This window comes from Rousettus aegyptiacus, unplaced genomic scaffold, assembly GCF_014176215.1.
Source record: "Rousettus aegyptiacus isolate mRouAeg1 unplaced genomic scaffold, mRouAeg1.p scaffold_m13_p_10, whole genome shotgun sequence".
Taxonomy (NCBI): Eukaryota; Metazoa; Chordata; class Mammalia; order Chiroptera; family Pteropodidae; genus Rousettus; species Rousettus aegyptiacus.
The window spans coordinates 28548566-28692744 of NW_023416285.1; the positions used below are offsets into that span (position 1 = coordinate 28548566).

The following is a 144179-nucleotide window of genomic DNA, read 5'->3' on the forward strand; positions in this document are numbered from 1 at the left end:
AAGAACCATCTGTTATGGGTGTTATAGAAAAGATTTTTGCATTGGATGCAGAAGATGCCTTAATAGTAGTGTTTACCTTACTAGTGGGGCCTATGATGTTAGACAGGATTAATTTTAGAACTACCATAATTGCAACTAGTCTTTGCAAAATTGTGCACCACTGCTAAGTGTTTTGACATCTGTTGCTAAACCTCTCAATTCCTTTGAAACCTCCTTCCATGGATTTCTGAGATTCAACTTTGACACCCCAGCACCCTGAGATATTGCATCTGCACTGTCTGTGAATTATGTTAGACCTAAGGGACTTCTAGCTATGGGTTTGGAGCCCAGCTGCCCTACCAGCAATGAATAGAGGCTTGTTGCACTGATTTCTTTTGGGAGGGATCTGTACAAAATGGTTAAGGATAGCTGTAAAACTGAATATTTATTTGCTAAATGGATGCAAGCAGGTAGACAACACAAATCCCTTGAGCACATACTAAAATTATACACCAAGAAATAGAGCAGCTATTGGTGGCTGAGCAGCAATAGCGAAAAGACTAGGACAGTTATCAGAGGAGATGCAAAGTATCAGTGAGTGGTGAGGCAGTTGCTAAGAGCAGAGAGGCTAGGGTCGGACAGGCCATGGTTTCATTCTAGATCCCGTGACCAGTATGTCTGAAAAGTTAGACAACATGGTAACAGCTTTAAGGCTGTGTCCTCATCTATCAACAAAGATAACAAACTTACTGTGTTATGTCAATGATTAGAATAGATGCTATACCTAAGCCTCAACACAATGTCTAAGTACTTAACAGAGAGCAATAACTATATTATCATCAACGGTGCCAGTTTATTATTATTATTAATAAGAAAATTCAAAAGCTAAGTAATTACAAAGTTTACAAATACCAGTCACATCTAAAAGCCAGGGTCTGACTGCACTCTTTTTGTATAATTATTAGTAGGAGATCTATTAGTTTATTGTTATGTATAATCTATATAGTCTGCTTGCAGATCTATCTCATGAGAATGTTTACTTATAAATAGGAAATATTATATGTAAATATAATATTTATTTATTGCATCCATATAGTAATATATATTTCTATGGTCTGTCTACCTACATATATAAAGTATACATATATGTGCTATATGGCATATGATGTGATACATTATATATGTGATAGCACATGCATATTATATCATATAGCACATACATGTATATGTCACATATATAGATAAAGATACATACTACAGAAATATATATACTATTAAATTTGTAAAAATAATGACCTTTATATTTTTGGAATCAGCTTCCCAACCACATCCAAGTCACAGCAGACCTAAAAAATGCTTTTTGCTTAGCTCACTGGGATCAGCTGAGAGTATACTAAGTTGACTGAGAATGCGCAGGAGGTGAGAGCTCTGGCTGCCCCAGCTCCTGGAGATATTTGCACTCGACCATAACCTAGAATATAATGGAACATACAAAATCAAACATTAGATGAGGAAGAGTTCCTACCTCAAAAGGATAGAATTACAGACGTTTTGACATAAACTGTAGGTTTTTTCTACAGTACTCTTTTCTCTTTTAAAAAAATAAATAAATTTATTTATTTATTTTAATTAGTTTCAACTATACAGTACATTGGTTAGACATTTATACACTTTATGAAATGATCCCTCTAATTGCTCCTTCTCTCCCTGGACCCGCCGCCTAGCCAATGTATACATGCTAACTGCATTCTCTATGCCATGCTCCCCATCCCCGTGATCATCTGCCAACTAATTTGTACCTTTTTAACCCTTCACCCCATTCTCCTAGCCCCCCAAACCTCCCTCCCCTGTGTCTGTCACAAAATTGTCCACTATATTTGTGAGACTGTTTTTGATTAGTTTGTCTTTTTGTCTATAGCATTCTTTTCTAATGGCCATGTAGCATTTACTTAAATTCTAGTAACAGCAGGGAATTCCATACTTTCTAGAACAGTTATTTTATTCTTTATTTTATTTTGGGAAAGGTTTATTATCATGTTTAAATCTGCAAACTGCAACTCCCTCCTTCCCTCTGCATTTCACTTTCTAGTCTTGCTTTCTGTTGTAGCAATTCAGATAAACTGTTCCCTCTTCTGCTTATACAATGGATATTTTGTGTCTTTCCTTGGCTGCCCAACATTTGAACCTCTTTTATATTTAGAGAATTCATTGATTTGTGAATCTCGGGGGAGGGGTGAAGAGAAGCAAAGGCAGAAATATTTATTCCCAGTCTCTCTAAGCTCAATTTTAAATCTGGTGCTAGTGACCTGCAAAGAGATGGACCACAGACAATGCATGGTAGCAGTCGGTGGCGAGAGAGCTTGTGGGGTTGTGTTTCTAGGGGCAGCAGTGCACCAGAACAGCAATGATGTCCAGCTTTCAGAGCCAGAGTGATGGCAGTGCAAGCCAGGGGGTCACATGGTCAGTGGAGTGGCAGCACTGTGTGTTTAATAAACTGGTTTTGTGGGATGATTTGGGATGAGATCCTGGCTGTTACTAAACCTTCCTTGTTCTTGCTCATTTTCCAAGCCTGATTCTCTAGCCTTGCCACAAATTTTGTCAGCTACTCTATAATTTACTTTTTTGCTTACACCATTCAAAGTCCATCTCTGTTGCTTGCAACTAGGAACCCTGGCTGATACAGCATGACAGCCATTTAAATTGTTGGAGACAGCTGTTGGGTCTTCCATAGTTTACCACTCACTCTCTCCAGAGATAGATATAGCAGTTAACACCTTTATCCTTAGCAACATTTATTATTTGCATTTATGTAAGAGTCTGATAACTAACAAACATTTTTAAGAAAACATACATTTGAGATTTTTGAAATTGTTCACGATCTGGTTGTCTCTGCACATGGAAGAAGATGGTTGAACTTCTTAAATATGAGATATATATTGTATATTCTTTCTGAAAGCTCCAGTTCTCAGAGGAGAGCAAGTTTTTCCTGGAATCTACTCTTTCACAGTTTTCTAAGCTATAGAATAAGGTGAGATAATAACCTATTATCATAACAGTGAGCAATCGGATGAGTATAAATGGAAGGAAATTATGAATTAATTGAAGTTTGAAAAGGACATGGCTTACACATTCTCTATGTAAATTTTAATTTAAAAATAAGGTAAAATTTATTTAATGTTTTCTATGTCCCTGCCCTTCAATAATCTAAGTGCTTTACATAAGATTTCTCATCATTCAAAAAAATGCCACGGGGTAGATTTAAATCCTACTTTAGGATAAGAAAATAGGCTTAGAAAGCTTAAACAAGTATCTCCAGGTCTGAAAGTGCTGGATGGGCGGGAACTCCATGTGTTTAAGGCTCCAGAGCCCTTTGCCTATGCTATATTGCTTCCTAAATTATTCCTTCTGGGAAATATCAGCTAAAATAGCTTATTGTTTATTACAAAATAACTAAATACATAGTTGTAACTGTGTGTATGTGTATGGATTTTGTGTGTGTTTGTGCGTGTGCGCTTATGTATAGCACTAGGATATTTTTGAACCATTCATATGTGACTGTCAGACACATGTGAGTTTATATCACTTGACTTTTAATTGAAATCTTTAAAACTGCTCTTGGACATTCAATAAATCAGCAAAATGGAATCAGAACATAAGATCAAAACTTTTTAAGGCCGTAACTTTATATTTAACATATATTTTTACAACCATGAGTGCCTTAAATTGCTTCAAAGGAAACCATGTTTATTAAGATTAAAAAAATAAGGTTTAAAGGGATGCACTAAGTACTTTAAAATTAAAGACAACTGCAGAATTTTAAATAGAGTAAAACAAAGAATTTCAGAGGAAAGAGGAAATTCTATCTGGCTCTTTTATATACACTATGTCTTTATATGGACTCAGTATCAGAAGACTTGGCCATAATACTGACTGCTATGAACTAGGTGAGTGACCTTGGATAATTTCTTAGTGTCTCTGAACCTTAGCATCCTTATTTATAAAAATCAATGGGCTAAGCCAAATGATTTATTTCAGCCCTTAAAAAAATTATATGATTCTAAGAATCTGTGCATGTAATTGGAGAAATAAGCAACTATTAAATTTATATGACCCTATTACTTTTATAAGTAAAAAATAGATCCCTATTGTTACATGCAATAAAATTAACTTAAAGGTCTCAGCAAAATTTGTTACCATTGAATAATGTTAAAAGATCTGGTTAATTTTCTATAACCTTAAACCTGTCGTTAGTTACCAGATACATTTATTTATGTAATCTGGTAAATTATATGCAAATATGCATGTAACATGAAGGGAAATTTATGCCTAAATATCAATCTGCATGTTAAGAGAATATCTCAGAAGAGAAAATGAAAACTGATTTTTATTTTTAAAGTTAAAAACACTATTTCTCTTATGACAAAATAATACTTATTCATCGCAGTAATATTAGAAATTACAAATCAAGCAAAAAATCTTCCACAACTCCATTAACTAGAGATCATCATTACTTATCTATGCTTATATCTGCTTAAATTATTTTTTTTTTATTCCTTACTCACAAAAATGATGAATTGCTTTACATACTATTTTATAGTGTGCCTCTTTCATTTCAACAATACATTGTAAATGTCTTCTCATATTACTAAATATTATCTAATGGTATCCTCTACCTTGTTTTCAAGATCAATTGCTAATTCTGCCCCTTTCTTCCAGGGTCAGCCAATCTAAGAGAGCTCTGATTCATTCAGTTAAGTAGAGACCTTGATCCAGAGCAAGAAAATGTACTGTCTTTCCTATAACTTACTTCCTTGAGCTTTCTTTACACAGAGGCCTAAGACCGAATAAATGAGAAAATTTAACTTCCCATGTGGTAGTAGATTTTTAAGGACTTCAGACATTATCTAACAATATGACAGAGTCACACAGTTTGAAAAATTTGATGTAAATTTTTAATTTGAAGTTTATAAAATCAGTCCCATGAAACCTTATAAAGTATTCATAGGTATTATATCTAAACACAGTTGACTCAGGATATGTTCTATAAATATTTAGCTATACTACATTAGCAACATATGCTTTGGGTAATTTCAAAGCTGTTCATATAACACCATATACAAATTAAAATGAGGTTTAAAATAGTATAAAACCAACTGAAATCATCTTTGTGTGTGTGTGGGGAAGAATATCAATGGACTTTAAAACCGATTTTTGTTCACATTAATGGGCTTAATCTCCACTCTGGACTTTTGTTTTCTTCTCTCCCAAACTATTCTTAGCTACTTTTAATAATATGGTTATGAGTTATTTTTAAAATATTATTCTTTGAATTCTCAGAAATATCTTTGAATTGTATAGGAATTTTTATAAACACAATTTACATTTGAAGCTATAGGTTGAAATGGAAAATGTATACCCAGATGCTAAAAATTATGGAGAATTTATAAAATTGTTTTTGAAATGTTTATAAAGAATATTTTATTTAATCGTGTTTAGGCTTTGAACAAATTATTTCTTTTTTGTAATAATATGTGTAATACACATATCATTTAGTATCCGAAAATAAATTATTATTGCCTGATAAAATCAGGTTGTGTATAGTATCTACAGAAATAAAGTATAAATTAAATTTGGAAGAGATATTGGAATGACCAAAGCTTGTGCTGCTTGATGGAAAACCATATTTTGAAGAAACCAATATACAAATACTAAAGCATCCTCTGGATTTTGCCTTATCAGCAGCAGTGTGTAAGCCAGGGCTGTAAACAAGGAAGAGATAGAAAAAAGATGTTGATAATAAGTAAAAAGTTTTCCCTCGTAAGGGAAACTTTTTCTTTCAGAAACCATGCCTAGATATGTGACAATATCTCAAGTAGTTTCACTCCAGTACTTTGGCTTTGGGCTTCTATTCCTTCTAAGAGAAACTCTTTTTAAAATTTATCTAAGTATTATTTGCAGAAATCTTCATTTGTTTCATAAGTATTTATAGTGTTCTGCCATATATGTCACTACTTTAAAGTACTGCTCATCATATGGTACTTATCTCAGAGTCATTGTTAAGATTCATCTCTTCTATTTTAGCAGTTGAGTGGGTAGGGAAAGGATTCTATTTCTATTTTTAAAGGTGTGACAAGTAAGTAAAGATAAATTTTAATTGATTTGCCATAGGTCAGAAAGCAAGTCAAAAGCAGTTCTTGGCCTAGAGCTCCAATTTGCTGAAATCAGCACAGTGTTCATAATCAGATATATGTATTGATCAATTAATGTTTTTATTCCTCTACTACTTCCTTGAGAATTAAAAAGACCTTATTTTTATTTTATTTGCAAATAGTCAATCAACTAGTTATTTGATACATATCATTTTTTTTAAAAATTCAGTACTATTTGGTATAACCCACTGTGCTTTGAAATAAGACAAGTAAGCAGAGAAATATCGTAGGTGGCTGCAAATTTTTTTTCTTTTCAGTAGAAAATCTACTGTCTGAGTCAAGTATATGAAATAGGTTGCTTTCATATATTTTGATTTATAAACATGGATACCTTATAATTCAGCAACTAAAATTAAAAATTGGCCTATATGGTCAAGACCCTACTCCAGTACCTGGCCAATGAAGCACAATTTTTTATGTCATATTTACATGGCCTTTCAGAAAGTTCCATAGCATCCCTTTCCCTGTTCCCACCTCCTTCCAGGCAAATTTTTGTTATTTACTCAGTTCATTTTAAAATTCCTCTCATTTAAGAATAATGCTGTCTTCTATAATTAGAATAATAGAAATAACCCAGGTTAAAGTGGCATACTATATACTATGGATAAATAATTATTAGAGGTGTTTCTCCAAACTGCAGTGTTTGATACATTGCAGTAGAGAAACTGGAGCTATATTAAGCAAAAATGTGGAAACATGAAAAACGGGGAGACTTGAGGCTACTAAAGAATAGCTTCCCATTTTCTAAGTCTTGCTTGCTGGCATTCACTAAGATTGAGGAATGTTTAAGTATAATGACTATGGATTCAGGTGAAAATTCTAGATACAGAAGAAAGTTACAGCTAACAGTTACATGGCCAGCTTTCTGGCTAGGACTCTGGTAGGTACCAGAAGAGGAGCAATGAGTGCGTATTCAGGTTTTGAATCTCAATGTATCTTTAGAACTAGAAGGGAGTGATTTTCAGTACAGTAGTTCCCCCTTACCTAGGGTTTAACTTTATGTAGTCTTAACTACCTACAGTCAACTAGGGTCCAAAAATATTGTGGAAATTTTCAGAAATAAACAATTTATAAGTTTAAATTGGGCACTGTTTTGAGTATCGATGAAATCTCACACCCTCCAGCTCTTTCTTCCCCAGGACATGAATCATCCCTTTGTTCAGCATCTCCATGCCATACATGATTTCCACCTGTTAATCACTTAGTAGCCCTCTCAGTTATCAGATCAGCTGACTCAAGTAAACCTTACAGTAGCTAGCCTAAGGCTACATCACAGTACCTACATCATTCACATCACTTTATCTCATTGCATAGGTATTATATCATCTTACATCATCATAAGAAGGTTGAATACAGTACAATGAAATATTTTGAGACCACATTTATGTAATTTTTATTACCATTTGTAATTTTAATTGTTCTATTTTATTAGTTGTGGTTGTTAATCTCTCACAATGCCTAATGTAAATTATCCATTATCAGAGATGTGTATTATAGGAAAAAACATAGTATATACAAGGTTCAGTACTATCTGTGGTTTCAGGCACCCATCAGAGGTCTTAGAACATATCCCCCACAGATAAGGGAGGACTACTATAATTCTGCAAGAATGATTTCACTAGTTTCTAAAGGAATGGCTTGGTAAGAAAAATTAAAAGGTTATTATTTTCATGTTGACTTTCATATAATGACCCCATGGTGTTATTCTGGTCCATATTTTCTACTATGTTCTCTTTATTCCATATGATTATTGCTAGCCCTAGTTGTGTGGTGTTCCTCTTTCTTGCATGAACTATTCATGCTCCTTTTGGGTCCACAGAGCCTGATATATTCATGTCAATGTCACTACCTCTCTTCGCCATCCTTATATTTTTGCTAAGCCACAAAAATTTCACTCTCAAAGTATACTCTTTCAGGTCTTTAACTAAAAGTTTAAACAAAAGTGAATGTATTTTGAAATTTATGAATACTTTTATTATATTCTTTCTCTAAATTATGCAGCTCTCCACACACTTGCATTTCCTGCTTTTGCCCTTTTTAAGAAAATACAAGAAATTAAATTCAATAATGAATACAGTAAGTGTGGTAGGGTTTAGTAGAAAAGGAATATAAAAATACGAAATGAGAGACTAATCTGGTCATGTCATTTCGCAGTTCACTGTGTTGCCTCCCCTCTAAGCTTTTGTAAATATACCTTCTACATTTATAACATCCTTTCATATTTCGCCTTCACTTGGTTTACTTCTATTGCTTTATTCTATGCCCCAACCTCTCCTTGACTAGCCTGTGGCTGTAATATATACTTCCTTAAATGGTTCCGGACACTATGGACTATGTACTATTTTAGCCCCTTTCGCACTATTGATATTGATAAAATCCTACACAGGATTATTTGAAGGCAGTAATAACATGTTTGTATGTTTTTATTGTTAAATCTTATAGTCTAGTTTAGGAAATTCAATACACATTTTCAGGCAAGAAGAAAGGAAGGCAAACAGAGAGGAAAGAAGAAAGGAGGAAAGACAGAAGGAAAAGAAAATGTAATTTGTAAGTGATTAATGAACATTAAGTAGTGCCATTTGTCCTTCAGATTGTTTCATAGAAATTCAGCTGGAAGCTGGTGGATGATGTAGTTGCCTACTCTAAGCATATCCACAGAATGTAGAACATTTTTATTTTTGTTTTTAAAAATAATATAGTGACATAATACAGGTATACTTGTTTTACTGTGCTTCTCAGATATTGCATTTCATCAAGATTGAGGCAGACCCACCACTAGCAAAAAGATTACAGCTCCCTAAAGGAGATGATCATGGTTAGCATTTTTAGCAATGAAGTCTTTTTAAATTAAGGTATGTACATATTTTAAGAAAATACTATTGCATACTTAATAGACTACTGTATAGTGTAAATGTAACTTTTACATACACTAGGAAACCAAAATATTTGTGTGACTCACTTTATCACAATACTTGCCTTATTGCAGTGATCTGGAATTGAAACCATAATATCTCCAAGGTATGCCTGTAGAGAGTAAGACAGATCAGTATAAAATCTAGACCCTGAAGCAAGGAGAGAACCACTCATCCACCAGACTACTCCCTTGCTATGATGTACACAAGTATGCATTTAATAATTGCAGCTTGATGGTGATGGTGATGATAAAGGCAGCAATGGGCAATACTTTCCAACATTGTTCCTTTCCATTTCACGTATACACTTTCCCTCGAGTCTATGGGTAGTCTGGATTTACTCTTGTTTAATCTCATACTACCTCATTTAACAGAGATGATAGATGAAGCTCTCTATAATAAGAACCTTAGGACATTTAGAAGCAGTAAGTGGCTTTAGTTTTTACCTGTGTGAAACAGCACACAAATGCCCTATTCTCGTGAAAATGCCAATTATTTGTGATTTGTAATGCTAATATTAGCTCTTCACCAGATTATGTTTTTCTATAAATTATAAAATGGGGGTCAACTCTCTTTGCTTTATAATCATGACTCAGGTCATTCGTGGCTAGATTTCCAAAGACGCCAAGGATTTCTTGTAAACATCTAGTACTAGAACCGCTCTCAGCTCCATTCGTCTTCTGAAGCTATCAAGGAACACTGCTGAAGGCATTTCCTGTTTCCTCTGCACTTCTTTCAGATTTCTATGACACACTTAATCTGGATCTTGTGACCTGTCAACTTTTAATAGTTCGAATTGTCCAACTATCTGTTCTTGCGCGATCATAAAATCCTTTTAACGTTTCACTTTTCCCCTCAAGAAAATGTATCCGGGTTTCCGGGACATGCCGTTCAGCTCCTTTGGTAAATACGCAGGCAGAGAATCTATTCAGGCTCTCAGCCACAGCAGCCTCATCTGTCACTGACTTCCCACCTGTCCCCTTAATGGCCCTATGGATGCCTTGTTCGGTTGTATGCGTTTAATGTTATAAAAGTTTGTCCTCTGCTTTGTTCATTTCTTTGCTTCTTTTTCTTCCCCTGGGTCCTTTTAGGTATAGAGGATTTGATTTTCCATTCCTTTAAAAATGTTGGATCCTGAAAAGGGAGGGGGAGCCTTTCTTTGCTGCATCATTCTAGAAACATTATTTTTCCACTTTGATCTTGTAAAATGCTAAACAAATTTACCACGTATTAGTGGGACTGGCAATCTGGGTGATGCTGTGTTTTTAAAAACCACTTCCCTGCTCTTTACCCTGACCTTATTTCAGTGGCTTGTCTTTGAATTAATGATTATATGCTGTATTTTATGTTCTGTCTTCCTAAATTTTTGTGTTGTCTCTAAACACCCATAGCTTCTATTTGGGATTAAATCACATGCTTAATGAGATTTAATCACAGCTTTCCATATCCCCCTCATTCCCCCCCCCCTTTTTTTTGAGTCCTAAACATTATTTAATCTTAAACCTGGCATTCTTTCCTCCTTTTTCGGTTGATGTACTCATTAAATTAGAAAGCAGCTTTGTACCAGATCCAGCCCTACTTCCTCCACTTGATGTAATCCTGTCCTATGCATAGGTAATTAAAATCTCCCACTATTACTAGCCTGCCCTTTTCTTACTGTGTGTGTGCGCGCGTATGTGTATGTGTTATTCCATAGTTCGTTTCTGCCAAGACAGCCTATAACATTACTGTTATCATATTTTAACCAATTTATATTACATAACTCCTGTCCTTCATCACAGCTTGCTTCAGAAAGATGAATTATCAAATTTTCCCTATAAATGAAGCAGCAGATGTATTTATTTCTGTTGATTCTTACAAATATGGACGCCTAATACAGAATAGTTATGAAAAGGTTTATAGAAGCTCCAGGATTAATGTGCTAACGTTAGCAGGTTCTGTTAAACAATAACTGACCACTTTAGGTAAGCAATGACACGCTGTGGCTAGGAAATTATTAGGATATACATACTTGTCGCGTGTGGGCTGATGACTTTATAAAATGGCCGCATATTTTAAAAAGAAACAGAGCCCCGCGTATAAAGGACATTTTGAAAATCTAGGAGCAGTCTTTGGATTGTTTGCTGCCACTGCTTCTAGGCAACAGGCAAGAGATGTTTACAATCTGGGCTCTCCCCTGCCCCCACCTCTAGACGCTTTTCATCTGCTGCTGCTGCCGCTGTTGATAGAACTACAAGACCGGTGCGGACCGAGCCCCTCCTCCACCTCGCTTCCATCTCCGGGAGCCCAGCTGTTAAGGCCTATCTAGCTAATCACCCCCTTTACCACCAGGCTCGTTTGTGGAAGTTAATGTCATGTTCAGAGAGGACAGTGCTGCAGGGAGAGGCGAAGATTTGATTTTTCATTTTACCTGTAAGAAAAACAGCATCAGGAATAAGCTGCCTCTTTTGTCCTTGATACTTGACTCCATTGTCACTCACCTTTTGCTGCCTTAGGGTAACCCAGTGAAGTGGGATCACATCCTCCAGCTGAGAGGAGAACTCAGAAGAGTGACCCTTTGTCCCTAGTTTCACACAGTTTTGCTCAAAGGCTATGCCCACGTTTTCCAAAATGATAATCAAACAGAAAGGAATATGATTTTAATTTACTTTAAAAAAAAAAAAACATGCAATCTACATCTGTTAAGAAATAGAGGATTGGAAATTTAAAAAATAATAATAGTAGAATATCAATTCTAAAGGTAACTCAATTCTGGCCTCAGGAAATAAGCTTTAATTCTTCTTTTATCTTATGGAAAGCAAGAAGATATTTGAAAAAGGAAAGGCATGTACGACAGAATTAAGGGAAAGAAAAATTGAGGACTGGAACTATTAGGCCGAGGTTACTGTCCTAGTTGCCAGGAAACCTCCTTTACCTTGTTTTGATACCACCCAGAGCTGCTCTGGCTCTGGCTGACCAAGTAGAAAGCCTCTGAATTTAGAACATGTCAGCTCAACAGAGGCTGGGTGAATTTTTTCAGGGATGTTGTAGATCAAGGGTCCACAAACCCCCAGCCACAGACTGGTACCAGTCCGTGGTATGTATGTTAGGAACCAGGCCGCACAGCAGGAAGTGTGCCGTAGGCCGAGTGAAGCTTCATCTGTATTTGCATCCACTTCCCAGCGCTAGCATCACATCAGCTCTACCTCAGATCATCAGGCATTAGTTTCTCATAGGAGTACCTGTCCCTGGTGCCAAAAAAGATTGGGGACCGCTGTTGTAGGTAGCCTCCATCTCTCCACTTGAGGAAATGGTAGACTACCTCTTAGTGCCCTTTTATTCCTACTTTCGCTGATTAACAATTCATTCAATGGACAGCACACAGTCAAATGGAGCATTTTTACGGCTACTTGTTATGGATCCAGACTTTGGGACTGATGCCTGTGTTCCAAACCTGGTGCTTCTCAATCAGGTCAATGCTATTCTTGACTTGGACGCTTATTACCCTAGAGATCAGCTGTCTTCCTGTATACTCTCTAGCAACTGGAAACTACTGAGTAGCTCTTAGTCATAATTTTTACTGGCAAAAGGCAAGTGTGTGTGTGTGTGTGTGTGTGTGTGTGTGTGTGTGTGTGTGAGAGAGAGAGAGAGAGAGAAAATTTCCTTTTTTATTTTTCAATCAGTCTCCTTTAATACATTTATGAGTTATTCATCTCTATGCAGAATTTGAACTCAGGGTCTTTCTTAAGGGGACACTTCAAATAGCCAAGAAGAGTACCAGAAGCCATGGTGTAGGTAGACAGTTATCTATGCCCCATACTCTGAACCATTAACTGGATCAGGAAGCTAAATTTAGGATGAGATTTCAAGAGGAGAGATGGCTTAAAGTTTGGCTCACTCCTCTGCTTGAAGAATTCCAAGGAATGGAGATTTTAGATGATCAGAAAATATATCTAACCTCACCGGAAAAGGAAGCTGCAGTGGATCTAGTTTGAATGTTGTTCTGTTTTGAAATTGAGTGAGATTTTTTTCCCCTTGATTCTAGGAGTATTATTCATTTTTTAAAGCATGTTAATAAATATGATACTGATAGAGAGTGAAGAAACATTTTCTCGTTAGGTTGGAGGTTATGAGAGAGACAGTTGACAGTGCTTGGGATTAAGAAAAAGCAGTATCTAGGAGGGACACCATAGTGCTCAGCAGGAAAGAACTAAGTGTGAATGAAGCATTAAAACCAATGAAGTTATGGATACTGAGTACATAGATGATGTAGGCCCACAGGGATCACAAAACAGAATTAGGAGGCATTATAAGGGATTTAGGATAATTTTTAAAGAATATGTTTGTGTGTATGTTTGTGTGTGTGACTTGGTGCCCATTGTATTGTATGGTTCTAAATTTACTGACATTATTTTATATTAATTTAGCAACTTCCTCCAAAGTCATTTCTTAAAAACTTATAATTGTCCAAGGACATCGCTTCCCCAGTTGGTAGACTGAGTCAATTGTAAATCTGCTCAAAAATAATTTGCTTCTATGTGAACAGGCTATTTCTGCTACAAGGTTCTAGCACATTTTACATCCCTAGGAGCCAAGCCACATGACATCCACTACACTTATTGAAAACCAGAGATTTAATCTCTGATGAGTCTTTTCCAAAGAAACACACAGCTGTCTTACATGAAAACAGTATGATTAAGTGAGAATCTACATTCTGAATGGTGAGACTCATTTCCTACTTGAATCTAAAAACAGTGGCAGCCGGTATGTATCTCCCAGGTAGGAAAGTAAATCATTCCTTTTGGTAGAAGATATACTAGAGGTATTAAGCATTTTGGGTTCTCTAGTAAAATGATCCCATCTGATCACCTTATATTGCAGAGAACCAGTAAATAAGCCCGGTTCATGGACTGAGAGCATCCAAGCAACTTTTTAGCACTCTAACTGGAATATGAAGGGACAACCAAGCACCTCAGAAATATAAAGAAAAAAGAGGCCCATAACATAGAAGACAGCACACAGACACAGACACACACACACACGCGCGTGTGCACACACACACACACGACAGAAGAACTTTGAAGAATCATTAAGCAATTTAGAGAGAAGGACATTTTTCTAATTTATAATTAATGTCTTCAGATAAATAGTGAGGCTCCTGCAACCTTGACATAAGAGAAGGCTATAAAAAAGAGAAAAGAATATAAGAGTGCTCTTGGAAATAACAACAAGGACGAAGCATTCATCTGAAGGATTAAAGTTGAGCAAATCTCCTTATAAGTGGGAAAATATACAGAAAATAGGAAGAAAAATAAAATTTGGAGTTCACTATAGAATAACATTAAAAAATATATGAGTTTGAAAGAGAGAAAATAGAAATAAATTAAGGATAGAAAATTATTGAATAAGTTATTTTTAAAACATTTTCCAAAATTTAAAGAGATAGTTTTCACTTAAAGAGAGAGTTTTCAGATCGAAAGTGACTATTAAGAAGATCCCAGCGTATAACTGGGCCCAAAAAGATAATTCTAAAACTTTATGAATAGAAACAAAAAAAACAGCTTTCATAAAAGGATGGGAATTATAATAACATCAGGGAAAAAAAGAAAATGGTAGCAATGCCTTCAGAATTCTGAGGGAAATCATACTGAGAGAACATAGAGAATTCTCATAGCCAGTTAAACTCTCAATCAAATCTAAGTGTGAAAAAGACATCAAACATGAAGTGCTTTGAGAAGTTTGCCTGTTGTTTGCTCTTTCTCAGGGAGTTACTAGAATCTGTGTTTACTGAGAGAAAGGTGTAACAAAGAGGCAGATTTGGGGTCTATGAATCTGGGAATCCTTAACAACAGGGAGGTATGTAGAGAAAGAAATTAAGTAAAAAAAAAAAAAAGACAGGGAAAAGATAGATTAAAAAAAACAAATGATATCAGAGAACATTATAATAGCTGAACTATATGCTATTTACATAATTTTAATAATGTTAAAATTAAGCATTATCGTAATCAAAGTTGATTATATGGGTACTGAGAAGTTGATGTGGAGATGTGCGTGCGTGTGTGTGTGTGTATGTGTGTGTATGTGTTTTATGTGTGTGTGTGTAAGCATGTGTGCACATACAAAGGGAAGAATTGGAGGCCATATAAAAGAGAGAGATTTACATCTTTCTAAGTATTTGGTGTTTATTAGAAAGAGTTTTTATATTCTCTTCCTGAAACCTACGTAGTCAAATCTTTCATTTTTTGACAACTAGCCAGTACTGGGTATATGGTAGTTACTCAGTAAATATCTTCTAAATTAATGATTAAATAGTAAACAAATAAAATTTTGGAAGGTATTTTGAGAAGTCTAGAATCATAATTAAAGCAAACCAGAAAACAGAACCTATTTTACTTTAAAATACTTGTCACAGACATTCTATAGTCCTCATTCTGGTCTTTTAAAAGTCTCATTGTCATAAAATAGCTTATCATATCTAAATTAAACCTCTAGTTTTCATGTTTATGATGATTTCCTCTTTTCCATCACTCATTTTTTAATATGGAAACCCTCTTAGCAGACCCAAAAACTGAATGAGCTAGGGGTGTGCTATGTCTGGAAAAATTTAACTCAGATATGTGCTGAGGTTTTTATAAACTTCTTAAACCTGGTGAGGAGTGAAGCACATAGCCAGCATTTGAATAACAACTGGAAATAGTCAGAGGTTACAAAACCCTTGAGAATGACAAACCAAGACTCTTTGCAGGATGTGACAGACTCCTCACTTAGATTAGGTCGTGTCCAAGTGGAATTGCTGCTTTATGGGGACTTGAGGGGTCACGGGGCTTGGCTTGCCTCTCTGACTGGGTATGCCAGGGTTGGGCCTGGCTTGTATAGCTGTCTGTGTATAGTAAATTACGTATCTTTATCTGCATTAAGTGAATTTATATCCTTTGCCTGTATTCGTTGGTGTCTTCATGTCAATTGCAGAATCGTCACCTTTTTTACAACATGAAATCTTACAAATAAGGATCTTTCATATACGTGAAGAGCCTTCTACCTTTCAATGTTCTCTTCCCTGGATGGATTGCCTTTTTTTAAAAGAGTAATTTTCAAGCTATCTAATCATCATTGCTTTCGCATACCTGCCACTAACATGTTCAAGCTTGTAGAAATTCTTGATTTTTTTTTTATCATTTTTAATCACAATGTTTTCTTCTTGCTCATGATAATCCAGTAGAAAATGAACGTTTTTTGACAACAGAGACTCAGGTTCAGATCCAAATTTCACCATATATTTTGGGTTCTTTGAAAGGTATTTCACTTCTGAGGCTAATATTTAAGTGAAAATTAGGGTAAATTCAATAACAATCTACATTACAGTTCTGAGAATTATTATGATAATGTGAGATGTGTTGAGAAATATACCAGATGTATGACAAACATTAAATAAAAGTTAATTTTTCTTTTATGCATTTATTTATCAATATATGATAGTTCTGAATATCTCAAATGCATGCAAAGTATTTATTCTTATATATTTACCACAGAATTTAAGGTTCAGTGATAAAAATAAAGCATAATAGTTTATTATGGGGGTTGAAAATGGTCTTATTGAGAATTATTGGAAAGAACCCTATAGTTCTCTATCCACTTGTGATGGTTTTGTATGTGACAATTTAGCTAAACTGAAATATATCTCCCAGAATTCTCTTTCTTGCATGGTTCCAAGTTAAGGTTGGCTACAAGAAAATTTATGCAGTGTCTGAAAGAGAAGTGAAGCAGCAGTTGTGTTTAGAAGGCTAGTGCCAGACCCCAAGCACAGGTGCCACTTAACGCACATTGTAGCTGATCCACAGATACACTTGGTTGATACCCAGCAGCAGCTGGATCTACAGCTCTTCCAGCTCTCAGTAGGTGGTCTGTTTCTCTGAGACCTGGGCCAGGCACATATACAACTTTGAGGTCAAATGTGCCAGCTTTGTATGCAGGTCACCTTGTGGTCAGGTTCAGATGTAATGAACGATAGCTGCAGGCAGTTTCCAGTTTGTCTTGTGGGTTCCTGTTTATTCTTTCGGATTCTAATTTGTCTTTGCTTTTGCCCATTTCATGCCCATATTTTTATCTTAAATGGATGCCCTGATTACATTCCATGACTTCAGGCTACCCCAGGCACAGAGACAACAGTTTTTCTTAGACCAGCTCCACAATTCAGCAAGTTCTATAATAAATCCCTTATTCCTTCTTCTTTATCTGTCATAGTGGTCCTTTTTGCCTGCTTGAATCCTTAGTAACTTGCCATAGACTTACTTTTTCCAAAATAGTCTTTTCTTTACTTTTTTTTTTTTGTATTTTCATAGATGATCTTTTCTATATATAAGGCTCAGGAATTAATTTCGTTTCATCATTCCACAGCCAATTGCATGTGAGCTACAAAAACATCATTGTGTCCAACATTCATTCACATTATCTTTCTTTTTCCTTTTAGATAGTTCAAATTTATTGAATCTTCATTACGTGCCAGAGGCTATGCTAAATAGCTTACGTTATTTCATTTTATCTCCATGAAAATCCCATGAGGTAGATTACTATTACTAATCTCTTTAGAAACAAGAAATGAAAATTGTAGAAATGGCTGGGGTTCATATTCTTTCTGTGTTACTGAAACATAGTTTGGTGGTCCACTTGAAAAACTACCAACAGATCAGTTTATGGACAATCAGAATTGTTATTTTCAAAATAAAGGGACATACAAATTGCAGAAAGAGCAAATATCAGTAGCTAGGAAGAATATCAGTGAGTCGTGAAACTTTTTTTGGTCAAAGGTCACACACAGAGATAGAAAATGAGAGAGCCAATAGTCTGAGTCTAGAATCTGAGTGCTGAACCAATACTCTAGACTACTCCACCTTTAAGCATCATACTCTTTGAATTAGTTTATTATTTTTTTTTCTCACAAAAACCTGCTAGAATTTTGATTGGGATTCATTTGGGGAGAACTGACACCTTAAAAATATTGAGTCAGTCTATAAATATGTGATATTTATCCATTTGTTTCCATCTTCTTTACCTTCTCTCAACAAATTTTTCTACTTTTAAATATAGAGGATTTACACATCTTTTGTTAAATTTATTCTAAGTATTTTACTCTTCCAAGCTCAAGGAATTGGGTAATTTGAATAAAGTAACAAAACACCTGGTGACAGAATTTAATTAGAAAAGAGTTACTAATTAATGGTAAAATTTTCAAGTTGGGTAGTCCTTCTGTACCCTCTTAAAGTAATATAAACATATTGACCAAAATGTAGAAAAATGTAGATCATCGTACCCTAAATAAGTGCACTAAAACACATCATTAAATGGTACTCCAAATTTAGCCTTCACTTATTTCCTAGTGAGTCACTGGATTTAGATGCCAGATGGCAGAGTAAAAATTATCAAATGCTAATGAGTTGATGAGAAAATTGGTTCCACTGGCCATTCAACTAAGTTTGTCAAGACTGCCACCCCAGTGAATGACCTAAATGAGATTTTCGGGTAGAAATTTTGGAGAGTAAGAGGAATACAAAGTGCTTCATCCTCTCAAAATTGTGGAGCATTTATAAGGAATGACCTGGGACTTAATACAAGCTACTATCGAAGTGATTGCAGAGATAAAAATCATTTTGACAATCTAGCAGTAGTTCCCATATTATGACAACAAGAAGAAAAGAGATGGTAACTTTCATCATGAGCCTTAATATTCTATTCATTCAAATTAGAGTTTCCAGCATGAAAATGGGTAGCTAACGGAAGAGCAAATTGACAGCATATACTTGGTCACCAGTGTCAAACTTGAAGCTATCGAAATTTTAATTCTAGTATTATAGATTTAGCAATAAAGAAGCAAATGCTCTTTCACTGGACTCACTTATAAATTCTTGTAACTATCTGCAGACTGGCAATTGGGGTTATTTGGGATTCTCAAAGTGCAGTATTCTAAATTATTGGCTGCCATCCTTCCTTGCATGTATATTTTGCCATAGTCTCATAAAAGTGGTATATACTTATTTGCTACTGGACTTTGTCCTTAGCTATGGGACTTGCTTGGTTGATGGCATATGTGGGGGAAGAAATAACAAAGTGCCAGTTCCAAGTTAAGGCCTTAAGGGCCTCAAGCGTTTCCATTCTTTATGCCCCTCTGCCACCATCCTAAGAAAAGCTTCCCTGGGTGACTATTATTTTTTCAACCAGCACCCTGGAATGATCACACATGAAGTAGACCTGAATGATAAACCAGGTTAATGCAGCAGCCATGCAGCCAAGCCCAGCCTACACCATCACCCTCACATTTCTGAGAAGAAATGATTATTTTCTTTTAAGCTTCTGAGCTTTGGGGTTGTTTGTTCAGCAACCTTGTAGCAATACCTAACTGATGCAAACTTGGTACTGTAAGTGGGGTGCAGCTCAAATTAAAACATGAATACATGCCATTGGATTTGGGACTGAGCAGTGGGTGGCTCAAGATTGGAAAATGGTAAAGAAACTGAAAATTTTCTGGAAATTTATATCTGGAAAAATAATGACTCATATTGCAAAGAGGCAAAACATTTAGTTAAACTCTCACCTGCTATAACTTGGAAGATTAAAAATTGTACCCCACCAAATTGTAGACTTGTGGCAGTATTTTTGGCCTATGAAATGTACTGAAAAAAGTATATAGATATAGAAGACCTACAATATTTTTGAGAGATTTGCCTGGCAAATGTCCTGAAATGCAGGACTGAGAATGAGTGGTCCTGCTGGAACTATAAGACCTTCGGGCTTTTAACTATCTATAAGCAGGAAACAGTCTGAGAAAGTGGCTCAGCTTCCGTAAAATGCATTCGAAACAAAGTTTTTCTCAGAAATGGCCAAAGAGGATGATTGGGAAAAAAAGACATCCAGGAGGGTAGAACAGCAAACCAAGAGAAAAAAGGGACTGGGGAACCACTCCAAGAAGCAGAATTGGGATATTATCAAAGACCACTCCCTATCTCTAGAAGAGGGGTGCCTGGCAATATTTTCCAAATGAGACTTCAAAATTTTATAGACTAAATAAAATTTAGTGCCTACTCTGTACTACATTTTATTCTTTTCTCTTCCCTTTTTCCAATAAGAACACTTATTATAATGATTCTTTCTCCATTCCAGTAGTGTGCGTTGCATTTGGGAAAATAACTTGCCATTTTAGTTCATAGGTTTCCAGATTTAAAAGGGCCTCATATGGACTGGTGTTGATTATAAGAGCCTAGACATTGAACCTCATGTCATGTGGCATGAGATGTCTAAGGGTTCTGGAAAGAGGGTGAATATTTTGTTTATTTGTTTGTTTTTGTTTGCGTGTGTGTTTTACTGTTTTGTTTTTGCAAGGTGGAAGGTTTTCAAATAGTAATTGTGGCCAGAATGCAGATTGTGGTACAATGAAATTTTGTCTCCAGTTTTTATCCCCTTTACATCCATATTCTTTCCATGACTTTATCTAGAGCATAATGCCTTGATTTTGACCTTAGCATTGTCCAATTGCATGTGGTAACAGTAGCGCCCATTCTAAGCCTCGACTTGAAGTAGCATTATTAATTTTATATTTGTTCTCTCAGTATATCTGCCATCTCCACGGAAAGAGCATTCCTACTGCCCCTTCAGCCAGAATGAACCGAGTGAACCAAGCCCAACCAGACCTACAGCTTGAATCAGAGCCATCCTAGCTAGGTCCCATCTAGCTTAGTTGATCCTGAGCCAACCTACAGTTCTTCGAGAACAGATTATTGTAATTTTAAGCCACTTAGTTTTAGAGTGGTTTGTTAAACAGCATTAGTGCAGCAATATGCAACTATCCATAATATATCAGAAAAGAGGAATAGTGAAGAATAGCACCAGCAGGAAAGAGTATGTCTGCTAGTGCGGCCACTCACTTGACAATGAGATTGTCCGTTTTAGTTTCTGGCTCTTGTCTTGTTCCTCCTAACCCTGCTAAACTTTTTTTTTTTTTTTCATTTTCAGATGACCTTCATTATCAGTGTCATATTCTACGAAGGACTAGAATAAAGTAGACCACAATAGTCAGCTGAGTAAGAAGACATTGTTTATCTTCTAGAAAGCATTGTGAATAAATAGTAATGCAGATGTTTTCCTGTGCTAGGAACTAAATGTTTGTGTCTCTGAAAAATTCAAATGTTGAAGCCCTAATCTGCAACATGATGGTATTTGGCACTGGGCTCTTCAGGAAGGAATTAGGTTTAGATCAGGTCATGAAGATGGAGGCCCCATGATGAGATCAGTGCCCTTGAAAGAAATGGAAGAGATCAGAGCCTTCTCACTCTCCAGAATGTAAGAATACAACAAAAAAGGCAGCCTTGTGTGAACTTGGAAGTGCTCTCACCAGTAACTGAATTTGCCAGCACCTTGACTGTGAGCCTCCCAACCTCTAGAACTGTAAGAATTAAATGTTTGTTGTTTAAGCCACCCAGTCTATGGTATTTTGTTATAGCAGCCCAAACTTACTAAGAAAATTACTTTAAAATGAGATATTAAGGGAGCAATGTGGCTGAATAAGACATCCTTCATCATATTCCCTTACCCCCAATAACAATAATTTAGCATCCATCTATGGACAAAGTTGCCTTTGTGGGAGCTGTGGGATCCAGCCTTATACAAGGGAACTGGAAGAAGTCTAACCCACCCATGTGTTGGATAATAAGCATACTGACCTGAGCCTTGGCTGTGGGCACAAAAATGATCCATGAACTAGCTCCAGCTCCTCTTGTCCCCATTCTCTACATGGAGGACACTGTTGTCAGATAGTTACACATGGATGAGAGAGCTTTTTGGAAACCAAGTTTCCAGGAAAGGAGTTCCAGCACAACACTTGAGTGCAAAAAACAAAAACAAAACGACAAAACAAAACAAAATAAAAACAACAAAATAAAACAAAAAAACAAGTTTGGACATATTAGAGAGAGTAAGAGAAACAGAGTGACTTTATCCACATCACCCCTACGCTAAGGAGCACATCTCAATGCCAAGAGAAATCTTCTCAGCCCATGATTTCTCCTGTGGGGGAAAAGTGAGAGTGTGTGAGTGAGTGCCAAGCTTCCCCAGTGATGTGAGATGCTGCCAAAGAGGCTCTCTCTTGCCTCTTCCAAGACCCTGAGTCATGGATGGGAAGGAGCTGTGAGAGCAGCAGATAGACTCTTGGAAAGCATTAAAGGAACATAGATTCTACTAACTGCATTGTGGATTCCATCAAGAAAATCACCCATTAGCTGCTGGGATGCCTTACCCTTTCTTGGATTCCCCAACTGGTCAGTGGGCACCCCCAGCATTCTGCACACCTCACCCACACACACGCCCACCCAATTTCTGGTTTTCGGTGCACACTCTCAACAGCAGTGAGAGTGAGTTTAGGCAGATGACTACTGAGTGCACACAGAAAACCAGCCCAAATCTATGAGTCAGAGAGAGAGAGCACAAAGTTGAGCTTTATCTCTGCCCTTGGAAAAATCAAAAGAGAGGCTATCAGCATGTGCCCTGCTACACTGCAGGATCGAAAGAAGGCATATAGAGCACAAAATGTGGAGCAGGCCTCTCCATTGAAGGTCTGAGAAAGTCTCAGAATGCCTAACAGGGCTGTTGGAAAGTATTTCTCCCCTAGTCAGTTAATAAAGACTAGAGGAGGTGAATGCTACTTCAAATGCAAAGACAAGACGTCAAGGAACAGGAAAATCAAGGGAACATGACACTATTAGGGAATCACAATGATCTTCCAGGAACTGACCCCAAAGACATGGAGATCTGTGATTTACCTGATAAGGAATTCAATAGTTGTTTTGCGAAAGTTCAGAACATTACTTCCAATAGCAGAAGAATAAACAGTCTTCCAAGTGCACACAGAACATTCTCCAGGATAGATCATATGAAAAGTCACAAAGCAAGTCTTAGCAAATATTTTCTCTTTTTTTTATTTCTTTTTACTATGGTGACATTGGTTAATGAAATCCAGTATGTTTCAGGTGTACAATTCAACAGTAAGGCATATATTTATTACATTATGTGTTCACCATCCACAGTTAGATTTCTTTCTGTCACCACATGTTTGACTCCTTTTACCTCATCTACCTCCCCTTTCCCTCCTCTGGTAACCACTAATCTATTGTCCATGTCTATGAGTCTCTGTTTGTTTGTCCTGTTTGTTTGTTGCTTTTAGGTTTATATCCCACATACAAGTGATATCATGTGGCTGTCAAATTTTAAGAAGATTGAAGTCAGACTATTTTGATCAAAATAGTCTTAAAATAGAAATTGATAACAGAAGGAAAACTGGAAAATTCATAAATATGTTGAAATTACCACACTCCTGAACAACCAATGAGTCAAAGAAAAATAAATAAATAAGAAAATTTTAAAAATATTTTGAAATAAATGAAAATGGAATACAACACACCAAAACTAATGGGATGCCGCACAAGAAGTTCTAAGAAGGAAGCGTATTGCATTAAATGCCTATATGAAGAAAAAATGATCTCAAATAAACCTAATTTTATACCTCAAGGAACTAGAAAAAGAAAAACAAACTAAGGCCAAAGTTAGCAGGAAGAAGAAAATAACAAATATCAGAGCAGAAATAAATGAACCAGAGAAAAAGTAAAAGACTAAGAGCTGATTTTTTTTTTTTGCAAAAATAAATAAAATTGACAAACTTTTAGCCAGACTAAGAAAAGGAGAAGACTCAAAAAATTAGAAAAGAGAAGACTCAAATAAAATTAGAAACAAAAGTGGAGGCATTTCCACTGGTACCATAGAAATATGAAGGATCATAAGAGACTGTGATGAATAATTGTATGCCAAAAATTGGATGACCTAAAAGAAATTAATAAATTTTTAGAAACATACAACCTACCAAGACTGAAGTATGACTAAATAGAAAATCTGAATAGACCGATTGCTAATAAGGAGATTGAATCAGTAATCAAAATTCTCCCAACAAAGAAGAGCCCTGGACCAGATGTATTCACTGATACATTCTCCCAAACATTTAAGGATGAATTAATGCCAATTCTTATCAAACTCTTCCAATAAATTGAAGAGGGATAATTCCAAAATTCATTGTATAAGACCAGAATTATCCTCATATAGGAAAACTACAGGCCAATACTCTGATGGATCCAGCTGTAAAAATGCTCAACAAATATTAGCAAACCTAATTTCACAGCTCATTAAAAGGATTAAAATGATCATATACCATGATCAAGTAGGATTTATCCATGGGATACAAGGATGGTTTAACATATGTAAATCAATAAGATGCCATATTAAAAGAATGAAAGAAAAATCTTATGATCATTTCAATAGATTCAGGAAAACATTTGACAAAATACGACATTCCTTCTTGATTAAAAACTCGATAACTTGTGTATAAAAGAAATGTATCTCATCATAATAAAGGCCACATATGACAAATACACAACTAACATCAATGGTGAAAGATTGAAAGCTTTTCTTCTTAGAATCAGGAATAAGACATGGTGCCTACTCTTACCACTGCCATTTGGCATAGAAATGGAAATCTTAGACAGTAATTAGGCAAGAAAAAGAAATGAAAGTCATCTAAATCAGAAAGAAGTACAGCTGTGCTTGTTTGTAGATTATATGATCTTATGTATAGAAAATACTAAAGAATCCACAAAAAAACTATTAATAACTAATCAGTAAATTCAGTAAATTTGTAGGATGCAAAATCAACATACAGAAATAAGTTGTATTTCTATGAACTAATGACAAAGCAACTGAAAAAGAAGTAAGGAAAATAATCCCATTCAAAATAGCATAAAAAACAACAAAATAATTTGAGATAAATTTAGCCAAGAATCTTAAAGTCCTATACACTAAAATTATAAACTTTGATTAAACAAATTAAAGAAAACATGAATAAATAGAAATATGTCTTGTTCATGGATTAGAATTACTAAATTAAAATATCCATTCTACCCAAAACCATCTATAGATTCAATGTAATCCCTATCGAAATATCAATCCATTTCACAATTCTAAAATTTGTATCAAACCACAAAAGATCATGAATAACCAAAGTAATCATGAAAAAGAATAATGCTGAGGCATCACATTTCTTGATTTCAAACTATTATAAATTGGTAATCATCAAAACGGTATGGTTCTGGAATGAAAATGGACACATGGACAAATGGAACAGAATTGAGAACCCAGCAATAAACCCTCATGTATGTAGTAGTCCACCAATATTTTACAAGGGAGCTAAGAATACACAGTGGGAAAAGAACTGTCTTTTCAATAAGTTGTTTTGGGAAAACTATATAATCACATGCAGAAGAATAAAACTGGACCTCTATCTTACACCAATTATAGACATTAATTTAAAATAGATTTAAAAACTAAACATAACACCTGAAATCATAAAACTTCTAAAAGAAAATGAGGGGAAAAGCTTCTTAATATCGGTTTTGGCAATAATATTTTGGATATAATATCAAAAGCACAGGTAACAAAAGCAAATGTAAATAATCATGACTACATCAAACTAAAAAGCTTCTGCACAGCCAAAACAACAATTATCAAAATATTTGTAAATCAGATATATGATAAAAAGTTAATATTCAAAACATAAGGAATGAATACAACTCACTAGCAAAAAGAAAACCTCCAAAAATCAGATTTAAAAAATAGACAGAAAAAACGAATAGACTTTTTTTTTCAAAAACATACAAATAGCCAACATGTACCTGAAAAGGTGCTCAACATCATTAATTATCAGAGAAATAGAAATCAAAATCATGAGCTATCACTTCATACATGTTAGAATTGCCATTATTAAAATAAAAAGAGATAAGCGTTGGCAAGGATATGAAGAAAAGGGAATCCTGTGCATTGTTGTTGGGAAGGTAAATTGGTAAAGCCATTATGGGAAACAGTATGAAGCTTCTTTAAAAAATTAAAAACAAAACTATCATATTATCTAGTAACCCCACTACTTGGTGTATATCCAAAGGAGATAAAATCAGTTAGCTTGAAGAGATGTCTGCACCCACATGTTTATGGAGGCATTATTTATAATAGCCAACATAAAGGAAACAAATTAATGGTGAAAGAAGATTTGGTATATATACAGAATAAAATATTATTCAGCTATGAGAAAGAAGGATATCTTGCCATTTGCCACAGAATGGATGGACCTTGAAGGTATTGTGCTAAGTGAAATAAGTCAGACAAAGAAAGACAAATATTGCATGGTTATCGCTTTTATATGGAATCTAAAAGGCTGAACTCAGAAACAGGCTAGAATGGTAGCTGCCAAGGGCAGGTTGTGGGGAAGTGGAGAGCTGTTGATCAAAGGGTACAAACTTCCAATTATAAGATGAATAAGCTCTGGAAACATCATGTACAGTGTGGTGACTATATAGTTAACAATAGTGTATTATATACTTGAAAGTTGCTAAGAGAGTAGATCGGAAATAGTCTCACCACAAAAAGGAAATGGTAATTATGTAAGGTTGTGGAGGTGTTAATAAACCCTACTAAGGTAATCATTTCACAATATATAAGTGTATCAAATTATCACATCGTCTGACTTAAATGTACACAATGTTACAAGTCAATTATGTCTCAACGAATTTGAAAAAAAATTAAAATGCATTGAATAAGTAGAATTCTTTTTTTAACTACACTGGAATAAACTTCTGCTAGTCCATCCAGATGTACTCTCTACCCTTCCTCGCCTTGTTATGTGCCCTGGGAGGTCACATGTGTGGGATTCCTGGTGGTGTTTTGCCAACAAGGAGCCCTGGCAGGAGATCAAAGATGCATAGGAGACAGAGATCAGGGTATTTATTCTCCTGGATCCTTTGTTTCAGGGTCACCATAGGCTTTCCCTGTGGAGTTCTGGATACAAGCTATCTCTCCGCAGGTCCCCTGAGAGGTAATATAATCCTTAGTCTCAAGGGGAGACCATCTTGCTTGTGGTTTTTTTTTTTTTTTTATATATAACCTCTCTTTTTATATGGTCATCTCAATTTAGTGTGCTAGAATCTTGATGGAGACACGAGTAAGCAAATCCACAAAATATAAATATGACAAGGTGAGCTCATCTAAAATAATCAGAAATCAATAGTATATAAAGAAAACACATTTCTTAAAAATCGTGACTCTCCAGCATTTACACACATACTACCAAAACATAACCAATAATTACATACACTGCTGTCTCAAGTTTTAATTTATGATATAAACCTTTAATCTTGATAAGTTTTATGAAAATCAGGCACATTTAATTTTCATGCATTTTAAATTCATCAAAAGCAATAAAGTTATCTATTTTAGAGAACTAATATCACTATTTGTGATAACGTTTTGATTTTTGACCTTCGGGGACAATATTTCCTTTTATCACACAACTAAGGTATCTCTTATAAAGAAAGTTAGTCATGTTATCTGTAAATACACATATTTAGAAATCATCGAATACATTAAAACATTGCAGAATTCATTCATCTGGGGGCTGAACATTTACGTTATTCATTACTAATAACTCGTCAGGATCTTTAGAAAGTCCTTTTTTCAGTCAATACTGGAAAAGTGCTAATGTATATTATCACCAGACACCTGTGCCTTAAACTGAAGCTGTGCTAGAGCATGAAGCTGGACGTGCACAACTGAAATGGATCTGTCGAACTTTTTAAGGGGAGAAGTTGAAATCCTCTAAGGGCGTTCTTACAAAGTGTAAATTCACTGATGTAGAGAGTTTAGCATAAAAATCCTTATTCTATCTGATGGTATTTTAGCACCATTCATTCCTAAAGAAAAGAATAAAGTAGAATGAAACAAAACCAGTATCTTTAGAAAAGAGGAAATGTTTATAGAAAATATAGTGTCATTTTAAGATCAGCTGATGACTGCTCTCCTTCAGAATTCTAGAAATTCTTTATGCTTCCATTTGGAAAAAAGGAGCTGAAATTTTTTCTCTCTCTCTTCCTCTTTCCCCAAACACACACACACACACACACACACACACACACACACACACCACGTGTATGTGTGTGTAAATACCATGGGAACAAAGACATAAATAATTCTGTTTTTTTTTTCCCCATTGAAATCTTTAAGTTTATTTCAAAATCCTAGACTACATTTCTAGCCCTGTAGTTTTCCATGATATAACATGTTTAGGACAAATAAAACACTCATTTCAGCAAGCTAAGATGGAAGCGAATGGTAAGAAGTAAAAAAAACTGAAAAGCATGAGATGAGAGATGAGATGAGTTAGTTTTACTCCCTTTCCTACTTTCTTCACAGAAAGTCTAACTTATAGGGTACACTATTTTAATCAGACCTCAAAGACAAAATAATACCTTATATCTTAGGACGATATCAGGACCCCATCCTGAAAAAGTGATTTGAATTGTTGAAAACAAAGCCTATATTAAAAATGCCCCACGATCCAAAAGTATGCATAGGCAATGAGAAATAAATGTTTTAAAAATCACATAGATGGTAACTTATGCACAAATAAAACCTATAGTTTAGCTTAGATATATGGTAAAATTCAGAATCATTCAGTTTTCCCAGGGATGCAGGCTCTGAAACACATAGTCACATCTGACTCTTTCTTTGTGGCCAGTCTCAGTCATCAAGGGCTAAGGGTTTTATCAGCCTAGATGAACTATCCCCTCATTGAACTATCCTTTCCTTTCCATTTCCATGACCGCTATGCAGTCTTTTGGCCAAGTTCCTGGTTATAGGGTAATAAGCTCTTAAATTAACCCTTCAGTCCTGGTATTTTCTCTGTCCAGTCCCTACATCAGCTTTTAACCTGTCACTACCTTGCTCTTAATCTTTAACGATTCTAGAAAGTAAAGTCTAAAATCTTTTACAAGCTATCCAAATCCAGTACAATTTAAAAATTTTAAAGCCAATGGAATCATGAATAAAAAATAATATTACAACCATTAGAATCTAGGCCTACTTAAAAATTTACAAATTGTGCGTATGTACTTAATCTCTTTATATCCTCTAAATAGCCTTGTAGAAAGGTGATATTTATTATGAACATCACTATTCCCATGCTTAGGTACCTCAGCATAAACGATTTCTATGCTTTTGTGCATCGTGCTGGGGCAAGGAGAAGCAGCACAATAGGAACGTGGCAAAGAAAAGGAGCGGAGACAGGCTTTGCAACGTAGCCCGAGGTCTAGAGCAGGGCTGCTCTGTGTGGTCAAAGGAGCCACCTTCCTGGCATCTCTGAAGGGCAAGAGAAGCAAGGACTTGAATTTCTCAGAATAGTTTGGCCTCTTCAGAAGAGGAAGTATCTTTGCTACTAGCATTAAGTAAGTTGCTAGAAAGAAGTTGGCACTATAACATTTAGATGTTAGGAGCAGAAAATTACAAGAAGAGAATAGAATTTAGGGAGAGAAAGTAAGGAAATGACTTGTCAATCTAACAATTTTTTTCACTCTTTTGAACCTTCTCTCACCAGCCCTGACAAAAAGATCCCTGCCCATTCAAATTGGGCCCCATAACTGTGTCCTTCAAATGCTTTGCTCCTTCAAGTCTTTTTGCCTTTTCCTTATGTTACATCAAGGATTATAATTGGTCTGAAATTATGCTTATTCAGAATACATAGAGAAGGAGTTTAGGAATATTCATAAATTTAAAAAGCTGGCAAAAAAAAGTTCGATAAGCGATCTAGGGAAAAGCTTTTTTTTTTTTTTTTTTATTTGCTTCTGCCTTTCCCTATACATGTGTTCCATTATTCTTGCTACCCACTGAGGCCTCCCCTTCCATAGTCCATAATCCAAATCCAAGATAATTAGCATCCTTACAAGGATTAATCACTGGCAGAGCACTTCATGCAAAGCCTCCATGGATTACTGACAAGATTGCGGATGGCCCACCTTTGTATCAGGTGCCCATCCTTAGTTCAACAAGTGAAATTAAATAAGAGTTTTGGATGAAATAATTATAGCTAGAAGGGGAAGATGAACATGGCATCCATTATGAGTGACATATCCAGTAAATGATCCCTACTAAAATACCTCCTCTATCCTTCCTGCTCACTCATATTTCACAAATTCTTCCAAGAACAGCTTCTATTTTTATTTCCTTCCTGAAATTCTCTCAGCTAGTCCAGGTCATGGTGCAGTGGGCAGAACATGACGTTTGACATCACACATATCTCACAATCATCACAGAATGTATACCTTAGGTAGTTTGTGAAATGTTGTGATATGTTGTAATAAAGCTCAAACTTAAGTGTTGTACAAGTGTCACCTAGAAAGCTGATTGAAACACACATTTCTGGACCCCAGTCCCAGAGATCTGATTTAACAGGTCTGAGTTGGGCCTGGGAATTTGCATTTATGACAACTTTCAGGTGATGCTGATACTGCTTATCCATAGAACATACTTTGTGTACACTCACCTCCAAACTGCATGGGTTTGGACAATTTATTTCGTCTCTGTCTATACAACAGGGATTCTGCCACGTAATTTATACAAATCAAAATATATCCCATGTATATTATATACTAGTAATAAAAATTAATTAGTCCACCTTCCCTTTCTGTCATATTTGGCAGTGTGATGACAAGGCTAAGAGCAGAAATGTGGCACCAGAGGACCTCAGTTTAAATCATAGCTCTGAAACTTAGAATCTGTGTGAGTTTAGGCAAGTCATTTATCCTCGTTCTTCCTCTGTAGATTGGGCATAATAATATTAGCTTCCTCAGAGGTTTGTTGTATTAAATGAGGCAATATATATAAAACACTTGGAAAACTGCTTTATGTATAGTAAGGACTATGCAGGGGTCAGTTATTACTATTGAAATCATTTTGCAATTTCTCCCAGTAGAAAGACTAATTATTTAAAAAGGTGAATAAAATGTGAATGTTAATACAGTATAAAATGCATTACTAAAATATACCTATTTTTATTTTTAAGTCTTAAAAACTCAAGTTTAGGTTTCAGGTTTTTCTGGGTTCTTTGTTTACAGATACAAGTTCACGTATCTAAGTCCACAGTTATGAGCTAGCAGTGCCATGTATTTAAAGATCGTCATAAATGTTTAAATCTCCTTCAAATTTAGGTTCGCTGCAAGTATCAGAGATGATCTCATCATCCTTCCTTCACACATGGTACAAAGCTACTTTGTTAAACACCTTTCCTGAACACGTGCTTTCTACAAATTATAAAAGGTGGCCTTGGGGGTATGACCAAGAAAGAAAACTTGTGTGCAAGCTGTGAACTATTGAATGAGCATTTTACAAACATAATGAGTGAAGCATTAAAATATACCCACAGCAATAGTATTTCCTTCATTGCTTTATAACTACTTGTTTCTCCTCTCTGCTAAAATGTAACTTATTTGATCATAAGAACTTTACATTTTCCATAAGCCAAGAAGAGTGAGGATATCACAACAGAAAAAGGACAGTTTTGAAAGTCAGCATATACTGCTATGACTTCAAGTCAGATCTTCAAACAAGCTATCTAAAAGTGGAGAAGTCCGAAGAGAAGAAATAAAATTTGTGGATAATATTACTTACCATGAAGTATCATAGTAAAGATGACATTTGATAATGTAGGTAAAAGAACTTGGCTCAAAGGAGGTGATTCAATTAATAGTAGTTACTATTCTTTTTTCCTTGTATTCTTGGCATCTATCATGGTGAGTAACACAGCGTAGGTGCTTGAAAATGTTTCTTGAAATAATCAGTGTAGTATTAATTCAGCAGCTTGGCAGTGCTTCGTTCTCAATGTTCATTAATTCCACATCACAAATCAGCATGTTCAATAGCACCAAGTCACTAAGTCATATTTTCTCTAGAAAATAATGACAATTGCGGATCACTTTGGTTCATTAAGTAAATAACCTAATTACTCTGTGGGTTAGTTCAATCCAAGGACTTGACCATATGAGATAAAAAAAATTCGAACTATATTCTTTTGCCTCTTCCAAGATGTTGTTCCTATTTTGTTTTGTTTGTCTCCATGGAAGGTAATAAAAATTACTTTATTACAATAGGGTAAACCTCATTTAAAAACCACAGCATGGACTGGAATGAGCTTAGGTGTTGGTTCTGATTTGGTAGATAAGCGATTTAAAATATTTTCAGTATTAAGAATATTCCAGAATATTTCCAGCCTTCACTGATCTAATAAGAATGACAATTCTCACTAAACCGTGCTGTAATGAGATTTATATGCCTGTCTAGCCCTTTTCCTGGCTCTTTCTTTTTATTCGCTATCATTTATTATCGAAAACATCTTGATAGTCCATATTCCTTCTTTTTAGATAGTCAAACGTCCTTGTATGAAAGAAAAGTTTGACTGGAACATTTTTTTAAAAGGAAATTTGCATTCTAGTTCAGGATATGACAGATTTCTTGTAGCATGTATATTGTTACCTCATAGATATATGAGGAAATATTGAGAGATGTAGGAAGGTTCTGAAAGAGCATGTGACTTTGGAGAACACATAGAGAAGATTTAGGGATTAAAAAGTTTCCACAGGGGTTTGTGATGTAGGTAAAATAATAACAACAATGGTAACAGTTTTAGTTATCTCAGAAATAAAATATGATACTTTTTCTTTTTCCTCTTTCCTCATTAATTATTTAAGACTAGAGTACCTGTTTTTTTGTTAGTAAAATTTAATTCATATAAAGACTTAATTTTAGTACTCATATTAGATTTTTCTGCTGTTTCACATTAGTGACCTCTATTCTTTGTGAAATTCTTTTCTTAATTTTTGCAGACATTAGCTGCTTTCAGTTATTCCATTTTGAGCACACCTGTCAAAACTCCCTGAAGTGTCCTCTGTCATCATTCTGCTGGGAGGCAGTGCAGTGTAGTCGTTCAAAGTACAGGCTCTGGAGCCGGATCACCTAGACATGGATCCTGACTCTGCACTTACTAGCTCACTACGTTTGGGCTGGTTGCAAGACATCCCTTTAATAGGCTTTGTGGTATAGAATATACATTCAGATAAAAAATCTTACCATCTAAATATAAATCTAATTGCCAAATTGATACAAAAATTTCACACATGCTTAATTTAAGCTTACAAAGTGAATGCTTAATGCCTAATTGGGATGTTTTTGGCCCTGAGTAACAAAAATCCTCTTTAAATAGATTTATCAAGAAAGGTCGATTGTGTGTTTGTTTATAAATGAGCAAGCCCAGAGCTAACTATGCTATGCTTCAGGCTAGGTCCTGAGTTGTTCCACTGGCTTAGTGGTGTCATAAGGACCAGGTTCCTTCTATCTACTTGGCTGCCCACATTGAGATTTCATTCTTAGGTGGCTTCCCACAGTAGCAAATTTGCTGCCAGTGGTAATCTGGGCTTTGCGCGTATTCGCGAGGTCCAGGGTAAAGAACGTCAAGGGTAGTGAGGAGAGCTCAGGGAGTAAAGAAGGAAGTTACTGAATTCCTGAGCAGGGGCTCCATTCTCAGAACTCCCAGCAAGTCTCTCCTACTCTCCCACTGGCCTACATTGTATCTTAGTCCTCCCATTCCTAAAAAGAGATGAAATTGGCATGATTAGTTAGCCTCATTAGCTTGTAGGGGGTGGGAACTGGACCCAGGAAAATAAATACAACAGTGTCAAATTTCTTCATGTGTAACAGAAAAACTTCCGAGGAAACTAGATGATTCAGTTAATGAAATATATTTTGTTGTTATGGGAATTACTTCATAATCATGTGACTCAAGTTATATGTTGGGAATATCTTGGCAGTCATGTAGGAGACATTTCCATTTAAATTAACATTTTCATATGACCTATGATTCTATGTTAACCTCTGGACTGCAGGGGAGATAGAAAAAAAATTATTAATTACCATTCCATATACAACCAATAAAAATGAAGGCCAACTTTAAAAAAAAAGTAACAACCAAACAAAGGTTATATCAGTGTTCTGAATATCAGTTCTGTTATGGAAAAAAAAAATGTACTGTAAGTAACTAATGAACATTTCCCTCTTTCCATCTGCTTCAACTAGAAGAAATACTTCACACAATCATTCAGATTAGAAAGCAAGTAAAATTAGAATGGAGTGGAAAGCCAACTGAATTCTATTGAGGGTATGTTCATATTCATATCACAAAAAAACAGAAGTATGACTTAGTTGCCTAGGAATTAGTATTTGCAAATGAAATGTAAATGGTGCTACTCAGACTGACTTTACATAGACCAGCAATATTATGAAGAAAAACTTTATAGATCTTTAAACCCCTCCAAGATGACTGCATTATGTTTCAAAGATAACTTGGATTTATAAATTAATTTTACAGGTCAATGAAGTTGTCCACAATTTTTACAGAATTATCATTAATGAATGTGAGAAATGCAACAGACAGAACGTATTTGATTTTAGTAATCTGAGATAGTCTCTTAAAAGTTAAAATTAAGTTGCATTGAACTTTCTTATGCTACCAGAAAATAAAATTGATAGAACTACAAATGAGGAGTAATGATGAATAATGGGATCTTATTTCAAAGATATTTCCAACCAAGTTATGAATGGATTGATGTTAGGTATAGTCGTGTTTAATATCTGTATTAGTTACTTGGAAATAGGAATAAACAATATGTTAATAGATTTGAAGATGATATAAATTAAAAGGTGCTGCCAGCATGCATAACGAAAGATGAATAAATGTTTTTGAAAGCACATGAGTGATGAAAAATGAGTTTTACTTAAAAAATCAGATGAATACAATAGATATAATTTTTTAAAGAGTTATTCTATGGAAGGAAAAGTAAGCATAAATAATGTGCAAAAAAGAATTTAACAACTATTTACAGAAGATTTGACTTAGTAATAATGTAAAAATGAATATAGTATTTGAGGACTAGCTATGTTAAATTTTCACTTTACAATAAAAATAAAACACTGTTTTTCTATTTAGTTTTGAAGAGACCAGTATTAAAATATTGAAAACATTTTGATGTTTATCAATGCACCAAAATACAGGAAAAAGGACTAAATACACCTGAAATGAGATGGGCAGTAAAAATGATTAAGGTGTTAGCATGAAGAACTTCTAGGAAAAGACTGAAATGATAGATACTTTGGTCTGTAAATCCAAGAAAAGGAAGCACAAGGGACAGTGTGTAGTAACTTTCTTCATTAAGGAATAGTATAGTAAAATCCATTCATTTAAAGTTCGAGGCATTCCTTTGAACAATCCAGATTAAGATTATCTGATATTTCATTAAAACAACTATGATGATATCTCTTGATAGAATGGTCATATCAAGTTATCCAACTTTTTCCTAAGCAATCATTTAGTGTATTGCAGGAACCATGTGAGAAAACGGCAGTAATGAAACAAGTATCAGTTACAATAGCAATGACTACTGAACAGTCATGTAGTTGTCCGATAGCAATCTTGATAATACGACATTGGCAATGAGAGCAGGTGGAGGTGTCCTCATTGTTGTTTTGTTTTGTTTAAGTCATGGCTACAAAAAACACTCCAGTTGGGGTTATCCCTCTGATTAAAACCCATCCTTCAAAAAACTCTTGTTTATTTTATTCAGTAATTATTTCGAAAAGGAAATTTTATTGGTGAGGTGTTTATTTTTATTTTTTGGCATACTATGTAGAGGTTACTCATTACCCTTCTCAGGAAAAATCAATTTTAACAATCAAAAATTGGATTGTTACCCAAATTTTGGGCAATGAGGTTTTGATATGTCTAGGTCAACAGATGATCAGTTAAAGGCCACACGTCCAACAGTAAGTAAATGAAACATTTCAGCAACCTTTGTTCTTCATCATCCACCTCTACATTCTAGTTGATCTGCTCGTGAGCTGTGGATAGAGGGAAACACACTTTTACACCAGGGTGAAATGGAATGAAGTTTGGATAGATGTAGAACACTGTATCCCTGTGTTATGAAGCGGCATTAGTGTGTTTTTACATATTTAGAAGGAAGAAAAAACAATATTTAAAAACTAGTTTAGAAGGATTCAAGAAACTGGGGAGTTAGATACCATACAACCCTTAGTATATTGTGCCTTCAGGGTTAAAATTCAACAACTTGCAAGGCCTTTCATGATTTGTGTCTTCCAAATCTTTATAGTGTCATCTCCTGCCACTCTTTCCCAACACACACACACACACACACACATACACACACACACACTCAACATAGATTATTCGCACCAACAATTTGATATTTCCCAAGCATGTTATGCATATATTGTACCTTCTAATTAAAATGCTTTTCTTCCCTGTATCTATCTAATCTTTCAACATGCGGTTCAAATGCTACCTTCTCTGGCAAGCTTTACAGAGCCTTTCCTTGACCACTTTCTCTGCGTACGCAAACAGAATCAGTCATTTATTCTGTGTTCCTACAGCAATTACATACATCATCACCCTGATAACAAAACAACAACCATCACAATAATTGCAAGCACCATTTATTAAGTACCTAATATGTGCCAGGCACTGTGGTAGGTATTTTGATGTCTTATTACCTTTACAATAACACCTGAAAATAGGTATAATTCTCTCCCCGAATAACTTGAGACCCCCTAAAATTGAAGAATGTGTCCAAAGTCACATGGCAGTTGACAGAACCCCACTTATTACACTCACTCCAAATCTGCACTTTCCATGTGACCATCTTGCCTCTGCTTCATGTCTCAGTTCTCATTCTTACCATTGTATTCAGTGCTGTTTTGTTTGCGACAAGGCAGTATGTCAATATCTTTAAAAGGCAGGCTCTGGAGCCATATCATTTGGTTTAAATCCTGGTTCTGACCCTTTTATTTATTTATTTATTTACTTACTTACTTACTTATTTAAAATTATGGTTCTGACTCTTAAAGGTTGAGTGACCTTGATGATTTATTTAGTCCCACCATGACTCAGTTTCTTCACCTCTAAAGTGAGGATAAGACAGCTCTTACCTCATAGGGTGGTTCTGAGGATTAAATGAGTTAATACATATAATAAATATGAGCACCGGCCTTTAATAAGTACTCCATACTTCATTACAATACTCTATACCTGTTAGATATGATTATTGGTTTATGTATCTCTCTTTCATATAGACTGTGAACTCCTCAAATACAGAAATAATAGCTCATTTACCTTTTCATATTCTCCACCTTCCATAGTGTTCTGCAAATACCAGCAACTGTCAATGTAGAGTTACACAAGTATAATTACGCCAATGGTGAGTAAGTGTGCGAGGGACAGGGGGAGAAGTTAGAGGAGCTAGAACGAGACAGTCTTGTATAACACACCAATATATAGTTGCTATGAGTCACTTTTTCCTGACGAGGGGACAAAAGAAAGAATCTGTCAGCCGTGGTGGACTCCAGCAATCCATAATTGCACTCCTCCACCTGGGAAGCTACGATATATGCTGCAGAACCAATTTCTCCTGGCAAAAGGTACCGAAAAGAGAACACTCTGAAGAGTTAAGATGGTGTCAGGAGCTACTCACCAGCAGCTGCTACTGATCCCTGTCCCCTTAGCCCGGAACTGCCAATTCTGCTTCTTCATGCTGTGCCTAGACAATCCAGAATTGGCACCTGCTATATGCAATGGTTAAAAAAAAATCCCAGGAGGAGAGACATGTTTCAGTGATTTAAGGTCGGCTGCTACTATAATGTGCTCTGCTCTCCTGCTCGCTGTTGTTCTGACCCTTTCTATTTTAATATACACTCTGATTTCTGCTCCCTTGTCCAGAATTTCAAACTTTCCTCCTCCTCAATCCCTCCAGAATGCCCTGCATTTGTAGTTTCTTGGTCCTGTTGTCTGTCTTGTTGCCCTGTGGCTGACTACTGGATACACTGACACACGATATTTATTTTTGCCTTGTATCATGTTTGGTGGAACTTCCTAACCCTAATCCTGTCTCCAGCCCAGAGACGCTGATGACAAGCCTAGCTGTAAGGAAGCAAATCTGTATCTCTTCTCAAGCAATGGACATTTCACACAAAAGCAGTTCTTAAAAAAGAAACTGTGTGGGTTTAGGACATAGAAATCAGAACCAGACAGACCTGATCCAGAGGCCCAGCTCTATCATGTCCTACTCTATGACCTTGAGCAAATTACTTACCTATCTAAGCCTCAGTTTCCTCATCTGTATAATGAGGCATATAATGAGCCTTACCCTGTGCAATTGTTAAATTTGAATATCTAATTAAGATATGAAGTTAGAATTAATATTATTATTAAAAATACATTTCCAAATGACTTGTTCAGAGATGAACCATGGCTGAATATAAGGCTCAAAATTTGAAAGTCATCTTATTATCAAAGTAACTTAATTTAGACCTGGAAATGACCTTAAATAACCAGTCATCTTCTTTGAATGATGAGGAAATTGTGAACCAGAGAGCAAGATTCGTAGTTCTGTCACTAACTAATTAAAGAGAAAAAGTTCCTATTCTCATATCCAAAATGAAGACATTTACCCTAGATTTCATAATCGCAGTTTTGAAAGCCTTCACTCCCTTTGCACACATCTTCAACCACCCACCCACCCATCCATGGTGCTTTCATTCTTCTTCCTTCTGCTGCTTCTCATATCCTTTTGTTTCTGCCATTAAAAAATGCATGAATGTCCTTTGTGCACATTAAAAGTAACCCTTTTAGAAAGATATAAGCAATAGCAAATTTTGAGGAAATGAGGTTCTCATTGATACAACCGGATCTCACAGATAAAGTGTTTTTATCAAAACATCATTTAGAAGCCTTTAAGTAAACATTTTCTTCATGTAAACATAAAAACTTTTTCTTCTGATTTCTCTGTTGCCTTTGATGTCCTCTCTCTCCCCTTAGTAAAGTACGCAGTAGAACCTTGAACAAATGCAGAAACCTGAATGAAACATTTATGTTTGTTTTAATGGTCTGTAAACCACACAACAGCAGTGGCAGTGTTTTATACCATTTTTGTACCCTTAGCATTTAACAATAAAGATTCAATGACTGGGTAGAAGCTCTTCTGCAAAATAGTTAATGACTATTGTTAATAGATGAAACACCTTTGCTTCTGTCTGTAGTGTGCTTTGAGATTAGTTAGCAGGTAGGGTAAGTACTGCCTGAATGGCAGCTGATAGTAATCAATGCAATTAAAGAGGAGCTGTCCCTTTCAGCATTTGTACCTCAAAGTGTCCCTTTTGTGACAATGCTATGCTCACCCAGAAAGCTTTTTGACATCTTAAGAACCTTAGCTATTTGGAAGCTGAAAATATTCAAGGTAAAAAGGATGGGAAATCAGGTGGAAATTTTAGCTATGTAGAAACCATTCACAAGAAAATTGCCGAAGTGTTAGAAAGCCCGGAGCTGCCTGAATTGTTCCTGAGCAGTGTTGTTTGATATAGGCACCCCTTGGAGGTATTGTGGGTTCGGATCCAGACCACCGCAATAAAGTGAGTCATAATCCTTTTGCTGGCTGAAGGTCTTGCCTTCAATTTGTAAAAACTGCAATATCTGTGAAGCTCAATAAAGCAAAGCACAACAAATGAGGTATGCAGGTATAGTACTGGGTGATGAAAAGGTTTCCCCTTTTCTCACAGGCTAAAATTCATTTATCTATGCCTTTGTTTGTTTAACAACGCACAGTTGTTCTTTGTCTGGCAAAGAATCAATTTATGAATCATATGCTCTTCTTAAACCTCAGCAGAATATTAGGCACCTAGCCTACTCTCTTTATACTTTCCCAGCTTCGTCTTACTGGTAAATCTACACAGTTGTTCAAGCCAAAAATGTTGGCATTATTCTTGACTTTTTTTTATATAGTCCAGATCCACTACCTCATCAGTCGTCCCTACCTTCCCAATACATGCAGGATCTTCACCACCATAGCTACCACCTTAGCCCACTAATCTGTATTAATTTAATAGTTCTTGAACTGTTTCCTTTCTCTGTCCCTGCCTCTTTCACTCTAGTCTCAACAAAGGAGCAATAGTGATTCTATTAAGAGATAAGTTAGTTCATTTCATTCATGAGCTAGAAATGTATTATTTGTTTCTGACCTCTCTCAGAGTACATGTCTAATTACATACAGTGGCCAATAGGTTCCTACATGACCTGGCCCACATTCCCGGTGTGAGCTCATCATCTCCCACTTGCTGATCTTCTTCAATACATAACAGGCCTGCTGCTTGCTTACGAGCTCTGCCCCTGCGGTGCCTCCTCTCTAGAGCTCTTCCTTCAACATCTGCATGGTTCACTCTCTTACCTTTTCTGTTCTTTACTGAACTATTATCTTCTCAGTGAGGCCTTTCCTAGTAATGCTACCTAAACTTGCACCACTACACGTACTTTTCATCTCCCTTCCTGTGCTTTTTTTCATTTTTTTAAATGTATTGCTATCTAATATGTGTATTATGCTTATTATTTATTGTCTGACTCCTTGATGAGAATATGAAGAACTATGAGGGTAGAATGTTGACTCTTTTGTTTATACTAGTGCCCAGAACTGTACTTAAAACATAGGAGACACTCCAAATATTTGTTAAAATGGATGAATAACTTTATAGGAGGGGGGCTGATAAATTAATTACATTGATATTTTATATAGTACATGACCTCCTGGTATCACTTCTGTGGCAGGTTGTGTTTTCTGACAATATCTCCTCTATCATATGTTTTCCTGGAATGTAATCTTTCCATTCTCCCATCAACAGGTAGAGGTGGGCTCATAACTATTTCGACTAATAGGGTCAGGATAGAGCCAAAGGTCTGATAATATAATTCTTTGTTAAAACCTCAGAAAGATAAACAGACATACTTCATAGACCTTTTCAAATAGAAAATCTTTCTAAGGATTTAAGAGCCTCCCAGATGGTTTCTGTTAAAAATTAGGGTTCCTAAGAATTTTAATGACATTGTTCCAGAGTAGCCTGACAGGAAGCCTCTCTAGTTCACAGAACCTCAGAATTAAAAAAAAAAAAAAAAAAAAAAAAAAAAAAAAAAAAAAAAATTCAAGGAACTGTACTTTAGGAGCTGTACTCAAGGAATTATACCCAAGAAGCTCATCCACAATTGGACTTGATTTAGATAATGAGCTACTGGACTACAAGCTAATGCCGTAATGAAAGCTTTGAGGGAAGGGATGAGTGTATTTTGCATGTAGTGGGAATGAGAATTGATGTGGCTAAAATGTGGATTATAGCAGGTCGTGTTTTTCTAAGATGATTGCAACAATATCTCCTGTCCCTCATCATCAGCTACTGTGTGGTCTTGGCACTCTCCTATCAAGCAATGGAGGCTAATTTCTTTCCCCTCAAGTATGCTCTATAGCTATCCAAGGCTTTCCAGGTAACGAACTCAAGAGTATTTTTTTAGTGGGAAAACTATGGTTGGGATGTTGAAAATAAGAATCACTGTTTATTTGTGGTTCACAAGTTAGTCCAGTCTTCCCAAGCCTATGCATCCAAGCTCATAGGCCAACAAGACTTAAGGGCCTCCCAGAGGACATGCAAGAGGGACTATTTCCTCTATGTCGTTCACAGATGAGATACAATAATTTTTCTTCTTCTAATGTGCCATTCTACTCCTTGCATCAAATCCAATGAACATACTTTGGCTGACTTTATAACAGCTTACTTCCTCTGTAGGATCAGACTTAACACATATAATGACATAACGTGCTATATACACAAACAGTGTTACCATGCTCCTAAGCCTAGAAAGAGAAAAAAAAAAGAATAACTTTTAAAGTGCAGCTAAAGAATTCAAATTTTATCAAAGCCAAATTGAAATATGGAAAAAGAATTTTTTAAATTCTAAATTTAGGTGCAATGATTTTTATGTACTTAGAATCTGGCAAACCAGCTTCTTCTCTGCCCTACTTTAGAAAGGTTGCATGTAAGAGGGAGAAGGAAATTTTATTTAGTTATGGGTAAACTTTTTATGATCCACCTAAAATAATAATACATGCATGTTTATAGCATCCAAAGGAGAGGAAGAATTAAATGTATCATTTTTATGAGCATCTATTTTTAAATTAAGATACATTGCTTTCCTTGAAAGACTAAACATGTAATTTTTTTACATAGAAATAATCAATTTCCTAATATAGGAAAGTGCCCTTTACAGAACACAAACTTTCTATCCTTGGAATAAAATGATACAATGAGGAAAGTTAAGTTTGTGAATTTTATGACATAATAAGAGTAATAGTACAATATAAGGGAACTAATCTAATAAGAAAATGAACACTAATTTGAAGTAGGTGTTTTTATGTTTCTTTGAAATTATATTTTAATGATGACTTTATAAGAATATGAATAAACTGTAGTCAAATTGCCTTCTCCACACACTATAGTCGGTTAAACCTGTAGTCAACTAAATCACAACTCATCACTGGGTATAGAATAGGAGGTTAGGAAAGAATTTATAACCTAACCTAATGAGTGACTGTGTTTTCTGGTTCTCTTTTATGAATCTATGCCTCTGGAGGGGAGATTAAAATACGAGTAAAAGAAATGATTAGATTTGTTGAATTAGTTATGTTAAATTCTAGTTTCACTCTAAAACATTGGTCTGGGACTCAGAGTTAGGTGAATACTGCTAGATATTTGTTTAAATCATGACATATGTGAGATTGCCCTAAGAGGCCACAGTGAAAAGACAAATGGAATTACAAGGAGCTCCAGTGTTTTAAAAGGTTTAGAAGAGGAGGACCCGAAGGAGGTGACTAAGAATATAACAGGGATGAATCTGTCAGAGATAAATACTGGAGACCAATGAGATCTGAGGTAAGTCCATTGAATTTGACAACAAAGGACATCAGCAAGGATAGTTTTGGTGGGATGATAGGAGTGGTAGTCAAATTTTTGAGATCTGAGACATGAATATTTTTGAGAAAACATAGTCATGGGTGTAAAAAAAAATGTTAGGGATTTTTGTATGGGAAGAAAAAGTATAGGGAAATCAAAATCAGTAGTGAGAGAAAAATTAGGAACCAGCTGAAGAACTGAAAAATTGATAAACCAATTATTGGAACTCTTGTCCACTTTGTTCTTACTGCAGATATATCAATTTGACATTTATGGCCTCGTTGAGATCATTGATAGAAATGCCCATCAGAACAAAGACAATAAAAAGATTTTTGAAACGAACCACTGAAGCTCTCTGCCCAGTTTCCCCATCACTGGATAAAACATCTTCACGTATTTTGTTTCAACACTAATTTTGCTCTGTGAAATTTTCTAGGTCAAACTGGGTGACTTATAGCAGACTTATATATGTGTTTCTTTTGTCCTTTATTTAAACTCCCCACCCCGTCCTCATGGGCTTCTTCACAGTTACAGAACTCTTTGGTATTCTGTGCTACTTGCTTCCCCCCACCCCACCTCACCTCCCATGTTTATCCTTTAAACAAAGAATCATTCAACTTCCACTCTCTACATATGGCATTGTCTCATAAAAGTTCAGTTCTTTTTGGAGGGCTCATTTACTTCCTTCATTTAAAATCAAGTTAACTAAGTTTATTTTATATACTCAGTGCGTATGAGGCTGCAAGTTTTGTCTCTCACACAATCCTCAGTATATTTTCTGGTGAATTATGTTACCTTCACCACCGATAATTCTTATCTCATTTTAGCCAACAAGGGTCATAGTATATATAGAGATTATATTTTGAAATGTTTCTCTTTTTTCTTAATTCTCAAATTAGAATATCCCTCATCTGATTTGCCTCTCTCTCTCTCTCCCTCTTTAAAAATATTTCCTGATTTGTCAGAGATGTATCACTAATAAATTAATTCTGATTTTTGCTCAATTACAAAAATTAGTTGTATTTCTTGCAGGCAATGGGACATGGTACAGGAAGAACAGGGGGCAGGAAGCTGGGAGCATGTCCACAGAGCAAGAAGTGAGAAAGAGCCAGCGTTTAACATTTGGCCACTCTCCTGACCTCTGTACATATGCTCTGAGACAATCTCTTTAGAACTGGTTTATCAAGTTTAAGTCATTAAAAAGTAAGCTTTGCCTAATCAGTTCTGAGCTCCTCCGTAAAAGGACCCTTATGCTCAATTTTCAAAAACAATTTAAAATCACTCTGCTTACCTCATTCCCAAAGTTGGCTTTGCTATATTTTTTGTTTTGTTTTGTTTTGTCTTACAGAAATATTCTAATTTTACTAAACAATTGCATAAGATTCTGTGATATTTTGGCTTGTTTCTAATGTGTTTTAGTCAGTAAAGTTCACAGAATTTCTATTGTTATTTTCATATACAATTAGAATGGCAATTATTTTTCTTGATTTTTTAAAACGTTTTTACTCATTACACATTGGAAGAAGGCCATGAATCTTTACACACTGTGGAGTCAGTCCTTTACCATGTGAATCCCCAGACCCTTCTTGCTCTTAATTGTTCAAGTTTCGAAATTTTCAATTACATTTGTTTTATTGAGCACTGAAGTGAAATATCATTTTAACAGAAGCCTCTGAGACACATAATTGTGTCTGAGTTGAACTGGGAAAGTTGTCTGTATTGATTGAAAGAAGAAACTTGGAAAAGGCTAAAGTTTGGAAAGACTTCTGAATAATTAAGAAGAATGACTGTTAAGCTAAGTGCCATATTCTTAGTTGTATAGTCTATATAAATTGAGAGTGGGAAACAGATGGAAGTTGAGGTATAGACTCAATATCACTGGGAATGTCAGATCAGAAATTATTTTTGGAAGTGTGAAAGGAGCTTTGCATGTGGGAGGAGCACAAGGGGAGAGATACAAAGCCTGAGAGGTAATAGACAAAGAATGAAAAACCAGGTCTCAGATAGTAAGGAGGGCTTATCTGCTTTGTGGAAAAGCTATTTGATATTTCTCTAAGTAATGATTACACATATTTTCAAATCCCATAGCTTTTGAATTTTTTTAGATTTAAGTGCAAACCCAGATGATTTATAACCATTTTACAATAAGACCAGGGAGTTTTTATCTGATTTTTTTCACTTACGCTTTTCCTCCCTTCCACTCTAGTGTTCTAGAGGCATCGCATTTATCTAGATTTAATTCTCTTGTGGATTTTTAGCTTCTGGAGATCATGCAGTACAAGGAACAGCCATATGAGCAAGGCCAAATAATGACAGGATTTAGCAGATTTAAGGACTAGAGGAAAAGATTGAACGCGAGGAAAGCTGCTGTGTGTGCATGCTTGACGAGACTTGCAGTGCTCATTCAATCTGGGGGAGGAACAAAGGGCTGGCAGGTGAAAGAGAGCAGCAAACACTGTCAGGCCAGGTGTTCGGCATTAAAACTGGGCTGTACCAGGGATCCCAGATGGCTTGAAAGAGAGGTGCGAATGAAATGACCCAGAGAAGTCGGGCGACGGGAGAGGAAGGCAATAAGCAACACATAGGGTCCTCGCAATGAGAGAGATTTCAATTGCTTGGCAGTTATTTGAGCGATAATGAATGTTTGAATCATTCTTGAATAGAGGATAGATCTATTTATTTTTGAAGAAGTATTGTCTAGCCTCTTTTGTCCTCAGCTCTCCCCAACCCCCTCTCAATTGTTTTCATTTTAAAGGGGCATGAATATATTTAAGGACTTTTTAAACCATAATGAAAAGCAGGAATTTTTAATTAAACATATGCTACATAAGCACATGTATTATTAAAATATGAGAATCTAAGATATTAAAAATAAGTTGTTCATATTAAAATATTATATATAATCTATATATTATATATAAAAAAGTGTATCGATGGGCCGCATTTATTTTATAGTGGAATACTGGCGGGACATTTGCAGCTGCCTGCAAAAGAGAGATAAAGATTCTAAATAATAATATCTATTATATGTGTAGGTGTGTATCAGTAACAAACACTTTATTGCATACAAATTTTAAACTTGCTTAACACTACTTTTCATGATTTGCATAAATAGAATAAAATAATTTTGTGTACACTTTTGTATAATAGCAATATGTAAACTTCAAAAAAATTGTAATATATATTTCATAAATATAATACTAATTCTTCCAAGTGCTGTTTTCTTATTGTGCCTTTTTAAAAATTTTTGATTGAGATATATGATTGACAAGTTTATTTGGAGAGTTATTCTTTAAAAAAGTTGAACTAATTTTTAGAAGTCAGTGGGAAGGTAAAAACAGGAATAAGTTAGCTCTGAAAACGCCAATATCTAAGAAAACTGCCAATAACTGATAAAAGCTTCATATAACTATTTAGTTTGTGTATTTGAGAAAATGAAGAACATATTCACAATCTTGAAACATACACAGGTATTTTCACTAGACATAAAATAGTGAAGCTGTAAAAGAAAAGAAAGGTCATATACCCCAGTAACGTTAATGTGAATATCTAGTTCAGTATTTATTTATATAGTCAGAAATTATCACAAAGTACTGCAAATAATTCTTGGGAAAAATTTCTCTATGGGTATCTTTTATTTCTATACTTCTTGGGAATGAAATACTAACTGTTCTTTGTTCTAGACTACCTTTTAAGAATTTTTGTATAGCAAACATTCTTGGGAGATAGTGTCTTTCTTCATAGTAGATGGCAGACATATTGTCCATTAAAAAGGATTTAGAATCTTGAAGTTCAGAGTTCTTCTTCTATAACGCAACCTACTGGGTGTCAAGTTGTCACCTGGCTCTCCTAACATTACTCTGTGTAAAATGGAGCTTGAGGAATGGGCACAACAAAATGCTCCTACTCTGGCTATTGTCAAAGCTGTGAATAATAAAGTTCTTGATCCCTGACCCAGGAGTCTCAAGACTTATGGACAGCAATTAGGAAACTATGGCAGGCTAGTTGTTACCTGGAAAGTAGGGTGAAATCTCAGACCCTTCAAAGTCCTTGACAGTAGTCATTAGTAGGAAAAAAGTGCCAGTAAAACCCCCCCAAATAAACACCTCACTACAAGACTACTTAATTGTAATGTGTACCTTACAGTAATCGAACAGGCGTATCAACTTTCATATGGTATACACTTGTTACAATATAGTTTCTAATTTTTAAAAAATCTGAAAAGTTCCAAAAATCTGTGCACAATATACTAAATTTTATAAGTGCTACAAAAGATTTATCATAAAAATCTGCTGAAATGTTTATTTTAGGAGTTTATATTATAATGCCTATCAAATTAAAATGTATTCTGTTTAGATGATGAAGGGCCTACCCATACAAGTTGACAATTCAAAACATGTAAGTTATATGATATTTAAGATATTACGGCACTTTCCAGAAGAAGTGATATTAGGCTAATATAATAAAATAATAAAGCATGTTAGCCTGTTCTCTTTTGATGAGCACCTCTTCCCCTTCTTCCTCGGTCATTATACATTTCTCATACTAGTTGTTATTTTTTTTCATACTTACAAATATATAATCAAGTTTTTTCCTTTAAAAATGTAGTTTAATTTTTCCTGGAAATTTTATATTTTAAGTGTATTTTCTGAAATAATGAAAAAAAAATTATTTAAAGGCCTGTTTAATCAATCCAGGATGGCGCCATTCCACGTGGATAGAATGACACTTTTCAGTACATATTATGACTAACACCAGTCCTTACTTCAGTCCACAAAGTCTGTATCTCTGTCTCTTTCGCTCATATTTACATAAATTATCTAAAAAAAATTAATACGATAGCTAATACCAATAATATATGGAATCAGAGACCTGGTTACAAATCTGACTCCAAGATTTAGTAGCTACATAAACTGAGGAAAGTCGCTGGATTGCTCTCAGCTTCTTTTCCTGATTCATAAAGTAGGGATGAAACAGCCAAACTTCTCTCTCATGGTTGTGAGGACGATCAATTTAAATGATGTGCTCGAATGTTCTTATAAATCATTGTTATGTACATATATGTTTTAACTAGGAAATATAAAAATGAGCAAACAACTCTTGAGGCAGAATTGAATGATATATGTAACTTAATACTTGCCAAAGTCTGGATAAGTTTATATTAATTACTACATAAGTCTGGAGGTTTATCAGCATCACAGTTTAATACTATTATTTGATGGTTGGTTCTGTGCTAAGAACATGCTGAAAGTGCTTGTTTTATGATTTAAGAGAAATATTACAGTGTTTGATTTCTCTTCACTATTGGCCCTTGATGAAGTTACTCTACTAAAGTTAATTTTGAACAATCAATCCAAGACATAGCCTAGTAAAAATTAAGTTTATGGATGAAGAGAAATCCTTATAATCAACTAGATAGGGAAAAAAAAAGACACTTATTAAAAATTATAAAAACATTGTAGCTGGATATTTCTGCTTCAAATACTAAATACTAGAACATAATCTGAAATATCAAATTTCCGTAGGGCAAAAATATGACCCAAAAATTCTACGGCAAGCTAAATAGTTAAATTTTTGTAAGCAATACAAGAATTACACATTCTCTAATATGTATGTGCTTGGAAAAATCACCCTCTTAACTTTACTGAAAAAACAAGAAAATGTTATTAGTTATGACGATACAAGTGAAACAATTAAACTCTACAGTTAAAAAGTTAAAATTCTTCTTTGAGTTAAAAATATATACAGAAGCAAGTTCAATATCAAATAATAGAGGAGGCAGAATGCTTAAATAAACCAGTACAAATCCATAGTATTTAATATTATCCAACTATAAAAATCACATTTAAAAATACTTAATAATATTGGTTGGAAAATTTATAAAATAATACCTAATGAAAAAAGTAAAAAACAAAACTAAATATAGATATTATTTAATTTCTATTAAATATATTAGGTGTTAAGAAGGCAGAGAAAATATCAGTGTGACAGTAGTAATTGCTAGGTGGCATGATTATGTATGATCATAAATTTTATGTTACTATAAAGGTAATGTTTAATAGTTAATATTCTATAATGGTCATATTTTACTTTTATATTCAGAAATTAAAGACTAGAACATAAGAGAGTCATTGACAAATCCTGCAGAAAAGAAATATATAAGGAGAACTGCTTGCAATAGAGATCGAGTAAAAATAGAGATAGAAGAAGAATTGACAAGAAAGGAGATGATATGAAGAGGATGGAAACAGCTAACTGTCTCAAATACTGTGATGATACCAAATAAGATATGGATGAAAGGAATCCATTGGGAAAGTCTAATTGAAAGAGGCATGGGTGGACTTTTCAACAGCAGTCTCTGGCCTGTGCCAGAGTTGTTTGCCAGACTCTTCACTGCTGTAGCTTGAAGAGTGGATGAAAGAAGAAATAACAGTTTATTCTTTTGAGGAACTTGGCTTTGAAAAGGAGAAAAATTAGGCTTTGGCTAGAGGGCAATATAAAACTAAAGGTTTTATTATTGTTGTTCCTTGTTTATTTGTTTGTTTTAAGGTATAAAAAGTTAGGCAAAAATTGAATGTTACCATAGTGGTTAAAAGCAAAGGATGTGGAATCAGATCAACCAGATTTGAATTGGGGGAATATACAGTAGACACCATCCAATGTTGTTGGAAAAGATTCTTTTCAGAGGTAATTGTGGAGAAATGTTAAACACTGGCTCTTTTCCACTCTTGCACATTTTTTAAAAATCGAACTCTACATATAGGTTAAAGCACTTATTTAGTTCTTCAATGGTTTTATGGAATAAATTACACCCATAGTACATCATTTATAATTTCCAGTTTTGAATTCTTTAAAATAGTGTTAAAATTTAAAGGCTTTAGAAAATGAATGCTTTCTCAAACTTTTACAGATTGTTCCTGTCCACATCTAATTCAACTATAATTTATAATTTAACTTTATCAATATGTTTCAAAGCATTCAATTTAATTTTCATAGAAACAACATTTAAAAAATATTATGCATACTTAAATGATTTACATAATATTTATTTAAATTTAAAATGATAGTGACACTAAAAAATAATTTTGGGGGAAAAATCAATGGACTGTTGGTACACCTACAACTCAATCGGAGGCTGCAGGAGGGACTGACCAGCTCAGAGCATTGGATATGTTTTAGAGAAGAATGGATTGTTTGTAACCAGTGGTTTGGGTAAGTGGAGGTAGGTAAAGAAAGTCTGCTGTACAAAAACTAAAGTGAACAAACAATGGAACAAGATTCTAATCTTGAAAAAAAAAAGGATCCCTGCACTGAAGTATGTATATGACCCAGAAGTTATGTTTTTTATCAAGACTCCAAAAGTAAAAGAATAAATAGTATCGTAATTAAGTATAAATTATTTGCTTCGATGATATACGATGCAACTTTCCAAAGTGTAAAATGATAAAAACAGAAAAAAATGTAACCACCTTAACCAGATACTTAGGTATTATTTGCAACAAATACCTATTCCATAAGAAATAAAATTTTGAATGTTTTTTGGCTGGAGGTCAAATAGATATCATTTTAGTGGGTATCTTTAAGGAGATAAATTAAGAATTGGGGTCTTTGGCAATTATCATTTCTGAGAAGCTGATGTATAAATTTAGTTTTTTGTTATTTTTAATTCTCATTATAAATTTCTATGAGGCAAAATGGACAGTAGATAAGTTATATAACTTTCCACTGATTGAAATCGATATAATTTTGTTAAAATTGGCCCACTGGCATGCTTTCTTGCTATGTGTGTAGGCAAAAGGGGAGAGATGTACATCCCATGATTACTGTACACACTTCACTGGACTGACTGCTGAGGGATGTACACAAAGCAGGTATCTGAGCTGAGGCAAAGAAGTCAGGTACCAGAAGCACTTCCCAAGTGGTAGGACAGAGGGAAATTAAGCCATCAGCTGGAGAATGAAGAGAAACACTAGGAAGTCAGAACAGCTGAATAGTTGGTTTGCCAACATGGAAAATCCAGAGCAGGCAGCAGGTTGCTGACATAAAAAGAGACTGGGCTGAGACAGGTGGAAGTATGAGAACTCGAGGGCCATTTTCCACTCTTATGAACTTAGAGTACCATTACTACGTTTCTGTTTTCTGTGGTCTGTCTGTATTTCCTTTTTCTGATCATTTTGCTGGGTCTAGGGTAGAGTTTATACTTACTGCTGTTTTTAGACAAGACACACTTTCTTCTTCCCGAAGTGTCACATGTCATCACAGCCCCTCGTCTTCTACCATGCATTTTTACTGTCATCTGCTATTCCTCAGGACATTCTCTCCTCGACTTTTGACGATTTATCTCACAGTTTATTATTTTTTATCCAATGATACTATTCTTATTTTAGACCATTTCAATATTTTAGTAGGATGAGATTAGGGTTAGGCAAGTACGAAACTTAAGGAGGCATTCACTCTCAGGTTCACGCCAGTTTCTTATCATTACCAATAAATTCAACCCATTGATAATCTGAGTGTCCTATCTTCCAACTCTACTCTTCTAGTACCTCTACTCCAATAATTTTCTACCTATTAAATTAATTGCCCCTATCCCATTGATCTCTTCACTCTCTTTGTTATCCTCTTTAATTCCATACCTGATCAGCATCATCATTCCCTCATATACACACTCTCTACTCCCTTGCTCTTTCTGACTTCTTGTACTCACTTGGAAAAAACACAGACCCCAATACATTCAACTCTGCCTACTTTACACTTGCGTCCATGCTGAATGCATACAATCATGCCGAATGCATACAATCATGCTGAATACTTTTTCTTTAAATTAACGATTACTATGCTCAAGTAGATTACTATGCTCAAGTAGAAAATCATATTGTACTTCCTAGTTTCTTTACTGTGTCTGCCTACATGACAATTTTCTACCTTTTCCCTTCTTTCCCCTCAAACACCCAGCCCATCTTCCTCCATTTAATACTACTTGTTGATTATGCTTTCTACTTCAGTAATAACATTAAACATTAAGGGGAGAATATATATATATGTGTGTGTGTGTATATATATATATACACACACACACATATATATGTTTTTATGTCATAATAAATTTTATTTTTATAGAGTTAAATATTTTTTTTTAATCAAAGTACTGAAACTCATAAGAAAATATAAGTACATATATCTTGACTGTGGGACTGGGTGATAACTGTCTAAACTCAAAATTTCTAAATTTAAAAGCAGTAGGGAAAAATCACAAGGAAAACAGAGTAGAACACATAAAAGTTTTAAATTTCTAAATGGCATAAAATATTACAAATACAATTTTAAAAGAAACACGCTACATAAATATTTATCATTAGTAGAGCTACAATAAATTAATGTCTATCATGTAATCAGAAAGTAACTGAATAGAGTACAAAAAAAAACCAAAAAAGCTTTTAAACTTAGAGAAAAATGTTAAATTCTATTAATTTAAGAAAAAAGATTTACACATTACAATCTTCTTTTTCAAAAACCAAAATAAGGATAAATATAAAATTAAAATAATTTTATCATATTTAATAATAATTAAATATTAAAATAAACAATTACTACATCCATAAAGATTAAATAAATTTAAATTAAAATAATAATAATTTTAAAACTAAGACCTGGAAACTTATTTATCTTCATATGAAATTTGAAAATCATATGACATTTAAAAAAATTTTCTATCTTTTTGATACAATAATTTAACATCTGAGAATCACTTGAATTTCAAAAAAAAGTATCAGTTTAAAATACATTTCATATATATATATAAATAATAATTTTATAATAGTAATTTTCCTAAAAGCAAAAATTGGTGATGGGGAAACCTAACTTTACAAAAATAGGAGGTAATAAAAATGACAAATTTTGTGTGTCCATAGCATGGAGAATTGTGGATCCATTAGAAATGCTATTGTTAAAAAGAGCCTTTAATTATATAAAAAAATTAGTTATGCAATTAAAAATATATATAAACTTGTAATTAGTGTGATCTCAATTCAGAAAAGAAATGTATAGAGAAAATAAAGGAAGAAAATAAAGCAAAATGTATACACATGTATATCTGAGTAGTATCGTGGTGTTACAGGTGGTTTTGACTTTTATAAATGTTTATATATTTTTCAAAGTTTATCCAATGAGAATATTTTACGTTTATAATCAGAAAAAGACGATTTTTTTTAATAAGGAAAATAATTTAGATATAATTAGCAGAACACCATAAGCAAAACAAATCACCATAGTTTGGCCATTGTCCTATAAAGAGTCGAATAAAATTACACACACACACACACACACACACACACACACACACACATACACACACACAGGTTAATCAATTCTGTTGACCTAAGTTTATTAAATATATTACAACTCATTTTCCTTATATTATTGCTCTTTCCTTCTAAAATACTTTCCTTCTCTTTCTAGACCTAGTCTCTTCTTCCCTCCTTCCTTCAGTACCTTTGCAATAAATGACATGGAAAATTGCTTGAAAAGGCTCCTGGTAGCCTTTTTTCTGCCTCCCTTGGATCTCCTTTCTTCATAAATTAAGCTCTTTTGCCTGTGGCTTGCCTTGTTCTTATGTTGTGCATCTCAAATTTATGCTTCTGTACGTTTCCGATATCATGGAAGCAAGAGAGCCCTTTTTTTGAGAGAGACTATGGCAATTCAGGATAGAATTTCCCCTCTTCTATTCTGTCTTCTACTAAATGATCCCCCTCACTACCACTTCAGGTCTCTAATGATCTATTTCTAACCACTTAACATCTAAGCCATTGCAATTTTCAGGGCTTTGACAAGTGACTGCCTGATTAGCTTCACTTATACCGCTGAGCGTCTTCTTCAGTCCCCCTTAGAGGGATCCAACACAGTCCCCATCTTCTGGGTACTTCCTTTCCCCCTCATTCTTTTCCTCCTTTCAGCCTCCCTTCTCTCTTAGGGATCTTTCTTTCCTTGTTATTATCAGCCAGCCTAAATAGTCTCGGGCCTCCAAGCTCAGCAGATACCTCTTTTTTGGGGGTACACCCTCATCTCTGGGAATTGTTCCTTCACAATAACATTTAGTGAGATCACGAAAATATTGGAATTTAATTACAGTTCAGTTCTGCTCTTCCTCAAATCTGGTGACTTTTGAGATTCTGAGGCAGTATTTAAAGATCACTGGGAAAAAATGAGGATGGCATCTTTGTTACTGTTACTGTTGTTATATTTGAATATCAGGCAATCACTCATCTTCATACATTTAACAAGTTGCAGTAATTAATTGCATGAATATAATCTATCATTGATTCTGGTGTCCCATTTATATGAACCGAAATACCAATTTCTTAATTTATGAAATGGCCAATGAAACCTGAGTTCCTTGTATGTGTAAAACTTAATCGTTGGAAGTGCAAATGGCTTTACTATATTTCTTCCAAATGTTATGTTTGTTTTATTTCCCTTATTTATATTCTGTATTGAAATCTTTGAGATATTTCTATATAATGAAACAGCAATATCAATAAGCTCTACCACTTAACTGAGTTTAACCAACAGCAGAATATCTAATATATTAACAACATTATTCTGTTTGTTATCAAAATTCTGCCAATATATCTTATAGCTACTATTTCAACAATCCTAAGTTTGTATTTATACCCTACTTATGCATATTTGTATATCAAATATCAATTAGGAAGCAACTATAAAACCTTAGTGAAATCATCAAAAGTTTACCAGTGGGTTTTTTTTTTGTATAATATAAGCAACTATAGTTTCTATCGTCGATTATATATTTTAAAAGCTAACTTGTATTTTTCCTATAGTAATTTCCCTTGATCTGCAATTTATCTTTCTGCAGTTTTAGTTACCCATGGTCAACCATGGTCCGAAACTATTAAGCAGAGAATTTCAAAGGTAAGCAATTCGTAAGTTTTAAATTGCATGCCATTCTGAGTAGTCCCACACCATTCTCACCCCATTCTCACACCATCTCACTCCATCCCACCTGGGACGTGAAACATCCCTTTGTCCAGTGTTCGTACACTGCATATGCTCCCCACCCATTAATCACTTAGTAGCCGTTTCAGTTATTAGATCAACTTTCATGGTCTCTCAGTGCTTGTGTTCAAGTAACCCTTTTATAGAAGCTTAACTCTACATCACAATGTCTACATTGTTCATTCACTTTATTTCTTCTCATCACACAGGCATTTTATCATCTCTCATCCTTCCAGCAAGAAGAATGAGTACAAGTACAGTACAATAAGATGTTTTGAGAGAGACCACATTCACATAATTTTTATATAGATAGGCTTTGGTAGTATTCACTGTTTTAGACGTTCACTGGGGGTCCTGGAATGTATCCCCCACAAATAATGAGGGACTTCTGTACTTTAATTGTGCTTGCTATCATTATCTTTCTAAATAACCTATCTTAAATTACCCCAGTTTCTCTTCAAAAATGACTCTTCGGTCCTCCATGATCTGAGAACAAGACAGAAACAGAAGTCTGTAAATGCAACATAAGAAGCAGAGGAGCCACAGGCGAAGGAGCTCAATTCATGACACAAGAAGGAAACTCAAGATTAGGCAGAAAGAAGAGGCTTTCCAGAGACTTTTTAAAGCAATTTCTCTATACCATGTAATACAAGAAGAAACCAAGGTCAGCGGCTGCAGAAGAATATCATTATCAGTAGATAGCGCTATAGATATCATTCATCGTGATAGGAAAAAGACCCTGGCGAAAAAAAGGATGGAGCTGCCCTGTTGCCTGCTGCACTAAGAGGTAAGAGCTATTGTTAGAAACTCGAATGGCAAGAGCAATTAAAATTAAAATTTATATCTCTCTACGAATCTATATATCTATATCAATTTTAAGCCAGTTTAGAGTTTATTACACTCTCATTTATTAAATTTATTATCTGTACCAAGAGATATAGAAGTAGATATAGATGTAGATATAGATATATAGATATAGATGATATAGATATAGATAGATAGATATAGATATAGATATGTAGATATAGATATACACTACTTTGCTGAGTTGAACATTTAAGCATCAAAATTTGCTCGATAAATGAAAAGTCATCAATTGGCTTTTACGAGGTATAAATGACCAAACTTTTCCAAACTATAAATTCTACTGGGATTCTTCTACACACAAAAAAAATTTTTACATTTCAAAAGGCACTGCATACATTTGTTTTCACACCATTCATTTGAGTTTCTTCCCAATGTGATGAATTTTGGAGTATTCCAACTGAAGTCAATTTGGAAAAATTTGAGCACTTTGGTTAAATTGGTACCAGAGATATTCTTCTCAGTGTGTACTTGCCAGAAAGGATTTAGATTTTTTTCCTCAGTTCAGACACAGATTAATCTAAGAAACATAATGCTGGCAAAGTAATTTAATTTATTTGGACTCAGAAATTATTCTAGTCTACTATAATTTTTATTTATCTGTAAGTGAGAGTAATAAATATCTATAGTTTAACAAATTTAGAATAATAGTTACCTATAATCTAAGAGTAATAAAAAGGAGAGTATTCAGGATGCTAAAACAAAAAGATCTGGTGCTAAAGATTCATTGTTTCAGTGTTTCCTAGGGAAGATGAGTGTGCATATGCACGACCCCCAACAACATATCAGGATAAAACATCAACTTCGAAACAGGTTAGATAAAAAAGAGGTCATTTCACATGAAGTCCAGAATGATTAAAAACTCACTAACGACACCTTATGACCCCACACTATCGCAGTCCAACCTGTAAAGACCGTGAGTGAGCATCAGGCCATGCTGAGCAATGTCAAAGATTTTCTGGAAACACAGTTTTCTGAGATGTCTGAAGACACAAGCACAGAATCCCTGCTCCACTAGAGAGCACTAATGACCAAACTCTTATTGCTGAAGCTTTGCCAGAGACAATTTCACTTTTTATAAATCTCTTCAATACACTTTAACCATTTCAACTAACTTCCTTGAAGAAGCAGAAGTTCTAATATATATGGTGATATAGCATGTTTAGTAGAGAAGAGCTTCAGTGTTGTGTCATAATAGCATCTGACAAATACACTTAAATATACATATGTAAATAAAATCATTAATATTACCCCTCTTTCTTGTTATTTTAAAATTCCAATGTAGCACTATAGGACTTCAAAGTTACAAACAATATGAACACTGAAAAAAAAAAGTGTTCATGATGTCTGTGTGGAATATGTATCATTTCACTACTCAAGATGCTCACACAACATCAGCCAGAGTAATGTTAGGCTTTCTCCTTTACCAATAGCAATGTGTGTTCCCTGAGGTTCACAGTTAAACTTAAAGAACTTTCTTAGTTTTAGATGCAAAAAAAAAAAAAAAAAAAAAATCCAGAAAGCAAAACCCCAATTGTTGTGTCATTATCGTAGAACTACAAAACCACTGGGTAGAAGACATTCTGGTGGGTATTAAATATATGACATTTCTGCAACACAAAACTAAAATAAAATAAAAATTTAATTTTTTAAATTAAAATGAAATTTTTAAACCTTTATTTGCATTTATTTTATGCTAATTTATTCCCAGGACATATGTTTTTGTTTCTTTAGTTTCTTCAGGGATATTGTCTTCTGTGCAAACTCCTCTTGTAATTCAGGGAAATTTGTTATTTTTCTGTAAGATCATCTGGACATGGCAGGGCAAACTTATGTATGGGTTGAACTGCCCAGAAATTTTATGAGTAGTCAGCATATCTTGAGGACTTTGATCACCTGGTTGTGCTCAATCCGCATCTAAACTGTTAAGTTTGTTTAGCATTACTCTGCATTTTTAAGCATGTGGAGCATAAATTTAGCATAAACTTTTGGGAGCCCTCAAATCTGTGTCCAGCCATACTGTTTAGTCCGGGTACACCTATCAACTCCACTATTATAATGATGAACAGGCACAGACAGCTTCTATAAAGTGACATCTTTCAGACACTTGGTGGCTTTTCAGGTATGCATACCCTCAATGGTTCGAGCAGTTTCACAGGTGTTCTTGGAGCGAACATAACGATTTGCACTTCTTAAGATACATGATTTTGTGGGGTTTCCTGGGTCAAGTGAATAGCAAGCCACTTTTAGAGCTCATATCGGGCAACTTACAGGAAGAGCAAAATGAAATATTTGGGGAGAATATTTTTTATTTTATCGTGGAAAACTTTGAGAAACTGTGTTCTCTTGAAAAGTATCATAAAGAAATTAGTTTGGTTGCTAGCACCTTCTGAGTCAAAATGCACAGATAATAATTAGGAAGTAAATTTTCCTGTACATCAAATGAGTGATGGAGAATTTCTCAGATTTGGTTGTAAGCATACTGACTCAGGATCTCTTTGTTGTGGTCTCTTTCCCTCTCTTCCATGCCTCGCACATATTTCATAGTTGGCTCCACACTTCCTCCTCAAATCTGTTCTCTCTCCGATATTTTCACTTTCATTGAGATACATCAATCTATACAACCCATTTGGCTAGCAAACTGTGTCATCATCACTCTCCTTATCCAACCAGCCAAGCCCTAGTGCTTCTGTTTCCTAAACTTGCCTCAATTCTTTCTTTTCCTTTTGAGCCTCCCTGTGATACTTTCAGTTAGGCCCTTTTTCTCTCACTCAGATTTAGGAAGTTTTAGTTAGTTTACCTCTCTGCTTCCAGTCTCTTCCTTTTCAGTTCACCCTTCCTTTTAATATAAGTGTTTTCTCTTTCAACCATCTAAGTGATATGTCTTTCCCTATTTAGACACTCAAGCATTTGAATGGTTCCCTGTTGCCTGTGGGAGTACTCTTTATATTTTAATGTTCCATATGTCATAAAAAGTGTTAGAGTTGACATTGCAAGATATATCAGTGTTGCAAAGGTGGGTAAAATAGACACTAATCTATTATAATGTAAAACCTCCTATGACTGCCCCCTGCTTAGAGGTGGCATCTCACCCTGGGGACACAGGAGGTGTTACACAGGAGCAGATGCTTTATTCAACTGAGACTAGAACATGGGCTGTGGAGTCAAACAGTCATAAAATCAAATTTCTGACCTACCATGTACAATCTGTGTGTTTGGGAAAGTTATACCTTTCTAAGTCCAGTGTTTTACCTGTAAAATGGGAATAATTATGCTTATATTACCAAGTTTCTGTGATGGTTCATTAAGACAATTGATTTAATGCCCTGAACATAGTACCCAATGCATAGTAGGTATCCATACATGTGAATACTTGTCACTTTAAAGATATGAAGGAACACAAGAGAATGCCTTAGTATGAAACGTTATTTCAAACAGGAAAAGGTAAACAAAACGGCTTGTCCAAGTGAAAGAGTATGGCCCGTTGGAGGAACTCCAAGAGACTAAGAGTTTGAAAGGCAGAAAAAAACTGAAGAGGTAAATTGAGAAGAAAGCAATGACTTGTTCATAGAGGGTCTTCTGCTCTATTTTATTTTCTATTCCTTACTTTTTATTGATCTATTGTCAGCTTTATTATCATTTTCATGCCTTTTATAACTAAGCTTATAAGCTTATTAGACTATTTTCACTGTTTCTACTTCCCCAACCCATGTCAGTGTAGCATCTAGCCGCATCTCTCCGCTGACATTGTCTTCATCGCCATTACTGATGTTTTAATGGCCATGTCAAGTGGACACTTGTCGGCCCAGTCTCCTTGAACTCTCTGCGGGATTTTGGTATATTATTTGCCTTCTGAAATGACACTTCTTTCTTGATTTCAGTTATTTTTTTTTCACTTTCATGATTTTATTTTTATCTTTATAGACCTTCCTTTTCCATCCCTTTCAAGAGATCTTAATCCTTTGCTATCTCTTAAATATGTGATTCTGTCTTTGGATCTTTTGTTTATTCTTTCTGATTTTTTTTTTTTGTAGAATTCATCCTCAAAGGTGACCTCAGGTATCCACCAAATACCTATGATTTTCACATCTAATATACATCTATAGCCCACATTTCTCTACTTATAATTTCCATATCCCCACTAAACTAATTTCTATAAGAACCGAAACCATATCTTCGTTTTCACTCATTTAAACAACTGTCAAACTGCAGTAGACTACATTTCTGTTCTCAATCCGTTGTCCCTTGCTGTTGTCACACCTTTTATCATGTGACCTTATATTCCTTCCTTAAGAGGCAGGATACTCTTCCCAACACATCGCAGTAGACTTTGGACAGCGCAATATGGGCAGACATGAGAGTATTTTTCAGTTCTGAACCTAATCATACGAAGTTTCATGTGTTCCTAACCACCCCCTGGAAGTTTTCAGACTCTGTCATGAGAAGAGCTTCCACTGAGAAATGGATGCCAACTCAGCCTGAGGTCCAAATGAATCTGATGGGGCAGAACCATCCCAGTGATCCTACAGATGTGCAGAGTGAGGCAGAACAGCTCCAGTCAACCTACAGTCTTGTGAATAAACTAATAAATAAGTATTTTTTCAAGCCACTGAATTGCAGGGCAATTTGTTATGTAGTATCTTTGTAAGTATAGCTAACAGAGATACAAGCTACATCTTAATCCTTCTGATTGGAGGATAAAGAGAATATAGGAACAAATGCAGATAGATTTATAGATTTAATGCTGTAATATGGAGGGAGTTTTTATCTGATTACTTCTATTTCCACAATGGAGAGTGAGGTGACATAATTACTTGAGTAATTACTAGGTGCAGGAGAAAAGGTGAGAAGAAATTAAAATTATAAAAGTCTTGAAACATGAAGAAATGGAGTTTGGGAAAAGAAAAATAGGTGATTTTTTAGGCAGTATGATATATTTAATCATAAGTTTATTAGTCATACGAATTTTGACTTTTGTGACTCATTTTTAAGTAAATATCTTTTAAATGTTAGTTTTATAATTTTCTTTTGAATTTGTGTGGTTGTCTTCTATAAACCTGATTTTAATATTTTTGGCTATATTAATAAAATTCTATGAAGTTTATACTTCTGTAGAGATTATTCTTTAGATAATAGTATTTCCCTTTAGTTGCTAGGCCAAAGTGAGAAAAAAAGAGAAAATAGATTTTGAGAACTTTTAGCACGTAGAAACTAGCACATAGAGGTTAGAACATGACCCTAGGAGCAGGAGGCACTTTTATCTATTAATGTGGTTTCAAAATAAGAATTTCCCCTCAAAAGCTTTCCTTGATGAAAATTATTCAGATATTTAAAAAAATTCCAATTATCTAGTCACTTCACAGTAAGACCCTTAAGAGAACTGTTGAATCAGATGTTATGAAGAAACAAATTTTTACTCTAATTCAAATATGCACGTCAAAAAGAAGAGGAGCTCTTTCTAATTTTCCTCAGTTGTTAAATTCCACAAGTCCACCCAATGGTAGAAAAAATATGCTGCAGCTGTTAACCTGGGCAGGTATAACTTCTCCCACATGATGATATAAATGTCTAAACTTTTGTCCCACTAACAAGAGTGCAACAGCACTTTTATGAATAGCTGAAAACATTTTCTGCTAGCAAAAGTTCTTACCAGATTGGTAAATCTTCCCTAGTCCTGTTACTTACATTGTGATGATTATGCATGTCTTAGCCATTAGTATTTGTATTTTGATGATGCTCAATGTCATTCTTGTGGCTTATCATCTACTATTTTTATTAAAATTCTACTCCTCAAATAATTTTTTTTTTTGTAGTAACATAGCCTGACTGTTTTGGTCTTTGCTAATTTGCACAATGAGTTGTGTATGAATAGCTTCGTGTTTGTATGCATGTGTATACCTGTGTATTTAAAAATCTTTTGTCTAGGTGAGTTCTGTTCTAAGTAGCTTCTTTTCTTAGTTGTGTATAGTCTCTTGAAACCAAGAGTCCTCAGCTAATGTGATGTATATCTTAGAGAGAAGCGAGACCCAATCTGCTAGGCTTTTAAATGTTTTTTTTTTTTTTTTTTATGATTTTCCATGGCAAGAGACTGTGTTCACTTTCAATCCCAGATATTGACTAGACCAGCTTAAATAGTCTACATTGTATTTATGTAACCAGAGTTAGAGGTGATGGATGCAGGAGTGACTGCTATGTTATAGATTGAGTCTTACCAGGTAACATGTAAAACTGAGGTTATGATTATCCTAGCAGTATAATTGTATCTGTGTTGTTGTATTTTTCAGTTCAAGTATCAATGGCATTTTGTGTAAAACCAATTCTTAATTGGAATTTCAAGAATCCCCACAGGATATTTACATCTTTGGTCACTGCCAACTATATGCATAGTAATACCCTTCAGTCATTCTGACTCTCTGAAATGCCCCCACATATTTTCAGATGCTTCAAAGGAAGACAAATTGTGAACCATTAAATAAAAAATTTCATAAAGATGTTACAAATATATTTTCAATAAAACTTTTTAAAGCAAGTACTTGTTTTATCATTAGATCTTCTAATAGCTCATCATAAAATGTTACTTTACTATATCACCTAACAGAAAAGACAGCTTTTGCTCTGTAATATTTCACAACATACTAAATCAAAATGGGACTTGGGCCTTTTCTCACTGCTAGCTTCATTTTGGATTCTCTCTCTGCTGCCATGAACTTTAGGTAAAGATTTAGAGAGATTTCTCTGAAAGAGAAGTATTTTCTCCTCTCATGTTTTATCTTAGAGGTTCTCTGCTTTATCTACTCTACCCACTGCACTTTAACTCATAGATTATGTACCTAGTCTCTAATAGGTGAGAGACTCTGGATAGAGTTGAGTCATCTTTCACCTGAAGAATAGATGAAAGATCATAAGCAATGTTTCTATATACCTGGACCAGTAGAATTGCTAGACAGGATGAAAGAAATAATCCAAGAAGAAAGCTAAGAGGTCAAAGGAAATAAAAACCAAGAGTAAAATGTTGTCAGAGAAATATGTCACATAATGAAGGGAAAGAAAAATTTGATCTACTGGTGCTATATAACAGGTTGTTTATTACCTATAAGGTAAATCAGGATTGCCTTGGGGGGAAGACAGCATTCTATTCTCTGTACAGCACAAAGAAGGGCTCCCAGGCATGGCAAACTGAGGAAACCAGCTCCTTATGCAGAGAACAGCAGGGGAAATGACACTGGTTGACTCCGTGCTGAAGCTTCTGCAATGGCTCTAATTTAGATCTGACCTGGCTCCTGAACTTGTAGCATTTTGTTTCTTCATTTGTTCATTTGTTTGTTTTCTGTTTTGAAACTGAATATCTGACTCAATTTACAAAGTCCAAAAACTTGTTCTTTCCACTTCTGCTTCTTCATGTGTGCAAAGAACTATAGACTCTGATGACTTGGGGAATACAGTGAAATTTTATAGGGAAGTAAATGCATCTATCTAACTAAATATCACAAAGGCCACATGAGACAGCATTCTTTAGTTTCATTAAATAGAACAAGGGTGGATTCTTTCAAAAGGAATAACTTTTAGAAAAAATGAATATAGCATACACACACACACACACACACACACACAAACACACACCTGCATGGAAATCCAAGAATATGAAGAAAATAATTATAATTATTTATAGACCAGTTCTCTATCCCAAACACTTTGTCAGAGAATGAACCTACAGAATCTTCAGTTCTATAAAGATTATAGATCACTAAAACTCAGTAAAGTGGGTATATTTTACAAAAGAGGAGTGGAGTAACTGAGATATTAGACATGTCATATTTTGTATAGCTGGGATTCCAACCTAGTCTGTGATTTCAAAATGTATAGGTTTTAATACTTTTTTTTTTTTCAGTGCAGGGAGTGCAGGGTTAGATTAAGACAAAAACAAAGGTAGAATTTTCTCAGCTAAAGAAAAATATTGGTAGTACTGTTTTCATATATTTCACAAAATTCAGAGAAGTATGACACAGAAATTATGGAGGAGATTAATTTCATAGATATCGACCATGAGATACTTATTGACCTGTGTTGATACTGGAACTCTCGGAAAGTAGATAAAGATATAAGTGGACTTCATTAAAGAAATAAAGAATTGATTAGTGGAAAGAAGTAATAGGAACATTTCAAGTAATCACATAATTTTGAATTTAAATTGGTTTGTGACAGGGACATTTATTTCAGAACTTTTTGTATGGTTAAAAATAAAATTTGGAAACTACTAGAATTTTCCCTTGTATGGGAAATTGAACAAATTGTGGTACATGAAAACCCTGGAAAATTACATAGTCATTCAAAAGAAAGCATTAGATCTATGTAAATTGTCTGGGACAAAGTCCATGACTATAGTGAGGGAGCAAAACAAGATGCAGCGATGAATACATAATATGATCCATTACTCAGGTTGGATTCTCAAAGAAGCACAATCTGAGATGGTGTTTAGATTTAGGTATTTATTAGGGTATATTTTAGAATCAACACCTGTGGAAGGAAGGGGAAAAAGGCAAGACTGGGCAGAGGATGAAACTGAATTGTGAAACGGGCCAGATGAGAATCTCAGCTGATCCAGTAGGGAAGTCTAGAACTAAAATGGGCCATCAGAATGTCTCAGCACTAGGCCTGCACTCTGACCTTGGCTCCTCAGGAAATGGTATGACCTTGGATGAAGAAGCTCCCTGTAGCCAAGGCAATCTCTGAAGGAGCTAAGAGCTGAAGGCATTGGCTGACAGCACTTCCAGCTTCTAGTTCTTCACTGAAGGAGGATCTGGGTGGTACCTCTATCCATCACAATACCTAAAACTAATAATACCAAAACTCAAAAAGTGTAAACATACTTGTAAATGATTATTGTATGAATGGTGAATAGTAGAATATAAACATTGATGATGGAGAAAGCAATTGGGCTGGGGGTAGTACAAGTAATGAAAATAAAATAAAAGGTAAAATATTGATGAAAAAGAGGATATAATATCTTAATTAGGCACAATTAAAAATATGTTTCCGTAGTGCTTAGAGAGAAATATTAAAGGATGGCCATACACTATTTATCTTTGAATTGTAACATTACCTTTCCATTGTGCTTCTTTATGCTACTTGAATAGAAAAATAATTATCTATATAATTTGAAAAATTATAAAACTATTTAGAGATTAACGGAAAATTATGTGATCTCTGGATATACTTAAAATTAGGCCTTAAATTTTCAGAAAGTAGATTTCAAAAAGCCACATAGGAAGAGGCTCTTAAAGATAATATGAGATTAAAAGCATTGAAGTAGCAAAACCAATCGTAGTCTCCAAAAGTTAAAACAGTCCACTGTAAAACAAACTCGGATCCATTTGAGGTTTTGTAGGGGGTCCAACTAATGAATTAAATGGAAATATAATGTGGATCACTAATCCTGAATCCACTGTCTTTAAGGGTGGCAATAATTTCCACTTATTCTCCTCTGATTTCAATAAATAAATACATCTGAGGCCACCGTGAGGGGTAAGTTTCAGAGACTTGGCCTTCGCCTTTCTCACAATAATGGTTCTTAACCTACAGTCCAAGCGGCCGATGTGAGGTATTTTTAAAAGCTAAGTATCATGTCTGTTTCAATTGAGCATTCAGGAGCTAAGCGAGTCTGCAAACCCAGTGGCCCCAGTGCACACACTGTGAGCCACTCAAGGGACTGGACTCCATCAATGCAGTCCTGCCACTCCTGCCCTGAACGTCATGGGTCTCTAGGAAGCTGTGTCGCCTCAGACTTTATGTCAAGAGATTTTGAAAGGTTTGGGCTTTCTCCCTCATGTCAGGGTAAAATTACCAAGAAAATGGCAAGGTCTATTTGGGAGGAACTGGAAGAATTGCCATAGCTTGTAGGTTTCTTCTTTATGAGGTACAAGTCTCTCCTTCAATCAATTACTAGGTCTGAAAACTGGCTCAGGTTTGGAATCTGGGTAAGAGACTGATTTTTTTTTTTTTATTAGGGTCACTGCCCTCAGCTTCCTGATTATCTAGCCTTTATTTTGGTTATACAGATTGAGCTGCCCATATGTCCCACCCTTAGAGCCACCTCTGCAGCTCTCTGCATGTCCGCTCCTGTTCGCCACTCCAGTGTCTCTATGCATCATCATTGCCCCAGTGGTTTCTGACAGTTCTGCACTGCCACCTTGCCTCTACGAACCAGGGATTCTATGAAGCCCATTGCTGTCAGCAAGCCCCGTTATTAACGCCATCCCCTACGGTCACTCCTGGCCCCTAGAGTACAGCCACCACTGAACATCTCAATAATGTCCACACTCCTCATCAGCATGTTCCTTATTCCTGTGGTAAATAGAATTTTCTCTATGGATTATAATGGTCTGGTAGGTCTTCTGACCTACGTACTGTATCCACTCAGGTGTGTCCACTTCTAAGAGCTCTTTGATCCCTCTACAACCATAAGTGCAGCAGTTCCAACACTTCTCCTTCACAGAGTGTGGTCCATCACTTTCCCCAAGCTTCTGGAAACCATCCTCGTGCACCTTGTTTTCCCCCTCCCAGGGACTTTGTATGGGTTTTAAATCCTGTAACCTGGGATGATGCAACCTGACTTTGGCATAGCAGATCTCTTGGAGTAAAGGGTTTCACTTTCGAAAGAGCTCTACTCCTCTTTAATTAAAAACTGTATCTTCAGCTTTTGCTCTCCACTGAACACAGGAGACCCTCTGAGTTTCATACTTTACTTAAATTAGTGATTAATCTCCCTCAGACTTTACATGCCTCCAATGTACCAATGCCCCTTAGAAATAGCCACTGAATTCCAAAGTCCTTAAAATTACTATTTCTGAAATTCTCAAACTTCTGAGTAATCATACCTATCAGTGAATTTCTCTTAATGCCTATCTGTTCCTAGTTCTGTACCATTGAACATTTTAATAATTTTGCTACAATCAGATGTCTAGACCTAACAATGTTCCATCTACTGTCACTGAGAAAGTTTTTATTGCCATCTGGCTAGCAGGTGATCTAACTCCAAACATTTCATTTTAGATAATATCATAGAAAATATCAATAAAATCAAAGGCTGTTTTTTTTTAAGATCAATAATATTGATAAGCCTCTAGGTAGGCTAACTAAAAAAATAAAAGACAAGTTACTAATATTAGAAATGAAAGAAGGAGCATTACTACAGACCTTATGGGCATTGATAGGATAGTAAAGGTATACTATAAACAATTTTATGCTTATTTCAAAATGTTTTTCAAAAAGCAAAAACAGGACTCTTTGCAGGACCCTTAATTCTATCATCTTCATCACATTTGCCCACACTTACCCATGAGAGTCCTTCACCATGCATCAATCTGAGCACACATTTCCTATATTCTGCTCCTAAGCAGCTAAAAATCCACTGCAAAAGAATAAATTTATTCCACTTAGCTTCAGCTGTCAAAATTGCTATCAACCAGTTTACCATTCTTGAGCTTACTCAATTGAATTCAAACCAACACATAAACATTGAGTATTTAATGTATTCTAGGTATTCTGTTAAATGCCTTCCTTATTTCCAGAACTTAATATTTCAAATACTTACCATTAATTTTATATACTACATCTGCCCTCACCTCCTCTTTTATCAGATGTTCCTCACCTATTTCAATCAAACAATATAACCAAGAATTAAAAATCTTTTTAATTCCAAAATACATTACTCAGAATTTAACATTATATTCCCCTATTTCTTCTCTTTACTTTTTCTTTTTCCCTCTTTGCCTCCCCTTCTTTTACCCAAAAGAAGATTTTTTGCTCATTTCCATCACTAGTTCTATCATTTCAGCTTCTATTTTAATTCCTAAATTTTTATTGTTAACTTTATAATTTTCTCTCTTGTATATTTTATATTGCTCTCATTTATTCAATACATTTCTTATTGAGTTACTACTATACGGCCTACATTATACACAGCTTTGAACAAAATGGTGTTCTGGTTGTCATTGAGCTTACCTTCTGTGAGGAGAAACAACTTTCTAAAATGTGTTGTTTATATACTGTTAGGGTATGATAAATACTAAAAAATTGAACAGTGTATTGGTCAGAATTCTCCAGAGAAAAAGACCACCAAGGACACACACATAAAAAGTAAGGAATTGACTGAGACTATTAGGGAGACTGAGAAGTCCCACAATCTGCTATTTGTAGGCTGGAGACCCAGGACCACAGTTCCAGACCAAGTGTGAAGTCCTGAGAATCAGGAAAATTGATGGTATGAGATCTAGTCTGACTCTGAAGGGTGATGTTTCAGTTTGAAAACAGTCAAGCAGAGAGAACCAATTCTCCCTTCCTCTTTTTGTTCTTTTCAGGATTTTTGATGGATTGGACAAGGCCCACCTACGTGGAAAAGATGGTCTGCTTTACTCAGTATAAAGTTGCTAATCTCATTCAGAAACATCCTCACAGACACACCCAGAAATGACATTTGGCCATATATCTGGGCATCCTGTGGTTGACACATAAAAATAAACACCTCAAGTAGGAAAGGGAAATAGGGATTGCCAGGCTGTAGGGTAATTTTAAAAAGCGTGCACAGCTAAGTCCTCACTGAGAAGAAGTCATTTGAGTAAAAGCATGAAGTAAGTGAACAATCTACGTGGATGTGGGAGAAGAAAAAGCAGGCCAGGTGGAGGGAACGACACTGCCTAGTTTTGAGGCAGAGCAGGCCCGGGCCATTCTGGGAATAGTGAGACTGGAATGGCTGAGCATGGAGGACGTGATGCAGAAAGGGAAAAGGGAGCCAGATTGTGTAGGGCCTTGTTAGTCATGATAGGTATTTTGGTTTTCACTCTGAGAGAAGTAGGGAGGCATGAAAAAACCTGCCTTTGTTTTAACAAGACCACGGGAGTGACAGTGTGGATTATAGACTGTGGGAGAGAAGAGGGAAGAAAAAGACCAGGCATCAAGGTCTCTAGGTGAGAGATGCTGGTGGTATTGACCAGAGTGTTAGCAGTTGAGGTGGTATGAAGTGGTCCGATTTTGATATATTCTAATAGTGGGGCAAATAGAATTTGCTAATGAATTAGATGTGGATTGCTAGAGAGAAAAGAGAATCGAGAATGGCACTATAATTTTGGATCTGAGTAACTAGAGTGTCGTAGCTGCTGTTAACTGAGGGTTGGTTTTGGTGATACTAGGAAGAAAGGTGTTCAGTTTTAGATAATTTAAGTGTAATTTTCAAATATTTAGATGTAAAATTTCAGATTGAAAATTTACATTTTGGAGTCTTTAGAATATAGATGTAATTTAAAGCCATGAGAAAGGATGCGATCAGCAAAGGAGTGAATGTAGACAGATAAGAAAAAGTAAGCAGTCTAAAGGGAACACAGAAAGAGGGGAGAGGGAAATGTGATATTGCATATATATCATTTTTTTCAAGAAATTATGCCGTCAAAAGAGTAAATGAGCTATAGGTGAGTGAGGAGGAATGTGGTTAAATGGTATTTATATATAATAAATATTAATAACTACCAATTATATATACACATATGTAATGTACTCATATATATGTGTGTGTGTATATGCGTGTGTGTGTGTGTGTGTGTGTATAGAGAGAGAGAGAGAGAAGATGAAGGAATAATTTGCTGATGAAGGAGAGGGAGGAATTGTAGGAACTGTAGGAGTGAGGTTCTTAAGTAGGGCCAGAGAAGATGGGGTCTAGCAAAAATGCAGGAAGTTTGATTTTAAATAGCAACAGAGTTAATTCTAATAAGAGGTAAGGAAAAATGTCTGTGTACAGATTCTAGAAGATAAGTAAATGTGATGGTGGGAGCTCATAGAACTTTTATTCTCATAGTTACCATGAACTCAGTGAAAGTAGAGAATTGGAATAAAGAACAGGGAGGAGGTGTTAGAGGTTTGAGAACCATAGGAAAGAGAAAGAAAGAAAAGAGGAAGTGTAGAAATAATATAATTGCTCTGCAACATTAAATACCCACACTAGTAAATGTCATGAAATTAAAATGAGACAGAGATTTGTAAAAAGAAAAAAAATTCAGTCACATTTAGCTTTTCAGGTACAGGAATGAAAGAGATATGGAGTTGTGTTTAACCAGGGTAAGGGTTTTACTTGGCAAGTTTAGCCAAAAGAAAGCCAAGAGAATTGAGAATGTTCATAATGATCGATGATGGGAAATTGAAGAAGTTTGAATGGGAGAGTTTATAATGCTGACCAAGCTGAACATGTGGGGAAGCAAGGGCATAATGAGGGAGGGAAATGGTGGTAGGATTGATGGACTGTAGGTCTGGTGGAAGGAAAGGTTGAAGGCTATTAGGGAACCAAGGATTTGAGGAAATGATCTAAAAAGATAGAAGGGAATAAATAAACAGTGGGTCTAGAGTGTGACTATAGAGTTTAGTGACTGAGGTTGACTGAGGTAAGGTGGCAGAATCCATCATTGGAGGAAGATGGTCAAGGGGGCAAGAGTATTGTAAAAAATTACATACCTAAGTATTGAAATCACTCAGAGTCAAGAAAAGAATTGTGGTAGAGTGGCCGGGGGCTAAAGTTAAATCTGTCAAAGACTGAGAACCCCAAAGTCATCTAGATGATTTAAACAAGAAACAGAGGTAGATGATGTAGTGTGATGATATACATGTTAAAGCAGAGAAGGGGAGTGTTCAGGAGCACAGAATAATCTGCAAGTGGCAGCAAAGAACGAGGACAAACTTTTCCCCTCTTCACCATTTGAGAGAGCTACGAGTATGCAGTGCCTGTAAAGAAACCACATTTCAGCAAGAGCAAGAAGATGAAGGGAACTTTCAGAGAAATTGTTGAGGACATGGGGGATTTCGCTAATGATAAACAGTCTCAGGAATCAGGGAGACAGATGACAATAGGTGGATGTATAGAGCTGTATGGAAATGAAAGTGAAAAATGAGCTAAGCCCTGGGAACCCAGGGTTTCTGTTGGTTGTGACCAACAAAAATAGTGACAAAGTACATAAAACGATGAGTCTGATGATCTTGATGCCCCTGGTGAGAAGGTGTTGGGAAGTAAGCAAAGGTTAGAATCAGTGGACTTGTTTTCATCATCTTGACGGAGGCGTGGAGACCAGAAAAATGCTGATTTTCATGGATAGTTATCTGTGTAAATATAAAGCCTTTGAAACTCTTAATGGAGGAGAGTCCTTACTGACAAATGTATTGGCTTTCACAAGGCGTAGGCTCACACGTATAATAGGCACCTCTAGTTTCTGTTTTCCCCCATAAAACATCTAAGAGTTTCCCCCCAAATAAATTATAAAATAACCATAATTTTTGGCACACGAATGAGCAGAAGCCAATTGTGGGGTGGTACTCAGAGCAGTAATTGTAATGGGAGTCTGCCATCTTTTCCAAACCAATTAGTAGCAAAAATAAAACTGCTTTGAATACAACTCTGAGATTGTCTTAAGCAATGTCTTTTAAGCCATTATGGACTTTTTGTCATTGTTATTTCTGTGGACCACTCAGCAATTTAGGAATGCTCTGCTTTTGGGGATCTCCCGTCGCCATCTCCCTCCCTGGTGGTTCTTTCTGTCTTTCTTTGCCTTCTGAGCACATCTGTCCCATAAATAAACTGTAGAAATTTCTAAAATTTTCTATTTGATCTCTTTCCTGTTCCATTCTGTAACAAGAATCTGAATCTAAAATGCCCATAAACGACAGAAGTTCTATCCTTCTAAACCATCTTCTCCAGTGTTAGTCAGAAGGACATTTTAAAAAAACCTGATAGGAAACATCTTATACTAACATTTAACATCTTCTTTTTATTACCAAGCAAGTCTTTTTTCCTCAGCATAACTTTAAAAATTATATGTAGTTTGACTCTTCTTCTTCTTGGGTCTTATTTCCCATCATTTTCTCTCTTCTTAAGATCCCTTTATTGTAGCTATTTAATAATTTCAATCGTGGGCTATGGTACACATTTGTGTTCCCTCAGCCTTTGCTTACACTATTTCCTTTACATCAAATACTCGTTCTCCTCTTCGCATTTGTTAGTCATGCAGTTCAGAGAAGAATTATTTTGTGAGGTCTTTCTGAGGAGCATCCCAACCCTACAAATTACCCAATTCGTCTTGTTTGCTGTCATTGAGCTCTATTTAAACTTACAATATAGAAGTTTTCAAAATATTATTTTTGTTGTTACACATTACCTATTTATTTAAATTCTCATTAAGAGAAGTGAGATAAATGTCTTTAGATCTGTGTGTGTGTGTGTGTGTGTGTGTGTGTGTGTGTGTGTGTGTGTTTTCTCCTTGTCTGAGTACTCTCTGTTAGATGATTAGTTTCTCCAAAGCAGGTTCTCACTCCCTCAATACTTCACACTGTGCTATATATATAACAATGCTTATTCAATTAAACTATAATGAGTAATAATCCAGCCTGGAAAAGAAAAATGAATGGCCATAGCTCAATAAGAAGATGACAGTAGAAAGTTAGTTCCACAAGGGTAAGGGTTTTAAACTATTTCGTCTTTTGGAAGTCCTAGAGAAATTCATTGAATTAAAACAACTAATATAGATTTCACACATATTTCAACACTTAACCTTGAGTAACATACAGGTGTTATATGAAGGGCGGAGTTTGTCACATCCCAATTCAAATGCATTTTTGAGAAATCGTGGCTTATTTTCTCACAGTCAACCTTTAAAAAAAAACCTGAACAGATATAAAGAAGAAAAATGTTTTCCCAAGTATTATATTACAAAAAAAAGTCATTCTTACTTTTTCCAAACTTTAAGCTTCAAGGAATGCTTATATTCCTTAATTCTCTTCAATTTTTTAAATCAATCACTCTTGTGCTGAATATTTTTAAATGAATATGACACTTTGCATGGATCCCATAAATAAACAAAACGTGCACAGCTTTGTTTATGTTAGGAACCTTCTGCTAAGTGTTGCTTCTATTTATTTACTTTTAAATTATGCCAGATTTTTGCAAATTTGAGTCAGTTTTGAGATCAACTTGAAATTTTAAAGACTGGCTATTTACTTTGCTTCTGATACCTTGCAAAAATAATACCTTGCAAATATTAAGGGCCAACAGATGATACAAGGGAATTATTCATGATAGACATAAAAATAGTTGTGTCATACCATAACATTTTTACCATTTCTCTTCATTTAATTTGGTTTAACTTCCTCATTGTCTTTATTTTCTCCTCATATCTAGAGTTTTTCGCTTCATCCTTTATATCTTGAGCTCAGATATTCCTTGATTTGTGTAGCACAGCTCCAAAGATCTGACATGATAAACATGACAGGATTCAATAAGGATAGGCTGGATAAATGAAAACTTTGCCCAGAAAGCCATGTTTCAAAAAAAAAAAAAGCTTTATTTATAGACATTCATAAGTTGAATTATAATTCACTAATTCATTTATAATGAAGAACTGGCATCCATAAACTGACTTCCTTTTATAATATATAATCTGACAAAACCCATGAGCTTGAGGGCTGGCTAGTCTTTTTAAGAGAGAAGAAATGAAGTGATGGAGTTTTACAAGGCAACAATAGGCACTAATATTTGTCCTACCAATATCCATCCAATCTCTCCACCTCCTACTTCCTCTTTCTTAATTGAACCATAATTATGTTCAGACATTTCTTTTCCTGTACACTGTCATGTGCTTCAGGATAATCCTATCTCTAGCTCTAGGAATAGTAGATACTTAAAAGACTAAGTCAATCTCATTTTCTTTGAGAGTGGTTGGTTTAGGTGTGGGCATGAGATCTAATTTTGGCTAATGAGATCTTAGGGAAAGTCAGCTTTAGTGCTTTTAGGAGACTTTATCACTCTAAATATATAGACACAAAAAGGACGGTCCATTTTTTCTGCAATATATTTTCTTTGTCTTCTTCTTCTTGTGTGTGTGTGTGTGTGTGTGTGTGTGCGCGCGCGCGCGTGCGCCTGGATATGATGCCTGATCTGCTGCAGCAGTTACTCCGAGGGAAACCTGCCTAAGGGAAGAGCCAGGATGATGGGGATGACTGAGTGAAGAGATGGGAGGAACCTGTACCACCCATGACATGCTGAAGCCACAGACTGTTCCTTGCCTGGAGCTAGTCTTAGCTGGGACCTCATCATTTAAGCCAGTTTGAGTAATTTTTTCTTACATGTCGTCAGTAGAAATTTGACAACCTTCCTTCTCTCTATGGTTGAAAAATAAAGTTATATTATGTTTTGTATAGGAAAGGATACACATATCTGGATTTCTTTTGCAGGTAGATTAGTGGTCAGTTAAATATCTAGAGGTTAGTTTTCATTGGACAGTGTTCAGATGTTGTACTCTTGAAATCTGATAAAGAAAGGTACAAATCAATTAGTAGTGCCATTGGGTAGCAGACTTGTTTCCTTTCCATTAATATAAGGTACCTGAAATTACAGAAATAGAATAGCTTTAAAAATAGAAACACTCAAAAGGAAAAGGTATCAAATCATCATGAATTTTAAGAGTCAAATAGGTGAAAACAACTGCTCTTTCAAACAAGGCTGCCATTACAAAATATTAGGAGTTAAGAGAATGAGAGTAGGATGGGAACAGTGGCTCCTTCTTTCAAACAGCAGCTAATCCCAAAGAAAGAAATATAACAGTATTATGACTTTAGTCATTTCGTTAATTTTCAGTTAAATATAGCCTATATTTCAGCTGCAATGAGTTACAATTAAAATTTTCATATTATTTACATCCTATTTGAAAACAGTTCATATTGGAATGTGTTTTAGGTAAAAATGAGTATGCAAAAAAAGGGGAGTAAAAGGTAAAGATAAAATTGAATGTTATTTTTATCTTAGTCTAGACAGTCTTATAAGATATAATTTCAAAGATGGGATACTAATTTTTTAAATATTAATTAATTGACTTATAGTTGGGATACTAACCAGGCCATTTCTGGTCCCTAGAATGCCTTTGTGCAAATTAAACCCAGCAGGACATGGTTTGGCAAGGAAAGCAGTGGGCCGGATTGAAGCCCCTACCTGTCCATTTGACCAGGCATTGTCATGCAGTGAAAAGCTTACACCAGTACTCAGAAGTCCTGAGTTACAAATTCCAATGCTCAGGTGGAAAAGTGTAAGATAATAAGGAGTGCTAAGATGCTGGGAAACTAGAGAACCCATCTCCAATGATAGCTCCAGATACTCCTTCCAGGAGGAAATGTAGACACACATTGTTTTTCGATCTCCCAAATTTTAAAAGAGGCTGGAAGTCTAATTCAGTTTATTTAACACCATGGACTCAAACAAAACGCCCAAATTCAAATTCGACTGGCAGTTTTTGTTGACTCTGACTTAAGGAAAGTGCATAGCTACAGCTTCTTACTGGGATGCTAAGGTTAAACCTGATCTGGGGTTCAGGAATGTTTGAGCTCCTGAGGGTGATGGCATGATGGAGAGAAGTGGGGTAGAGGCCTTATTTTTCATCCAAGTTAAGTCTCAAGTAGGAAAGGTCACAGATGTAGATATGGAGGGGAGCAGGAAAAAGCAATAAGGGCGATATTAATTCTGAAGAAGAAAGAAAAGAAGTGTATAAAATTAAGTACTATGAGGGGAGGAGGAAGTTGTGATTTTCAGGTAGTTTGCCTTTTATAGTACTGTTCTACTAAATAGCTCCAACACTTTGCTAACATTAATTAAGCCTCACAAACCCTGTGAGATAGGTAATTACTATAATTAAACTGATATTCTGGATCAGTAAAATGAGACTTAGAATGCCCAAGGTCACAGTGAGATTGCGTAGCCCAGTTTAGCAGACAAACTACATATATTTTTATTATGTATTACTCCCCTAAAAAGGTCTTTCCTAGCTCTCTTTCAATTTCTTTCTCTTTCTCTCTCTCTCTCTCTCTCTCTCTCTCTCTCTCTCTCTCTCTCTCTCTCTCTCTCAGATGTAATGATAGGATAAATAAACTTGATCATTGAGAAGTTAAACTACAAAGTTAATTAGGGAAGATAAAAGACAAAAATACCTAATGAACAATCCATATCCATAAACATAATATGCAAATTCCATTTCAATTAATTGCATTTATTTAAAATATTTTCATTTAAATTGCTGGTTTAGCTAAATGCATCAGTAAATCAAGGAATCAATGCACGTAAAGCATTCACCATACTACACAACAGCATAGAAAAGACTGTCATTAGTTTGGAAAGAGAACACAACAGACAGACAGAAGGAACTCTTCTTGTTGCTATAACTACGGCATAACAAAGGTCAGCACTGGGGGTGGGGGGAAACCTTCCTGGACTGAACGTTAACAACTCAGGGATATTATCCTCAATTCTGCTTCTCAACAAAGAAAAATAATAATCCTTCATTTTAAAAAAAGTTAACTGAAGCTAAACTAAACATTAGAAACGTACATTTTAAAATATCAAGAATAAAAAATGGTTTTGATTTAAAATATTATATTGAGAGTAACATCAGAAACCTGTGCTTTTAAATGCGAATATCCAGATTACATTGGAAGTCAAAACTCAAGTTCAGAAGAAAATTCACAAACATTTATTAAAAAGTTTATTGTATTTAAAAATTATAAATTCAAAAATTCCAATTAACATTATTTAACAGATTTCAATTAATGTTATTTCAATTAACATTATTTAATAGAAAATAATTTAAGTTTAATTTTAAAGTTTTACAGAGCTTAAAATGTATGACTTTTACAAGCCTAGATTTATAACTTTAAAAAGTAAATTTTAGAAAAAAATTCATTATTAAAATTCTTGGAGATTTGTTATTTGTTTGTTTTGAATAATTGGGCAAGTCCTGTCGGGTACTTTGAAGATCCAGAAGCTTGTTTACAACATGTCCAGTTTCTGCTTATAAATTCATTTTAAACAAACCTCTTTCCTCTGAACTAAGGAGAACATTAGTTAGTTACCTGAGTTATTGGTTTTGAGGTTTGACTGAGCTTTCCAGTGTTCAGTAAATCCAGTCAGATAAGACTTGTGTGCCAAAGAGAAAGGCTGAAAGGAGAAGGGACTGATCCTGCCACATTCTGGACTGCTGTCTAGGAAACATGGACGGCTGACACTGAGTGCTTGTTGACAGAGCTGTACAAAGTGTTTTCTGGTCAGTTCATAAATGCTAATTTTTCAAAAGATTTCCAAACTTTGTATTACTTTATCATTACACAGGTATTTTCATGCCTAAGGCAAATTTTCTTGAGAGAAAGGTGAGTGAAGAGTGCCTTGATACTGTCAGGCAGAGAAAAAGGGAGACCCCAAAGAGCAAGTTGGAGTTTAAATTGCAAATTTGTGTTTAGATCTGTTAGTGTCTGGAAGCTACTTATCATGACTTGATGTTTTATACGAAAATTGGCCCATTATTTTCTCTATGAGTAAATATTTTGAAATGTATTTGAAATAACATGTATGCTGAAATGGTATTGCTTGGGTTTTCTAATAATCCAATAAACAAAACATACCAAATATATATGGCAACGTACAAGGAAGCCTATAGCTCACCAAAACCAAGCCAAGTTCAGGAGCCCGTGGAAGGAGTGTTCTGGAGACTTTTCTGTCTAGCCTATTGTTACTTCACTTGTATGGGTTTCTGTGTTTGGGGACAACTCCTACTACACTGCAACAGAGATGCAATTTTATAGAAATGAGAATTGATATAACAAGAAGGAATGCCATGAAGAAATAAGAATGAGCCTAGATTAAATTTGTTCTTGTGAAGAACAGTTTTAAAATTAATGTCCAGGATAGTATTTAGTACATATCTGTCTGGTATACAACCTATATGTAAAAATAGATGAATATGTGTATTTGATGAACATAATTAATTTGAATATGGTGCTAATGAGGCTCAGGTAATGGGTTTAACCCTCTGAACCCATTATTTTCATTACTGTCAATAGTCACAGATTTTACCCTTATTGGTGGCCAGCCATTCTATAAATGTTATCCTATTAGTCGTTAGAAAGAGAAGGCAAAAGGATATAGATAGCTTAGGGCAAATTTATTATTGCTGAAAAACAGTTCTAAGCACATGACCTGATGTTGGCAGGTTAAGAGTGCTAGCTTGGAATATGAAGGTCAGCATCGTAATAATGATGTATCGATATTTAATTAGAAGTGAAAGAAAATAACAGATGTGCTGAATATTGATTTTAAGAACTAATTTCATCAAATTCCACTTGTTAAATAACCAAGAAAACTCTGAAAGTGTCCTTAAAATGCTCACTTAAAGGATTTAAAAATATTTCTTTATAATAATTAATTATAAGCAAAAAGTCTCATGTAAATACCAATTCCTTCATCTTAGCTTATGATTATTATTAATTACATTTTTTTTTTTCATCTGGTCATGGGTAGGTGATTGGCATCTTCTGGAAGAAGGAGTTCTGCTGAAGTAGAGAATTCTTTCAAGGTATAATAGGAGATGAGATTAGAAAAATGGGTCCAATCAGCAAAGGGCTTTGCATGCCATTTTAGGAATTTTGCATTTTATCCTACAGACAATGGGGAACTTACTTCCACATTTAACATATGCTACTTTTCTTTAATATGCACAGCATACAATGTTGGGAACCTGTCCTGTGCAGGTAAATAAAAAGCCCAGGTAGCTACAGTCAAAGGAGTGTTAAAGAAAGTATTCCTTATTTGTTTTAGTAGCATAGTCCATAAAGGGTATAATTTTGTTATTACTTACAGTGTGAATTACTGTTGAAAGAGACAGGCCTCAGGCTATAAACACAAATGGGGAGGGTGGCTTCTAGGATGTTAGGTGAGACAGCTCCACACACCTTTCCTAACCTGGGTGGTTGTGTGTGTGTGTGTGTGTGTGTGTGTGTGTGTGTGTGTGTGTGTGTGTGTGTGACTAATAGGCAACACCTTATTGGTGGGGAGTTAAAGGTTGCCTCTAGGTTTTGAAAACACCAGCAGACAAGCTGCTAATGCATAAGATTTATCGCTAAGTCACTTTAGATATTTGGTATTTTCTCTGCTTGTCTTACTTCTTTATTTTTTAGTAAATTCTTGTTTGAATAGTCTAACCATGTCTTGGCTGTCCTACAGGTATTTAAGAAAGCATAATTTGTTCATAGTTGCCAAATCTTCCCCAAAGTCATTAAGACTGCTTTTAGTGGCACTCTCTAAGGGTGGTAATCAGCAAAAATGCTCCCAGGGGAAAAGTAATCTCAAGGTTGTTTGGGGCTGTGTGGTCTGCCTAACCACTCAGTAGATTATTTTCCTTCCAGCATTACTCTGTGGGGGAATATGCCTGTCGGCTGTCCACCAAAATTGTTTCTCTACTCCACAGTAATAGAGTGGCATCTAGGAAGTGTCTGCCCAGCAATCTTTGCAACTAGTTGTGGCATATGACTAGTTTTTGACAATGCATGTGAGCTGCAGTGCTATGGGTCACTTCAAGACCGAGGTCTTTAAGAAGGGATAATGCCTTCTCTATGCCCTTCTGCTCACTCAGTGTAGTTGATAAGCAGTCCTTTAGGGGTAGTGAAGCCCCAAGACGGAAGGAAACTAGATCCTGAATTGCTCAGAGAGGGCAGTCATCCTTTGATCTGAAATTCCCACCCTGAATTGTTACATGAACAACAACAAAAATACTTCTATAGTTTTTGCACTGATACATTTTAGAGTCTATTTGTTACAATGGATAAACCACCTTTTTACAGATTCCAGGATAATGACAGTCATCACGATCATAATGGAAAGCAGAAGTGTTTTAAAGACAACACAACACAACATTTCTGCAGAGCACGGGACACTTTTTCAGGTGATACTACAGTTGGGTTTTTTTATTCCACCATAAAGATAGTGATGAAGCCCCAGGACTCCTACTTCAGATCACAAAATATATAAATCAGAGCAGAGGCACAAACTACTTCTAGGTCTTAGAAGGTATCGTAGGCATTTTGCAGAGGAAACAGACCTTAAGTTTTAAGTATTTTGTAGAACTATGGATGTTTTTTTTTTTAAGTCTAAAGCACCTGGTATTCCTGGGTGGAATCCCACCCAAGTACTAACCAGGCCCAACCCTGCTTAGCTTCCAAGATCAGACAAGATTGGGCATGTTCAGGGTAGTGTGGCTGTAGGTGAATTGTGAATTCTGAAGGAGAGTTAATAGAGAACTAGGTGTTCTCAGTGATTGTTATGAAAATGCTGACACATCATCATGGGGAAGATAACACGGGACATAGAGTACTGTGAGAGTAGTGGCAGATAAGCAAGTGGCAAAACTAATATTAAAAATAATAAAGAATATGAGGTAGACCAGAAATGCAATGTTTCCTTTTATTACATTGGCTAAGGATCTAATCAATTCCCTTGTGGAAAGGCAGTGGATGTTATAGCAGAGCTAGGAGGTATGTTGTTTACAATATGTTCCGCACTTTCGATTAAGGTCATATTAATGAGGGTTCTAAAATCACAATTAAAGGTAAGGTTCTAGTGTGCAGAGAAGGTTTCTTGATTAATTAATTATTGATAGACTAAGGTAAAAGGTATAAGCATAAGGGTTTAGAGACAGACAAAATTGGTACACATTTCAATCCTCTTACATGCTAACTTTGTAACCCAATCTAGGTTATCTAATTTCTATGGGTCTCGATATCCTCAATTTGCCATAGAAATACTTAATTTCTATGAGCCTATTATTTCCAGTGAAAATATTAACTATCTCATAGGGTTATAGCAAAGAATAAAATATCTGCAGATTACTTAGTACAGTGTCTGACACAGATAGGTCACGAATAGTAGTTCTAATTATTACTTATCAAGACTAAATGTTCTATAGTTTTTCCTTTATAAGCTAGAAAATAAAATTCTTTGGAATTAAGACCTTATTCTCTCTCATTTGTTTAAGGTTCATTTTGAAAGTGAGCTTGAAGCATTCTCTAAAGGAAAGCAAATTTGGCATGAGAGAGCTTGTCTTTATTTGATTTAAAAAATTGTTTATAAATTCCAAAACTTCTATCATTGGACTGATATTTTAAATATTTTGAAAATATGTTTAAGCATCATCTTTCCAGTATGTTTTCAAAACTCATTACAAATTGCCTATGTTTTGCTGATAAATTTCCTTTGATGCTCAGGTAAAAAAAAAAAACAAACAAAAACAAATGAAATATTCCTTTCCTTGTTTTTACAAGGTATTAACAAAAGTATAAAAATATCATTATCAATAAACTTCAGTAATTATTAACCGCCAGTTATTTTGCCTATAAATGGTCAATAATCAGTTTGATTTTTATAACATTCTAGGTTTAAAAAATGACAACACATGCGTATTAATCAGTAAGTCACAAAACAATCTGTCCTCTTTCTCCATAGTTGTCCACTCTTGAAACAACACCTTCATTGATGTACACCACAGTGCTGAACATCTTATCAATAATCAATCCTTCATAATTGGCAGAAGCTTGATATGGTCAAGGTCAATCTTTTGAAAATTCTAATAAATATGAAATTGTTTAAAATGTCTTTTCAGCATTTTGTTATAAAAGAAACAACTCATTATGATAATTTCTTCCTTCACTGAAACTATACTATTGCATTATTCTAGAATATAATTTGAATTTTAATACAAAACTTTGCTTTATGACACCAATTTAAACAATTTGATTTTTTTTTCTTTCCTACTTCTGGTGTTAATCATTTGCCACTATTATTTTTTTCTCAAAATTATCATAAAAGATTCGTATTTTAACATCTTATTCCATAAGCATTTCTATTAGACCATACTTCATTTCAATAGTGGAATAGAATGAATCCAGGAATATCTCATTTTCTTTAAGTCACCAGTGAAGAAGTTAATTCACAGCTGCATTTATGAATGAGTTTTATTTATATTTGATCTGCGATAAAAAGACTTTTTTTCAATTACTGAACTATTTTTTTCAAGGGTCAAGAAGTCATACTAGTATATTAGATTAATGTAGCTATAAAAGTAGTTTTTGTTTAAGTAAAGTTTGGAATTAAGAATGGGGCAAGTTAAAAATCAGATTTAATCCTTGGAACTACCACTTGGAATAGTAAAAGAGGTTTGGAGGAAGGGGGTGCTATAGAAAGAGAGAAGGGGGTGTTATTGAAAGTGAGAGCGGGAGAGAGCGAGAGAGGGAGGGAGGGAAGGAAGGAAATGGAGGGAAAGAAAGTAGCGAAGGACAGAGAGAGAAGACACTGGGGCGGGGTGGGAGAGAGATTGAGATTGATTTTGAGATCGGGCAAGCATCACATCACCACTTATTTTTGTTTTATTTTATTTTATTTTTACATTCTGGCATAATAGTGTTCAAACGATTTGAACAACCAGAACACCAATCAGTTTTCACTTACTTTAAAGACCTTAATAATACTAATTTTTTCAAGTCTTTCTGGGCGCACCAAAATTATTTAAAAGCCATGCGGTAGGGTGCGAAGTAAGAGCATTCTTCGAACACACACGACCTTTTCTGTTTCTTGCACTGCTCGTTTCAACCCAGCCAGAAAACCCAGACAAGTTTATTTACACACAAAGTCGCACACGCACGCACACACACACTCCGCACGCAGCGAGAGAGTGGCGGAAACGCCCTCTTTCCATTCCTTCCAAACAATTATCTGCGAGAGCGAAAGAAAATAATCAACAGCCCTGTGTGCTGGCTGGCGGCTGAGCCCGGGCGCCGGCGCGGAGGGAGGGCAAGCGGCGGGCGAGCCGGGAAACGTGGCTCCGCCGCGGTGGAGAGGATTTGTGAAGCGAGCGCGGGCCCGCGTGCGCCTCTTGTACCCCGTGTAATTTGCAGCCAATCATCAGTAGGTGTCCGCGTCCCTGCGTCCTCCTCACCTCGGCGCCGATCGCCCCCGCCCCCGCCCCCGCCTCCTCCTCGCCGGGCGCTCGCGCTCCCCTCCCCCAGCAACCACACACACGCACACACACGCGCGCACACACGCGCGCACACACACACACACACAAACAGAGAGAGAAGGGGGGGGCAGGGTGAGAGAGAGAGGAGAGAGAGAGAGAGAGAGAGAGGAGGACTCCCCGGCTCCCTCCCTCCCTCGCACACAGCGACTGGAGACGGACGGAGAGCAACGCGCTGGGAGAGGAGAGACCACCGAGAACAGCCCCGCGCTCTCACACATACACTCACACTCGGCTCTTTCCTCTCCCCCCACCTCCTCCTCCTTCCACCCCCACCACTAACACCATCTCCTCCTCCTTCTCTCTGCAACAAGAAAAAAAAAGCCATTTACAGGTATTTTTTTTTTGATCCGCATATTTATTTATTCCCCCCACAACAGTTTGTTTACAAGTATTAAAGTTGTAATTGGGAGCTGCCAAGACACATCTGGATTTGTGTTTCTTTGTGTTAGGGGTGATGTGCAACTAATTAAAGGCAGACTGGCAGCGTCTGCAAATTCTAAGGCTCCCCAAATAAAAAGAGACTGGTAAGTGATTGTTCTTTCTCTTTCTCTGGCTTTTTTCTCTTAAATGTTTGCTGTCCGTTGGGATTGTAAAAGTAGATTATTAATGCTGGACTCCAGCATTAAAAGGCGTTGCTGTATTAATTTATTAATTAATCTGCACCCGCCCCTCCTCCTGAATGTTAAATATGACCTTTGATCTCTATGTCTCTGGTAGACCAGACATATAATATTAGACGTGTACAGTCACATTGTTTAAAGGCAAACCAGGATCATGAAGTATGGATGTCTAATATAGCTTTGAAATAGGACTATAGTTATTTGTGTGTGTTTTATTTTGCTTTTTAGAGAAAATCCAAACAATAGCTGTGGTTTAGGTACCTTTTTCATGCTCCAGAGATGCATTGATTAAACAATAATGACCTGGATCCTGGGCACAATCATTTTCTACAGTTTCTGGTGGCATTAAACCTTGAGGGAGGAAGGGGGAGGTGATAGCAATAAGAAAAGCAAGGGAAGCTTCTGTTTGGAAACACCACTCTAATACTGTGAAAAGGGACATTAAATTATTTCTTTATTTGGAACAAGGTCAAAAGACTAAAATGTTAATTTTTTGCCTCCACTCAATGTGTTGATATCTAGTGCATGGTTGGCATAACTAGTTTTTACTGAGTAGCAGTTATTATGGTCTTGCAGTTTTAATGTGATTCGCAGAAACTGAAGCTATATGCATATTCTTGCTGTGTATTCCCCCACCCCTTTCCAAGCATCAAGAATATTTAGCCAGGAGCATTTTGGGGGCACCCTTTGTATTGCCATCAGAGCTCTGAAGGGAGCAGTTTTTCCTAATGCGAAACCACAGAGGTGGTTCCTGAGTGATTAGGGACTTGCTGTGATTGAAAGATGCCTGCTAGCTTCTAATCCAGCCTGGGGTGAGGTTCCTTATCTTGATTTACTTTGCCTAATAGGGATTTGTTTACATAAACCCTTCTTTTTAGGGCACCTCATCAGCAGGTCTTGAAGTTTTTGCACTTGGAGTTGGGGCACAAATGGTTCATTAATCTAATTATAAGCATAATTACTATAATTGATATCCGTTTTGAACTGAATATTTGAGACTGTAACTACTGGGCCCCATTTAGAATTCCCTGAACTCCACATTCTAGACCAACATGAGGGGCTTCAAAAGATGTCACAAAAAGATATTCTGGCCTAAAAAAAATGTGGAAACAAAGAAACTGTTTTTTTTTAAGCTTAATATACACTTTATGTCTTTGCTTTTCTTCTTAAAAGGCTGTGATGTACCTCTCCCTCTGTAATAAACAACTAAAATACCTCTTCCTAAAGCATAATAATGGCTTGTAAGCAAAGAGATGAATGCAAATACCCAGTTAACATTAAACTTTCCTCTTAAAAGGAGCAAAAGAAAAATATCAGTTTAACGGTTATTTCTGCAGGTAAACAACACCTTAAGGGACACCCCCCCCCATCTCTCTCTCTCTCTCACACACACACACATACACAAACACACACACATTTACGTAATGTAAAAACCAGTGACTGTTAGAGTGCAAGATCCTTAAAAAAAAAAAAAAATCCCATGCTTTCTTCTTGTCTTGGGAAGAGACAGGAATCTCCATTGGGAATTATTTGGAATATTCTTACAGAGCTGCAAGCACTCGGTTTAAAAACCTATGACATTATTTGTATTATTTAATTTTTTTTTCTTTTTTTACATCTAGTCCATCTTTTCTTTCTTTCTTTTAACAAGTAGAACACCACCCTTTTACCCCCACCAAGCCCCACCACCAAATGGCTTGTACAATTGAGACCTGTCCTTGGTCCATTGAATTAAGACCCTAACAGAGCCAGCTGTGCTGGGATTCAAACTAATGACCGCAGACACAGAAGGACACTGTGGCAGCTGGTAGTTCTTTTTTCCCTGCCTCTTTAGTTCAGATTGTATGTGGGCAGTCTCTTAGCTCTCAGTTGTATTGTGTTTGCTTACAGTTTATACTCGGCTGTATTGTAGACTTTCTCCGTACTTCACTTGCTAATTTCCTGTTCATTTTCCTCATAGGGCCATTGCTGTTTTCTACTTTACAGCATTTGCATGCCCAGGCAGCACTTGTTCACACATTTCATAATGTTTAAATGCCCTGTGCTTATAGGTAGTATCACCCTCCCACCCCTGATTTGCATGTCTTTAGCACTCCAATTGCCCTTTTCCCTCGGCATTTGTCACCCCCGTCTTTCCTCTTTCCCTGGGTATCCTGGCTATTAATATATTTTCTCAGGAGGGTTATAAGAATAGGGGGGAGGAGCTCTGGTGTGCTATCGGGAGGATGGGAGCGGGGTTGGGAAGGTTGCGGGCGCAGGGTGGGGGTGGGGGTCAGAGCTTGATGATTGTTATGCAAACGACCTAAGAATGTGGGAGCTTTCAGTGACTGCGGTGGGGTAGTGAGGGAGGCTGTTTATTTATTTTTAATCTTTTCCTTCGTGCAGCTCGTTGGAATGACTTTCTTTATTTTAGTTGTAACAGTTGGAGGATAATGCAAAGGAAGACGCTGCTTGGGAATTCACCGTCTGTGGAAATGCGCCCCAGAGAGGAATAAAGCAGTCCTCACCTTGCTCTCCCCACCCCGACCCACTTTCCCCTCCCACCTCGTCCCCCACCCCAACTCCACCATCACCCCATTCCCTCCCCCCCACCTCCCCCCCTTCCCCACCCAGGTGTCGGACCAGGCGGTCCCCACTTCCACCCTGCACCCCTTCTTCCCCCCCTGCACCATGAACACCAATGTCTGCGTGGAGCCCGGGCCGAGCCCGGAGGCCCCGGGCTTGCCCAAGGAAAGCCACCTGCCCGAGGGGGCCCTGAACAGCCTTGTGGATTACAACTCGGAGATGGAGCGCTACCGCTCCTTTGCCACCTCTTTCTACAAGACCAACGGGGGCGCCTTCCCGCAGGCGGCCAAGATCGCGCGCATCACCACCCCCATCTTCCCCAGCAGCGCCGCCGCCGCCGCGGCCGCCGCGCGCATTGGCATGTCCCCCTGGAACTGCGACAACGCGGCCACCGCCGCCGCCGCCACCGCCATGCTCTGGGGCAGCGGCGGGGGCGGCGGCAGCGGAGGCGGGGGAGGCGGCGGCGGCGGCGGCGGCGGCGGCGGGGGCGGGGGAGGCGGCGGCGCGGGCGGCAGGAAATCCTCCTCCACCGCCGCCTCCGCCTCCGCCTCCTCCTCCGCGATCCTCCCCGCCGCCGGCGGCGGCGGCGGCGGCGGCGGCGGTGGCGGCGGCGGCGGCGGCGGCGGCGGCGGCGGCAGCGGCGGCGGCGGCGGCGGCAGGACCAGCATGCACCACCGGAACGACTCCCAGCGGCTGGGGAAGGCTGGCTGCGCGCCAGAGCCGTCGCTGCAAATGGCAAATACTAATTTCCTCTCCACCTTATCCCCTGAACACTGCAGACCTTTGGCGGGGGAATGCATGAACAAGCTCAAATGCGGCGCTGCTGAAGCAGAGATAATGAATCTCCCCGAGCGCGTGGGGACTTTTTCCGCTATCCCGGCTTTAGGGGGCATCTCATTACCTCCAGGGGTCATCGTCATGACAGCCCTTCACTCCCCCGCAGCAGCCTCAGCAGCCGTCACAGACAGTGCGTTTCAAATTGCCAATCTGGCAGACTGCCCGCAGAATCACTCCTCCTCCTCCTCGTCCTCCTCGGGGGGAGCTGGCGGAGCCAACCCGGCCAAGAAGAAGAGGAAAAGGTGTGGGGTCTGCGTGCCCTGCAAGAGGCTCATCAACTGTGGCGTCTGCAGCAGTTGCAGGAACCGCAAAACGGGACACCAGATCTGCAAATTTAGAAAATGTGAAGAGCTAAAGAAAAAACCTGGCACTTCGCTAGAGGTCAGAGGAGATGATTTCTTGTTTCCCAGTCTCCCTCCCCTCCCTTCTCACTCCCCTCTCCTCTTCCCTTCAGGGCTTCCTGTCTGGCTTCAAGATGCAGTGCCCCTTTCCTGAAGCTTCATTTGGGTTGTGAGGCACCGTTGCAGGTGGTGTGCCGAGAGCATGGCCTGTGCACCACCCTCCCCAGCCGCACTTCATGGGTTCCGCCCTCCACATGCGGAGGGCGCCCCTCCTTTTTATCTCTGTGGGAAAACTAATGTAATTGGTTTAAAAAATCAGAAGTTTCAAATTCAATATGGTCAAAAATTTCCCTTGGTGGTTTCAAATGCCTCCTCTCTCTTATTCTTTTTAAAAGCATCTCTGCCCAAAGGATTGGACACATCGCATTCTATATATACTTTTATTGGCCAAGAGAGACTTAATAGTGGCCCAATTATAACAGTGAGGACTGTTTGTGGCACACAAGCCTATGTTCCCGTTAAAACACACACACACACACACACACACACACACACACACATCATTGAAACTGAAATACGTGGTTTCAAAGGGGATGATCTGTCCCTTCTAGAACAGTTTTTCTCCTTACCATGACAAAATGTTTGTTTCCCATTTGATTTTTTTTTTTTTTTTTTTTTTTAGAAAGTAGAAACAATATAGAAAGCCAAACACCAACTGAAATTTTTAAGGAGATGTTGACTTAGAATGAAGGGATACAATTAGTTCATTTAGGTCAGGCAATGGTAACTTTATTTAAACACTGTTTTTACATAGTTTCAGAAACAAATGATTTCTAAAACTCAGTTACCAAAAAAAAAAAAAAAAAGTGCTTTAGGCTCAGTATTTAACAAAGTAACCATTTTGTGGTTACAAAATTGTTCTGTACACCAAGCACAGTTTTGATTGATGCCCTATATAGTCAATAATAGTTTCTTTTTCCTATATGTTCTTAAAACAATCTAGAGATTCTCATTACAGTAATTGTTAAATTAGATTTGTAATTTTGTTAAATACAGAGATTGATGTATTTGGTGGAAATTTCACATGGTAACCCGGTCAAAACAAAAAAGGAGAAAATGGAAAATCAGGTGTTTTTGGTGGCATTTTCGGCAAAGAAGTATGGATGAGTGATCATATTTAGCGCCTTGATAAAATTTACAGAGTAGGTGGCCAGATGTTCATATGTACTTGAGAACATTGGTGGTGGTGGTGGTGGATGAAGGATTTGAGAGTATTCTTTGGGCTGGATTGTAGGGTGAGAGTGTCTTTCACAAGTTATCAGAGTTATAAGAGGGATATTTGCGCATTCTATAAAACTATGTGAGCACTGCTCAAAGGAGTTTTCTCCATGAAGGACTGGCCTTTCAAAGAATGAAAGAGAAGAGTTAAAGATCTTTGTTGCAGGTACGAACACAAATAAGATACAGATGTTTTGTTAATATAAATTAAAACAAATAGCACTTTGGTATCAGTATATATTAATAGCATTATCTATTGTGATCAGTTTCATCCACATATTTATTCCTCATAAAATAACTCACCTCTTTGTCAAAAGTTTGACTTTACTCTAGGGGATGAGGGGTTACTATATTTCCTTTGGCAACTGTGTTTAAGCAAAGATAATAGCAATTATAAAAATGCAGTTCTGTGTATTTTCTTAAGTGGCAAAAATTCTTATATTTTAAAGTTTCTTTTCTGGATTAATTTATTGTAACTTCTCTGGGTTTCTAAGGCCCATAGGAAATTAAAATTTAGTTTATACTGAAATTTCCTATTACTACCCAGTTGATAAAGACTACATGGCTTTTATTTTTCCTCTCGAACTATACTATCTAGAGTTGTAGATTTGGTGTTACTGGTAGGCCTTCTCTTTAGCTAGACCCATACACTACCTGCATCCTAATTTAGGGCGTGTAGTGGATAGGACCACAGAATTATTGTAATTGACATGGTAAATGACCACTCTGAAGGCACTTAATGTACCAGTAGGTATTCTGTACAAGTTTCTATGATGATTGATCAGTCTAAGCAAATTTCATGAATTTCCTTTTTTCTTCCTTTTGATAGTTTCCCAACAAACTTGATATGCTTACATTCCTTAGGCATTTTGATCACATATGATTCCATGGTATTGCTTTTTTTTTTTTTTTAAATCCATGTACACAAAAGTTCTGAGACTCTTCAGAAGGTAGGGTGTGAATTGTAGGGAAACAAATTTCTCTATTTGTAGAGCTCTCTGGAGATATATTCCTAACTACATACCTTTTCTACCAGAGAATGGATTGCATTTTAAGGCTAAGATTATTAGTGGAATGCTTTTTGGCAAAAAGAAAAAGAAGTTGTGTGTGTGTGCCTGGTTTGTTTGTTTTTGTAATTGAGTAAGATTCTATCTAGGTCATTAAAAAAGGGCAATGGTGGCATGATTGCCTTAAGCACATGTGTAACCACACAGTTATGGTTGTAGGAAACCAGCTAGTTGCCTGTCAGAGTGACAGAGTTTACATAACTGAACCAAAGTTGGAGCAGGGGTTGTGGGTTGGTGAAAAGTCCCTCTGCTGACTTGCTTTCCTTTCTAAGTTGGTTCCTGTAAGTTATCATCATCTGCGGAGATGTTTTAGAGATTGGATGGATGCCCTAGCTGAGGGTAGTGATTTGGGAATTTATTATGGATATACCTGTGGATTTCAGGGGTAAGTTTAGCAGCTATTATTTCTTGGCTTTAAATTATAGTCACCGATTAATATCTGGATCATAACTATTACTTATATTCTTATTCATTATTTCAAACATCATGTGCCCTTCTTCTCTTTGATTTATTATCATCCCAAAGATTGGAAGCAAAAGCAGATTTTCAGGATGAGTACACTGAAATTAAGGCACACTCACATGGATGTGTTGGGATTCTTGTCCACGTTTTTTAAAGCTTCTCATCTAGCATTACTTTTAAAACTGCTTTACTTATTTCCACAGTTGCTTTGTTTCATAAAGGCTTAGAAATATTTTTATAAAATAACTCCCTTAGTAATATTTCATATGGTAACAATTAACATAAAACTAATTTAGTTTTTCTGATATCATGCACTGTATATTTGCATATAACACTTCCATTTAGTCAATTATTATATTTAAAAGTTGTCACTAATTTGCCCTTTATGTGACAAAACTTATCTTAAAAACTTGTATCCTAAATAATCGATATTAAATTCCCAGGTATTTTCAGAAATATGTGATTATATAGTATGATAATAAGTTACATAATAGCACTCTGTCTAATACAAAGGTAATCCTTCAGTCTTCATATTCATTCACTGCCATTATATTTCTGCTGCTAAGGTCTAACTTTTAAAAATATTCCAACCTGCTGTGGCTCAAGGGATAAAATTGTCCGGTGGGCAACCCTAGCCTCTTAGGCCTTGAACATTGTTCAGGTGACATGATTGATCTCTGTGGGACAGCATTAGAGACCACACAGATCTGGTTTCTCTCGCATTAGCTGATTTATGGAATTACATTAGTAAGCAGAGCCTCAGGAGATTTCCCTGCCCCCACTCTTGGCTTTCTGCTGTGAGTAACACACTGCCACCACCAAGGCTTTCCATGTATTATTAGCAGAGGGACTTGAAAGGGACACACACGTTAGAGTGAAGAGACTGAGCAACTGGAAAGTCAGGAATAAAGACAACTTCATTCTCTCTTTTTTTTTCCCCACTCTCTCTCTCAAATTTATCTCTTGAATGTACTTGGCCAACAGTAATTTTACCATTAGGTTGAACTTCTAAAGGGTTTAGTGGAAAACATCAAGATATTGCCCCAAACTTGATAATTTAGAAGAGTGTTTTAGGGGAGGAGGGACCCATTTTATATATATGCTGATAAGTTCTAAGAGCCCCAACCACACAAATGACCATTATAAAATTTGGGACGAAGTATTGTCTGCAATTTATGCAGAAAGATGGCACATTCTTCCTGAGGAAATTCATTTGTAGACCATACATAAAATAGGTGTGTCACTCAAACTCAGGGTCTGTGTAGTTAAGTAATGGAACCAGTCAATGACATGATCAAACATGTCATAGTTTTTGAAGTTTGATGACTTTTTAAAAAATTATAGGTAAAATATGAATGTTTATATTTTTAGTTTTAGATCATAATTTAAAAATGAATTTTCAGTTTTTAGTTTCAAGAATCAAAAACATACTAGTATAAAAATATAAATTTTTGTTTTAATCTCAAAATGCAAATATATTACTATCAGAGGGAAAGAGGAATTTTTCAATAAATTCAAACAAAATGATAATATATTAACACTAAAATATAATGAAATAACACAGGAAAAGATACTAATTTCATAAATGATAAGAAAAAAGCACAGAAAAGTTCAGCTACAACTAAAGTTATAATAGATTTGTAGCCAAGGTACCAGACTGTAACATGAGTCCAATGAGACTCTCTTTCCAGATTCAATACAAGGTGGTCAAAGTTGTTTTTAAAGAATCATACAATTTAAATAATTCCTAAGTTTAAGTAATACTGTCACCTAACCAAATATCATGTAAATTATAAGCAATCTTTTGGATAGCAGCTAAAAATAATAAAATCAAAATAATTAAAATCCATTTGTAAATTATCCTATAAGAATATTTGTTTGAAATTCAACTATCATCAAACAAAATACAAAGTAGATCAGAACAAATCAACAACTAACTTCAGACTTTAGTCTGGAAAAAATATTGCATATTTTAAATAAGAAAGGAAACTGTCTAGTGATGTGGGAAATAGAATGTTCTTGGTTTTTAAATTTTTCAATGAATTAATAATTTCTGTATTGCTGCACATTTTGGTTAGTTTTAGCCAACTCTTTTCATGGGTGATGAGTTAAGTTTTGTGTAGTTAAACTTACAGACTGATAAATGCAGAACAATTTAATAAAAATAGTCAAGACTAAAAATTGAAAGGTGTACAAAAACAATGGCCATTTCATCCATATTTGCTCTGGTTTACCAGGCTGGAGACTGAAGGTCTATGTTGGGATGACCCTGCATACAACAGTAGAATATTCTTTCTGAAATGAAAAGTAACACATAAATCTATTTGAGTATTCCCCAGAAATAGGTTGCAACTACTCCTTCTGAAGTAGTTGATGTTCAGAACTTACTGTTCAACCTCAATTGGTCAGATTGTCTGAATATGTAGTTCACTTTTACCAGAAAACAACTCACTTTTGAAGCATAACAAAAGGTCCTACTATCCAGTAAATTTCATGAGTAGATCTGCTTCCATTTCTGACTTTTATTTTTACTTATATTATACAGAATATTTTTTTAAACTCATGTGTTTATAATATATCTAATTAAAATAATAGGTTAAATTCAAGATTTAGCAGAAGGCCCATGTAATTTACAAATTGGAGAAAGGACTACTTCTTTTTTAGCTTTCTTCTTATTTTTCGATGAGTTTTTAAAAAGTAGAAGTGAACCCAAAGTTAATGGTAAAGTCTTTCATTTTTTATAAGTGTGATTTTCAGTCACTGATAAGAATGTGAGGTAATCTTGGCTGGGGAAATAGAGCACTCTAGAAAATACCAATTTTTTTTTTTTTTTTTACAAAAACCTGTTTTTAGACAAAGGTTTTTCATAATCAGTGGACATTTTGAAGATCATGTGCATGCATAATTTTGTTCCTTCACTTGTGCTGCAGTGCTTCTGCTCATTCCTAACATACTTTTCCATCCAGCATTATCCTATTATCCATTGGAGTTTCAAAATCTTGAGGGAGGGGTACATGGGTGGTTTTATCCTTCAGTCATATCTTGTTCCATCACATGCAAACACCTGTCCTGAAATTGAATTATTCTGCAGGATAATCGAAAAGCCTCCCTGCATTCAGGATCATATGTTTTCTGTTGTTTATTGAGTTATGTTGCACCATACTTCAGATGCGACAGCCATTTAATAATGTTGAAGACTTAGCTCTGCAGGGGCTAAAAGGATCCCAGCAGGCTTGTTAACTTCTACTCTAAAACATTATGAGAAATATTTTTTCCTCTGTGAAACTTCAGGGCTTTCTCTTAATTTATTTTAAAAACATTATAATCCATAGTCAGGTATGAGAGGAACATGTTGATTTTTTTCTGTTTTTGTATTTCTTAATTTTTAACCTATCTATTTAAAATTACATTTCTTTACTTTTAAAAAAAATGGCAAAGCAAAATATTACTTTTTCAAAAAACCGATAGTAAAGCTGTATTTCTTTGGCTGATACAAACCAAATACAAATTATAATTAGAAAATATACTACTAATTTCTTGGCTTTTGAATTCTTTTATAATTTAAAACTATATTTGGGCCATGTGGCCATATTTAGATGATAGATTGTGGGAAGAGCCACTGATATCAAGTAACTTACCACTTAAATAATGTTAAATATTCAGTATAACTTCTCTGACTTTACTTCCTCATCTATAAGATGAGAATAATATCAAACTACTTTACAACTTTTTAATACTGTACATAGGTGAATATTCTTTCTATACCGACAGATGCTATGCAATTTCTCATTCCTTATTTTAAAGTCATTGATAAATAGTAGAGTAGAAGACAGTTATATTTAGAGAGAATTCAGTGCACCAACAGGTTACTTATAGTTTTCAGTAATTAAAACCCAGGTAGACTGTTTTGTAGCTTGTGTTTTCTGAACATTTGTTTTAATCATCCAGTTCACCAAAGATTTGGCTTGATTTCACTTGCAAAGAGATAAACCCAATAAACAAGTTTCTATGTGCTTATACCTGTCAAATGCCAATGAAAACTGCTTGAATTTCCTAGGGGAGTCAGTCAATGTGATGAACCAATTTAGATAATTTAGTGCTCTTCCTCTTTCCTCACCAAAGGCACACCACCACTATTAATTAATCTTTTAATAGAGAGAGAGAGAGAGAGAGAGAGAGAGTTTCACTTTACTAACTCAGTACCTTTGGCTACTATTTTCTTTATTTGGACAGATACAGTGAATTAGTGACTTTAAGAAAATCATTGTAAAGAATAACTGGTTATATGCTTATTAATGCTAATTGAAGAACATATTTAACAAATATCAGAATATTGTAGTTACTTCTGTCCTGGAAGATAGGTGTGTGTGGGGGGGGGGGGGTGTGTGGAATGTATAAAACAGGTAGACATACATTATGCCTATACAGAGCTTTCTTTTTCTGCTTTAAATAAGAAGAGAACTTTTGAAGTAAAGAAAGTTAGTGAACGGTGATAGAAAAGGCTTTTGGTGTTCGGGGAGAAAATAGTGAAAAGTCCTAAAAGATTTGGAATACTAACCAAGACAGCATTAACAAAAAAGAAAGGAATATTCAAGCCAGGGAGCAATGCAGTATGTATTTAGAAGGAACTTTGTCAAGACAGGATATGGATGTCTGCTTTGTTTCTGCAGTTATAAAAGTTTTGCAGTAAATGGACACTATAAAATTAAGGAAGATTTTCATGGTTTGACATAGTACATTTGGTTTGGGAGTCAGACCTGAGGCTTGAGTTCAGTGGAGTGGCAGCTGATTTAGAGACGAGAGAAAACAGATTGTGTTATAGCTGATATTATTTTTACTTATGCCTTTGAGACATTTACTGTAATAGTTACAAAGTGTAACTAAAAGAGAATACCCCCAAGAGAATACCCCCAAATGGAAAATGGGATCCCATTTAGGTCTCATCATCTGCATCTAAATATCTAAATTGATATTTCCAAAGACATTCTTGAGAGAGTGAGGAAAGTGTCAAACTATAGGGAAAACTGTGCTGAATGTGCTGTTTCTTGCTCAAGGACTTAAAAAAAAAAAATGCCTGGATGATTGATTGTAGCAAAAGAATAGAGATCAAGTATAATGAGATGAGAAAGGGATATATGTTTAAAGATCAGGAAGAGTCATGGGCATTTCTGTGTATTTCAGCAAATCTGGCAAATTCCACAGAAGATACATTTTCTCCAAAATTTTACATAGTGTAGTGATGAAATACATTTTTAAAAGAATAACAGACTATATAAATTTAATTATGTGGGAATGATGAGTCTAAGTGATGGTGAATTAGTGCCAGAAAAATAACTGTGCTGGGAAAAGATTTATCTATGGGAAATATTCTTGTTTATAAGTTAAATAAGATCAGTCATGGTTTTAATGGAGTCAAGAATAAGGAAAAGAGATAAAATCTTCAGTTGTACATAGATAAATGACAGGTGAGAAGATGTAGAATCTTCTAGTAAGCATGAAATACTTTGTGTGTTCTAATTTTCATTCATGAAAAACAAAATAAAGAACACTCACTTTTTTCTCCCCCAAAGGAAATATTATTGGATCTTCTATGTAAGGCTGCTATATAGAGAGTTAAATTCATTATGGCGTAGAATGGTTTTAGATTTTCCTTGTGTGATTCTCTTCACATAAATGTGTTATTTGTGTGGTATGAAGCTGTGTTTTTCAAACTCCAACTTACAGCACATTAGTGGTCCATGAAAGCAAGGTGTTGGCTTAGCACTAGAATTTTTAAAAAATAGAGTAAAATAGAGTAGAACAGAAAATATATAAGTGTATCACATGTAGTAAGAGTACATATTGTTAAACTTCTGTTTCAGTTATGTATGTAGGTGTAAATGTAAGGGTATGCATATACTAGGCTGCTGTGTCAAATGTATTTCTGTTAGAGTCAAAAACATTTGAAAAACAATAGTTTAGTGACAGCAACAGCATTATTGAACAAGTCTGTAGTGAGGAAAAAAATTATATTTGTAAAAGGACCAATGTTAACAAGATAAGGAGTAAAATTTAAATGTATTTCTATAAATAGTGTGTCTTCTAGGCGAGTTTGTACCTATGTTATATATTCATCAATACATGGTATATTACTGAGTATGTGGTAAACCATTGATCAATTCAATTTAACAAATCTTTAGATGGGGACTGTAATTTTCTAAGACTTGTAGTAAGTGCTGTGGATATACAGTACATACACACACACCACCCCCTAGCTTAAGAAATTCAAATTTTTCTTCATTCTTAACTGCCTTTTTAAAATACCCATGTAATTTCTTAACTCTGTCTTATTTCATCCAGGATACTTAGTTTCCTACTTACACTCTTAATTCTCAGTCCAAGAAATGGACGCATTTAATACGATATAATTGAAATTTTAGAAAACTCTGGAAGCATCGCATACCTATTTAAAAGTCTTGGAATTTCCTGATTCATCCTTGGTTTGGTTATTCCCCAGATCTAGATAAGAAGTACAAATTGCTATCGATGATCTCTACCTGGCTACCTCATGGAGTTACATGATGACAGATTAAGTTATCTATTAGTATTCCAGAATTTTTCAATGGATAAGAAGAAAGGAGGATACTTGCCTTGATCATTTGAACATACTGAGAATCTACAATATGATTTGTTATTTCAAACACATCTTACAGAGTACTGGAAACTCTTGTTTGACCTGAATAAGAGGGCCATGTTGAAAGAAAGAAGTAGAGGAAGAAAAGAGAGGGAGGGAAGAAGGGAGAAAGGGAGGGTAGGCAAGCAGATTGTAGTGTTACAGATTAAAGAGAAATCAGAAAGTTGCCTATTGGCAGAAAGGATTATCATGTTCAAGGTCATCTTCTTGACTCTGGTGTAAATAATAAATTAGTGGAAATGGTTAATGGTTAATGTCTCTCTGAAATTTTTGGAAAGATACCATGAATCTGAATTTAGACCCACTAGACCCACATAGCATTTTTCCCCCCATTTACCATAGTGGAAAAAATAGTTTCAGGAAAACTAACTAGTTTCTTCTAATTTTTAAAGAGCAATTCTTTTGCTGCAAGTAGAAACATAGGCCAAGATGAGAAAGCCAGTACTCAAAATGAATAATGGCATTTAGGGAGATAGAGGCCACCCAGCACCCATAAACAACATATTATTAAAAAATAGTACAAGTTTTAAATAATTGTAAGGAGAACTCCTTGGAAAACACAGAATTGTACATATAGAAAAATTACAAAAAAGAATATTAGTCACTACATCTTATAAATCATATGCCTGATAAAAAGTAAGGCTTATTAATTTACTTTGCTAGTTAACTACATGAAAATGAGCCTGTTTGGACAAAGATGGAGTACATAATACTTGTCAAAAAAGTGGTTCATGGAAATTCTCTGAGGAAAAATTTGAATCTAAATATTGGAGGGCTTGCTGGTGTCATAGTAGTAGAGAATGCTTAAGAATGCATGTCCCCTTAATGAGGGAGATTATCCAAATTAAATTTCTAAAGAGAAAAGTAGAATATAAATTTAACATGATAAAATTAAATTCTAAAAATTATTGACAGTATATCTTTTACTTTTATTATTTAAAAAGAAAATTAATGAGAGAGACCAAAAAGTCAGAGTGATTGTGAATTGAGCATTCAATCAGATGGTAATTGAAGTTATTAAAAATTTTTTAAATATTCCAAAGCTTCATATTATTCTCAGAAATATTGTTTTAACCAAGTACATTATTTTGATGATAACATTTACTTGACTGAAATGTTTGAAATTTGCTCTAAATTTTTCTAAGTAGTTCATGGACATGAAGCATGCTTTGGTTTCTAGGCTGGATCTATCTCAATGGTTGGGTTTTTTCATAGAAGATTCTGAACAAAATGAAGTTTAATGACTACATCCAAAATTTTACAGAACCTAGCTTGAGAAAAAATTCTATTAAACTTATTTTTTACTTTTTATGTAATAGAAAAAAAATGAATATTTCTTAAATTCTCAGATCTATAATAACCAAAGAGAAGCATCATAATTTGAATTGATTTTATAGAGGTTAGGTGTAACAATTGTATTTTATTTGCATATAAGTTAGAAGCTGTCCAAATCATAGCTCTCTTAGTTATAAAAATCACCTCTTAATATATTTTTAAGTTACCTCTCATTTTCTTACATTTTACATGAATAGTTCTTTTTCTACAAAAGAACAAGAAAGTTCACTGTTTTCAAATTGTTCAAAATTTTCAAAAATGTTCAGCAACTGGTCATGAAAAACATGCTGGTTGTTTCCAGTAGCCGATTAGCAATGATCCCACCTAAAGATGTTATTGTATTCAACAAGAATTAGTAGATCATCGAGGAGAGAGAGAATTATTTAACTTTTATCTCTGCAGTGTGTGTGTGTTTGTGTGTGTGTGTGTGTGTGTATTCAGACTTATTTATAATATAACCATCTATATTATATATATTCCTAAGTGACACATAAGCATATAAATATTTTAACCATTCTTGACAGTATATTATTGATTTTATTAACCTAAATTTTGCTTTATAAACTTAGTTTTGCTTTTAATTTTCTTTCAAGTCCCTCTTACACATAAGGTTAAAAATACTGTGTAAAATGATATTTTTGAAGACACCGTTTTAATTTGTGGATCATTGAAAACTTTTCTGCTTTCTGCTAGTACCATTCCATTGTAATTTATTTTTATTTTTATTTGTCAAAGATCATTTTAATCACTAAATTACCTATTCATAGTGGAGTATATTTACTAATTTGTTGGAATGATGTGGTGTGAAGTGTTTTACCAAAGTTAATTGAAATATAATCATATATCACAGTAATTAAGTGAGTTACCTAAGTAAAGTATTTACATTAGATACTAGCGCCAAAAGTGGGTGCTTTTTCTGGTCACTTCTTGACCAGTACGAATCATGATGGTAAGCTGTTACTGTCCTTCCTACCCACCCACTCCTACCCCATATGCAAATTCCCCTTTGGACAGTTGTTTTTGTAACTGACTCTACCATCATATTGACTTGACCTAGCAAATTTACAACACAATGTGTAAACTCATCTTTATTTACAAAAATCAGCTTACCTTCTAAAGTCTTGTTGTCACAGTCTAAAATCATGCCATCACAGTGGTGATGGTGAGGGTGGTGGTGTTTGTGTAGGTAAGAGAGGAAGAGGAAGAGGAAGAGGCAGGAGCCCTCAGAGGATCAATACTAATGAAAAAGCCATCTGTAGTTCTCTACCGTTAATCAGAAAAATCCTGGCCACAAATGTCAGTTTGGAAACCAAAAAATAAGCTGCTCCTTAGAATCATATTTAAGACCTCAAAAAAATTGGGTCATAAAATTATCCAGTTACTTATTTGGTGCTTTTCTCCTTTTAAAGAGGAGTCTGATATTCAAATTAATGGTAATATTGATAGGTGTTTTTAGTTTACATCTGGATAATGGCCAACATCAGATGTGAGTATACCGATGTCCTATATAGTTTATATAATAAATCTGAATTATGAGAAAAATTCATCTGAGATAGATATAACATGATGCATACATATTATAGCAGGACAGGAGGAGAAAGTTAGATATAACTTAAAAAGTGGAAGCAGTGCAAACATCAATCCACCTATTTTTAAATTAAGGTATTATTAAAATATAAAGTTTTTAATTATAATAGCAAATTTTGGACTGTGAGGTTATGATTTATCATAAATTAGTTCTCTTGGACTGATTCAACCAATCTTATACCTGTACTTGCTAATAATTCTATTATAGTTGCTGGACTATGATTTTTAAAATATGCTGTTTATAAAAGGATATAGAAACATATTTCTGCTGAAAACATTCTGGGGAGCCTGTAACATTTGCTAGGTATCATTTTAGACCAACTAATTATCCAACGATTTGTGTTAATGTGCCTGTGTGTATAGTCACATTTATAATATTATTTATAACACATTTTTCCATTTATCCAAGTAGGTTTTGAAATTTTGTCAGTAAAAACATTAACCTGTACATTTTAGCATTCTTTGTGAATCAAATCATGGGAAAAAAGGTTTTTTTTCCACCATCAGGAATTCTTTTCCTTTTCATCTGAAACACCCCAAAGGTTGAAAGTGTCATATGAAGCCAAAACAAAATATAGTCAAATATATAAAGGCAAACAATGGGACCTACTATTATCTTTTGTCATATTTATTCACATACTTTCTATTGCAAAATTCAGTGATTCATTAAGGTTTTCAAGTTCTAGTGTGAAGAAATTAATCAAATTGAGTGGGAGTTGCCAATTTCAAGGCCTTTGATGCCCAGGAGTCTAAAAAACTTACAGTGGGATCCCTCATACAGAAAACAGTATTTCTAAAGACTTTACAAGAGGCTGTGTTGCTTAACTATGATTTAAAATTGCTTTGCTTTTGGTTGCAAAAAGAATCATTATATAGGAATCAGAAAATGATTAGATGACTTGTGTTTTGTTAATTAATAGTAAGTGGGAACGGAGAAAATTGTTTTTTGATTAGCGTATGGATAATAATACCCCAAGATACTGACTTCGACTTGGAAATCAGTGCATTAGAGCCATCCTGTTTCACAGTAGAATTCTGTAGGCAAATCACTGAGATTTTTGGATTAAAAATAATCATTGGAAAGAAATATTTAATTTTAATTACAGAATTTGCTGAGGTCATCGTTATTATCTCAATTTATAACACACAGCCAGAAGTAAATTTTAGCATTGAGTTGTTTTTAATTTGTTCTTCGAAAACCCCTCTACTTCTATTAAAATGATTAGTTTTATTGCATTCTGAATACTGCTGTATTTTACATATTGTATCAAGATATAAATAGCCAGTTCTACATATCTCCATGTGTACAGAATTATAGACACTCCATTTTCAGTTTTTTAGGAGGTGAGTTTTTATTAGACTTGATCTATTTCAACAAGAGTATGTGGAGGCTTGGTCAGCCCCAAGATGCCATAATCTATGTGACTGTTTAGCAGGCACCAGAAAAGAGAAAGTTATGCTTAATTCTTAAGGTGGCAGCTTTTAGTAATCTCATTCATTTTATGTTATTTAATCATGTCTTTAATTGCTGATTTAATGAAAATCAAACTGAAATACATTCCTTTCAGAACATATATACATACATACACACATCCGTCCATCCATGCATACATACATACATATTAAATGTAAAAGGTACTTGGGCTTGGATAAACATCATTCTTCCATTCAAAGAACTGTGCTGGCTTTTTAACATTATTTAGGAGGGAAACAGAAGCTATTCCTTTAAGCTCGAAGGTTGTTTCATATCTGGCTCACATAGAGGTGAGTCCTCCAGAACACTAAGCTTTACAAGCAGTACCCGAAGTATTGGAACTGCAGGTTTCTCCCCAGTTCTCCTGGGAGCAAGGCTGCTGTTTGTCAGTGTTTGCACCTGCATGAGCAGTGAAGGCTGCCTTAAACAATGCTGGTCAACTCAATTCCATTCTTTACCTCCCCGGCCCCTTCTCTTCCTGGGGAATCTGCCTTTTCTGTCATTCAGGATAACGATTTTCCTGCAAGCATCACTGAGATCCAGAAAGTCACTGTAATCTCATCAAGAGTGTGATTCCCCAGCTGGGACTCCTGAATTGATATAACCCAAAGGTAGCTGGTCAGGGTGTGTAATCCCCCGAGTTGGTGGTCAGAACTCCTGCACCATTTAAAATAAAAGTCTTCCTACAAAGATGCCCTATTTAGTTGACAAAATTAGAGAAGATATGTCCCCAAATTAGTACAGACTTAATCAAAATTCTGCAATATAACTCAATATTTTACCTACGAAAACAATATTGCCTCATCCATTTTGAAAAGAACTCAGTCCAGCCCTACAGTAAATTTCTAGTGAGTCCAGTGAAATTGGGCAGGAGTTTGGATATGCCTGTGTTTTGTGTGGCCTGTGAGACATTAAGGTTTGTTGCTTTTTTTTAACCCTGAAATAAAACTTTTAGAAAACATACACTTCAAATTTCTAGTGACTGCTTTGATAATTTGTTCTAATTGATATGCTGGTGCTTTTCTTCTTTTCTCACACATTTTAGATGATTACTAATCATTTTTAGGCTTCTGACCTCAAAGATCTTAATATAAGAGAGAAATCATTTTAAAGAGATGCTTCCCTGCTTATCTTCTCCCTTCCCTGGAGCAGTGGCTTGTCCATATCCTTATACATGGAGATACATACTGGTCTCAGTGTATGCACAGTAGTATGTACACATCACAGAGCTATTTTGTGAGAGATTGTGTTAATATAGAAAACCAGCTTTTTGCCTTTTTCATTTTTGCATTATCTAATTATAATTTTTGTTCTAAGAAGCATTGAGAAGTGCTTATATTTTTCCTCAAAACAATGACCTTCGATCTCAGGTGGCATTTTATAAAGCTTGCTTTTTCTAAATTTTGCAAATGAAATCAAGTTGCGGAAAGGGGCGCAGGAAGAGCAAAGAGTCAGAAAGAGATTTAAAAATGCATTTAAGACATAAGGAGTTCATCTCATTTAAAAAATGCACTCCATATATTTTTTTCTGTTTATCTTCGTAAACATATATATTTATCAAGATACAAAATTATATAAGTATATACTTACAATCTTGTTTCCAGTTGGCATCTGAGAGTAAGTTGGCATCTCCGTCATATACTATACATGTAAATGTGAATATACATGAATATATATGCACTTGTTTATTTTTCATATGTGAATCTAATTGCATGGATATGCTTGGATCTAACATATCTTGTTAAAAATGACTACATTTATATAAGTATGCATACTTATATAAAATTTATTCTTAGTTGGCATCAGGCAGCAAGTTAGCATCTGGTATAAACTAAATTTTCATTTACTGCTTATATGTTTGTGTGTGTGTGTGTGTGTGTGTGTGTGTGTGTATGACGCATGAATATTAGAATGAATATATTGTTTCTTATTACTTAATATAGTTCCTATAATAATGATTAAATGTGATGAGCATATATAATTATTACATTTATTATTCAAAAGTTAACTTTAGGAAGCAGTAAAGGAGTTTTTCTCACCAACCAAGCAAATGATGGGGATCTAGGTATGCATAGTGAGCTAGAGAGAAGAAAACATGAAACTATGAGGAATAAGTAGTAAAATAATAAGATAGGGACTATTTTTATGGGAACATTGAACTTTTTCATTTGGGCTTTTAGAGAATAATTCACAAGTTAAAAATTTTTGTATGTACATATATGCAAACTTGGATCAGATAATATTAGTTTGTTCTGAACACATTATTTTAAAATTTATGGTATTAACTGTGAGATTAATTATTTTGAAATATTTTTTAGCATAGATAACGAAAATAGCTCTGCTTTCCAAAAGAATTATTTTATTCATTTAAATTTCAGTTGACATCTTAATCAATCAATACACTTTTATTTTTAGATGGCATTACTATAGTAGGACTGTGTTAACAAAATGTTATGTGAAAAAGTATATATTTGTTAACCCCAATTATCAAAAAATGTTTATAGTAGAATTTTTGTTTTTTTCTGAAATATGAAATTCAAGTGTTGTTAACACTCTTTTTACAAGGTATGCATGTGTGCGTGTTATATTTTGGTAACATTCAACATACCAATTTGTATACTTATTTATCCTCAGCAGCCATCTTATAGTCTACACAGGCTTGTTGAACTGGTCTAAGGAATAAAATCAACTCATTTGCCCCTATTGGAAAATTTATGCTTAGCTTGTTTTTTATGTATCTTCAATATGTGCTCGTGTGATTCTCAGATTTTTGAAAGGAATGGCACGATTAATTGCTATAATAATATATAGAGAAAAACTCAATGCTTAACTGCTGTTTAACAAAAAAAACCCATAGTAACTAAAACTTTTTGTTAAAAGAAGTGCTCATATTTTGGTGCTAGGTTATTACTCCTTTGGAAAGCTGTAGTATATTTTATGATACAAAAGGGTAGTTATGTTCCATCGAGTATCATTATTAGGTGTAAGTTGATTTCGTATATATGCATTAATTGGTTGAAAATGCAGACTTATTATAAAATAGTAATATATTTTGTCAGCCTTATTCCGATTAGAGTATATGCAGAAATGTTTATCATTAGTTGTTGTTAAGTGATATAAGTAATGCTGATGTAATATTTATTGTGGTCCTTTCATAAAAGAAATTCCCCAGAATAAAGAAATTACTGAATTATAAACATCAGCCTTACATAGGATGCATATGTATGTAGCAGATACAGGTGTTAAGTACACTTGTTGGCTCATCTCCCTGCTATCGATTGATTAATAGCTTGAACCTTCCCCTTTATTCTGATTACTATCTGTATTCTAGGCTATGTTCCTCTTTTTTTTTTTTAAGACCAATGTATTTTAATCATTATATTTAGTACATTAGAATTAAATTAAATATTCTAATTTTTATAATATTCTAAGATACAACATTACATTAATTTTTTTATTAAAAGTTAAAATATACAAGTCATTATGTTGTGTATAGATAACTAAAAATATTGCTGAAGTATAGAGGAAAAAAACCTAATTTTATATCCGCATTAAAGAAAGCTTAACTTGTTTTCTTGCTTTTTTTTTTTTTTATAGAGAACACCTGTTCCCAGCGCTGAAGCATTCCGATGGTTCTTTTAAGGCAGTAGTATATCTTTTTCAAGGCATTTGGAAGTGAAGGGCAAACTAATGTCTTGTTTTAAGAAACTGCTTAGTCCACCACTGAAGAAAATATCCAGATATTATTTTCATTTTATGTATAGGGGTTTCCTCAAAAAAAAAAAAAAAAAAAAAAGAAGGAGAAGAAAAGAAAAGAAAAAGACAAAAATAATTTGGGAGCTTGGGGAATTGGCCATTCTATTTCAATACACTGATTCTTTCTCTGATGTAATTTAGCTATACTAGTGAAGTTGTTGTCTATTTTGAAAGTGGCTGTAAAAAATAAGTTTGGGTAAACCCCTGCTGTAAAATCATGTATCTTTGCAAAGTACATATCTATACTTCATTTTCAAATATATGTGTTTCAGTACTGTAAAACTGTACAGATAGCAGCTTGTATTTTGTGTGTTTAGACACAAGGAGACAATCACGTCTGAGCATCTATGGAGATTAACAGTTTGTACACAACAGTATGGTTCTGCAAGTTAAATCTGGAGCAATAAATTTTAGCTTTAAATATTTTTTGCCAGTTGTTTCTAGAAGCAGCAACAGCAGTGGCGTGTTTTGCCATGCATCTTTCCGTAGAGACTTGATGCCAAGTTTTACAAGACGAAAAGATTATGATGCATCCGGCAATTACCTTCAGTTGTATTGTTATAAGAGGGGAAGATGTGATGAAAGTTTCAATTAATCTTTTGAGCACTATATTAGAGTAGTGGTTATGCACTTGCATTGCTTACAAACGAGCTGTACAGAAGGGTATACCTCCCAAATACTTAGTGTAGTTGACTTGTCTTGGGGTGCACTGTAAGGCGGAGTACTCAGAGTAGTTGGAACATGCAGAATCAGTTGTATAAAAATTTTTTAAACAGTGTTTTTCTAGGATACAGAATAAAGTATCATATCTTAGGGGGAGAAATCCAAGACTAATTTTTTTTTTTTTTTTTACCAACCCAGCATGGGCTGCATATATTTTTTGTTCATTTTTTTTTTATTTTTGCCTTATTTTTTTAGTAGGAAAAATACACAATAAAATGTATCCAAATGTATTAAGTCCATGTATAGCAAGTCAACAGTTTTGTTTTAAAATTCGAGCACATCAAGGCCTCTTGCATTGAGCCATGCCTAGGTATATTTTTAAGTTAAAAAGAATTAAACACATTCATAAAAGTGAGGCTTTTAAATGTTTTTTTATCTTCCTTTCTCAAAGCCTCCCAGTTGGACTAGTGGCCTTCCCCTAGGCCCTCATTGAAATGGTCCATTGCTCCCATGTCCATTTTTGTCACTCGATGATGCTATCATTCCTGAGAAGGCAGGACCCTAGTCTGTGGATTCCGTAAATTCAAACAGCCCTGCAAATACAAAAGAATAATGCTTCATAGGTCCTAGGCTACCTTTTCATGTAGGGTTTGGTTTTCTTATGGCAGTCAGGGTTCCTAAGGAGGATAAACGTTATTTGTGGTGACATGACACCTAAGAAGTTTACTTATTTTTTGTCAGGTTATAGAGACTATTTTCAGCTTCAGCAATAAAAGTTTAGCAAAAACACGGAGTATCAAAGTTGCCCTGTTACTCTCATTTTTTTGTTGTTGTTCTTTATCTCCTAGCCAGTTATTTTAGCCGATGGCATCCATTAACCTTTTGAAAAATGTTAGCAAAATGGATCATGCAAAGAAAAATAACTTGAGAAGAGATAATTTGAGATAGAAAGGATTGCAAAATTTTAGAGGGAGACTAGTGGATAAATAATTTTAAAAAGGGTTCTTGTAGTTTTGGATGAGAAATAACACAACAGGAGATTTTTAAAAATGTGGAAGGAGCACTTCATCATGAGCATTCTGGAGGGACGGATGAATAAGTTACTTACAAATGCTGATGTGGAAAACAAGTGTGCGTTAATTAACTTGCCTAGAATATGACTGCAAGGTCTACAGTTATGGTCAAATTGTGTTTTTGAGGAAAATTCGTTATGTATTATTACATCTGTCCATTTTTAGAGGAGAGAAATAATCGCAAACTAAAACATGTTGTATATTAATTTTGAGATAGCTTTGTACTTGTTGTATATTCCTTTGAGGGTTTCTAGTTAGAATTTCTATTTCTGCTGTGGGAACATGAGAGCTATATGAGTTCTTTCTAGTTCGATTTTTACTTATTTTTAAAACAAATTTGCTAATTAATTACAAGTAAATGAAAACTTACTTTCACACTTGAATGGTAAGCCTGCCTTGCTTTTTGGAAAAATGATGATTGTTATTACAGAGGTGAAGCAAACTTCTTTCTATTCAGGCTTAATTAGGCATATAATAACATATAAAGATCTCATAGCAATGTACCAAGAGTCTAAAATACATGCTAGTGTTGCATGTCTCGATGTGTTTTTGTTTGTTCATTTTCTTAAAGAACTAATGAATCTGTATATTGTAAAATGTGGTGTTTTACTTGTCAATTCAATTTTTTAATGAAAGAAAATCTGTTGATTATTAAAACGGAAGAGTGTAGCTTTTCTTTAATTCTCTTATATGTTTTTATTCTTGATATTGTTCGTTTACGCCACCTAATTTTTTATGTTTTTGGTAAGACTCTGTTTATGTAATGTAGAGTACATATAAAGTTCTCATTAATGATGCTGAAGCAAAATATTACTCTTTCAGCCTCACTCTAGTTCTCTTCCCTCTAAGTCTATGTACTGAGAACTTGTAAAGCATATCAGTATAACCCTAAGGGAGTGATTTTAAGGTTTATATTTTCACGATTCTAAAATACCAATGAAATGTAACTTTTAAAAATTACCATATGTTTCATATTCAGTAGCAAGAAAATTCAGAATATAGCAATCAGAGTATAGATCATGTGGACTGTCTGTACAACTTAAATATCAGATGAGCCAAATAGAACTTTTTAAGAGAGGTCTACATACACAAAAGTCTTGCTTTCTCTAGGTGTACACAAAGAGATGCCACATTCTGTCTGCATTTGGGAAGAGCGTGGAAAAATCCTTGGGGTGTTGGTACATAGTGCACCAATTTTCTTGTCATTCAGCACCCGAACATCACAAGAACATCATAATGCAAATCTCTCTCTTTCCAGGCCTACAGGTTTTCTGATGGATTCTACCCATGTACAAGTGTAGGCATGTGTACAAACTAGAAATATATCCATCCTTGGGAGAAATAACAATAGTCTTCCTCCAGTATAAGAGTATATAAAAATGTCTCCTGCTTAATTCCTAATACCCAACTTTTTTTTCTAAACACATTTATAGGGAACAAGAGGTAGCGGGCTTCTTATGAATTAATATTATACAATCACTAAAAGAAAGGAATATTCCTTTCATTCCGAACCCATGACATGTAAGTTATACAATTAATACTAAAGTGTATAAAGTCTTAAAGTTGATAGTATCTGTAATTGAATAATGAAAAGAAAAAAAAAAGCAGTTCAATGAACACCATTTAGGGTCAAATATGTTCAGCAAAAAGCTGTAGTGGATCTTTGATCATGGTTAGATTCACAGTGATATCTAACAGTTGGTTTTCATGTAACAGCTAAATGTTTCAGATTTTGTTTTTATTAAATTTGGCAGTTTCACACTGAGATCTGTATTCCTAGTGAATGAAAGACAGCTACTATGTTAGGAGGGATTCTATTTTCATAATTGCAAGGAAGTCAGAGATATTTCAGGAACATGGGCCACAAAATGTACTCCTTTCACAGTGTTCTCCTATTCTGAACTGTGCAGTTATCTATTAAATTTTCTAATAGATATTTGTGTAAGGTGTATGTATGCTTGTGCAATTATAAAAAAAGCAGTTTTGGAAAACGGTGTATTTATTAAAGAAAATTACATATGGGGCATGTACAAAACTGTAAAAAAAAAAGTAAAAAAAAAAAAACATTCAATTTGCCCAGTAAAGTTGTTTTTGTGAAATTTCTGTGTTGTTGAATAAAGGACTTTAGTATTCAAAATATCTCTATTTTTCCATAAACAAATTTTTATTTGTGGGATTTTAAGTAAGGAGCATATGATCCTGAAACTCTGATTTTGTTTATGATAAAGTTTATAATTCTACACTTGCCCTTATGTTAGCAAAATGAATACTGTATATAAATCGTTCATAACATGTCAGTTTGTTCATTTTGTTTTTCCTTATATATTTTGTCTTTCTCATATATTTAGAGAAAGGAAAAAGAACATGATCCTTTTCACATTCCTAAAGGATATATTTTTGTCGAAAGCTTTAAAAGATCATCAGAGGAAGAAATATATGTACCTAAAACTTTTCTCCTTTCTTCTCCACCATTAGTGTTCCAGAAGAAAGCAACCCATGGGTTTCTTGTGAATGCATAGTACTGGTGGTAGAACTTGAATGCATTAATGCACATGAAGAAATGTATAACACTGGAATTCTATCTTCAGTCTCTCCTAGCAATACTCTGAGGTTAAAGTTTTATTTTGTTATTTTTTAAATTATGGAATATTGTGCTCCACCCATGCTGATTATTTTGGTGGTGAAGGTGTTTAACCCTTATTTCACTGCTTCTCAGAACAAAGACCTAATTTTTGGGGTGCCTCATAAACTGTAAGAAATGTAGAACACAGTTTTATATCTTGGAAATCTTCATTATTGTTGCAAACATGGAACTTCAAACAATTGAGAGAGTTCATGTCTACGGAAAATAATCCTGCGCTAGAAGATTCATGTAAATTTTATAAATTTCAGGATGTGTTCTGTTATTGTAATATCACAAATATGTCTAGGCCATGGTAACAGAGTTGGATTACAGAGAGTGACAAGAATTAGGTAACTTAAATTAGGAGAATTCCTGGATATCCAACAATTTTTCAGGTGAGTCACTATGCTTTATTACATTTTGGTGTAAGCAACAATATGGTAAAAATGTACATTTTCATACACAATGTTTTCTTACCTGAATTCTTCAAGGATACACATACTCAAAGGGTCAAATGTAATGATAAGAGGACAATTCTTCGAAATAGTTTGAATTAAAAAAGGAGGAGCAGGAGTTCTATAACTTGTTTAGACATCCAGCCAGATAATTTATATTGTTTCTTCAAAATCACATATTTTTAAAGTTGTTTTTGTTTGTTTTATGCAGAAGCTAGTCTCCATTTTTGTTCACATTGTTTTGTCTTTTTTTAATGGAGAAAACTGTTATTTGAACTAATCACAATGCATAGAAATTTAAGGTGTTTGCATATAATACATAAGTAACATAATTATATAGCACATTTTTGCTTATTTGCAAATTTTGTTTTTAATCTTTTCTAATATTTTGGCTTAAGATCTATTTTTGTGTCTTTTGCAAATCAGATTTTTTGGCTAATTCTAAAGTCAACATTTCTTATTTTCAATGTATTTATAGAAAATGAAATATCAACCAAATTATCTTTTTAGTCTAAGCCTGTGCTTTGTTTACAATATGTTGCTTATGACAAAATCGTTCCAGTTAACAGGTGTCGTGATTTCACAAATTGGAAATAGTGTACAGATCTCTTTTCAAGAATAAGACTTTTAAAAGTTGCTTTTATCATTCATAAACTACATTTTTAACGTAAGACAATTATATAACTTCTTCGATAGTTAGACGGTAGGAGAATCTGGTTGCCTGGTTTGAATTGTGATCTGCTTCAGACTTTTCTGAAAAGTGGCCTTCTGTTTGAAATTACACAGCTTCAGGAAAACTGTAGAGTTGGAAGGGAGGTTGGATAAGAACATTTAAGTGACACTATTTAACCTTGATATCTTCATAAAACATGTAGCTGAAAATTCTTATTCATTATATCCTTCAAGAACTTTTCTCACCTTCCCATTAATTGCCCTATAATTTTATTCATAGCTTGTACTTATAAATATTTATATTTTTATTAATATTGAGTTAATATTTGTGTGTGGGTGGAGCTAGATCAGAATGTATGTGTATGTACATGTGTGTGACTTTTTAGTCAATAAATTTTAAATCATGCACCACAATATATATAAGGATCAGTGTAGGTTATTAAACATCTTTGGTAGAAAAGATTCTGTCAACATTGTACAGTTGCAATTGAACTTGATGTCTTAGCATCTTATAACACTTAGTCTCTGGGAATCAGAGCATTTGGGAAAGCTACATGTCATGTTGAGGGCTTTTTAGGAGTTCTGTAATGATTTAACACTTCAGTTTACCGAGTCCTACTTTCAGTCATTTATGGGATTGCGTTGAAAATTATGTATATAATTTGCTCCCCAAATACTTTATTTATTTTCATATAATTTGAACATTTAGGTGTATTTATATATATCCAACTGTGTTTGTATATGTATGTATATTTAAACTTCAAGTGCATATTCAACCACTAATAGGTGACTTAATCTGTAGCTTCTACACTTTGACCATATAAAAAAAGGCCTTTATCCTTGCAAAAATCATGATGCCTACAAAACAATAGTGAGAGGAACATTGTGAATATTTGTGTGTGTGTGTGTTTGTGTGTGTGTGTGTGTGCAAGAGCGTTGGAAAACCAGCAACTGATGTAATTACTTACCTATTCAACTAGTGTTATAGAATATCTTCAGTGTGCTAACTACTGGGGATATCAAGATGAATAAAACAGGGTTCCTGACAAATTTACCATCACCATTGAACTCAGTGAAATGGTTGAAATAAATACGCAAATAAATAAAAACAGTGGAGGAGTGACAAGAGATGTTATTTCTTTCTCTCTATGCTCCAGCCACTTAGACTTTCTTCTGGTCCTTACACTTACAAGATGGGTTTTTCCTTCTACCTTAGGATGGACATTTTGTTCACATTGTTCTTAATGCCTAGGATTTTCTTTCCTTCTCTCTCCTCCTGGATCATGTCTCTTCATCTCTTCAGAACTTACCCAAAGCTTTACATTTTAAAAAGAAGTTCTTCCTAAACTTCGTGACTATGTCAACTTCACCTGTTATAGGCTCTCAAAGTAACTTGTATCTTTTCATAGAAATTATTAGTGAATTAATTTATTCAATAAATATGTATTAAACCTTTATGTGCTCTTCTTCACTTATCTAAGCAACTAGAATATATTTATCAGCAAGTAAGACAAAAATCTTTGCCCCCATAGAACTTACGTTCTAGTAGAAAGAGGCCATAAATAAATAAATACAAATGTCACATGGTAATATATACTATGGGTACAATTAAGGAGGGGGAATGTGATTAGTAATGCTGGTGGGATGAGAGAATGAGGTAGGGAGTGGAATTTTAAATGGATATTTAGGGAAAGCCTAGCTGAGAAGGTAACATTTGAGTTAAGACCTGAAGTAAGCAAGTAAGTAAGCAACGTAGATATCTTGGAAACTGCTTGCCTGCCAAAGGGAATAGCAAGTACAAGGGCCTTGTGACAAGACTGGGCCCAGAATTTTCAACAATCAGCAAGAAGCCCACTATGTCTGGAGCGTAACAGGTAGGAGAGAGAGACTAGTAGGGCATATAGTTAGAGAAGTAAGAGCCAAGATTGTGTAGTGTCACGTAAAGGACTTTGACTTTTACTCAAAGCGAGAAAGAAAATCTTTGGAGGGTTTAATTAGAGGAGATATAACCCAATTTATATTATAAAAGGGCTGCTTTGGCTCCTGTGTTGAGAATAGACTACAGAATGTCAAGAATGGAGAGAGACCAGTTTGGCAAGGCCATTGCTATAATTTAAGTGAAAGAAGATTGTAGAACCAGAGTGGTAGAAGTGGTGGTTGCAACAAGAAGTTGAATTCAGCATATAGTTTGAAACAAAGAAAATAGAATTTGAAGATAGGAGGGACTCTCGGTAGGTAAGAAAGAATAGAATTAATAATAACTCAAAGGTTTTTTATCTGAATGACTGGAAAAGTGAAGTTGCCATTTACTGAGATGGTGAATACTGAACTTTGGTTTTGTACATATTAAGTTTAAGTTGCTTCTCGGATCTTCAAATAAAGACGTCAAGCATACAATTGGATATATGGGGTTGGAGTTCGAGGTGGATTTATAAACTGGGAGTATAGATGATATTTAAAAATAATGAGCTTGGATGAGATTATCAAAGGAGTGAGTGTAGATAGATAAGGGACAGGAAAGGCAAGGACTGAGATTTGAAATTCACCTACAGCAGATATACTTGCACCTTTATCCAAATCATTATTTGATTAGTGCCCATCTCCCACATTGACCAAGAGAGAGGAAAATGGAAACTCAAGATAAAATTCTGCAAGTGAGTTCTTTCATTTCCCTTTCTTTCCAGTGACCTTTAGTTACCCCAATCCTTATCTTCATCCATAGGTAACTAACTTTTCATCTGTCTCAATTTATCCCTTCTTCACTGCATGTTAAAGCTTACACTTATTTATGTTTATCCATACACATTCTAATGCAATAATTGCATAGGACAATCTTCTCTCCTAACAAATATAAATACATTGAGTTCAAAGTTTAATGTTGACCAGAATTAGAGCATTAAAGAAAAATTAAGCATAATTCTACTATCTTTGGAATAACGTAGTTTATTTTTCTGTGCTTATATTCTTTGTTGGCAATTTCATTAAAGAAGATGAAATTATTATCTCTTATTTAACATCTCTGGAGACTAAGAAACAAATAAGATTCCAGATTTGCCTAAACTTCCCTTCACAAGTGAAAACATTGGCTCATGACTATAAACATATTAGAACGCAAATTTCTTAATACTTATTTTTTTTGTTTCTTTACCCTTGATTCTTTACAGAGTTATTCATACACATTTTCACTAATAGCCTAAATGCATTACAATGGTTAGAGAGATGCATTTCTTCATATTTTATATGCAAGAGAAAGCATTGTGTACCAGAATTTCCTTGGATCCAGGTTTACATTTCAAACCTACCATTTGACAGAGATCTCTCCGTACCATAAGTTCCCCCATTGAATCCTCGCCACCAGAATTCTGAGGACTAAACAAAGAGTAGCTCCAAATCTGAAAGAACGGAATGGAAATTATTTCACTCCATGAAAATCCTGAGGACCCTTGATATATCCAGAACAAGAAGACAAACAAGCAATGACTATGATGAAAACTGAAACTGCTTGATTTCAGTTTGTTAGAAAACTGTTAAGAATCTTATGAATTGTCAAGAATAAAACAAAAAAATGTGTTGAAAAGAATTTAGCAAAAAACCACAATCTACATTTTCTTTAGGAGTTCGGGCAACATTGTCACCACGGATGATTGTAGAACCTCTGAGGTTTATCACAGATTCCATCACTAAGGTAAACATCACATAAGTATCCATAGCACTATACCTGTTGCATAAGTAAGGGTTAATTTACACGTTGAATTCTCAAGTGTATTTCCACACCATAACAAAATTGTGATGCTGAGAAGATGTAGGTTTTTTCTAGTTTTAAAGTCTGTCAGAGACCGAGTTCTTACATAGCTAATTTAAAGGAAGCTGGCACACACTTTAAAGATGTAATTTGAATCATGGCTGATGATATACTTTTACTTGTTTAGCCTTTTATGCAACTTGTTTGCATTACTTGAACAGATTTGCTGTTTCTATTCTAACTGCATTGTGTATGGCGTGAGGAATTTTGATTAATTCTTGTTGGTAATTATCACATACGCTGCCAATGTTGTACATTTAGATCCTCCATTATATAATCTATGTATGCATTCCTTATGTTATTAGGAGAAGTCGCATGTAATAGATAAATAAACCTGTTTTTGGTTTAGGTTTAAAATGACTTGATCATTTTCTGTCTTTAAAAGATAGAAACTGCATTAGATGGAGGAATCTGGTATAGGTTTTATCTGCTTCAAGTAGCTTTAATTAGAATTCTTTAATTGTCTCTACAGCTGCCACTGATAATAAACTCTAAAATATCAATTGCCAGTGGAAGATAAATTTGCATTTTATTTATGACATAAAGTTAATATGTCTTACTTTGTGAACTTTAAGACAGCGAAGAAGCATTTCAATGCCATTGGAATATCCCTGAATAGCTTTTTTGATCATTTTGATACTTGTAGGTAACTGTCTCACCTGCTTACGTTTAAAAAGAGAAAGAAAAAAATAACTCTAGGTGAACCAAATTTAGTAGACTACTTACTGGTTTATTCAGAAATGAGTGAGTAAATAAATAGGTTTCTAAATGATAGGTTATAGTTTTAAAAAGACATTTCATTGGAAATCCTAAAACATTTAAAAGAAAGTAAAGCGAGTCACTTCTTTATGCTTAAAGTCAAATTATAATTTATAGCAGAGTTAAAGAGAAAAGATGAAAAAATAACAATATTAAAAGGCTAATGTATCCATTTTCTTACTCTAATGTATTCACAAACGTATTTCCAACTTTCTCATTCTTTTCTCGAGTTGCTAAGTTGGAACCACCAAATCAGATGATTAGATTCAATATAATTAAACTTTTTGTTTTCTAGAAGAGTAAATGAACTTCTAGTTTCCATGAGAATGACACTGCTCAGAATCTTTTCTTTCATAGTTAGTTGTTTACTCCTCAAAAAAGGTAACACACGTAACTACTCACAATGGCTAAATAATGAAAGAGGAATTTATTATCTCATGTAATTGAAAAGTCCTGAGGAAAAACTGGAGCAAGGATCACGCTATTTTATCTAATTCTATTTCTGTAGTATTCTCAGTTGGCTTTGTTCCGAGGCCTTATCTATTTACGTTGTGGCCTCTAGCACCCAAAATATTTATTTTCCATTGCTAGGAATTCCTATTTAGGGGGAAATTTTATTTCCTGATGAGTTCAACAACAATCCCAAAGTTAATTATTGGTAGATTCAATTGGCCTAAATTAGATTATGTGCCCAACACTTAGCCAGTCATTGTAGAGAAAGTTTTGGTTAATCTTTAAATTAGGATGGAGATAAGCCTCCCCCAACCACATTTACTGAGCATGAAAGAAAAGAGGTTCTCTAGGGAAAAATTAGTGTATAACTCTGAGAAGTGAAAAAGAAAAATTGATATTGGGCAGGAAAAAAAAATCAACAAGAGGTAGGCAAAAATAAAATAAAGGACTGAAGGAGGGGAAATAAGAAAGAAAGATATGAAAGGAAGGAAGAAAGAAGAAAGGAGGAAGGAGAAATGATACCATTGAAGGATTAATAGGCAAAAAGCAGCAGGAAAGAGGAAGCAGAGAAACTGAGTTCTTCACTGGAATTCTAATAGGATAATTCATTTCTGTATAATTATGTGATAACTCAATTTAACTTGAAAGATCCATTTTTATTAATTAGTCATACGTATGCATAAACATACAACATGCAGGCACACACAATATCATTATGTCTCTGATTGGTCTATATGAGCACAACATTACTTCTAGGATGAAGAAGGTGATTTACAATGAGTTCAATAGACTTTTCAGCAAAATTCTATTCCTTATTGTTTCCCAAATGTTTAAATCCATACTTTTTTTCCTTTTGGCCAACATGAGAGAGATTCTCCTCTCCTCTCAGTTCCTGTGGTTCAAGTGGAGTGATTTCACACCCCTAGCTTTGGTGGGTGTGGGGAGGGAGAACATGAGTCCATCTTGATTAATAAAGTACTGACTGGTGTTTCAGGGCTGGGTACAAGATCCATGCCAGACCAAACCAGGATTTTTCTTTCTCTCTCAGAAACCACTGGAGAAAGAGAAACATTCTTTCTGCTAAGATTTCCATTTTTGCTAATAAAATATGGTAAGACTGGAACTACTGGTGACTCCCAAGAGTGGGAATCTGCCTGAAAATGAACTTAAACAGAATCAAGCCTGGATGCGAGACAGAGAGAAAGACATCTAACAAGATATCCTAAATACTCAGATCCAGTTATGCTTATTCCTGGGCTTTTCAGTTATGCAGGTCAATCAATTTGTATCATTTTTTAATATAGAAACATGGAACAATTAACATGGAAATTTTTTTTCAAGCAATTAAATACATGTTTGTTTTATGAAGATTCAGCTTATATTTGGTTCTTGTACATATATAACTGTTTTTCTTCTTCCTCTCCAGTTTAGAATAGAATAGAATTCTAAAGTTTTAGATAATTTGATCTTGTATATTTACATAAACATGGAGAGGGATTAAAACATGTATGTATAAAAATAAAACACCTAAAATAGGAAATGTTTAAAAAAAGTAATTTGTAAATCCTACATTAGAGTTCTCTTTCTTGAATAGTAAGAGATTTTTTTTGTTGTTGTTTTTAGGTTAAAATAGACAAACTTTATTACAGATATCAACATGAAAAAATTGCGTTCAGGGACACTGCTGCAAAATCTAAGAAGTATGACATTTAAATATGCCTGTAAGAAATTTAATTATGCTTTCTTTTATTTATGACAATGAATGCTTTCAATCTAATTGGAACATCTTATTTAAAATAAATGGTTAGACTTAATAATGAGTCTATATCTATATTTATAAATTTTCTAATTATTTATCATTCCTGAGTCATTAGTAGAATACATTCACATACAAACACTTATATTTTTTAAAAAAGAAATGGTATTTATCCTAAAAGCAAGACATTTATGTTTACAACATTGTCAACATTGATAAATACACATATTTGAAAGCTTAACTGAGTGACAGAGAGCATTCTTACGTCATTTGATATTATATAGCTCAAAAAACAGCTACTGCCTCTTTTATTGGCCTGTGACATTTAGCATAAGTTAATGTTCAATCACTTATTTACATGTCTGTTCTTTTAGATGAGCGTTGACTAAGTGGACCCACCACTCTGTTCACTCCTAAAAAGGTAACACCTTAGAATTAATGTCACAAACAGCTCACAAACCTAGGTAATGACATAAAATATTATATTCTTTAAAGGCTTCCGCTGACAAAAACATACAACTAAAGTAGGCTCCAAGAATAAATTTTAATAAGCCTCGTCTATATTGGATGTTGCCAGTATTAACACGACATAAATTTTAGTTCATTTAATTTTTTTAAAGAAATGATTACTATCCTTATAAATTATTTTCTATTTTGTAAGCAAAAAAATATTTCAAGAAAAGAAAAGTACTGAAAAAAAACTATATGAAACAAACTTTGAAAAAAGCAAACTCTGTTGAGGTCTTTGTCCTACTCCACCTTCAGTCTTGTAAAAGTTCTTTTATCTAGCGACAATCGGTCTTTCTTAATTATTATGTAATGATTTTTTTTATCATATCAAAGTGTGTGGTGATTCATTTGCAAATGAAATACATTTGTTTGTTAATATAGTAGTAACCTTTCATATATAATCAACTGACACTTTCTTAAATTAAATAGACTTATCCCAATTCTTATTTCACCAGTGTTCTGCTAGGGGTGAAATGACAGAGCCTCCTAACTGGCACTCCAGCTTTCTGGGACTGCTCCAAGGCAAAATGAAAAACACATTTACTGACCTCCTGTTGTTTACCATTGGTTTAGTTGAGCTTTTAAATATAACTATCTTATCCATCAACACAAAAGATAATGCATTGTTACCTCAAGTTTTTAAAAACTTAAATAATTTTCAAATGTTTGTCAGTTCTTTTTTCTTTTCTTACCCTAATTGTTATCCCCACGGCCATCTTTGTTTATGCTAAATATACAATATAAATTTTCATCAGTTTTCTCACAATAACAGCTCACTGTGGGGCTGAGACATGATTTTTGCATCCTGGCTTTTAAGGTACAAGATCAAATATAGACCTTAGTTTTCAGCCTCATATCCTATTTTTGCTTCTGTAAAACTTATGGCTGTGTTTTCTTTTTGTGTTAGTATAGGTCCCTCTAGAAGCAGACAATAAGACAGGATTATAGGCACAGGAAACTTATGCAAAGGAATAGGAGAAGGTGGGGAGAACCTTCAAAACACAACTGATGTGTGACACTTTGTGAAGAGAGTGCAGGATTAAAGATGGTGCAGGATGAGTGATAGATTGTAGCTAAATTCCAAAAAGGATCTGCTTAGGCCCATCCATGCAAATAGCTAATTTGTTCACTCCCTGAGGGCCTTAGTCAGGATGCACAACCTGGAAAAAATCTGGAGAAAGTACTCCTTCCCCACTAGTCAATAAATTCTTTCTATCCAGTCTTACATTCTGACCCTTCTGATTGAGCACTTTCTAAATGCAATTCCAGGGCTACCTTCCATGCTCTTGCTGGTACATGCTAGCTAATTCTTACAAGTACATTCAGATATAGTCTTTTTTCTCTCTTATTCAGCTGGGTAATTCTAGGATTTAACTTTAGTTATGACCCGGAAAGCCAGGAGAGGATGGGGCAATAGGTCCTAGGAAGAAACCTGTTGCCTTGTAGAATAGTGGCTTCTGTAGCATCTTCTAACATGTAGAGAAACCTGTAAACCATCTCTGCAAGCTCTGAGGGGCCAATGTGGAGCCAATATCCTCAGGGGCATTCATGTGTCCCTCTCTCATATTTTAAGATGCCAGGTTTTCTGAACCAGGGTCCTGAATTTAGTATAACATCTGCTTTTCTGAACATTCTAAGGTCTCTGGAACTCTGTGACTCCATTAGATCTTTGGTCTGCAACTTAGCTGGTTTGCTCTTCATTTCCAGGAGACAAGGGCTTATTATAGTCAACAAGAGTCTTTCTGGCTGTCATAGTTATTAACTACTTGTTAATGATCCTTGGTGTCTCACCCTCTGTAATGTGTCAATATCAATACAGTTGAGCAGCAACCAGCCAACTCCATCTTTTTTCAAATGCCTGAACCATTATACCTGAAAGGCAAATCATAACCAGTGAATTATTTAGCAATTAGGCCTTGTGACCCATGTTCAGCTCAGAATGGGTTGTTGGTGAGGCATAACCAAATCTCTACCATCTACTTGTTTTCTCAGACCACTCTTGGTACCACTTGCATTAGTTGGGGTCCACAGAGAAGCAGATACCTAAAGAGGGTTGCACATGCACAAGATTTACTAGATAAAGAAGCAGTAGAATGTGAGGGCAAGTTTCAGATTGTTATATAGGTTTGACAGCTGTAGTAAAAGAGAGGCAAGGACTGGGAATTAGGTAGGAAGAGTCTCAGACTGCAGCAAAAGTCTAATAACGATTTGGCCAGGCTAGTAGCAGTCCTTGAGCCCAAATCCACATTGGAAGAGTCATACATGTTGCTTTGCCATACTCAATCATTGGATGGGAGCAACCCATAGGAGGTGTGTGTAGAATTAGAATGATGTGAGATGAACTTAGAAGGACAACAGTTGGGGCTATCAGTCAATCACGTTTCTCATAGCAGGAGATGTAAGCAGTGCATTTGCATTGTCATCACATTTATCATTTCCTGAACAAATGGACGACACAGTCATTCCTGACATGAATTTGGGAGTCAGATTGTCTGAGTTCATATACTTCTGGGCCACCCACTAACTATGGTAACTTGACCAAGTTAATACAATGAGCTTCCACTTTTTTATATTTCAATTGATAATGGCTTCACTCATGGAGACATTGGAGGAATTAAAAAAAATTATTCATGCAAAAGCTATTATTATTATGATTATGTCCACAGTTCAGTCATTGAAAAAATATAGCTTTCTTTCTTTTTCTATAACTGAACTTGTTTTCACATTGATTCCTAATCACAGCTGGTGTTAGAAATGAAATCTAAGGTAATTCTGTGTCTTCCTTCAATAGCACAATGATTCTGAGCACCATTTAGAATTAGACTACTGGGATTCAAATATCAACTATGTCATTTCTAATTGAATGACCTTGGATGAATTACTTACCTTCTCTGTGATCAAGTTTGGTCATCTATAAAATGGTGATAGAGTAATGGTAAATATCTCATAATCTGGTTAGGTCTCAAAATTAAGTAAGGATAATGTCTGGTCCTATAAAGGGCTTGATCAAGGATGGTTCTTACCGTTCTTATCCTTGGGTTTGAATAGGTCCCATCCTGTTTTTGGTATCTCAATCCTAAGGGTTTAATTATACCTTCCACAGTTAGGATAGGGCAGAGTACAGGGCCTTTTTTAAGAACTTTAGATCATCTAAGCCCCAGCTTCCTCCTGGGTTATCTTCAATTTTGTTCAGTCTGTGGAATCTTTATGCAGTCTGCATGGGGAAGTCTGGTTCTTTATTCCTTGTTTATGACATAAACTTTATGCCTTGAATGGTTCAGGGCTTAGTTTCTTTCACTATAAAAGCCTTGCCTTTTGAGATTTAAAAGCTTTAGTTTTTGAAAATCAAAAGGGTTTTTTTTTGTTTTGTTTTGTTTTGTATTTTATGACATCCTCTCTCTCCTCTAATGTGAAAGGAAGAATAGAAAAGGGGGCAAAGAGTAAAAGGAAATACATTACAAGAGGCAAATCTTAGTTAATATCTCAAAATACTTTTCCTCTGCAATGTTTCTGTTATGACTTCTTTCTGTTCCTGAAATTCCATTTTTGCTAACAATTAGACATATATATTCAAGCTGTAGTTTGGATGCTTCTTCTTCATGTATGCACACTTTAATTACTCCAGTCCAAAAGGTTCCCCCCCCCAACTTTATTAATGTCATTGTTACCACATTCATTTTAAATGGCCTTGGACATGCACTATTTTACTGACTAGACTACATGCTCCTTGTGAACTGGAAATAAACCCTCTTCATTTTTGATACTATATTCTCTTCACTATCTAACATGGTGCTTGACACATGGAAGTACTTAAAATTTTTGAACATATTAATTAAACAAATTACAGGAAGCTGGTTACACCAAAGGATTACAGTTCTATTTTAATTTCTACCTGTGGTTTCTTGGTCTTCTGAACAGGCCTTATCTGTTACTATCGATCATTAACATTGATGTAACTAGACACAAGATATTAATCTTTATTTCAGTTAAAAAATATTAAGCACACTATGTGCCAGCCATTTTACCAGATTTAGGAGATGCGAAATTAAATAAGGCTTGCCATCAAAAGCAGAGATTCTTAAAAACAGGTGATTAGGTGATGCACATACCTAGCACAGAGCCTGACACATGGCAACCATGAGAGCTTTGTTGGAGAAGGAATGACTAAAGTACTCTGATAGAGTCATACATGGGTTGTTTGGGAGCATAGAGCTAATGCCCTTTGTTTATCCCAAGAAAGGTTTGAAGGAGGTTGTGACCAAGCTGAGTCTCTGAGGATGAACAGCAGCCAGGCAAAGAAAGAAGCAGTGGAGGGACAGGCTTGGAGCACAAGCAAGAACATGGTGGTGTTAAACAATAAAATTATGTACTTTATATAAAGAAAAAATCAGATTTGTTTATATTTTAGTCAAAACACAATTTCTGTGCAATGAGATCATGGTTTAGAGTATGGATTCTGGAGCCAGGCGGCTTAGGTATAAATATTGGTTCTATCTCTTAATTTGCTCTTTAATCTTCGTTGAGTATTTTGGCCTCTCTGTGCCTAGGCACTCACCCTATAAAACTGGAAATCATGCCTCTTAATGTTGTTATGAACTCCAGATGAAGCAATATAGTTAAAGTGTTCAAAGTGCCTAACAGAGTAAGTGCTCAACAGATTTTAGCTTAGCAGATTAAATGTCATTTTCTTTTTTGCAGCTTTTTATAAGAAATAGTTCCCATTTAACATTGCTGAGATCCTTGTTTGCAATCCAGAGATTTTCAGTAAGAAGACAGTAGGAAGGGTTCATTCTCCTAGGGAACTTAGTAGAATCACTTGGATTATCTTTTAAAATTACATATCCATTTGGCTTTCCTTGTACTCTCCGATTGCAGAAGTGCTTTAGTGAATCACCATCACTGAGGGGAGTGCAGCATGACATTTTATTCAGGGATGTGAGGACAGAGAAGTGACTTTGAATTTAACTTTATAGATGTCCTAGGTACAGAATAGATAAAGTTCAGTTCTAGATTAAAATAGCTGAAATATCAGACCTCACGTCTCTTCAGGTTTCACCAGTTTGTGTTCTTGCAAGGACCAGGAAAATATCAACAAGGCACACTTTTTCTCCTCAGCACACTGCAGGTTCAACAACTTGTAATAAGTACGCCATAATCAATCTACTCCTTTGCTTTTTTTCTGATGAAAACGGTGATTTTTTTGAACATTTTTCTACAATGAATCAAGAGAATATTAAAATGAACAGAAAAAAAGTCTAACATTTGACTCGAAAATTGTAATTTTTAAGTTATGGCAGAGAAATTCCACAATGATAAACATTACTTTATGCAGGAATGAATTTTGGCTTGCCTGTAATTTTCACTTGTGGGAAGAAATAGTTGGGAAGTATGGTGTGGGAATGTAGAGTGGGTTATAATGTTTTTTGTGACTTATGCTCATTAAATCAATGTTTAAAACCTGTCATTTTTCAGCTAGATGTATTAGCTATATTTACAAAGAATTTCATTTAGCTAAAAGTGATTAATCATTAAAATTTTATTTCCATGTGTTAGATTCCTGATTTATATGATAAGTTTGATTAAAACAAGTCTCAGCTATTCAGTCAAATTTTTTTTAATATTAAGCACCCACTATGTGTTGAAAACACGTAGTTGCTTTATTTGTAAAGTGGAATAACTCCTAAAACTAAGATTTAGATAATACAAATATAGTAATCTACTCTCTATTTTATTTGTCAAAACCATATAACTCCAGAAAAGTATGATTTAAAAAACTAGGATGCTTTTTGACATTGTATTTTGGTGATTAACATATAGTTAATTAATAAGACATTAGGAGTTAAACTGTGACTGTAATCATAATGCTATGTTATAATCCAACAATTCAATATAGATGTAACATTTTGATGTGCTACAAATTGCTATGCTCAAACACTTTTTAAATGAATTTTCCTATACCCTAAATAATTTTATGTTGTGATGTCCTCTATTAAATAACATTTTGCAGTCTTCAAAATGTAACAATTTTCATGTTTCCTTTCAACCTCATGCAAAATAAGTAAAAAGTAGGCTTCATTAGAAGTTATATTGATTTACAATTTCAACATATAGCATATGCCAAGCATTGTGTTAACAACATACATTAACTATGTATAATTTAAAATGCCTTAATTCTTCTAATCCTCATAAGAAATCTCTAAAGAAGGCACTTCATTATTCTTATTTTACGGAAGAAGAAACCAAAACAGAGACCAAGTTAACTACTCATTGGTAGAACAATACTGACATAAAGACATGTTTGATGGCACCCCGCCTCACAGAATTTCTCCTTCCTAGCAGTGATGAAGTCATGCATTTCTTTCATAGGCAATAACCAATACTTGGTTAGGATATTTGGATACCACATTATTAGAATCTTAATCAACTACTTGATTTATTTGAAACTACTTCCATATATAAGAATGGAAATCTGATAATCAGTTTCACAAAAAAAGTAATTTGTATATGTACAGTAAATGAAAGATATCTCTAACCAATTATTGGGAATGCATTAGTTTTTATCTGGACAGCGTGGGTCCAGATCTTCTCATCTTTCAGTCTTATTTCCTTGTCTTCCTTGAGAACCTGCATTGTCCTTGCAGATCCTGATGGCTGAGCAGGCTGTCATTTCTTGGACAGTCTTCCAAGCTGGCAGACATGCTTTTCCAAGGCTCTCACAGTTGTTATGAGTTTTGTGGGAGATTTACAGATTCCTTCTGCAGATATCTCATTTTCCTGCTGATACCACTGCCTGCGTTCCTTGCAGTAAATCCTTATTATCTCACTTTATTTCTCCATTTTCTCCTTCCTTTCTAATCATGCCGCTGCTTCTTCTCTCCGCCTATCACTAAAACTCACTTCTCTTTATCCTTGTGCTGTTGGCATTCTCATTTAGAAATCATTCTTGTTTTATCTACTTGTTTATTTGTGGTCATATGCAGGCCTTTCTAATTTTTTGCATCTTTCTTCCATAAACATTACCATTTTGTCAGAAAAGACCACCTTCTGAGTAAAACCACCAGGAATATATTTCTCCCCCAGGAAATATGACAAAACCTTTCTCTCCAGAGCTGCCTGTTCTTTCCCTTTAAAGCATTTCTCTGCTGAAGCAGCTAAGTGGCTGCACAACATAATCCTGTATAAAGCTGGCAGAAATGCTATTTCAGAGCATTTGTGTTTAACTCTTTACTGCCCATTTCATATGAGTTGCAAAGGCATGTGAATAATCATTCAATGCATTTCCACTCAAAATACGCATTTTAAGCAATTAGGGCCCATCAGCCCCTTTAGACTCTGCATTATATTTTCCTTTGTTGTTCCACCGTGCTCTGCCCCCACCCCCACCAAAGCTAGCTAACTATATGGATCACATCAACAGATTGCATTTCCTCTGGCTTCTGGGTTGGGTTCAGAATATGGGGAGACACTAGCAGAGAAAGAGGACACTGAAGAAAAGTACTTATTACCTTAGTTCTTTCCCTGTGGTGTTTGATTCAGGCCGTTGGCATCCCTGTAGAAAAGGCCACAGCTACGAAAGTCCCTCTCCATATAACTATCCGCTGTGATCTGTAATTACTCCCTCCCCTTATCCCTTCAGCATGACTTTCCTCTGTTAGCTTCAAAGTTCTGACTTATCCATTATTGATATCCCAAATTCCTGCCACAACCCTTGAAATAAATCTCATTATTAAATACTCCTCAAATCACAAACTTTGAGTGTAGCATTCGTCTTCCGAACTGACTGATACAGATTTTGAGTATGAGTTGGAATTAGATACGGGCGTTGTCTTTAAGCATGTAAATGGATTATAAATTAAAAGACATGTGATAGAAGCAGACATAAGATACAGAGAGGTCACACAAGTGACAGTGATTGGTTCTATCTGGGAAGAGGGTAGCAGCAGACTTTCTGGAGTAATGCTTGAGTGATGCCTGGAAAGAATTGGTTATCAATAGGTCGATGACAAGACTGAGCTGTGGCTTGGGCAGAAAGGCCATCCTCAGATGAGAGAACAGAACTGGTGAAGCAAGAAAGCCTGGAGCATTATCATGTGTGTAGACAACTGCAAACTCATGATAGCCAGAGCTTACTGTAGGAGAAAGAGCACGTAAGCCCAGAAAAGCCAGCAGATCTCAGAAGGTCTAATATGTTACACTAAGGAATTTGGACCTCATTCTGTATGTCATGGGAGAGAAGTTGGTACACTAAATAGTAGAAAAATAAGGTTTCTTTATAGATAGAGTAGTTTGTTGACATTTGAAATAGAATAAGACTGAAGACGTAGGAAAGAACAAAAACACAAAGGGAGGGGCAAGAGACTGATTAAAGAAATGATAACATAGAGAGTAAAGGGGCACAACTGGCGAAACTGGGATGATGCCTAGTTTCTGGCTTGGCGATTGGTTAACATTGTTTCATGAGACTTGCAGCGCAAGAGAAGGATGTTTTGTGATAAAATAATAAGAAAACACAGATCACTTTAGGGTTAAAGGTTTTTTGGCATACTCACATGTAGAAACCGGAGTTCAAAAAAGAGCTCTAGACTGATGATATAGTTTTGAGTACCACTGCAAAATAAATATAGTTGCCACTACTGAAGTGTTTGAGACTACTTAGCAAGGGTGATTCACTTAATAAGAAAAGGACAAGGATAGTACCAGAAAAATTTAGGTAATGATTTAGAAAAATAGTTGTTTAGTATGCAGGGTATGCTAAGCATTTCGATAGTTATTTTCTCATATATTTTAGCTATGTACCATATAGCTAGGCTATAGACATCCCATTTTTCTAATTTCACAAATGAAGATACTCTGGCTTAGAGAGTTAAGCTAAGGTGACAAGACCATTTATTAGTAAAAATGAGGCTAGAATTCAAATCTTTTAACTTTTTCTAGTACATCATATGGCCTTTTCCCTGCTTTCTTTTAGCAATGCTCATGAACACAGGGCAAAGAATTAGGAATAGGAAAAAAAATTAGACAAAGAACGCTTGGGATCCATTAAAAATGATTCCAATGATAGAAAAGTCTGTCTCTATAATGTGCCCTCATGCAAACTTTTTATTTTGAGGAATATAACTTTATTTATTTTACGTGTTTGGATACTGCTTCAAATGTTATTCATTTAGCTTTTTTATACTTTGATTTTCTTAACCTAAATCTACTTTGTCCTTTCTCTACTCACCCTGACTGTCACTGGGGTATTTGCTCACTATCATCTGACTGTTGCACATATGTGGCACATATTACTGAGTTAAAAGAACCAGAGCTCTAAAGAATAGCATTTCCTTTCAGAACTGCCACAATTTTCCCTTACAGTTCAGTGTTACACAGGGGATTAGATCTTGAATCTAATTTGGAAACAAAAAAAGGCATTTGCACCAGGTTCCTGCTTCACACTTTCGTTGTAGTTTTCTGAATCATAATCTAAGGCAATGAATTAGAAATGTCTTATAAAGGAAAATGCAAAGATAAGAGGCCATAGATTAATGTTAATGCTATGCATTATGCATCATGACCCATAAACTAGAATATCCTTACTAGATAGATGCTACTGTGGTATAATAATTTATAGCTGAATTTCAGAGGAACCATTGGAGACATTCGTGATTTACTAAAGGAAGAGTTAATCAGAAAAGCCCTTCTATATATCCTAAAGCCAATTTCTGAATCTTTTGCTAAACCCTTAAATTTGGCTTTAAAGAAACAGATTGAATAGAAGTAGACTCATCATGTGGGCCTACTTCACTCTGCAGGTGAAAAAAAATAAACCCAACAGAATGCTTCCATCATCAAATTCGATACAGATTTGGTGAGAAAGGATAAGGAAGCTCTTCTCCAATTTCTTCTATTTGCTTAGCGAAATAGAAAACACAGTTATTGGAGACACAAAGAGTGAGGAGTTGGTGATTGGAAGAGAAAAGAGGGAAAAACACAGATAAGTAGAAGTTTAGGAGAACACGAAGGTAAATTGAATGGGGGAAATATAGAGGCTTAAGGTGTTGGGGTGAAAGTTTGCTTGAAGCTTGTGGTCATTGATTAAGTAAAACCTGTCAACATGGTTGTGAGTTTTCCTCCATCCATGTTCACCAGAGGAGTAAAATCTAATATAAATTGAGAGTTAGATTTAGCAGGAAAGAATTGTGAAGAGATAGAAGGGGTAAGGAAGCTATGTTTATGTAATGCAGTGATTATAATAATGTAACATGGAATTTAAGTTAGTTAAAGGGAAAGAGAATATGATAGGATCATGGGGAGCAACAACCAGGATATTCAGTAGACTAAATTGATGATGAATTCAAAGAATTGTTGAAATGGGGGCTATCTTATGGAATGAGGTGGATTGGAAAAATAATTACCTTAAAATTTAATATTACTGAATGAGTAATTATAAAAAAAAATAGCAAACATTCTAAATGTTAAAAGTTTTTCTAAGACCATTGCAGTAAAAGAGTCTAAGGACAGACATAAGGGATATTCCCACTCCCTCTTTTTTTTTTTTTTTTTTTTTGCTAGACATCTGGTAACCTAGTTTAAAATACATATTTAAACAGTAGTCTCTTGATTATCTGCTAAACAATGTGAGTATGTTTCATGCATATAAATGCATGAACATCTTACAGTTAGATTTTAATTGATTTGTACATAGTAAACCTATCTCATAAAGTAGGACTAAGACATGCTAAATGTCTATTTAAAATGTTTTAATTTTCAAAAGGTAATAGCTAAGAAATTATTTTAACTATATAATTCAATATATTATAATTTCTTGGCAAGTTGCCTTATAATTTATATTTTCTCCCGGGAAAGAAGAATTCTGAGAATGCCAATGGTATGAGCTTTCTGAAAAGGTATTTACTAAGTTAAAAATTTTAAAATGCAAGGGCTCTGATGAATTTTGTGAAAATAATTTCAAGACAGTGTATACCAATTAAACTCCTGTTAGTTTCTCTGTGTATTACATCTTCATCTCAATATTGGATTATACTATTTTATTATTTACTAATTTTACAATTAAATAATGTCTCATAGACATTTTAATTGGAATTTATTTTGTTATTAGTATGATAAAAATCTCTCTAATTTTAGTTTCTTGTATTTAGTTTCATAGCTATCAATTCGTATCTTTTGTCTCTTTTTCTGAACTCGTGGTCTATTTCTTAACAACTGGCAAAACCTTTTACAATATAATATTAGTCCTTTAAATTTTTTTGTTCATTTGTTTTTTAAATATCATTTAGAGGTTTTGACATATACATTTTAATTTATATGTAGTCATTCAAATGCCATAAAACAGTATACAATAATTATTATTATTCCTATTTTTCACATGAGAAAACAGAGATTCAGACAGGTGGAATGATATGCTCTAAGTCTCACAGAGTAAAGTTTTAATGCAGGTCTGTCTGGCCTCAGAACTCATTCATTTTCCAATATTACACTGTACCTGGACACACAAAGCTTGATAATGAGAGAGTTTTAATATGAGACATGTAAGAAGGAAATAGAGTGAAAGCGTAGTGAAGAAGGACCATATTTGGGAAGTATAAGTACAATTACAACAAGAGGTAAAGAAAATGATCTATAGAACAAAGGACAGTGATGAGTTGACAATTACTCCAAGATTTCCTGTGTGACTGGCTGCTGATATAGTGGTATTACCCAGTGTGACAAAGAAACCAGACACAGAGCTCTGTCACTGCAAGATGATAAGCTGAATTGTCTTCTCCACATTTCATTTCTGTTAGTGTCAGTACATTCGGTTTGAAATGCCTAGTACAGAAAACTCTCACAGAGTTGAGTGGAGAGGCTAACTCCACAGCTAGACGAGTAGATTTGGACAGGTTTTCTATAAACAGATGGAAACGAACAACACGCTCAATGTTTGGTGCATGGCAAGAACAGGACACTTATTAATTTCCAGAGAGAACTCTATGGAAGAAGTATAAGAAGGAAGAGGTAGGTCGGGCAAGGAGGAAGGAGAGTTTCTGCTACAACACAATATGTAGGTTCCTGAAAAATCATGTTTCATCACATTTCCAGATGACAGCAGGGCATATGAGGGGATAGGTTTGGGGTAGACCACTTTAAACTTTCATTGTTTTGTAAAACTAAGAAAATTTGAAAATTTGTAATAAATGCACTAACAAAAATCAATAACAATCCTAATAAAAACACTAGCAAGGTTTAAAAGATGTGGAAGTTTCTTATACATGAAAAAACTACTAGAGTAAAAGAAATGTACACAGCAGAAAATAAGCAAAGGAAGGTTTATGGAAAGATTTTAACAACAGGTGGAGGTAGCTGAGATTTGGAGATAAGGGGAAAATGCACAATTATCAGAGACATCATGCAATATATTTATATTTCTAGCATGCGGCCAGACTGAGCTGAGAGCAAGAGCTTGGGATGAATGATCATCATGTTCAGGATGATACCCTGTTACATTCTTGCTGGGTTCAGCTGTGTGAGAACTTGGAGGAACAAAATAGTAACAACACTAAAGAAAAAACTGTGCAAGAACCAATGTAACTTCTATGGTATACTGACATTGTTCTCTTATTTACAAATCAGAATTAGAGCAAACTGTGTTTCAGAATTCCAGGCTATGGAAGGGCCACTTCATAATACAAATTAGTCCTCCCATCCCTGATACTCTTTTATTTGCTGTGTAATTTTCCCTTTTGGCATTTATTACAATTAATATCATTTTCCCTCTCTACACTAAGCTCTATGAGGGCAGGGAGTCTAATTAGTTTGTTTACTATTACATCCACTTTGTCTAGAATGGTGTCTGGCATATATAGTATCAATAAATATTTGCAAATTGACTGAATACAAGAATATATTTAGTAAATATACAACAATGAACAAGTCACAGGCCCACTTTTTGAGAAGATAACTAGCTTGATCTAGTGGATAGACAAATAAGTAAGCTAATGGCAAAGGATACTTGAAAATATAGTTTAGTTCTGTGAACAGCTGAAAAATAAATGGGATTTAATGATCATATAACAGCCTCTGCCATGCATGGGAGGAGAAGAATTCAACATGATAAGATTGGAGAGTAGAACTAGGACCAGTTTATGAAGGATGTTTTTTTCCATGTTTAGACTTTATCCAAAGAAAATGCAGTACTAGAGAAAAAGTTTTGAGTTGAAGTGTGACAATACCATATTTAGACTTTGAGTAGACAACTTTGTATGAAACTGTGAAGAATGGATTGGTCAGAAGCAGCTTAAAGCTGGAGGGTAATTCAGATTCTAGTCTAGACTATGGTGTCCTGGACATTGGTAGTGGCAGTGAAGTTGATTTCAGAACTAATAAAGAAACAGTATAATAGGGCTTTTCCAGGTGTGTGGAAGAGAGAGAAGTCACTAGTGTATAGCTTGGGCCTACTGGATAGATAATGATAATGGTATTGTTAAGACAGGGAGCAAATAGAAGTAGATTGAGAAGTGAAGATATAGATGATAAGCTCAATGAGAATTAAACTCTTTGATGGCTGTTAGTACATTGTATTCCTCAATTTCTAGTCCCTATGTTGTACTTATTACAGAGCTCAATGGATACATATTTATTATTAATCCAAATGTAGTGATTCATTTACTTGGATCTGATGAGCTATTTGGAATTAAAATTTCAGTGGCGTGGGAAAAAAAGTACTAGAGAGTATCTAGAAAAGGTTTTGTCACAGGGAATTTAATACACATACTGTGGGAATCGGGTTAAAGCCCACTATCTTTATTTTATATTTTGTTATATTCAATTTTCTAATAATATTTTTCATAACCTTAGAAAGTAAGTTCAGAAACATCTGTTTTATCTTTTTGGAGGCCTGTTTGGGATTCTTCCTTACAATATGTTTCCAGTGTTTTCCAGTATGTATATGAAACAATAGGAACATATTGCCATATATATATATTTATATATAGTTACATATATATATATATAGTCATTTCCTGAAATTGCATTTCTGAATATTTCTGAATCTGTCAGAAAGTTATATAGTTATTTCCTGAAATTGTATTTCTGAGTATTTCTGAATCTATCAGAAAGTTATTTCCTGATGGTGAGTTTAACTAAGGAAGTGAAGAGGCTCTATCATATATAAAGATTAATTACAAATGAAACTATGTCTAAAAAAGTTAGGTTCACCCAACAGAAGACATCCTGAGGACTAAGCAGTTATCTGGTAAATTCATGTAGGTAATGAGCCAGATGATAATGTCTCCTTGTTGTTACTAAACTCACTTTATTTGATGCAAAGCTAGTCCAGAGTAGCTAGTTAATACCAGTTATTTTTGCTGGAATTATCCTGGCTGATGAAAAAAATGTATATATACATATATACTAAAGACCATCCCTAGAGAACTAACCTGCTTTCTGCTTAATTTTGACTGCCCACAGTACACACACGAGGTCCTACGGCCTCGTTAATGGTGGTTAGAGAAAAATAAACCACGGGAAATTTTGCCTAAGGAACTTAATTACATAAGCGGCACATTCACATTTGGTGCATCGCTTGACAGTTGACAACCTGTTCCCAGGTCTTGTATCGGTTTACTTGCCTTCTTCCCAACTAACACAACCCTTCATAAAGTTAATGAGGTAGTATGTCTAAAGCTCTATGAACCAAAAAGGGGAAAGGGATTATCTAGCTATAAGGAGATACGATAGAGAAACCGAGTATGATGAATGAGAGTTTGCTGGAAGGATCCTGACTGGATTCATCTTGAAATTTAAACTGCTATCAAAATCATTATTTTTCTGAAGAAAAGAATATTGGAGAAATGGTCTATTCCACACTTTGTAAGTCAATTTCTTCCCTCCAGGTTTTTTTAGCGGCAGACTGGCAAGATGACTAAAAAGAAGGATTTTTTTTGTTGTTCTAAGAGAGAGCTGTGCCATTTTCAGTTCACATGGGAAAACAGTTCTTCAGTCATAGTGCAGCTGCTCTTGCCTTGTGTGTGGTTCCTGGAAAAATAGGGAAGTTTTAGCTGCAAAGCCAAATGATAGTGTTTTGTTTGGTGACAATGTGATTATGTTTGCACCACTCACACCTAGGTCTACATCTGACTTTTACTCATAAAAGTCAGTAAAAGTACATACCATTTTCCCGTGTCTTGCTGATTACATTAATATTTAGGTTTTAGCTTCATTCAATAAAGGGTTTTTTGTTTTGTTTTGTTTTGTTTTTTTGTTTTTAAAATATGGCTTTTAAAGAAGAGCTGATCACATCGTCATATGCAAGACTGGACAATGTGTGTGACTTTCACACACAAAAAATGCTGTAATGATTTTTCTCTATTATATTTTCAGCACATGGAAAAAAATTTCAAATTGTAGAATAACTTATGGGTAAAGGGAGACAGGCAGCAGGAGAATATATGACCATTACAAATGGGCTTATATTTGATATGATCCTCAACAGATTTGTGCCAGGAATTTAAACTGAGCATGCTCTATGGAAGCATAATATTTAGTAATGAGAACATGTTTTACTGTAATATTTTTTAGCCTTCTATGAGCACATCCATTGGTGTGGTTACATTGTGGAAATGATTCAGAATACCTTAGAACTACAGCATTCTGTTTCTGCATGGAATTCATCATTTTAAGCAAATGCTTTTTTATTACCTAATGTGTGTAGATTCCTGTGTAGTCTGGGGAGATAGAATTTGTTTCTGTCTTCACAGGAATTATAGTCCAGTTGGTGGGCAAAATGTTAGACTAACAGTAAATGTTAAACGAAAACACTAATTGCCATATTCTAAAGACCAACTTAATGGCGATAGATACCAAATAACTATCTTCTATCCTATTCTGATGATGAATAATGGCTGATTGAAGCACTGTATTGAGGATTATGAAAATAATCCTGAGTTGTTAGAAAAAAAGAAAAAGAAAGAAAGGGTCTTGATTACTTTTTGATGTCTGACCATAATGAAGAGAGATGTAGAGACCTATCCATGTATGAAAACTATAAGTTACACATTTTAGAATGTCTGAAACTTTAAGAAACATTTAATTTTTTCATTTTATTACTTCAAGTACTGAGTACTAAGCTATGTGATAGGTGCTTTTGAGTAAAATATACACCATAATTGCCTTCATTGCTTCATGGGCTTGTGCTTGTCATTTTTTGTGTGTGCTTAAAATTGAATTGAATTTGAATTTTGGTAAAAGGTGCTCTCAAATTATTTTCAACATTTAATTTGGGGAGAAAAACACACATATTCTCACATTGGATGACAAATTCCAGTGATGGCCACTGTAGTATATTTATGTGTGGGTATATAGGGGGTGTTCTAGGGTAGAATGAAGAGAACAATTTGATAAAAAGAATGACTTGATTGAAGGTGAAAAGGCAGAAAAATGTGAATGATATACACAGACAAATGAACTGGAGCAGAGAATTCATGTAAATAAGTCTTAAAAGTTGGGATTAAAATATTAATTACATTACAGAAACTAGAAGTTCTTGAACTCTAAGTGAGCTGGACATTTGCTTTACCTTGTGAGCTGTAGAGAAATATTAAAGTTATTTGAGCAAAGGCAGACTCTTAATCTTATCAGGTCCTATAAAGGAGATGAAGTATCCTGAACATTGTAAATAAATATAATTTATTGACTGACTACTGTAGAACTTTGCATTTCCAAATTTTTACTACATACAGTCATTAAGTTTTGATAAACTAAATATTACCTGGGTATATATTTTAATTATATTAAAATCAAATTTTACTATAGAGAAATATTATTAGTGCTATGGACTTTTTGATAACTGTCATAATTTGGGATTATCTATCATATGCACCATTTGGGTTAGAACTGAAATTTCTAAATGTTCCTTGAAACTCTAGGCTTCTTCATAGGTAGTTCAGGAAATTTCCTAAAATTCAATTAGAATTTTATGGATTCTGGCTGCAAGTATTATCCAGAATCATTTTTCATAACAGCTTTATTTATTCTTAACACTCCTTAGTAGTTTGTAACCGATTGTAATATATATGAACTTATAATTTACATGCCTTCTTTGTTTACTTAATGCATACTAGTGCTTTTTAATAAAATTCCGTTTGAAAAAGTATTGGTTTTGCAGCCAAAGGCATTTGGAAATCATTGAAATTAAACATGATTCTAGGCTGAATTACCAGTCCTTTATTACATATGCACATTTTATATACTTCTGTTGTTCATTCAACAAATCTTACGTGAAAGCCTGCAAGCTACTTTTTTAGGCTCTCTTGTCAGCTGGCTTCTAGGTTCTGCCAATGGTAGGTATTAATAGGAGTTTGAAAAGCAAAAGGGGAAAAAAAGGGGGCTGACCTTACCCATTCCCAGCAGCAGAAGATGCCTCCCAGAGTGAGGCTGCAGCACCTGCAGTAGGGTTAGCACTAGCACATGTGCCTGGGTCTTTCTTCAGATGTGGTGCAGTTCCAACAGTGTCAGCTTTCAGAGTTCAGCCTGGGCCAGTAGTGGCTCCCTACTCTCTAGGATTTTCTTGTCCTTACTGTCTTACCAGTCCCAACTTCCTTCAAATGATATTCTGACATTGAATTTCTCTCTCCTAGAAATATCTTGAGCGGCTTCTCTTTTTCTGATCGGACATTGACTGATTGACTAATTATGTGTCAGAGCAAGACTGTATTGGAGTTATTGATGAGTCAAAATGGAAACTGGACTTCATAGAACTAGAGGATACATTGAACTTCCTATATAATACTTTAAATATTGTTTGCAAGTTATTCTCCTCCATTAGTATATAAACTCTATGTGGGCACGAGATCCTATTAATCCTTTTATTTGCCTGTCACACTGACTGAGACTTAAAGATACTCAATGAAAGTTTTCCTGGTTGGACCCATGGAGGTATAAAGGAAGACGATGGGTCAGTATTTTTAAGGAGTTTCTAATTTCGTACAGAGGCAACCCAGTTACCTTATACTTTTCTTTCCTCTAATCTTTTCTTCCTTGTATTTGTGATCTATTTAGGCAAACATTGCATTCTTATGGGCCAACATATTGAGATAAACGGAAAAGAAATGAACAGAAGAGAACTAATTCAGAAAAAAAAACATTGTGTTTTAAATTTCTGTATAAGATATTGCTATCTCATTGGAAGAAAGCACAAAACTTGTGGAACAAAGCTTTGTTTCTTCTAGATTTGCACAAAATGTCAAGATATAAGGCTGCCCTTTTATGATATGAACTCAGACTCTTCCTATATAATGGTTCGATGCTTTGTTTTGAATTATCTTTAATCGCAAGTAGAAGCAAAAATCTTTGAATATTATTTTAATTTGGCTGGGTGGTGAAATTTACATCAATAATGTTAACTGTAAAATAAAGATTTGATTATTTTAACTACTATGTTAGAGAATCTAGTCTTAACAAAGGAAAAACATTTCTTTTCTTGGCTAGATGGACAGAACCATTAAAAATTCCAATCGTTATTTCTCATTGTGTTCTTGCTATTATAAGTGTAATAGATACCTAATGAGGATAAGGATGTTATGCAATGTAATTCTTAAATGTATCTCCCACGATAGATATAATTGTGGTTACATGTCAAAAAAGAAAGACCCAAAAAGATGATGCAAATTTACAAGGTTTTTTTTTTCCTCCCCCAACTATGGGGGTAAGAATATTAAAGAAAAATATTATCATTTTTTCTTCTTGTCATAAATATTTTAATTCCTATGTTCATTTTTACCACACATTTTGTTATTGTTCTTGTTGTATTTCGCTTGGTTTAGCTTTAGAAGCCGATATATTGATCAGTCACCTTCAGAAATTATTTTATTTTACCCTGACTTTACCTTTAGTGAGATTTCTTAACAACAGTATTCTTATTGAGCCAGTTTAGAAGCAAACAGTTCCACACTATTGCCTAGTTGGTTGTTTCTCTCCTCCTCCTCCACCTTAAAAAATGTGAAAAGTCTTCATTTATAAAACTCCATCATAATTCCTCTTCCTATTGCTGAAAGCTTATAACCCCTGCTTCACAACATTACACCTCCCTGGGAGATGCAGAAAACACATAGATTGTTTGTTTTCACGAATCTCTAATTGAAGGGTTGAGAGAGGGAGGAATTGGAGGGGGAGGGACTTTTAGACAGATTAAACTGCTGGGGATTTCTCATGCTAGATCATAACTGTTTGTGTTATATACCCAGTTGAAAATTGAGCTGGCTGGCTTGTTTCTCCATACTGGATGAGGAAGAAAAAAAATGACTTTAGTGTACAACACTTTATAAACATTTACATTTTACTTATGGGTTCTGGCGCTATTTTAAATTAAGTTAGTACATAGAATTCCATTTCCTCAACAAAGCAGTCAAAGAGTAGTTTGGTTTCTTATACTTTAACTTTTCTTTTTCTTCTAATATTTCTGATGTAAGTTACTGATCACATAAAATATATCCATGGGTTAGCACCTATAAAAGAAAATAAACGTGCAAGAAAAACTGTCTCAGAAAGGAGATATCTTATATATTGTCTAGGAAATTTTGCCAATGAGCAATATTTAAGCTTAATACGCTCAATTCCTACTAAATTATTAAAAAAATATTCAGCAAATAATGAGAAAAGTGAGTATTTCTTGAAAAGATTATGTACTTTTTTCCCTAAACAATTACTTCAACACTACCATAAATTAAGCTTAAGCAGATCAGGATATTTTTTAAAGGTCGCCTCCTAATGACCTGAGGGTTCCCAGCTCTGTGCTTCCTTTTTGATGTTTCCAGCATCCAGCCCTGCATCCTTGATTGTATGTTACAGCCTCGCACACAATCCAGAGAAGGCCAGACAAGCAGTCAGGGTGGCTGCAGAGGGCTGTCAGGTGGATTGCGCTGTGCTAAGTGAACTGTGCAGAAAAAGAAGAAAAGAAAAAGAAGCACACACAAAAAGTTATATGCCAGTTCCTCAACCTTTCGTAGGGTGACGACCTCACAAGGCAATGGAACTGAAAGTGGCCAAAGAGAGCCTCTTGGGTGAGACCTCTCTTCCTGCCACACCTCTCTGGGATTTGAACCCAGCCTTGCTGTGTGAAGAGCCAGATGAATGTATGTATGAGTTACAGGCCACCTCCCTCTTCCTCATTCATACTAATGATACCACTGCTACTAATAATGACGAAGCACTTTAGCCTGTTGTTTCTGTGAGCTGCACCTCTGTTCATTGAGCTGAAACAGCTTCCTCTGAGCACTAACCTGAAAACAAAGAGAAAAATAAGAATCAAGAGACTGGCTCTGCGTTCCCTGTACTCCGCTCAGAACTGAGCTGCTCTGCTCTGAGCTCAGGCTGTGGGGCTACTGAAGGAGAGAGGACATTCATTCTGAAGGGTGGGTAACATGAAACTTTAATAAACCGCTTTCTTGCTCACTTTTATCTCCAACTAACTATATAGATAAAAGAACGAATAATGACGTGACATAATTGTGTGATGGTGATAAAATTAATTTGTGTAGTTATCCAAAAATAATCACTCAAGCAATAATTTTAGTGTGAATAAATTATATGAAAAAAGCCTATATACAAATGAGTTCTCATCTAATATGGGAAAAATGACTTTGCTTTTCATATATTATGACTGCTTTTTTCTCTTTTACTTATAGTAAAGAAAATAAACACCATTAGGTTATAGAACTCTGAGCTTTCTAAATTTCTTTCTAATTTGATACCTTTCTCCAAATAACGTATCTTTAGCTTTAACATATAATACCTTCCTTCAAACTCTAAATGGAAGTTAAAAATAACATTTCACTCCTTAAAGCTTTAAATTTAATCTTGTTTCTAATCAGCATTCTGGATTGACTATACAAGGTTACACAGATCTGACTGATTTATGAATATAATTTTTGTTTTAATTGAAACAGCAACATTTAGGTTCCACCTTAACAGTGCACCTTAAAAGATTATCTCGGTTATTTCACAGGCACCGAGCCGGCACTAATAGTCCAAGGCAGATATTGAAAAGCAGCACAGGGCCAGGCAGATCTATTAGAAATTCCCATCCACGCGCCTCATACATATTGATTTCTGACACCAAGCAGCAGTGAAAGCCCCCGTGGGAATAATATATTTAGCAGGGTTCGCTGTGAGGAGGTCACAGAGTGCATACAGATTAGCTTCAGAGGACCAAGGCACCAGTGTTGGAGCCAAATGCTAGATTTTATATCATTTTAATCTGAACTTTTATAATCCTTTTAGTTCTTCTTTCTCTGGATGGCAGAGAGAAGGCTCCTTCACATGTATCATGCATCCTTTTCTTTATTCCTCCTATAAATGTGCAAATGCCGTTGTAATGGGGAAGAACGTTCCTTCAGCATAAACAGCAGTGCCCCAACAAGATTTGCTTTTATAAACGGTGGTCAATTCAGATGAAGACATCTTTATTTTAAGATTTCTTTCCATGGGGGAGGGAAAATCACAAATTCATACCTTCGGTTTTAAGATAGAAGCATAAAACATACTCTATTACAAGAATCATTTCTCCCCTCCCCCCCATCTCTGACACTGGGGCTTAATTGAACAAAAGTTGCATTTATACTGTTACGTCTATGAAAACAAAAATCTAAACATTTTTTTAATTACCTTTCTGATGGGTAGGGAATGCCTGCTCATTATGCAAAGGAGTGTTGTGACTGTATCAGATAAAGGTGTCAGATGAGAGTCAAACAGGCATTTTGGAGACTGGAGAGATGCCAGCAGTGCGAAAGGAAAGGTTAGAGTGGACACACTTTGACAGCAGGGTGAAATACATTCAGACAACAAAGGGAAAGGGGAGGTTTCATTCAACAGACACAAAGGCTTATTGTCTTCCCCTAGACTGCATTTAAATTTTAGGTGTTCTATGTAAAGTTCCCATGATTACTAATAATCAGAAAAAAATAACTACGTCTGTGAAGTGCCTTTGAATCTGACTATTTTCTCTGACATTCCAAACAAGCATAAAAGATTGAAAAAAAAAAACAAACCACAAAACAGTGTAGGGATCAGCAATCAAAACTTATCCTTTAAAATATAACAGTAATTACAACAAGGAAAAGGTGAATTTGAGTTTTGTTTTTATTAATAAAGATTCGTTTTACCAATAAAGAATCATTAACGTATCCAATTAAGACCTAGAATTTTGCCATCAGAATATCTAAAGTATGTCAAACATTCATTCAGATTTCATTTTCAGGTCTGCCTCCAATGGTATACATTAACTTTTATTTTATTTTCTAATATATTCAAGCTAAACAAGAGCCAATAAAAGAGAGCCATTAAGTTTAGAGGATAAAAAGGATAAAACCTCAAACACAATTTAAAAACTTGAGAAATTGTCCCAAGATCCACTTTGAGCAAATGACCTCTGTCAAAAATGTTTGACTGTATTGCTACCTAAAAAACAGACTTCAAGCATACACTGTTTTTCCTTCCTATTTTGGCTCCTTTGTGAAACTGCAAGTGTGCTGAAAGTTAGAACAAACAATAGTTCTTCTTAGCAACTAGAAAGAGTATAGAATTAAGAAGTACCTGAATAATCTAAGAGCCTTTCACTTAGTTCACTACGTTTGAAGAAACAGTACCAAAACACTCAGATTTAAGGAGGCAGGTGCAGAAAACCTAGTGGCAACTGGCCAGCTAGCTAGTTGACAAAACCAAAGGAATGGAACTCTGTAGAAATAAAAAGTTCCTTTTATTAAAAAAAGGAGAGTATGTATATCTGTATGTGTTCACTCTCATAAACTTGGTTTAATAGAATATTTGGTATAATTAGTCATGTTTGCAGGGACTGATCATAGAGTATGTGATGACCAATGAAAGAAAAACACAAGATAGAATTTGAGCAGAAATTGAATCATGCCTTTGGTCAAGTCTCCCTCTTCCCTGGTAGAGGTGACTTCTCCCTTATTTGGGGACCCTTGGCATTCTGTACCAACTTTTATAATAAAAGACTATCAGGTTCTGTGTATGCTCTTTGGCTGAGGGAGATATCTTCTGGTTTGAAAGGGGGCGTGGGTGGTCTTGATCCTAGGAGACTGGAATAAACAAGAACATACTCAGGACCGGGTGCAAATCTATCAAGAAAGCTAGAGGGCTATGTGGGAGCAAACTCCTTTATCATGGCTCTTGGTAGAAATCTTGCACAACAGATGGCAAGGAGACCTTGAATATAATATCATCCACCTTTCCCGGTTGGCAGTATATTTCTTAATTTCCTTGTGCATAGATGTTAGTCAATAAATATTAGCTGACTTGAATAAATTATATTAGCTAGAAGTTATACCTGGGGACAGAGACCAGCAAATAATTGGCAAAGAGCAAAAACACGACAAAACAAAAAAAGGCAAGTCATTCATCCAGCAGTTCTGTCTTCAAGGTGCCCAGCATTCTGCCTCACTACTTCTTTTTTGAACTGACCCTGTGTCTGTGTTAGGTAGACAGTCTGAGACTGATGAAGTTGTTCATTTTTGCTTGAAGGAGGAGGGGCAAATTCTTTCCCTCTCAGAAACAAGCCAACATTAGCACAGGGCAAGGCAAGTACAAGTATTGATGGTTGATCTCCTGAATTTGACTGGAGTTCCACTGCTCAGGTGCCCGTTAACAATTTACACTTCATTTTTCACCTTGAGTGCACACTACATATCTCTCTGTCATATGATCTCATCTGGCACCAACTCTGCTACCTATATGTCCTGATGAAAGTTTAAAAATGGAACATTACATTTATTCCACTCGCAAGTCTGAGCTTGTTTTAGAAGGTGAATTGTGTATAGAGGATGTTACCTGTTAAATTTCTAGTAACAACAATGAAAGAATTACCTAAAAACTAAAATTACAAAATCTTTATGCATCCTCCTTCTACTGGATAAGTAAAACTTCCTCCTATGGTAAAGCCATCATTATGTTGTATTTTTTAAAAAAATTACTATTATTGTAGCTGTTGATAAAACTGCCAGTAGGGTAAGGGCCAATGACACTAGTGTGAAGTTGGTTTGATGTCTTATCATTTAACACCTGGTGGGACCAGAGGCTTTATCCTGCTGGTCATCATTTGTAGTGCCTGCTTGGTGACTCAGAAACTGACCTTGGGCTTAGCAACAGCAGAATGTGGGTGTTTGGAAAGCATTTTACCATGGGGAGACAATTCAGAATTTTTATTCACTTAACATACTATACAATCTTGGAAATCTTGAAGGAACAGATACTCTAATTTTACTTATTTTAATGAAATCTTCACCTAATTCAAAAAAAGTTGGGTGGTAGAATTTTCTGAAAATATAACACTTGATCCCTACATAGTTAAGAGAGTATAAAAATAAAATAGAAATTAAGTGATGAAATAATTTCAAAAATTAGTTTGGGTTTCCAGTCTTCCTAGCTGGGTTAAATATTTCCGTTATCTCTATGAAGAGCTTAAAAATAATGGGCAATGTGTGTGAGAAAATAAAATGTGAAGGTATTATAAACCAAGAGCATAAACTATGTGTGTGTGGTCTACAATTCCAAATTCTGACAATGTCCACAGTGTAAGAGTAAGATGCAGAGAGAATATACAGATGTCTTTGTGAGCAGGAAATAGGGAAAAAAAGTCCCTTTTAGTTGGGGGCAAAAACATGCATTTACTTTCTGTAGCAGTAGACACACTTAAATCCCTGCTGAGCGCTGGGGAGGGGTTGGATGAGCTGTCTAGAAAGCATTTTCTCTCTCTTTATAATGTTAGAAATCCTCGGACCGCATTGTGCATTGCAATGCAAGGATTCTGCAGTGTAAGAGCACATCAGGGCATTGAGAAAGGCTTAATGTGTTCTCATTAGAGGAGGATGGAGGAGGGGGAGGGGAGGCGCCTTGGGGGATGGAACCGAGCTCGACCACTCTGGGAAGCATTACAATTTTGTGCCTTCTCACTTCAACTCCCTCAATCCCCTAGCTTTACATAGCTCTTTCTCAGACAGTTCAGTAAAATGCCTCCCAAGCCTCGTGTAAAGAGAGCAGTGTTGTATATCGCTGCTTACAGTTTAACAGTTTGTTTGCTTGGGCCTTTTAAATACATATTTTTTTGCTTCCTGGGCTCCCTCGACAAGCCTTTTTCAAATTCACGTCTAATCAGATGAAAACTAGAAAGGAAAAGAAGGCAATCTGATCAGTGAAAGAAAATTTAGATACCTTTATAGCTTTAAAGCTCCACAGAGCAGCCAGCATGGAAAGGAACAGCAAAGCAGGCTTTGTATGGAGATTCTTCATAGCTGATTTGAGAACTGTATTCTTCCAGACTATTTACTTTACTTTTCCCTCCTCACTTTGTTTCTTTTCTAGGACAACTCAAAAATAGGCTTTTTGTTTGTTTGTTTGTTTTAAAAAAACACTTTATATGTGATTTGGGAATTTTAACTTGGAAAAAAAGATGTCCATGTTGGAAGACTGCCCCTTAGGAAAAGTTCATCTTATAATGAGAAAGATCATGCGTCCCAAAGTCAAGGCACAAGCTAGAGATAAGATCCCTTCGGTATAAAATATCAAAAATAGCTGGTGACCCCTTGTGTTCGTTCACTACTGTGCCTCCTAGATGGACAATTTTGTGCTTCAGAAACACACCTTGCCTATTCACTCTTAGGACATGGGTTTCACAAAAGAGATTTATAACCAAAAGAAAGTGTGAAGCCATGTCCTCATTCAGTTTTGAAATCTTAACTTATTCTAAAAAGTTCCTGCTTGGAAATAAGTACAGAAAAATAGACAATATGTATTCTAGCTAGATCACCCTTTGTGATTCTAGACAGTTTGGGGTCTTTGCTATCTGACCTGGACATTTTGCTTTAATGAGTTTGCTCAGTACAATCTCATAAGAATTATGCTTATTGTTATTGCCTATATGGAAAAAAGTGAATAGATTCCAGCATTTATTTATTATAAAAGCATATGGCAAAAAGTATTAGTCAATCGATACGTATCTCGTGTTCAACACCTGAGATAGTCTACTTAACTTGCAGTCTCTCTAAGATTCTGGTTTGGGGGAGAAATTAACGAGGGGATGTTATTTGAAGATAAGGACAACAGGGAAAGGTGGTGGTATTGAAATCAATCTGAAAGAGGGAGTACTGACAATTGTCAGTCAAGATTCTATTCTTATTATAATCAGAAAACTGACCAATGAAGTATTTCTGGGATTGGGAAAGAATGCAAACATTTGGTAGATCTATTTAATAGGGCAGATTTCATAGTTTCTGTCAAAACAAAACATTGACTTTTACATATTTATTGTTAACTGAATATAAAAAAAACTCTCATATTTTCTTCTCATTTTAACATTGCCTAAAAAAATTACAACTAGGTGGTATTCTAATTCTCATCATTTAAAATCAAACAATTATTTTTTATTCCCATATTTTCAGAGAAAATGTCAAATGATAATGTGACAAAACACTTTTTTACCCAATTATGTTAGCCAAAACAATCCAAAAACTAGTGATAGTGTGGCAAAATACTTTTTAATCCTGTTAACCAAAATAATAAATAAAAACATTTTAGACAAATAAGTGAATGATTAATATATATGTGTACTTTTAGTTTGACATTTTCAGTGCTGGCTGTGCATTTATTATCCATTTATTCCTTGTGAAAGAGGATTTTGACTTTAATTACTTTATAGTGTTGATAGAAACAGTTAACATTTATTGTGTACCAGGTTCTATGCTAAGAATTGTGTGTGTGTATGTGTATATATATGATTTTATTTATGTATA

At 35.1% G+C, this 144179-nt stretch overlaps 1 protein-coding gene, 1 long non-coding RNA gene and 1 pseudogene across 2 annotated transcripts; 1 reads left to right on the forward strand and 2 right to left on the reverse strand.

Moving 5' to 3' along the window:
- Positions 1–8467: 8467 nt before the first annotated feature.
- Positions 8468–86826, reverse strand: LOC107517927. Its single transcript, XR_001598686.2, has 4 exons — positions 86728–86826; positions 31649–31925; positions 21787–21943; positions 8468–9212 (listed from the first exon to the last, which is right to left on the reverse strand). It is a non-coding gene; the product is annotated as an uncharacterized LOC107517927 (long non-coding RNA).
- On the reverse strand, positions 79718–79836 carry LOC118609008 (annotated as a pseudogene).
- Positions 85876–108511, forward strand: CXXC4 (CXXC finger protein 4). Its single transcript, XM_016159118.2, has 2 exons — positions 85876–87044; positions 104478–108511. Exons 1-2 carry the CDS (start codon positions 85932–85934, stop codon positions 104520–104522), a joined length of 1158 nt encoding a protein of 385 aa, XP_016014604.2. The 5' UTR covers positions 85876–85931; the 3' UTR covers positions 104523–108511.
- Positions 108512–144179: the final 35668 nt, after the last annotated feature.

Excerpts from the sequence above, each read along its gene's own strand:
- CXXC4 (XM_016159118.2), top strand. The coding sequence starts at position 85,932 with ATGAACACCAATGTCTGCGTGGAGCCCGGGCCGAGCCCGGAGGCCCCG. Across the intron at positions 87,045-104,477 it reads AACCTGGCACTTCGCTAGAG|AGAACACCTGTTCCCAGCGC; the intron begins GTCAGAGGAGAT and ends TTTTTTTTATAG.